Below are 144,179 nucleotides of genomic sequence, written 5' to 3' on the forward strand. Positions count from 1 at the left end.
ACCCACGTATATATTAATCTTTTTTTTTTAAAGAGATATTTTAATAATATGTAAACAAATCATTAGACATAGAAGGTAAACATTAAACCCTTATGTTTTTTTTATTTTTTGGCATTATAAATAAGTTAATTACCTCGTTGCAACGCACGGACATTCAAACTAGTATAGTGAATAGAAGGGAGTATAACAATTGTTGAAATAGAGATTAGGCACAATAGTCTTCAGAATAAAAGTAATCATGGGATGAGTAAAAAGAGAATGTTTGGGAAGACATTTCTTGTAGCTCATTTGATCAAGATTGCAGTTACCTTATTTTTATGCAATTGTTTGACAAGTAGTTTATTTAACCAAATAAATTGCCTGAAATAAAATGTTATATAGGGTAGTATTTGAGAAATAAGGTATTTGAACTGATTTTATTTTATTGTTTTACCCCTTCATTCTATAAAATTAAATGATTATCATATTTTTTTTATGTCATTTAACAAAAAAAAACCAGTTACCTTTTCAATTAATTTGTCATACAATTAATATCAAGACATCTTTTACGAAAAAAAATTTAAAGAAAAAACAACAACATATAGACATCGAAAAATACGGTCAAAGTGACGTCTTGGAGACCGCAATAAATCAAATGAGGTGAAAATAGAAAAATGGAGGGAGTATAATAAGTTACCTTGTCAGTTATCAGGTCCCAATTTTCAGCTACCTTATCAGTTAACTTTTTAGTTTTCACGTATCATTTCAAAGTTCAAGTACGTACTTTTTAAGTTTTAGTTTTATCAAATAGAACCTTATCATACGATGAGTAACAACAGTCTTTACCAGCTTGAATCTTGACACGTGTACACCTAGACTATTAGTAGACCTAGAATGTCATGCCAGGTTACTTACGGTCGGGTCATTTCAGGGGTCGGTAATTATCCGGTTATTTTCGGTCGAGACGCCTCGAGTCAGATCGTTTTGGGTCACTTCGGGTTAGAATTTTGCCTTAAATACGTCATTTCGATTGTATAGGTTCTTTCACTTTGAGCTGAGTCATTTCAGACTGGATCACTTTTGGGTTGGGCCAATTCGGATCCATTAAGTTAAGTTCAGGTCATAATTTCGGGTTTAATGTCAGCCTTATCAGATCGGTCATTCAGATCGAGTAGATTTTACCATGTCTATATATACCCATATCATACAATCAACTTATACGGGTATTACCCGATTCCCTAATATTTGAAGTACTAAAGTCGGGTCGGAGTTGTTCATCCCCAGAATAAGTTCCATCGACAAAACAAACTCTCTTTTTCTTCTCTTCTCTCTTCTCTTTCGCTGAAAAACGCAACGCTGAAGTTCAAATTTAAAGAGTAGAAATTCGGTGAGTTTATAATCTTTCTAATTTATGCTCTCTTTATCAATAATAATTGAATTGAATTAATTTGCTTTGTTACATGATTTCTGTTCATACTGAAGCTAGCAAAAACCTCTTACTTAGATCTTAGTAACTTGTTAATTACTCCATCAAATTATTCTTAAAAATCCCTAATTTTGATTTTATTTTTGTGGGTTCCTCTTATAAGATCTCTAGCACTAGGTTATTCAATGTGGGTTGTCGAAAGTTAGGATCTTTCTTTTCATTTTTTAGGGTTTTGGGTTTGTTTCTTTTTGTCTAGACAATGAATTTGGGGAATTTTTCTGATTCCGTTGATTATTAGATTTATTTTTATTACTGGTGCAAAATTGTTGTATCTATTGAGCTATCTGGGATAAATTGTTGTATCTATTCGATGGTGGAGCGATGATGTTTGGTTCGGATTAATCGAGTTGAAGGACTATAATGGTTATAAGTTTGGGTTCAGAAGTATGAAAATATATAAGGAACTAAGGAAGTACGCCCTCCGTCCCGGTCATTTGTTTCCCTTTGGTTTTGACACAAAGACCAAGGAAAGAGGAGGGGCCAATTATTGGATGATAAGTGGACCAAATTGCCATCAAAATTACTCCGAAAATAGAAAGGTAAACAATTGACTAAGACACCCAAAATGGAAAAGGTAAATAAATGACCAGGATGGAGGGAGTAATAAGTAAGTGCGACAAATTTTAGGAAAAGACACGCAAAAAGCTTCTTACGTGAACCCGTTTGCTCTTACTAAGCTTTAGGTTAGTTCAATTTCTCGAGTTAAAGTGGGGTGAGACAGAAACCTTGTGAATAAGTAGAGCAGAAAAGCGTGTTTGTAAATATTAGCGTAGGCTGCTGCTGTACCCTCCTCCTTCCGTCCACCCTTGGTTATGCCATGGTAAATCCATCACCTTATTTTTGTAGAAAAAGATTCTAACTTGTTTATTTTCTTTCTTCCTATTTCTATGCTAATTGTAAAGATTTCAACCTGATTTGATTCTTACTGCTAGGCTTCATGACTTTTCATTGTTCGACTCATTTATGTTGCTAGGCTGCTAGGTCTAGTATAGATTTCTCGTCTTGCTGCTGTTCTTTTTAGAAATGGATAATATTATATAAATTGTTTGATTTGAGCTCGGTTTTAAACACATTGTTTTCGATCTAGGTGTTTTTTTTGGGATTTTGTGAATAGGAACTATATATGATTATATTCTGAGTACTTTTGCTTGGTTAGTATTATTAACTGTTTATTGTTCTGAATCTCTTGTTTTAATAGAACGTTTTGAACATTGTAAGCAGTATTGGTTGCTGCATAGGTAGCTAATCAAAATAGCGTCTGGTGTATTATCGACTTGTTGCTTGGCTGAGTTAAAAGTTTGGAAACAATTACCCATCTCTTTTCTTGCTATGACCATCCTTACCCACACTCTTGTAATCTTCAAAACAAATTTCCTCCTTTTTTTGATCCATTTATGAGTCACTGGGAAGTTATGCCGCTAAGGATACTCTGTGAAAGGTTAAAAACAAAAGGGTCAACCAGAACATCTCTTAAACAAACATAGAGCTAGAAAATGGAACACCCGGGGTTAATTTGTGTGTGGAGGAATTGGGAGGCTGCTAATAATCTTTAAAGTTCTGAAATAGAGATGTTTAGGGATGTTCATGTTCTTTAAGATGTAGCCTTGTAATTTGTTTCCCCTTGGTGTTATTTTACTCCTTAAAAAAGAAATTCTTGATATATCATAAAATAGCGTAGTGTAGGTGCATTTTCGGATGTATTATTGGTCATCTAAGTAAATTACATGTGTGTTTAACATTGAGGACATACAACATACATCCTACCCTGTTTATCCCGCCACATGGGAAGTTGGGAACCATTGAGGTACTGGCAAAGTATCTGTTGTACCCCCGAGGAACATGACAGGTGTAGGAACCACTAAGGGTACTAAAGAAACAAGAACAATTACTACTAATTCATCCGCTAATATATTTCCAAAAAGTCGAAAACTAAGTGATAGAGGTTTTGTGAAATCTTCTAAAATGTTAATGGGTAAAAGAATTGAGGTTGGTTGAATGTATTTACCAAAATAATCTAACCTTTTTTTTGTAAGACCCGCATAAAAATAGGCTACTGATGTGAGTAAAGCTAAAGCAACAGTAGTATTATATCATTCGTGGGTGCGGCTAACTCCCCGTGAGGTAACTGTATGATTTTCCACTGGAAAAGGGCCCCTGACCAGTAGTATTTATTTGTTCATTAAGCGCTAATTTTTTGAAAAATTGTTGTGGCCTGTCTATCATTTGATTGCCCTTGTCGGCTTCTGCTTCTAGCTTAGATCGTGTTTTATTCTCATACTTTCTGTTAGAGGATACTCTTTTGATGCATTTAATGGATTTTTGTCATTAGAGTTTCGTATATATTATTATGGAGGTTGATTTTCTGGGATTTCATTGATATGTGAACTATGCTTTGTGGGTAGGTTGACTGTTATTGGTTTAGTGTTTGACTGTGATGCATCACTATTTTTCTTAGAGAGCTTGGAAAAGTGAACTGGTAGGGTAGCGTTGTTTGGTATTTGCCTAGGTTTAGAAAATCAACAGTTAATTGTGTGTTACCAGATACCGAATCTAACGGGGGGCTGTAGAATTGCAAAGCGTTTAGTTCTTACTTGTAGAACCTTTTTTATTAGGTTGGATTTTTGAGGATTGCAGTATCTTGGAATTTGTTTATTTTTAAGTCTCTTAGTTTTAGATAACAGGAACCTTTCTTTGTCGTCTCTATCTTTAAAAAAAAAATTGTGTTCCAAATTGTCTCAAGTTTTTATGTATGGGAATGTTTGTCTCCATCTTCTCTTTTCTGTCACATGTAATAGACCGCAAAGGGTATGATTTAAACTTCATTCTCTATAAGTCTATAACCTGTTTATTATTTTATTTTTTTTGTACGGCAGCTGCAATCAAAAGAAGTTATAATGTCTACTTATCCTGCAACCACTGAATCCATTGCTCAGGCTTTGGAAGCCGGGACTCTGGCCGAATCCATCTCTATCCTTTACAAAGTGTTAGAGGATCCTTCCTCATCCCCCGAGGCATTGCGAACCAAGGAACAAGCAATCACGAATCTTACCGATCTTCTTAGGCAAGAAAATCGGGCTCAAGACCTATGTAGCCTTCTAACCCAGTTAATGGGCTTTTTCTCTTTAATCCCCAAGGCTAAAACCGCAAAAATCGTTCGAGGAATTATGGACGCCGTGGCGAAGATCCCAAACACCACTGAACTCCAGATCACCCTTTGCAAAGAGATGGTCCAATGGACCCGGGACGAAAAGCGGACTTTCCTTCGCCAACGTGTCGAGGCCCGACTTGCTTCTCTGTTGATGGAGACAAAGGAATACTCCGAAGCCTTGTCACTCTTAGCGGGCCTGATAAAGGAAGTGAGGAGGTTAGATGACAAGCTTCTTCTGGTTGACATTGAGTTGCTAGAGAGTAAACTTCATTTCTCCTTGAGGAACCTTCCTAAAGCCAAGGCTGCCCTTACAGCTGCTAGAACGGCTGCCAACGCCATTTATGTCCCCCCTGCCCAACAAGGGACTATCGATTTGCAAAGCGGAATACTCCATGCTGAGGAAAAAGACTATAAAACTGCTTATTCTTACTTTTATGAAGCATTTGAAGCCTTCAATGCCCTAGAAGACCCGAGGGCAGTGTACAGTCTTAAATACATGCTCTTGTCCAAAGTCATGGTGAACCAAGCTGATGATGTGGCAGGAATTATATCGTCTAAAGCGGGTCTCCAGTATTTGGGCCCGGAGCTTGATGCCATGAAAGCTGTAGCCGATGCTTATTCCAAGCGTTCTTTGAAACTATTTGAGTCTGCTCTTGAGAAGTTTAAGGGCCAGTTGGAGGAGGATCCAATCGTTCACAGACACCTTTCATCTCTTTATGATACTTTGTTGGAGCAGAACCTTTGCAGGTAAGCATTGCAATGGATGGGCTTTGGACTAAATTAAAAAGAATTCAAACCTGAACCGATTTCTTATCGAATCACCGATTTAAATCCAAATTCCCACCACCTCCATCGAAACTTGATTCAACTCAATGAAGCTTAAAAAATTGTAAATAAATCATGTATAGTCAGATCCAGTCGGTTTTGGGTGTAAAATGGAATGTTACTGAATTGTGTCAGATGCAGAGTTTCCTTGAAAATGGTTTGGGTGTGGGTTTGGACTGGAACTTTTCCTATGGATCTTGTCCGTTTTGGGTTGGTATCGGTCTCAATTGCCATTGCCATTTGTATTTTGCAGGTTGATTGAGCCTTTCTCTAGGGTCGAAATTGCTCACATTGCAGAGCTGATTGAGCTCCCTGTTGATCATGTCGAGAGGAAGCTATCTCAGATGATACTGGATAAGAAGTTTGCTGGCACTCTTGATCAGGGTGCAGGATGCCTCGTTATTTTTGACGACCCCAAGACCGATGCCATATACGAGGCTACTCTCGACACCATTGCTAATGTTGGAAAGGTTGTTGATAGCCTTTATGTCAGATCGGCAAAAATAATGGCTTAGACGAAGACCGACTAATTAAGTCTCGAGTTAGAGCTTTGCTTTTGCTCTTTCCTTTTTAAGGGTGTGCTTCATCCTTTCTGCATCTGCATGAATTTCTGTTAAAGCCTGACTTCATTGGTCTATTACTGGTGCAGAACCTTTGGAAGCCCTATTTGAACATGGCTTTCGTCTCATTATTTTTTTTTTTCAGCAACATTTGAATTTCAATTAATAGACATTTCTTTACAGTTTTTTTTTTTTTTTTTTTTTTGTTTGGCAAGGAGGGGTGCGATCACTCGCTCTTCGTTTTAAATTTTGTGGTTTCGTTCAGGCCGGAGGGCGTAGACTCTCGCTGCTTATGCATTCTCGAGCATTCAGTCGTCTGCTTTGGTCATTGAACTATTCAGGGCTATCGGGGCCAATGCTCTCATTTTATAGTCTCGACAACCTTAGATTGTTCCAACAAGGTCTGGTATGACCACTAGTACCCCGCCACTACTGCTCAGTCGAAGTGGGTACGGGTAGAGCTTTGGTGGCCACTACTATAGATATCAATAGGATAGGTATAAATGAGTACTGCAGCACACTCGCCCCAGTTAGAGCGGGTACTAGTAGAGTTTTGGTGGGTGGTGGCCGTGGGGCGAGTATGGGTATAAATATTGTACCCACCATTGGTTGTGGGATAGAGATCTCACATGATATCCGTATACCCGCTGATTATGGAAAATAACTACTACGTAATATTGTCATGACTGATTTGTAATTTTCTTTTATTAACCTGTAAAAATAAAATTGGAAAATCATAATGAATTAAAGAAACTTGTATCAAAAAACAATTTAATAAAATTATCTTATAACTAAATGAGGCGGGCACGGGTTAGATTTCACCTGTTTGGGCGGGCACTGTTTTGGAGATTTGTACATGTTATGGGCGGTGGGGCGAGAGTTTTATACTATCTTTAGATCCCGTTTGGTTGCTCCCATAAAAATGGGTGAATTGGAAAATCCCATGATTTGTAAAAATGAAAGATGTTTGGTTACCGCCAAATCATGGGAATTTCTTTCCCTTGAATTGCCAACTCTTTCGAATGGAGGAGTTTGATTACATAGCAACCCCCCCCCCCCCCCCGAACTCGAAGTAATTGGAAACTCCTGTATTAATTCAACTCCCGGATGTCAATCAAACGAATTTTGGGCAATTCACATGAGTTGGTCAATTCATGTGTTCTGGCAACCAATTGGTGGGTACGGTGCTGGGGAACGTAAGTCCACCTTCGTCTCACCCCAAATGACATCCATAGCCTATACGTATTCGAATAAATCTTTTTATTTCATCACATAATTACATTACTTGCAATTTATTTATTTGCAAATGTACATAAATACTTATTAAAGGCCTAAAAGAACAACTTAATTAATAAAATGTGGTTTCTGACAAACTTCTACGCATTTATTAAAATTGAGTCTATATAGAATCGGTTTCGGTTGAGACTATTGAGACATGAGAGTAGACTCAACAGAGACATAAAACTCTCACTTCTATTTTTTGGTAAATAATCTGATTAGTTTTACTTCGATTAAAAAAAAAATTGATTAATTTTTGGGCTAAATCAGTATTGCTTGTTATTAGTAATTTGTTAATTCGATTAGTTGGTTTGTTTGTCGATTAAATTTAGTTGGTTAATTCGATTAAGTTTGTTTTGCTCACTCGCTTAGTTGTAATTCGTTAATTCGATTAATTTTGAAATTCATTAGAGATGTTAAGTGAAAATTATGAGGGGCAAAATAAAAATTTCATTAATATTGTCAACGATTTGAAGTTATGTGTCGACCACCTTTAGTAGCACCAATAACAACCCTTCGCCCCCCCCCCCACCCCCCCCACCCCTCCCCCATCTTTAATTTTCTGAGCATCACAAAAATTCACCCCCAACAAAAAAATCCTCCATATAACCGAAGGAAAAAGATTTTATATACGAAGTAACATAATGTAACTACCAAAACTTTTAAACCAATTGCACATAAGGTAAAAGTTATATGTAGTGCAATCTAAGTGTGCCAAACACACACGAATTTATGAAATATACTTTTCTTTAATCTTAGACAATAAATCTAACTATATAGATAAACTGTTCAAATGGAAAGAAAAAAAAAATTAATGAGCAGAATTATGAGTTAAAGTATCTAGCCATGAAAAGCACAACAAAATAAAACAAATTACTAAAAGTGATATGCATGTATATCCGTCACTTGAACAAAAACATCTTCATTTTTTTTTTCATTGACAACGATGAACTTTTATAAATAAAACTAAACGGAGAACATAGATTACATTAGAGTACAAATAAAGGGGCATTAGCAACGCCAAACATCTTCATTTGTTAACATAATAAGATGAATTTCTTTTTTGAGCATACGGAGTACTTCGTATTATTAAAAATAGATACTTATTCTTACAAACGGCAACAAATCATTTTTATAAATTTGACTTATATTCAAGCATTTTAGAAAGTTAAACAAATCAAACACTATCATCATTAAAAAAATAACTTTAAAAACAAAAATACTTAATAAACCGATTTACACAAAGTTATCGTAAACCGTAATTTCTCAATAATCATTTTTACCTACTATAAACCGTGTTTTTATTCAATTTACAACTATATTAGCATAAAACCGTCTTCAACCGAGTTGACTAAAACAAAACTAAAGTCCTACTCCTACACCTACAAGGGTACAGGTGATGGACACGAATACGTAATGTATGATGTGTTTATATACTCCGTATATAAAACTAAATCGTGGTACCAAACATCCGACTTCCTCAAACCCTTACTTCTCTTTACCTTAACTTCGAGGAAACTGAAATAGAGAGAGAAAAAAACCCCCCTTTTCTTTCTCTTTTTCTTAATCCTCTTAATTTTTTGGTAAGTTTTCTGTTTAATTTCTCTGTTTATTGCAAAGATCTTAACTTTATGTTGTTATTAATTCTGTTTTTTTTTTTTTTTTTTTTTGTGATTTGATTGTTTTTTTATGCTTCTGCTGCAAGCTTAGATCTTTTATTTAGGTCTTGATTTTAGTTGAAAAGGGGTAATTTTTGTTGATTATCTGGGACTCTTGGATTAGGGTTTTGGTTGTGATGTTGGAAAAGTTGATTTTTTTATGGGTTTTTGGGTTAGGGTTTGAAAATATGGTTTGAGGGTAGGTTGAAATTTGCTGTTTGTCTAATATTTGTCGAAAGTTTGGAACTTTTGAAGTGGTTGGATTGCTGGTTGATAGTTTTGGTAACCTGATATGTTGTAGGATTGTTGTTACCGGAGAGAATTGAAATAATGGAATCTATCATCCTTAAGTAGGGAAAACCGTCTTTTGCTCCGTAATAATTGTATGGGTTGTCTAAAAGTGACATAAGAAACTATTAGCACGGTGATCTATGTAGTGTTGTGGCAAGTAAGGTTTCAAGTGAATGAAACCTCATTGAGTTCATTTATTTTTATCTTAAATGGTTATCTTCTGTATTTTGTTCGCATTTTGAGGTGTGCGTTCACCCATGCACGGTTCTAAAGGATGATTCATGTCAGCCGACCCCAAATCATTTTGGGATTAAGGCTCTGATGTTGTTGGTTATCTTCCGTATCTTATAGTTTCGCTTCTGCTTTACTGCCGAGCTAGCTGATCTTACTAATTACCAGAACTTGTGTCTGGATAATAATTGGTAGTGCATTGAGTAGTGCTCCATTGTTGTAAAACATCTTTGTGAACTAGGATTTCACCGTGAAATTCCGTGTTTTCTTCTTCAGTATTCTGTGAAGGGGTTCAATCATGTTTGGCCGTCCTCCGAAGAAAAGTGACAACACCAAGTACTATGAAGTTCTTGGTGTCTCGAAGTCTGCCAGTCCAGATGAAATGAAGAAGGCATATAGAAAAGCTGCCATAAAGAATCACCCTGATAAAGGTGGAGATCCCGAAAAGGTAAGAGTAGCTTTTGCTTTGTCGGAGATGTGTTTCTGCTATAGGATTGTATGCACTTATTGTTTTTTCTGCATAGGAATTTTTATATTCCATACTTTGAAATTGTAATGAAGTTTATTAATGATTGAACGGTTACCATTTTATGGTTGTAATAAACGACGGATTATTGTATGATTACATAACCTATTGAAGTAACAACGATCTTCGCAACAAGTGCGTCAATAGTAGGCAAATTTTATCCGTAAAAAAATTATTGGCTCCTAGGTCATATACTTATTCCTTTAGGGGGCGTTTGTTTCGTGCACGGGTATGGGGTTGGAATCAGGAATCATACCCGAGTGGTATGGGTTTGGAACTTGATTCCTCATACCTTGTGTTTGGTTCATTTTTGAGTGGTATGGGTTTGAACATCAATTAAGGTTAAAATGCGTAAATTAAAGTATTATAAATAATAATTTTCAATATTATAAAATCATGAAAATGATTAGTTAACCAAATAAGTATATAAAAAATTGGATTTACAATATGCTATAATTTGTTTTTTCATATTTTCAATCAATTTAGTTTGATACCCGTGGGTATCAATCTCATACCCACCCCCCTCCTTGGGTATGAGAAACCCATACCTCATGGGTTTGAGGTATGGGTATGAAACCCTTGTATTTGCCAAACAAACACTTGGTATGAGTTTGGCTCATTCCAAACCCATACCTCATACCTTTTTTGGGTGAACCAAACACCCCCTTAGTGGTTTTTAGGAACCAAGTACTATGAGTTCAGGTCTTGTGGATAATCTTTTTTCCCCCCCGAATAATTTCATTCTGACATCTTTTATCTTTCTGTTGACGACCCTTGATTCAGTTTAAGGAGTTGGCTCAAGCCTATGAAGTTCTAAGTGACCCCGAAAAAAAAGAGATCTATGATCAGTATGGAGAAGATGCTCTGAAGGAGGGGATGGGAGGCGGTGGTCATTCCCACAGCCCATTTGATATATTTGAGCATCTATTTAATCCTGGTGGTTTTGGAGGTAATGCTTCCGTTAAATATTCTGCCAACTTGTTTCCTTCATTTCACCTTGTTCTTCTGTTTTATACATATTTATTTCAAAGCTTTAACGATATTACGACGGTAAATGTAACTAGGAATGGGATTTGTTGAAAATCTTCTTTGTTCTGTGGTCGTGATAATTACCTTTGTCTTTTTCTTAGGCGGCGGCTCCTCAAGAGGTAGGAGGCAAAAGCAAGGTGAAGATGTAGTTCACACTTTGAAGGTCTCCTTGGACGATTTGTACAACGGAACCTCTAAGAAACTTTCACTTTCCAGGAATATCTTGTGCACCAGATGTAAAGGGTATGTAGCTGTGTCACTGTGTGTGTGCTCATTATTAACTTACGGTGTATATTTTCCCTAGTTATGTACTCCCTCCGTACCAGACCAAGGGTAACACTTACTATAAACGGACGTACCACACCAAAGGTAACATTCCTTATTTGGCCCACAACATTACCAAATTATCCTTATAACCATTTGATATTTACACAAAATGCAATTACATACCCCACCTACTAACTCACAATTAAACCCACAATTACATACCCCACCTATTTTTTCCCTCTTTACCCTTACTTTTTCCACATTTTCTTAAATACTCCACTTTTCCCTACGTTACCTTTGGTGTGGTACGGAGGGAGTATGTAGTAATTACTAGCCTCCATTACAATTTAAATTATCCTCAATTTCTGTAAGTCAAGGGTAAGTATTTATTGTCATTTTTTTTAAAACATACCAAAACGAGAGAAAATATTAACGGAGGGAGTAATACATGAGATTTACGTATTTTTTAGTTAAATTAAGATATCCCGGATGTCTCATAATCAGGAACCTGGGATCATTTTCTCTCCTCTCCAGATTTCTCCAACCCAATTTTATAAACCAAACAAGGAAAATTGTTTCTCCCTTGCACTCCTCTTCACGACCTTTCAAATCCCTTTATCCAAACAAAGGGTTTATATTTCCTGTTGTACTCGCGTGTTATGATTAGTAGCAGTAGTGGAAAACAAATTTCGATCCAACGGTAGTGATACTCAATTTGTAATCTCGGATATTTCAGGAAAGGATCAAAAAGTGGAGCATCTAGTACCTGTCATGGTTGCCAAGGTTCAGGTGTAAAGGTTACTATGAGACAGATTGGGCTTGGTATGGTTCAGCAGATGCAGAGTGTTTGTCCACAGTGTAGAGGCTCAGGTATTTTTGTAACGACTTTCTGTTCTCTGAGTCGTGCATAAATTACTAGATTTTAATCGTCAGTTATTTATTGTTGATTAAAATAATGTAGGGGAGGTAATCAGTGAAAAGGACAAATGCCCACAGTGCAAAGGAAACAAAGTTACCCAAGAGAAGAAGGTGTTGGAGGTTCATGTAGAGAAAGGAATGCAGCATGGTCAGAAAATTACGTTTGAGGGACAAGCCGATGAGGCGGTAAGTGGGTCTGGTTTTGTCAAATTTGTGCCGTAGTTAAAACACAACCTATGCTTGTCATTTTTCAATTAAGTTTTCTGAAATTTGGAGACGGGGCTTGAATTCAACCCCTTTTAGGCTATTACTGACCTTAGTCACCTCACCTCCAAAAATTTATTTCACGTCTTATGAGGGATGGTATACCTGTCACTGGCAGAGCCTGAACCTAAGATTTGGGTGGCCACAATGGTAAGGTTAGAGCTTTCCGGGATGAACAGTAAGTATTAGCATGAATACAAGAGAAAACAGACTGTATTATGCTTTAATTGTAGAAAGATATATTTATTCAAAGGTGACCGTCCCGCCCCCGAAGTACTTTATCAGGTGCATTTGGGGCACAAAATTGTTGAACTAGTTTTACAGTAAGCGTTTTTTGATACGCAACTAAAGCTTTTCCGCTCCAATAATGCAGCCCGACACAGTCCCTGGCGACATTGTCTTTGTGATCAACCAAAAAGAGCACCCAAGATTCAAACGGAAGTTTGACGATCTTTATGTGGAGCATAAGTTAACTTTAACGGAGGCTCTTTGCGGGTTTCAGTTTGTTTTAACTCATCTCGACGGACGACAGCTTTTGGTCAAATCGAACCCTGGGGAAGTCATCAAACCTGATCAATACAAGGCGATCAATGACGAGGGTATGCCACATCACCGAAGACCATTCATGAAAGGTCGATTGTACATCCATTTCAATGTGGAATTCCCCAATTCCTTGCCGCCAGATCAATCTCTAACATTGAAGAAAATATTGCCATCCAAACCTGGAAAGGAGGTATCCGACATGGAGACCAGTGAGTGTGAGGAGACCACACTTCACGATGTTAACATGGAGGACGAGATGAGGCGCAATAAGCAACAACAACAGCGCTTCCAGGAGGCGTATGAAGAAGATGATGAGGGTGATGAGGCAGGCTCAATGCCTGGTGTTCAATGTGCTCAGCAGTGATTCAATTTATATTTTATGCAATAATTTTGTTTGAAATTGTTGTTGTGTGGTCTTAACTAGCAGTGTTTGTTTTTGGTATTATTTGGACTCGGAAAGTCATCTGGGGTTCTGGAGGCTTGAGACGAGGCACAAACCCTATACATGCTTTTGTAGTTGTACTAGTTGCAGCTAGAAGATAACACATGTATCATTTCTTTCCTTACTAGAGAACCTATTTCCTGTTTTGTAACACCGATAGTATTTCAAATTAGCGCGATTAATTGAATATTGCTTCCAATGCGTTTCAAAATGAAGAATTATGAAGTACTTCGATCTTGATTATTTCAGGTACGGTAACTAGTTTTCTTTCGAGAGATCAAAATTACGAGTCAATGGGAATTGTTTGTGTTTTGACATAGGCTTAGATTTGTACTTTTTTTTTTTTTTTTTTTTTTTTTTTTTTTTTTTTAATCCAAACAAGCATTTAATTTGGGTCTGGTGATTCATGATGTGCCTCAAGCCGAGATAGTTGCTACTTTCCCCTCAATCTAAGCTACCACACCCAAAAGAGGGTGCTTGATGATTATGGTTTTGCATCTAAGCTACCCTGACACCCAAAAGAGAGAATTTGTTAATGTTTCCTCATTAGAATAACACGGGCAAGGAAAGAAAAATATATGGCAAAAAGGTTCATAAAAGAGTAAGGGGGTGTTTGGCAAGTTTAAAAAGTATTTTTGTAAATGTAAAAGGAGAAATTTGGCCAAACACTATATTTTTGGATATTGTAAAACTACTTTTAAAAGGTCAAAACCTAAAAAAAAGCCCCTAGAAACAGAAGCACTAAGGTGCTGTTTGGCCAAGTTTATGTGAAATAGCTTCTACTTTCTAGAATGAGTTTTTCATAAACTACTTTTTGGAAAAGTTGTAGTTGTTTGGCCTAACTTTTGTAAAAACAGTTTCTTAACAAATGGATGTGTGTGGCCATCATCCTATTTTCCAATTTTTTTTTTCCTTTTTAAACTAACATTATTAATAACATCATCTTTTGAATAAGAAAACTTGGCTTCAGAAAATCAAAATTTTGGTAAAGTTGCATTATTAATCAACATCTTAAGAAATTCAAGCAAATATATAATTATGAGATATCGAAAATAAATTATTATGATTACACATCCTCGTCAAATCAAAAGTGTGCCAACAAATAGATAGAAAAAGTTTACGTTTCTAATATAAATTTTAAGATCGTCTCATGTTCATAAGAGACGTAGCAATAGAATTACGAAAAATAGACATGTTTTCATCATCTGCAGCTTCGCCATGCTCATCTGAATCATCTTCATCGCCATGCTCATCTGAATCATCTTCATCTTCTACGTTGGGCATATAATTTGGATCTGCGTCACACTTATCAAACTCTTCATCTTTCAGCGCATTTTTTCGAATAAAATTATGTAGCGCCATAGTTACAACCACTATTTTACACTGGGTCAAAAACTTATAAGTGGGTATGTTAAATAATATTCTTCATCTGTTTTTCCAAACGCCAAATGATCTCTCTATAACATTTCTAAGAGATGCATGTGCAAAATTGAATATTTCAAAATACCCAGTTGGAGGTTGACTCGATCGCTTATAATCAGCAAGATGGTAACATGCATTTTTTCCCTTAAAAGGTGCCAAATATCCTTTCGAATTTGAGTAACCTGCATCGACTAGATAATACTTACCTGAAAAGAAAAACACATTTAGTACTAAAAGATAAAATAAAATATAAATTGAAATGAAAAGGGAGAAAAAAAGGGAGAAAAAAAACTATGTAACTGACCTTCTGGAGGATATGGAAATATATTTTTCCCTTTTAATTTTGCTAAAGTTTCAGTAAGAATTCGAGAATCGTGTGCAGACCCTTCCCATCCAGCTTCGACAAATGTGAATAACATGTCAAAATCGCAAATTGCCATGACATTTTGAGTTGCATAACCCCTTCTACATATATAAGGGATCTCATCTTCTTTTGGTGTAACTACTGCACGAACATGAGTACCATCCATAGCACCTATGCACCCTCTGAAATGAGGCCAAAACTTGTAATCATCTCGAATCTTTCTAAGAACTTCTTTAAAATTGTAATCAGCTGGTCTTATGATGTCTCTAGAAAACGTCACTAAAGACGTTAAGACCTCATTAAACTTTCTACTAATTGTTTCCCCTGAATGTTTGAATCTAGTTTGGAGAGTACGATTTGATTGATTATGTGCACAAATCCAAAGAAATATTGCGAGCGCCTCTTCTGCACGCATCTCTCTAGTGGGATGCAATCCATACTTAGTCACTAATAATTCAGCTAATCTTATAAAGACATGTGACTCAATTCTAAATGTCATGTAGCTTTCTCCCGGTGTATTTAGCACTTCAATCACAAATTGCCATCCCGAGCAAATTGAAGTCCTTATGTTTTGCTTATAAATATATTTAACGTAGTATTGTATGCACACAATCAATCCCAAGGTAGCAAGCACATACATCTTTAATTTTTCATGGGTTTGCTGAAGCAATATTTCACCATCCATGTTTTGATCTTCATCAGCTACCTCATCTTCACTCATTGACTCGATATCCGATTGTTCTTCATTATTCTCATTATTACCCGTTTCATTTTCTTCCACATCTTTGTTCACTTCCCCAAGTGTATCATCTTCAGCCTGCAAGACAATAAAAAAAAAAAAAAAAAAAAGACACCCGATCTCTTTAATTTGAACTCCTACGCTACTTGACAATGAAATTATAGTACGAACAAACTAAATACAAGGTAGAGTGATATAGGAGAATCCCAAAGATGACACATAGAGAGCGAAAACATAAATTTGCAAACAAGTCGAACAACAAGAAGATTATTATTAATTCACTAGAAATTGAAAGAAATGTCACTTTGTTGTTCGACTTGACATTTCGGGAAATCAAAAGCAAATTCCACTTGACATTTCTTTGTAGAAGTATGACACTTGACATTTCTTTGTAGAAGTACTTTCAAAGTAATTACTTAAGATTGGGTTAACGTCAGAAATTAGCTTCGGAACCAAGTTGTTGTCTCCCTAAGACACTACATCTTGGGTAAAAGTTAGGCCTCGTTTGGTTGCCCGTTGGAATACAACTCCACTGAAATATCGAATTCATGGGAATTAAGTTCCCACATGAAATTCATGTGAATTTGCAAAATTTGTTTGGTTGTCGATGTAAGAGTTCAATTATATAGGTGTAGAAGTTACAGCAGCCTCTAACAGAATTCTGTTAGAGCTGACTCATCGCCACATCACCCGCACAACAAACTTGTAACTAACTTTAGGAGTTTGTTACATTGATCTAGCTTACTCTTTAGCATTTCTGATTTGTATATAAAGGAATGTACATAACAGATATTGTAAGTTAACAAAATTGGTAATAAAATTTCCTCTTTTATTTAGCTTGATGTTTCTTCCCTTCTAAAAGCTTAAGTTTACCTCCATTAATGGAGTATTGATCAAGCTTGAAGGTTTCTTCATGGTATCATCGTCTACAAAGATCCTGTGATATTCTTTTCAGCGATTACTTTGTCCAATTATCGCTACATTCCGCTGCACATTTTATCTCAAATTTCATTTTTCTTTCTTTTTCTTTCACAATCAATACTTCGTTCACAAAAATGCCAGAAACTCCAGCAAATTCGTATACATCAGTATACAAGGATCCTCTTCATCTCACTACTGCTGATCAATCATTGATTCAGTTGATTCCTCATGTTTTCGATGGAAAATCGTTCTTACACTGGTCTCGGAACATTCGCATTGCGTTGATCACCAAAAACAAGCTCGGTTTCATCAATGGCGGTTATCCGCAACCTGCTGAAGATCATGACAATTATTGCGACTGGATTCGCACGGATTATACTGTTATGCGCTGGATCTTACACTCTCTTGACTCTAAGATCTCTGCTGGTTTATCCTATGTTACTTCCAGTAAACAGCTATGGGATGAGCTTCATGAAAGGTACAATCAATCAAATGCGCCATTCCTATACCAGCTTCGTAAGGATGCTCATCAAATTACTCAAGGTACTTCATCTGTTGCTGATTATTATGCTCGATTGCGTTCAATTTGGGAGGATATGAGGTCCCTAGATCCTTTGCCTGAATATAGTTGTGGTGTTCTTGTGAAATGTCCTTGTCAAATTCTGAAGAAGATTGTAGAAAGAGAGAACATTCATCATGTTCTTGATTTTCTCATGGGCTTAGACAAGAAATATGAGCATACTCGTTCTCAAATTCTTGCAATGGAGCCTTTACCTAAGGTGAATCAAGTTTTTGCAACTGTTCACCAGATTGAAGCTCAGAAACTCATCACTGAATCTGTAGATCAGGTGGTGACTGATGGAGTTGCACTTGCTGCTTCTCAGACTCCGCAGTCTGGTGTTCCTTCTAATGTTTGGATGCGTGATGCAAAGAAGCCTAAAGTTGATCGTTCCAAGTTCTTCTGTGATCACTGTGAGAAAGTAGGTCATACTATTGACTATTGTTGGACATACAAGCAATGGCTTAAAGCTCATCCTGAGCTTGCAAAGGAGATTGCAAAGGAGAAGGCCAAAGCTAAGATGCCTGCAGGCCACTATTCAGGGAAGTCAAAGAAACTTGCTGCAAATGTAGAGACACAGAGCTATGAGTCTGATTCTCCTCTTGAAGTATGCAGGCCTTCTTCCTCTGGTTCTTAGGCAGATGCTCCTAATCCTGCATTTGTTCAAGCTGTAGCAAGGGAGGTTTTTAGGTTGCAGTCATCTGCTTCTTCTTCTGATGTTTCTGGTCCTTCTTTTGGAGGTACAATTTTTGCCTCTACTGCTCGTGTTTGTTCTGCTCTAAATTCTTCTGATTGTTGGATAATAGATTCTGGTGCATCTGACCATATGACATCAGATTTCACAGTCCTAACCAACATCAAGTACTTGTCTAAACCTCTGACTATTACTTTACCTGATGGCCAGATTAAACTTGTCAAAATCACTGGTACAGTTGTGTTAAATGCAGATATAACCTTGCATAATGTGCTCTTCTTATCTGATTTCAAACACAATTTGCTTTCTCTTGGTAGGCTTTTGTCTGATCAAAGACTAATAGCTAACTTCACTTCAACTGAATGTCATGTTCAGGATCCTTCCACTAAAAAGATCTTATGTTCAGGCTGGAAGACTGATGGCATATATCAATTTAGAGCTGCTAATAACACTGTATCTCGTCAGACTGTTTGTAATTCTGGTTTTTCCTTTTCTGCTGCTACTGTTCTTGCTGATGTAGCTTTATTACATGCACGTTTGGGTCATTCTTCCCTTAGTACCTTGAAGCATGTAATACCAGGATCAATACTAAATAAAACAAACAGTTCTTTGCATTGTGATACATGTTTACTTGCCAAGCACCATAAAATGCCATTTCCTATTAGTCAAACAGTCACTTCTGCTGTGTTTGATTTGGTTCATATTGATTTGTGGGGACCATATAGAGTAAAAACTCTGACTGGTGCTTCTTAATTCCTTACAATTGTTGATGATTTTAGTAGAGTAACTTGGACTATGTTACTTAAATCTAAAGTTGATGTATGTCAAACATTGCTAAATTTCTTTGCCTATGTTAATACCCAATTTCATAAACAAATTAAAGTCATTAGAAGTGACAATGGCACTGAGGTAGTTCAGGAAGAATGTGGGCAGATGTTTCTTGACAAAGGCATAGTACATCAAAAGACAATCCCTGGCAATCCTCAACAGAATGGGACTGTTGAGAGAAAGCACAGGCACTTATTGGAGACTGCAAGAGCTCTCAGGTTCCAAAGTCACTTACCTAAGAGGTTCTGGGGTGATATGATTCTAGCTGCCACCCATTTGATAAATTTAATGCCTACTGTGGTTCTTGGTTGGATGACTCCATTTGAGGTCTTATTCAAGACTTCTCCTGATTATAGTCATCTGAGGGTAATTGGCTGTCTATGTTATGCAGCACAGAAAGTAGGGGATAAGTTTGAACCAAGGGCATCCAGATGTGTGTTTCTTGGCTATCCTTTTGCTCAAAAAGGTTACAGATTATATGATTTGGACAAAAAGAAAGTAATTCTTAGCAGAGATGTTCTCTTTCAGGAAAAACTTTTTCCATTTGATCCAACATTCAACTTTGATACAACTTTGAGGGATAGTGCAAATCCAGATTTTCCAAAATATTATAACAATAATGCACAACATTTCTCAGAGGTATTGCATTCTGATATCTCTGAGACTGCTGATAATGGCACTCAAAATTTTGTACAAGATAGCTCTCCAATTATGACATCAAATACTAATACTGGTGACACTACACAAGACCTCAATATTATTCCAAATAATACAAATGTATCAAATAATATCCCTGGTGTCTCTCATTCTGCTCCTGAACCATCTAGGAAATCAGGAAGGTCAAGGCAATTGTCATCCACACTCCGTGGCTTTGACTGTAAAGGAATGCCTCCTTCTCTCACTCCTTCTTCTGTGAGTTATGCTGCTGATTCTCCTAGTTTGACAGGGTACTCTGATGACTATCAGAGATCATGTCATAATGTTCTCAAAGTTTTTGAGCCTGCTTGTTATAATCAGGCCAAAACAAATCCTCTCTGGGTTGAGGCCATGAACAAGGAATTGAAAGCTTTGGAGGACAATAATACCTGGGTTTTGACACCTCTTCCTAAGGGTAAGAAGGCAATTGGGGCCAAATGGGTTTACAAAATCAAGTTTAACCCAGATGGAAGTGTTGAAAGATATAAAGCCAGGCTAGTTGCTAAGGGGTATAGTCAGGTTGAGGGCAAGGACTACAAGCATACTTTCAGTCCAGTTGCTAAGCTTACAACAGTTCGGCTTTTAATTGCCTTAGCAGCAGCAAGGCAATGGTCCCTACATCAGCTGGACATCAATAATGCCTTTCTCCATGGGTTCTTAGATGAGGAGGTCTACATGAAAAGACCTGAAGGGTACACATCCGGGCACATTGATGATGTTTGCCTCTTAAAGAGATCTTTGTATGGCCTGAAACAAGCATCAAGGCAATGGAACTTTGAATTGTCCAAGTTTCTCATAGGTCAAGGCTTTGTCAAATCCAAATCGACTATTCTCTTTTACTAAGTCGATTCTGTGGTTCTTTTACTGCAATTGTGGTATATGTTGATGATTTATTGGTCACAGACAATAATGAGAGTCACATTACTCATATTAAGCATGCTCTTGATCAAGCTTTTACCATCAAGGATTTGGGGCCACTGCGATATTTTCTTGGCATTGAAGTTGCCAGATCTCAGTCTGGTATTCTCTTGAATCAACGAAAATATATAGTTGATATCATTAAGGATGCTAGGATGGAAGACTGCAAGCCTACAGCTTCTCCTCTACCTACTGGATTGCGTTTGTCCACTGACTCAGGTGGCATTCTTGACACACCTGAAGTATACAGACGGCTTATAGGCAGGCTACTCTATCTCAACATCACTAGGCCTGACATCTCCTATAGTGTTCAGCAGCTTAGTCAATTTTTAAGTGAGCCACGCATCCCACATTATCAAGCTACTTTACATCTCATCAGATACCTTAAAGGCAGTCTTGATTTGGGGCTTTTTATTCTCGCAAAAAATCGATCCGCAATTGCAAAGCTCTTTGGACGCGGATTGGGTCACTTGTGCTTACTCGGGAAGGTCTCATCGGCTATTGCATATACTTGGGTACCTCTTTGGTGTCCTGGAAAACTAAGAAGCAATCCACTTTTTAGCAAATCATCGGTGAATCGAGTACGGAGCATGAGTCGGGCGGCTAGTGAAATCACTTGGCTTCGAACTTTTGAAGGATCTCGCATCTCATGGTTCCCATGCCTACTACACTCTTCCGTGATAACCAGGCTCTCAAAGACATTCTTTGCAAATCCCGTTTTTCACGAGAGAACTAAACATCTGAAGTTAGATTGCCATTATGTTCGAGAAAGAATTGCTGAAGGATTGATTAAAACTGCTCATGTCTCTAGTGCAGATCAGCTAGCTGATGGTTTTACTAAAGCTCTTACTAAACAACAGCATGCTCACTTTGTTGTCAAGTTAGGTCTTGTCTCTTCATCCCCAAGTCCAACTTGATGGGGAGGTGTAGAAGTTACAGCAGCCTCTAACAGAATTCTGTTAGAGCTGACTCATCGCCACATCACCCGCACAACAAACTTGTAACTAACTTTAGGAGTTTGTTACATTGATCTAGCTTACTCTTTAGCATTTCTGATTTGTATATAAAGGAATGTACATAACAGATATTGTAAGTTAACAAAATTGGTAATAAAATTTCCTCTTTTATTTAGCTTGATGTTTCTTCCCTTCTAAAAGCTTAAGTTTACCTCCATTAATGGAGTATTGATCAAGCTTGAAGGTTTCTTCAATAGGAGTTTGCAATTACCTAGGGGATCTAAGTAATCCAACTACCCTATTGTGGAGGAGTTGGAAACTCTTGAAAAATGAAATGCCTACATTATCGCAAAAAGTAGGCAACCAAACAAGTCTCAATTTTGTAATTCATGGGATTTTGCAACTCCCATGATTTACAAGGGGCAACCAAACGAGGCCTTAATATTAGTGATTTTAAGACTTAGAAGTTCTGACCCAAGTCTTTGAGCGGGTGAACGATTCCATGTCGCTCATCCATTGAGCGACTACAATATTGTTTGGGAAAAATAATAATAATGTATGTTAGAATATTCGAATCCATTTTAGATTATTTTGAAACTCACCCCATTTTATTTATTTCTTTTGTTTTCAACCCCATCTTTTGAAAAAAATTCTTATTCCTCGATACATAATTTGCATACACCATGACTAGAGCTGACAAGTCTTACCCGACCCGGGCGATTTGTTCTGAACTCTAGCAAACCCGACCCGATAACATCCGGGAACACTGCAACCCGAAGCTGACTCGGTCCGATGACGACTCGTAACTCAACACTCATGATGATCAGTGACCCGAACCAGACCCTATCCGACCGACCTGACACTGATATGATTAGATTGATGACCACGGCAATTATTAAGCTTAATATTGATCAAAATGAAAGTGATTTTGTGTTTATCTTGATACGTTTGACTTAATAATGAAATAATTAAACCAAATAATGGTTAAAAGCCGAATTTAATAGTTAAAAATTGAAGTAATGCGATAAAGTAACCGACCCTGATAATGACCTGATCCAAACCTGACCTAATCCAAGACATTATTTGACACGAAATGTCCGACTAGACCCCAAAGGATAGACTGGCCTAAACCTGATAGAACCCGACCTGACACACCCGATTACCACCATCTATGACCATGACCATGACCATGACCATGACCATGACCATGACCATGACCATGACCATGACCATCTCTTTGGCCATTTGGGAAAATAACTAAATGAGCCAAATTTTAGGGTTTAAGCAAAACCCCAAAATCACATTCAATCCGTTTACCAGAATGAGACGATCATCTTCATCTCATTCAACAATCTCCCTTCTTCGAACTCTATACCTCAGACATTTCAGTACAAAAACAAAAACAAGAACAAAAACAACAACAATCAACACTTTACCAACAATCAATACTTTACCAACAATCAAAACAATCCCTTTAGTATACAGATCTAATGCTTTACGACAATCCCAAGAAGTTTTAACTGATTATTTCCGCAACACAGGAGCATTACCCTTCAATTATGCTGAACAAATAATCAATAACTCTACATATTCAATGTATGAAACTCTTTCAAAATATCCCTTTTCATATTCTGATTTCAGGTCTACATTTCATAAATTCATTACGGATAATCCCATCAATGATTTTGCTTTTTTTTATGAAAGTATTGGTATTGATTATCTCAATATTCATAAGTTTTTGAAACCCAATGTTCAGTTTTTTAATGATGATTGTATTGTTCTTGATGCTGCTTGTTGTTTTGCTGAATTCGGGTTTCCTTGGAATAAGTTAGGTAGGTTGTATGTTGAGGACGAATTAATTTTTAGGCAGAAACCTGAATTTTTGAGGAGTAGATTAGATAGGTTGGTTTCATTAGGTTTTGATAAACAGCAGGTTTTTGACATTTGTGTCGCGTTTCCGGGTTTGTTGGAGGAGGAAGGTGATTATGATGCATTGTTGGATCATTTGAAAAGGGTTTTTCTTGATTTTGGGTTTCCTTTGGATAAGTTATTTGTTGAGGAATTTTTAACTTTTAGGAATAAACTCGAGTTTTTAAGGGGGGCATTAGATAAGTTGGCTTCATTAGGTTTTGGTAATCAGCAGGTTGTTGCCATTTTGTTGGCGTTTCCGGGTTTATTGAAGGAGGAGGAGGAAGGTGCGTTGGATTGTGATTTTGATGCATTGTTGGATGATTTGAAAAGGGTTTTTCTTGATCTTGATTTGGAGAGTTGTATGGTGGGAAATTTGGATGTTTGGTTGGAGGTTTGTGAGAAAGTTAAGGTTTTTTACGAGCTTGGTGTCGAGAAAGGGGAGTTTGGAAACTTGATTGTAAAGGGGAAAAGCATTCTGACTAGTTACCCTATGGAGGTTTTGGCTGAGAAGGTAAAGTTCTTTTCAAAGTTACGTGTTAAGAAATCAGAAGTTGGTGTCTTGATTCTTTCAAACCCTGAGATATTGAGCATGAAATTCGATGATCGTGCGATTTCAGCTTCAAGCATCTTGGAGCGTTTTGGGCTACGTAAGAAAAAATTGCCATCTTCATCTCTTTCAACAGATCCTTCAAAAAACAGATCTCATGCTATACGACAAGCCCAAGAAGAGTTAACTGATTATCTCCACAGCAAAAGAGCATTACCTGTCATTTATGCTGAAAAAATAAGTAAAAACTCTACACATACAATTTCTGATATTATTTCAAAATTACCCTATTCACCTACTAATTTCAGGTACACATTCCGGGAATTCATTATGTCTGATCCCATTAATGAATTTCATTTTTTTTGTGAAAGTATTGGTATTGATTATCTGAATATTGATAAGCTTTTGAAACCTAAAGAACAATTTTTAGAACATGATTCTATTGTTCTTGATGCTGCTTGTTGTTTTGCTGAATTCGGGTTTCCTTGGAATAAGTTAGGGAAGTTGTATGTTGAAGACGAACTAATTTTTAGGCAGAAATCTGAGTTTTTGAGGAGGAGATTAGATGGGTTGGTTTCATTAGGTTTTGATAAGCAGCAGCTTTTTGACATTTGTGTCGCGTTTCCGGGTTTGTTGAAGGAGGAGGAAGGTGGGTTGGATTCTGATTGTGATGCATTGTTTGATGATTTGAAATGGGTTTTTCTTGATTTTGGGGTTCCATTGGATAAATTTGAGAGGTTGTATGTTGAGGATGATTTAATTTTTAGAAAGAAACTCGAGTTTTTGAGGGGGGGATTAGATAGGTTGGCTTCATTAGGTTTTGGTAATCAGCAGGTTGTTGGCATTTTGTTGGCGTTTCCGGGTTTGTTGAAGGAGGAAGGTGGGTTGGGTTGTGATTATGATGCTCTGTTGGATGATTTGAAAAGGGTTTTTCTTGATTTGGATTTGGAGAGTTGTATGGTTGGAAATTCGGATGTTTGGTTTGAAGTTTGTGAGAAAGTTAAGTTTTTTTACGAGCTTGGTGTCCAGAAAGGGGAGTTTTTAAAGTTGATTGTAAAGGGGAAAAGCATTCTGACTTGTTACCCTATGGAGGCTTTGAGTGAGAAGGTCGAGTTCTTTTCAAGGTTGGGTTTTGAGAAATCAAAAGTTGGTGTCTTGATTCTTTCTAACCCTAAGATATTGGGAATAAAAATCGACGATCGTGTGATTTCAGTTTCAAGCATCTTGGAGCATTTTGGACTTTGTAAGGAAAAATTGTTATCAGTAGAACAGAATTACAAGCATGTATTTGGTCGGAACAAGATGGTCAATTTGCCAAGTATTCTCAGAGCTATGGATCTTCATGAATGGTTTTTCGATAGGATGATGCGCGGATATTGCGAGTTATTTGATAGTTATGATTTGAGTAGTCCTGATGATGGCTTAGATGAGAATTATGCAGAAGGCTTGAAAAGCCTGGAGACTGTGAGATTGCATTCTTACTTCCTCAGTAAATTGAAATTTTTTCATAGTATTGGTTTCGGAGAAACCGGTTCCACCATTAAGCTCGTAACTTCTGCAAGGGGTTCATCTAGTGCTTTGCAAGAACGGTTTGATTTCCTGTTAAGTGAAGGGATTGAGTTTTCCAAGCTGTGTAAGATGATGAGTCGTGCACCCCAAGTGTTTACTCAGGAGATTGACAGTCTTAGGAAAAAAATCAACTTCCTTGTCGAGGAAATTGGTTTACCTTTGGACCACCTCGAGACTTTTCCAACTTATTTGCAGTATAATCTAGAGAAGCATATCAAGCCGAGATACAAGTTTCATGTATGGCTAACTGATCAGGGTTGGTGTACCAAGAAGTATACTCTTTCAACTTTAATTGGTAGAAGTCATAAAGCTTTCTTGTCACACTTGTCTCGTATACATCCAAGTGCACCTCAGCTGTGGATGGAGCAATATGGGAATAAAAAAGTTGACTGATGAGTTTCGGAGAAGCAAAGTTTCTGAGAACATGAATTTGAAGTATGCCCGTCACTTGTGGCTGTTGAACGCTTTTTCTCGTATTTATTCAAAGCTGACCGTCGCGCCCATGGTAGCCCCTTGACCATCCCTCTTCTATTAAATATAGTACGGAGTAAATGATGAGTATTTTAAATTTAATTTGGAAATTTACACAGAATTTACAATCCTTGTACAATTGTTAAACTAGTTTTACTGTAAGCGCAACTAAAGCTTTTTTGCTCCAATAATGCAGCTCGCCACAGTCCCTGGCGACATTGTCTTTGTTATTAACCAAAAAGAGCACCCAAGATTCAACCGGAAGTTTGACGATCTTTATGTGGAGCATAAGCTAACCTTAACGGAGGCACTTTGCGGGTTTCAGTTTGGTCATCAAACCTGATCAATTCAAGGCGATCAATGACGAATGCATGCCACATCACCGAAGACCATTCATGAAAGGTCGATTGTATATCCACTTCAATGTAGAATTTCCCAGTTACTTACCCGCGGATCAATCTCTAACATTGAAGAAAATATTGCCATCCAAACCTGGAAAAGAGGTAACCGAAATGGAGATAGGTGAGTGTGAGGAGACCACACTTCACGATGTAAACATGGAGGACGAGATGAGGCGCAAGAAGCAACAGCGCTTCCAGGAGGCATATGAAGAAGATGACGAGGGTGATGAGGCAGGCTCGATGCCTGGGGTTCAATGTGCTTAGCAGTGATTTGTTCTTGTAAGTTCATATTGAATAAAAAATGTGTGTGTGGTTGCGCGAGCATATTTTTTATCATCATTGTCAAACTTTAAGCATCATTTCTCCCAAACTATTGCCTTCAAATTCCCATCTACTGTCGGTGTGAGCAACGCCATCCTAATCTGTCACAGAATATGGATCATGGGACTCGAGTTTTATCCGCAGATTCAGATTTTTTGGCCATATCATAAGAACAAGCTTGATAGGTGAAATCTCACCTTGGTTCTTTTCATGGAACTTGTATCTGGGCTCGATATGGGTTTCTAGATTATACAGAAAATAAGCTGGAAAAATCTCGAGATAGTCCAAAGGTAAATAAATTTCCTCGACAAAGATTTTAGCCGAATTATTGTATTTTTATAAAAAAAAAATTACAAAACAAAAACACACTTAACATGGAGCATAACGGCATCATCCCTTGTCTCCAAACCACTACAAGAAGAGAATATTCTTCATGTTTAAGATTTGTGCTCAAATTTATATATCACAAATTCTCACGGGTTAAATAAAATCCACATGGAAGGATAAAAACAAGTCTGATTCCCTATGCATTCTATTTTTTGTCTTATCTACCCATGTGGGTGATAATTGACCCGTCACAAATCTGACGGATATATCCGTTACAAGTGAGATCCTATTATTTATATATTACTAGTTGTATCGCCCGCGTTTTTACGCGCGATACTCCAAGATACTATTAATAGCTTGGAGAGAATTTCTAGCCTAGTCTCTTTTTTTTCAGCCAAATTTTATAATTTAGCTTTGGCCATTTCATATTGAAACATGTCCGGAGTATGGGAAAAAAATTACAAAGGAGTCTAAATACATCTATCATTTCATGAAAATATTATCTATCAACAACCAATTTATAACAAGTTAACAACTTCTTATAGCTTCACAAGCGGCATAGCATATAACACAAATATTTTTTTTTGGTAGCATATGTAGCTCGGCAAAACATCTATCAACAACTTATAGCTTCACAAGCGGCATAGCATATAGCATATGTAGCTCGGCAAAACATCAAGATGTAGTACAAAAAAACCTTTTTCGCCTTATAAAGTCAGAGCATTTAAAATTTTCCGTGGATGCCAATAAGTGGAAGATACATTTTTTTTTTTGTTCTAAACAAGTGCAAGAGATTAATTTCTCAATTTTACAACTGAAAAGAAGTTTAAGGAGCGCGAGGAGAGAGAAAGACAAAAAAACCCCTAAAAACAAAAAAATTCCCAAATCGATTTTTCCTCGCCGGCGACTTCTCCAGTCGCCTCTTTAGGTCGCCGGCGAGGCTGCTTCAACCCCTTCTATTCCTGATCCTTTTTCGCATTCTTGTTTCGTGCTGACCATCTACTTCATGTGGTTTTCTCGAGTTTGATCAAGTTCTCAAAATCGATTCAGGTATTGATTGACTTGTCCTTGTTTGTTTTCGTTCAACTTCTGCTCCGATCATTGTCTTTTCGTTTTTGCCATGAATCGATTGGTATCCTGCTTGCTCTTCGAGTGAACTACGGTGGTGGGTGGGTGTTAGTTTGGAGTTTTTTGTTTGGGTGCTTAGTTTGGAGTTGCTGGGTTTTATTCTTTTGTTGCTTCTATTGTCTGGGTAAAAACGATTGGTGTTGCTTCTATTGTCTGGCTGTTTTAGTTTGGAGTTGCTGGGTTTTGTTCTCCGTCGAGGCGTTTATTCCTTTTTCGGGTTTTCTGAGTCGTTTCGGTGTTGTGGTGTGTTGTATCCTTCTTAGGAATTGTGTATCTATGTCTTCCGCTAACGTTTATCAAAAGTTTCTTGAAGCTTTTGCTAGTGCCCATGTCAGCGATGGGTTTATGGAAAATAATGGGGATAGGATGTTAGGCTACTTTATGAAATTGCAGGGTCAGCTCGGAGCTTAAAGATAATGGGAACGGTCTTTTTAGGCAAAATGAGTTTGACAGTGCCGCGGAGTGTTACGATGAAGCTTGTAAATTACTTAGTCTGAGCTTGGGAGATATTGGAGGTGAAGATATTCAGTCGATATCTGACCTTGCACTTTCTCTTATGTCTAATATGGCCGCATGTGCCCTGAAACTTGAGGAATACAGAGCTGCCTCGGGTTTATGCTCCATGATTTTGAACACATTCCCTCGTAATGTTAAGGCACTTTTTCGTAGGGCTGTTGCTTATATGAAGTTGAAAAGGTTTTCGAAAGCTGAATTGGATTTGGTTCAGGCCTTAATGGTGGAACCAAGTAATAAGGATGTGTTAAGGGAATTAGAGGTGGTAAAAGGTCACCTTCTCATAAAGGAAAATGGGAAAAGAATGCTGGAGGTTGCTAATGAAGATTGCGTGGAGAAGAACAACAAGAAGTCTGTTCATGTTTCGGCGTCTGATGTGGGTATAAATGATGGTGGTGAGAGCGTGGTTACGGAGGTGATGGAAGAACAAAGTGATGTGAGTATAAGGGATAATGAGAGTGTGAGTATGGAAGAGACGGAGGTTCAAAGTATTTGTGCTAATAAGTCAGTTCTTCAGTTCTCCAAAAAGGGTGGTGGTAGCTCTACTTTAAGGATCCCAGCAAATTCTTATCAAAAGTTGCTGGAAGGGAAAACGGTGAGTTTTTACCGTAAACGTGATTTGTCAATTTTAACAATTCGAATCCTTAAGGGTGAGATTCCTAAGGAGTTAGACTCTATAAAGGAACAATGTTACTAGAAGAGGAAGAAGAAAAAGAGGAGAGATTCTAAAAAGGGAAATTCTAAGATGATGGGGGCAATGAAGGAAGACATTACCCCCTCCGATGTTATCAAGTTAGAACCTGATATTCCTAGCGTAAGTTTGAGCTCGTCCACTACTGGAGTCGTGACGCCTTGCGCATCTTCAGTTTGTGACAATTTCCCTCCTCTCGATACTCTTGTCCCCCAAGCTGAGGATGATTTTAATGACCATCAGCCTTTCGTCTTTGTTGCTCTCCCTAAGAAGTGTAAGATTCTCTCAGTCAAGAAGTCATCAGGCGCCCCTTTTCCTCCTCTGTTTTGCAGGTACCCCTCTACTCATCATGTGCACGAGAGACAGAGAATCACCACGTCCAAGAGGAATCAAAGTAAAGGGGAGGAAACCCCAAGACGCAATTTATCTACTTTCTCAAAAAGTAGATCTCTCTCCCATAAATTTCTACGTCCTCGTGGCGTAAGTGTGTCTTGGTACTCCTCTGAAGCTCAGTTGTTAAAGAAGAGAAAAGAATTATTCGCTCAATTGCCCAGCTCTGATCGTCCCGCTAAGAAGCCTTTATTGGTTGTCAATCCTATCTGTAATTTACTTGCTTTTTTTTTTTTGAAGGGAGTAATTTACTTGCTTTTACTAATAATGTAGTAATAAATCCGACTCCGAAAGTCGGGTAGGTACTTTGTAAGAACATTTTCTTTACTGCTGTCAAAAAAAAAAAAAAAAAAAAAAAAAAAAAAAAGTTGACACATTCCTTAACATTCAGTAGTATTGTTGCATTTGTCAAAAAAGTAGTATTGTTGCGGTTAAGCAAATACAAAACTATGAAACTAAACAAGCAAGTTTGAGCTTGATGACTTGCAAAAAAATAGGAGATAGATAAGTGAAACTATGGGCAAAGGTGGTGGCGCTGATTAACCCCGCCCCTTGCACGCCAGGCTGGCTTACCCCTGACGCCTCCGCCATTCAAACAAGTAACCGACAGCCACCACCTGCCACCCTAGCAACCCTAATTTCACAAATTCTAATTTATCTAACCCTAATGTATTCATTACATAATTATTTACATGTTCTTATCTTGATACAGAGAGTAATTTAATCAATGAAGTAAGAAACATTACTTGATTATGAGAATTAAGATTAATAATTGGGCAATTTGATGAAAATTTAACTAAAAGAGAGAATTTGTTAAATTTTTTCATTAGAATAAGGGTAAGAAAAAAAAAATTTATGGCATAAAGTCCATAAAATAGTAAATTTTGTTCATAAAAAAGTAGTTAAGTTTTTTTACCCACTTTCTTTCTCCATTTCTTAATTAACAGACGAAATTTAGGCCTCGTTTGGTTGCCTCATTAAAAATGGGGAAATTGGAAAATCCCATGAATTGGGAAAATGGGAGTTGTTTGTTTACCCAAAATTCCATGAATTCTATTTTCCTAGGCATTCTCAACTCCCCCATAGTGGAGGAGTTCAATTACTTAGCCCCCCCAGGTAGTTAGAAACTCCCGTGTTAATTTAATTCATGGATGCCAACCAAACGTGTTTTAGGCAATTCATGTGAATTGTCCAATTCACGTGTTTTGTAAAAACACGGGAAATTAATTCCCGTATGGCAACCAAACGAGGCCTTAGTCTTAGACAATCCGGTATGTACCGTTTTTCAATGTTTTTGAACTATTAATTGAAAAAAAAAAAACATTTTTTCTTTTTTCTCCAAAGAAATTAAGATCATATTTTATTCCTCGATTTTTTTTCTAGAACGGGGTAGAAAAAATAAACAAAATGGGTGTAGTTTCAAAGTAATTATCTAAAATGGGTGTACATCAACACTGAAACTAGTTTCGGATTCAAGTCGTTGTCTCCCTAAGCCACTATATCTTGGGCAACAAGTTAATATTAGTGATTTTAAGGCTTGGAAGTTCTGACCCAAGTCGTTGAGTGGGTAATAGGCGATCCCATGTCGCTCACCCATTGGGCGACTACAATATTTTTTTTGGGGGAAAAAAAACAATAATGTATGTTAGGAGATGCGAACCCATTTTGAATAATTATTTTGAAACTCATCCCATTTTATTTATTTCTTTGGTTTCCAACCCCATCTTTTGAAAAAATTCTTAATCCACGATACATAACTTGCATACATGACTACAGCTGACAAATCTTATCCGACCCGAGCGATCTGGTCTGAAGTCGAGCAAACCCGACAAAATCCGGGAACACGACAACCTGAACCTGACCCGGCCCGATGACGACTCGTAACCCGACACGACGCGATGATTAATAACCCGAACCAGACGGACACATCTGAGATCGCCAAATGTTCGGGCCCGATCCGATATTGACCCGATTGGATACTGACCCAATTAGATTGATGACCCCGACAATTATTAAGCTTAAGATTGATCAAAATGAAAGTGATTTTGTGTTTAGATTAATACGTTTGACCAAATAATGGTTAAAAACTGAATTTAATGGTAAAATTAATGCGATAGAGTAACCAACACCGATAATGACCCGCCCCAGACATCATTTGACACGAAATGCCCAACTCGATCCCAAAGGGTAGGCTGACCCAAACTCGATATGACCGACCTGACTTGGCTCACCCAAACCCGATTCGACGGACCCGATTGCCAGTTTGCCACCATCTATGTCTATGAGAACATGACCATGAGCCAAAATTTTAGGGTTTAAGCAAAACCCCCAAAATCACATAAACTCCAAACACATTCATTGAATCATATACCAGAATGAGACGATCATCTTCATCATATTCAACAATCTCCCTTCTTCGAACTCTATACCTCAGACATTTCAGTACAAGAACAAAACCAACAAACACTTTACCAAGTCTCTCCGAAACAATCCCTTTAGTATACAGATCTCATGCTTTACGACAATCCCAAGAAGTTTTAACTGATTATCTCCACAGCAAAAGAGCATTACCCTTCACTTATGCTCAACAAATAATCAGTAACTCTACATATTCAATGTATGAAACTATTTCAAAATTTCCCTTTTCATATTCTGATTTCAGGTCTACATTTCATAAATTCATTACGGATAATCCCATCAATGATTTTGCTTTTTTTTATGAAAGTATTGGTATTGATTATCTGAATATTCATAAGTTTTTGAAACCCAATGTTCAGTTTTTTAATGATGATTGTATTGTTCTTGATGCTGCTTGTTGTTTTGCTGAATTCGGGTTTCCTTGGAATAAGTTAGGTAGGTTGTTTGTTGAGGACGAATTAATTTTTAGGCAGAAACCTGAGTTTTTGAGGGGGAGATTAGATAGGTTGGTTTCATTAGGGTTTGGTAAACAGCAGCTTTTTGACATTTGTGTCGAGTTTCCGGGTTTGTTGAAGGAGGAGGAACGTGCATTGGATTGTGATTATGATGCCTTGTTGGATGATTTCAAAAGGGTTTTTCTTGATTTTGGGTTTCCTTTGGATAAGTTAGAGATGTTGTATGTTGAGGATGATTTATTTTTTAGAAAGAAACTCGAGTTTTTGAGGGGGACATTTGATAGGTTGGCTTCATTGGGTTTTGGTAATCAGCAGGTTTTTGGCATTTTGTTGGCATTTCCGGGTTTGTTGAAGGGAGAAGGTGGGTTGGATTGTGATTATGATGGCTTGTTGGATGATTTAATTTTTAGAAAGAAACTCGAGTTTTTGAGGGGGAGATTAGACAGGTTGGTTTCATTAGGTTTTGGTAATCAGCAGGTTGTTGGCATTTTGTTGTTGTTTCCGGGTTTGTTGAAGGAGGAAGGTGGGTTAGATTGTGATTATGATGCCTTGTTGGATGATTTGAAAAGGGTTTTTCTTGATTTGGATTTAGAGAGTTGTATGGTTGGAAATTCGAATTTTTGCTTTGAAGTTTGTAAGAAAGTTAAGTTTTTTTACGACCTTGGTGTCGAGAAAGGGGAGTTTTTAAAGTTGATTGTAAAGGGGAAAAGCATTCTGACTTGTTACCCTATGGAGGCTTTGGGTGAGAAGGTCGAGTTCTTTTCAAGGTTAGGTTTTGAGAAATCAAAAGTTGGTGTCTTGATTCTTTCTAACCCTAAGATATTGGAAATGAAAATCGACGAACGTGTGATTTCAGTTTCAAGCATCTTGGAGCATTTTGGGCTTTGTAAGGAAAAATTGTTATCAGTAGAACAGAAGTACAAGCATGTATTTGGTCGGAACAAGATGGTTAATTTGCCAAGTATTCTCAGAGCTCTGGATCTTCATGAATGGTTTTTCGATAGGATGATGTGTGGATATTGCGAGTTATTTGATAGTTATGATTTGAGTAGTCCTGATGATGGCTTAGATGAGAATTATGCAGAAGGCTTGAAAAGCCATGAGACAGTGAGACTGCATTCTTACTTCTTCAGTAAATTGAAATTTTTTCATAGTATTGGTTTTGGAGAAAACGGTTCCACTGTTAAGCTCTTAACTTCTGCAAGGGGTTCACCTAATGCTTTGCAAGAACGGTTTGATTTCCTGTTAAGTAAAGGGATTGAGTTTTCCAAGCTGTGTAAGATGATGAGTCGTGTACCCCAAGTGTTTAATCAGGAGATTGACGGTCTTGAGAAAAAAATCAACTTCCTTGTCGAGGAAATTGGTTTACCTTTGGACTACCTCGAGACTTTTCCAACTTATTTGCTGTATAATCTAGAGAAACATATCAAGCCGAGATACAAGTTTTATGAATGGCTAACTGATCAGGGTTGGTGTACCAAGAAGCATAATCTTTCAACTATAATTTGCAAGGGTGATAAAGATTTCTTGTCATTCCTGTCTCGTATACATCGAAGTGCACCTCAGCTGTGGATGGAGCAATATGGGAATAAAAAAGTTGACGGATGAGTTTCGGAGAAGCAAACTTTAGATTGAAGTATGCCAGTGATACTTGGTAAAGTGACTTGATAAATTGTTCATAGTATTGATAAATTGTTGATTGTCTGAGAACATGAATTGAAGTATGCCAGTGATACTTAGATTAGTTGTATAGCAATAGATCTGTATTTTGAAGGGATTGTTTTGGTCAGACTTGGTAAAGTTTTTGTTCTTCTTGTTGTACTGAAATGTCTGAGAAATAGTGTTTGAAGAAGGGACATTGTGGAGTATGATGAAGATGATCGTCTCATTCTGTGATTTTACCAATTCAATTCAATTCAATTCAATTCAATTCAATGAAACATAAGACGATTATGTGTACCAAACCATATCAACATTCGTTTCACCATTTCGAGAGCTATACCTCGACCTAGACCTCGGGTTACGCCGGTGATTAGCATTGTTCGTTGGCCTTGTCGTTGTCGTAGCAGCAGCCATCAGCAATATTCCATTCTAGCCATATTACTGCTAATAAAAATATTTTACAGTAAAAGGCAAAAATACATATATGAAATAGAAATACGCCATGATTTACACTTTAATATTACTGTTAATAAAAATCCCCCCTACTACTAAGAGAATAAAAATTCTCAAAAGTTTTCCCTCCAAACTCCACCTAATTATATAAGGAAAGAAATAAAATTTTCCCACTAAACTATAATCTTTTTCTTAAAGCATGACTTTTTTTATTAAATTCTAAATTATAATTATATAATGTTTTAATCAAAATAAGATAAAAGGAGTATAAAATTATAAAATACAAAATCGTTAATTTTTCTTCGAAAATGACTTAATGCATAGTTAAACTATATAAAATAATAAAATAATATTATTAGCTACGTGAAAAAAACTCATCAAGATAATTTAAGCAAAGTTATAAAATAAAATCATTAACTTTATGTTAAAAAAAATTCATGACATACTACGTTTTTTTTTTCTCATATTAAAGTACAATTAAGTGAAATATAAAAATTTGAAGGTATAAAATTTGGAATGAATCCTCATATATACTAAGAGTATAAAATTCTCCAAAGTTTTCCTCCAAAAAGGTATCAAGCTAAATAAGAAAACAAAAATACTTCTTTCTTTAAATTATTATCATTTCATCAAAATATAACCTTTTAATCAAATAATAATATTTTCTTTGAAAATCTAAATTATAATATTTTAATTAAAGAAGATAAATTCACTATAATTTTATAAACTGTAAATTTCTAAATTTTTGTTATGGATTATTATATATGAGAGAATGACTTGACACATTTTGTATAAAACAAATATTAAACTGATATAATTAGCTTCATCACAAAAAAAATAAAAAATCATTAACATAATTTGAGAAAATTTATTATTTGTAATCATTAATTTTATGTTAAAGAAAAAAAATCATTAAATATATTTTATAACTTTACTAAATTTTCTTGATTAGTTCATAGTTCATTTTTTTCTCATATCGAAATTCGATGAGGTATATGAAAAATATGAAAAATTAATAATGTATCAATTTAAAATATTTAAATAATAACTAAAAATAAAACCTCTATATATACTGCAAATGTGCGGGATTTACATTATTAAAATACCAATAGTATAATTGTTACATTCTCTAATATCCCTATCTAAAAAACCGCGCATTTGCGCGGGATCTATACTAGTATTACAGTAAAAGTATTGAGCCTTAATTGAAAATAAAAATGTCAATCTTTGCTGAACCGGGAAACTGAAAAAGTAAATGAACTTGAATCTTGTCACAATGACAGTGTGATCTAAATGCAGAAGACAGTTCAGGAAACACATTTAATCTCAAACTTTCTACGAACATTGCATCAACATTACTCCAATGTCTCAAAAGAAGATTTTCCCCACGAGGGTGAGGTTGTCTCTTCCCCTATAGTAAATGAGCTTCAAGCAGACTGTTTCTAATTCATGATAGCCTCGTAGCAACATCACTCATGTACAAACGTTCTCTTGGGAGATCAGCAGAGCACAGAAGTGCGATGCTTAGAATTGAAATCACGGCTTCCATGATCAGACCCGACCCTGTCTCATTCCTGACTATATCTTCAAGAAGTAGCGGATCCAGAATTTCAGTTACCTGTTTAGACACGGCTTCTTTCACAACCCCATGCAGGCTTTTTCCTTTGTTCCACTTGCCATCAGTAGGTCTTCTCCCTGTAAACATTTCTAGTACAAGGATACCGAAACTGTACACATCGCCATGTGTCGACACCTCATTTCCCAAGCCATATTCTGCAGCAATGTAAGCTCAAGTGTTATGATTCCAGAGAAACGTGAGATTGGTGATAGCACAATAAAGAGTCATGTTAATTAGGATTAATTAGCTATCTATTAGTGTTATATTATGGGTCATTAGTTTATGTTTTGCAAATAATTGTTTTTCTTATCCTTTACTTGTGATTTGGCTAATTAAGGTTCATTTTGTAGACCTTTAGAAATGGTAATGTAACATGTTGAGAATGATGGTTATATTGTACGGTTTGGTGCATTGTAATGGGTTGAAGATTTGAAGAGAATAAGTCATGTGCTTGTTCAATGAAAGTCGAAGACAAGGTCAAGAGTCAAACCGTCAAAGCCAACAAAAGTCAAGGGTCAATCCCGAACCTTAGTCAACCAAGGGAACAAGTGAAAAGTCAAGAAAAGTAAGCTAATGGAAGATTTGAAGCCTTGGCATAGACAGGCGAGCCAAAATAAAGAATTGAAAACTCGGTTTAACAAGGGTCAACTTCAAATGGGTATATCTCGAGTTCTAGACCTCGTATTGATGCAAGGCCAAGTGGAGGTGAAAGCTTGTGATCTTAGCTTTTCAACGGTAGGTCACACGCCTTATTTGTCCAAGAAATGAGGGAGATATGGCTCTCGCAAAAACGCGCTCCAAGGCTGAAATGCGCATTCTGCGCTCCAACTGTTTCAAGTCTCGTGATTCTCTAATTTGAAGACCCAATTTTGCCTTAATCTAAAGCCAAGAGCCAAGGGTATAAATACCCACATTATGAGATCTTATAGACCACCTCCTTACCATCTTAGATCTAAAATATCTTGTGCTTTGCTTTTAATCTTCTAATAATTAAACCTTAATCATTCCATTTCCATTGTAATCTTTCCACAAAAATTGGGTTGTAAGATGACTATGGTTGGCTAAGCTCTTCTTACTTGTGTAATTTCATTCAAAGTTTCCAACTTTGGTATTGTAAGACCTTCTAATCTCTCTTAATTTATCTAATACTCTTTCCTTGTGTTTAATTTCACACGTTGAATAAGTTTATGTTTGGGTTGGCCATCCATGCTTATTGTTGTTCAACTATTGCAAATCCTAGAGAAATGGTTTAATCTATCTAGGATTGTTTGAAGCAAATTTGTTATATGTTGATTTGGTTTAAAGGATTCATATGACAAATAGGAAAGTTTATGTCTTTTTCTCATTTGTATGGTTTAATCTTGTGAGGAATTGATTCTAGCTTTATCTTTTGGTTAAATCTTAATGCTCATGTTTAGTCTTTTTTCATGGTTTAATGACTTGTTGTCTAAGCTCGAAGGGTGCATGTAGATGGTTTAATTTACATGTATCAACATCTTGAGATGGTAGTTTTAGGTGGATAATTTTAAGAGAGTAAAAAGGGTCAAGCTTTGCTAATTGTTGGTTACTAAGAAGAAGTTACACCAAGTTCTCTTTAATATTGAATTTTCTTGCATACAAGTGTTTGTCATAGTGCCTTGTTAGAAAAGATTACAACTTTCTTTTACATTCATGTTACCAATCAACTCAACTCCCTTTTGGTCTATGTTCATCTATTGTTTGTCATTGTTAATAACAATTGTGTGTTTATAAAGTCGATTAGTGAGTCTTAATTAGTAGTTAGAGTCTTAATTAGTGTTTAATAGTTTAAAAGTCTAGTCTTAGTTCAACATCCTTCTCTTGGGTTCGACCCTTACTTACACTATATTACTTTTATCAATTAGAGTAGTCTATTAGTTTGGCTTATAAATTGTTAATTTGGTAGTTTAATTCTAGTATTTACGACAACCTAGTTATTTCCTATCAAATGGCTGCAATCGGTTCTATACTATTGATGTGATTAGAAAACTTACCTGGAGGTGTGTAACCAATGGTTCCTCTAACCCCAACAGAACTGGATTGATTTGCGTAAGAGCTGATGGCGTTCTTTGACAGAAGTCACGCCATACCAAAGTCACCGACATGTGCAACCATTTCATCATCAAGGAGAACATTACTTGGCTTGAGGTCACAATGAATTATGGAAACACCACACTGATGATGAAGATAATCAAGAGCAAAAGCGACATCAACTGCTATATCGAATCTTTGAAGACAATTTAACTTTCCCATGGAGTTATTTGTGTCATCTAATTCACTGATGGGATTTAACCAATCATCCAAACTTTTATTTACCATATACTCGTAAACCAAAGCCTTAAAATGATTGCCTTGGTAATCAATACCTGAACAAGCTGTAATGACCTTGACAAGATTCCGATGTTTGATGTTGCGAAGGACCTCGCATTCAGCCATGAAACTCTTGAAACCGCCTTGAATCTCAAGGTTAAATACCTTGATTGCGACCAACGTTTGGCTACCGGGATCTAGTATTCCCTTGTATACAGTTCCAAAGGCGCCACAACCGATCAAGCTTTCCTCTGCAAACCCGTTTGTGGCTTTTTGGAGGTTTTGGTACGACACTTGTAAAAACTTGACTGGACCCCCCCAAAGTTCTGAGCTTCGCATTCCTACCCTTGTACAATAATACAAGTCCCACAACCAGCGCGAGTCCAACAAATGCAAACAGAATAGTAAGTATCAAGCTCGTTTTGTGGCCGGAGTTGTTTACTTGGGCCCTATTAAGATCACATTCCGGCAGTTTAAACTCAGGTATGCCTCCACAGAATTTTTTGTTACCTAGAATCGAAACAGCTGTTGCATTACGGAAGACACCCCCAGTAGGCACCTCACCTTGAAAGTTATTGTAAGATAAATTTAGCATTTGTAACTGGAGGCTGGCAAGAAAGTTGGGTATGTTTCCGGAAAAATTGGTCCGCGACAAATCAAACACAGTGAGACCTCTCAATGTCTGCAAATAATCGCTTATGGCGCCTTGAAAATCATTGCCCTCCAGGTATAACCTCTCCAACCCTATACAATTGCCAAGAGTGCTTGGTATAATACCCGAGAGCATGTTTTCACCCAAGTCAAGAGTCCCGAGACTAGTCAATTGCCCGATTTCTGCAGAGAGGGATCCACTTAGTCGATTATGGTGTAGGTCAAGTGTCATTGATAAACTCGAGAGATTCAGTAGTTGGATGGGTATCCTGCCACTAAGATTGTTTACTGAAAGATTCAAATCCTGCAAGTTTGCACAATTTCCTAGAGTGAAGGGTATGTTTCCTTCAAGATTATTTCCAGATGAATAGAGAAGTGTCAGCTGGCTTAAGTTTCCTATAGAAAACGGTATGCTTCCTGAAAACTTGTTCCCACTTAAATCTAATCGATTGAGCTTATGAAGCTTTCCTAAGCCTTCAGGAATGACATTATCAAGCTGGTTTTCCTTAACAGTGAAAACCTGCAAGTTAGCTAGGTTTTCTATACAAGAAGGTAGCTGTCCGCCTATGTTATTCGTCTCTAACTGTAAATTCCGCATCATTGAGAAATTACAGATCACTTTCGGAAAATTTCCTTTGAAGTTATTTCCACTTATATCAAACTCTTGTAACATGGTAGCATTAGCCAAACAAGAAACAAAGTCCAAATCAGTATTTAAGCCATTTCCGAGAAAATTATGGGCAAAGTTAAGGTTCTGAATCTTTTCTAACTTCTGCAAGGAAGGGATTTGTCCCTGAAGACTATTCCCATCAAGTTGGAGTGTTTGGAGATTCGAGGAATTGGATATCGAAGCAGGAATAAGTCCAGTGAGTTGATTACCATAAACAGATAAGAAGTGGAGCAGTGGAAGTGTGTTACCTAAATGTGAAGGAAGGTAACCTTCCAACTCATTTTGCCCTAAATCTAAGTTCATCATGGACGAGAGGTTGAAGATTGAGGGTGGAACTATTCCTGACAAATTATTCATGCCTAGTGTAAGCGCGGTTAAATGTCTGAGTTTGCCGAGGCTATCTGGGATCATCCCATCAAAATTGTTTTCAGACAGGTAGAGCTGGGAGAGGGATGTTAAGTTTCCGAAAAATGAAGGCATTTTCCCTGTATAACTGTTGTCCACTAAGGAAAGTATGTTGAGATATGAACAGTGATGCAAGCTCGGGAGGGATATCTCCCACGAGCTTGTTATCGCCTGCTTCCAGCACAGTAAGGCTAGAGCAGCCTGATATATTTGATGGAATGTGACCGCCAATTAAATTTTTATTGAGCAATAGTGATTGCAGGCGGTGCAAACGACCAATTGTAGGCGGGATAATGCCAGTAAAGCTATTATTTTGGAGGTCTAACACTGTTAGAAAACTTAGATTTCCTATAAAAGGAGAAATAGTACCTGTGAGCTTTGAGGAGTTCAAATGTAGTATTGTCACTCGGTGATGACTACGACCACACTTAACTCCATTCCAATTGCAGAAGTGAAGGGTGTCATTCCATGACCTCATGACGCCAAGAGGGTCTGCTACTTCGGCTTTGATTTTAAGCAATGCTAGCTTATCTGTTTCATCGTATCCACCTATGGTCAAATGAAGATGGTTAAAAACAACAGCAACATAAAACGAGTAAAATGAGATGCTTGCCATGCTTAGTTTTTTCAGCTAAAAGGCTTGAATGTTTTTATTCAACTTGAGCACATTTTATAAGGGGAAAACTAACATTAACTGAAAGACTGAAGACAGGACATGAAGTCGCAATCTTCCAGAAGTCTTTTGTTTGAAAATCGCGGGTATTAAATTTGAGTTGAATCGCGACACGTATGAGGCCAAACCAGTACTGATTGATCAAGACTGGTTTAATTTCTCCGTGTACTTTTCTACACTAATCCTAGAGTCATGGACTTGGTCTACAGAACTGATCATTTGCAGCATCCGAGCCAAAACCTCACTTTACGGCATTCACACATCACCCTCGGTGATAGAATATATGCAACCTTTTACGATAATAAAGTGGTTGTTTCTAGACTCTCCGGCTGACCTCGACTGAAGAGGAGACAGACAACTATGTACTCCGTAAACAAATGACTTGGGATGGAAAAGAGTACTAGTCAATGTACCTTATAAGTCAATAAATTAAATTTCCACAACACAACAAGGACATAAAATTCAAATCATGAATGAAATAAACATCATGACAAACCCAACATCCATTCTACTCTGTATTCTACGCAAAGTAATTAAGGGAAGGAAACAGAGAAAATGAAATTTTGTAGGAGATGCTATTAAGCTCTAGTTGCATAAAAAATGCGCCATTTTGTGTCAAAATTTCCGATAAAAAAGAAATAAAGAACACAAATAAAACAGACAGATTTACGGATTTCTGAATGAATAAAACTAGTCTATGAAAGGGAGGTCGAAGGGCCATGGGCCAAGTCGGCAATTCACATAGTTATAGATCAGGTTATTAGATGTCTTGTAAAACATGGAACATTGAAGAAAATATTTCCACAGATTCAGGTTCGTTCTTTGGCCATCCTGATCTGTCACAGAAAAAGAAACCAAGGGAGTGGACACTGACACTTGTTCCACAGCTGCCAAGTTAAGGAACTTGAAGCATTTGCAATTTCAAGACCCAGCAAGCCCAAACCTTTAACAAGAAGGAACGGATAAAAAGCGTTCAATTTGAGAACTCTCAACAGCCACAAGCGACTGTCATACTTCAATTCATGTTCTCAGACAAGTAATCTAAAGTTTGCTTCTCCGAAACTCATAGGTCAACTTTTTTGTTCCCATATTGCTCCATCCACAGCTGAGGTGCACTTGGATGTATACGGGACAGTTGTGACACGAAACCTTTATGACCAACAGAAATTATAGTTGCAAGAGTAATCTTCTTGGTACACAAACCCTGATCAGTTAGCCATACATGAAACTTGTATCTGGGCTTGATACGGGTTTCTAGATTATACAGAAAATAAGATGGAAAAGTCTCGAGGTAGTTCAAAGGTAAATCAATTTCCTCGACAAAGAACTGGAGTTTTTTCTTAAGACTGCCCATCTCCTGATTAAGTATTTTGGGTGTACGACTCATCATCTTAAAGAGCTTGGAAAACTCAATCCCTTCACTCAACAGGAAATCAAACCGTTCTTGCAAGTCACCAGCTGAACCCTGTAAAGAAGCGAAGAGCTTAACGGTGAGACCATTTTCTCCGAACCCAATACCATGTAAAAACTTCAATTTACTGAACGAGTAACTATACGTTCTCTCAGTCTTCAGGCTTTCCAAGTGTTGTACATAATTCTCATCTAAACCATCATCAGGACTACTCAAATCATAACTATCAAATAACTTATAATCTCCACACTTCATCCTATCGAAAAACCATTCATGAAGATCCAGAGCTCTGAGAATACTTGGCAAATTGACCATCTTGTTCCGACCAAATACATATGCATACTTCTCTTCTACTGATAACAATTTTTCCTTACATAGCCCAAAATGCTTCAAGATGCTAGAAACTGAAATCACACGATCTTCGATTTTTATTCCCAATATCTTAGGGTTAGAAAGAATCAAGACACCAATTTCTGATTTCTCAAAACCTAACCTTGAAAAGAACTCGACCTTCTCACCCAAAGTCTCCATAGGGTAACAAGTCAGAATGCTTACAATCAACTTTAAAAACTCCCCTTTCTTGACACCAAGCTCGTAAAAAAACTTAACTTTCTCACAAACCTCAAACCAAACATCCGAATTTCCAACCATACAACTCTCCAAATCCAAATCAAGAAAAACCCTTTTCAAATCATCCAACAATGCATCATAATCACAATCCAACCCACCTTTCTCCTGCTCCTTCAACAAACCCGGAAACGCGAAACAAATGCCAATAATCTGCTGATTACCAAACCCTAATGAAACCAACCCATCTAATCTCCCCCTCAAAACCTCAGGTTTCTGCCTAAAAATCAAATCTTCCTCAACATACAACCTCCCTAACTTATCCCAAGGAAACCCAAATTCAGCAAGACAACAAGCAGCATCAAAAACAATACAAAACTGAACATCAGGTTTCAAAAACTTATGAATATTGAGATAATCAATACCAATACTTTCATAAAAGAAACCAAATTCATTAATGGGATTATACAAAAGGAAACTCTGGAATTTATACCTGAAAGCAGAAGATGAAAAGGGTACTTTTGAAATAATTTCAGAAATTGAATGTATAGAGTTTTTACTTATAAGTTGAGCATAAGTGAAGGGTAATGCACTTGTGTTTTGGAGATGACGAGTTAACACTTCTTGGGCTTGTTGTATAGCAATAGATCTGTATTTTGAAGGGATTGTTTTGGTCAGACTTGGTAAAGTCTTTGTTCTTGTTGTTTTTGTACTGAAATGTCTGAGAAATAGTGTTTGAAGAAGGGAGATTGTGGAATAAGATGAAGATGACTGTCTCATTCTGGTGGTCTGGTGGATGGTGATGGAATGAATGTGTTGGTTTTTCTGTGATTTTGTTTAGGATTTTGGGGTTTTGCTTAAACCTCAAACCTAACTGTTGCTCATCTTGTAATTTTCGCAAATGGCCAAAAAGTAAAAGCTGTAGAGAATAGAGACTAGGGGTGTTCAAGATAAACCGAACCGGAATAATTGAATTGGAAAATCAAAAACCGTGTATTTTTTTAGAGTCACTTAATCGAATCGTTTCGACAGAGCGGTTCGATAAACAGAGCTATTAACGAACGGTTTTTTAAAATAATGCTCAAAAATAAATTATTAATCATTTCGGGTTGGTTTGGAAACGATTTGTCAAAATGATGTCCACGCAGGCTCGGGATTATAAACATGCGATTACCAATGGCGTGTTTAGAGTTACTAAGAAGTCAGTAGCAAAAGAAAATAGGAGACCCAAACACGCCATTAGGAGTGGCGGGTTTTCTTTGGTAAACACGCCAATAAGAATGGTGTGTCCACTAGATATTGTAGCATATGTAAATATGTAATGGTTATCAATTCATTTTCATGCTGAATTTGTGAGGTGTGTTACTACTCTCGTCGTTGGTGCTCTTTCTTCGTTTCGATCTCAATTCAAATCACCACAATACCATCACCACCAGAAGTCAACCGACAATTGAGCTCTTGACAAGTCCATCGACCACCTTCCCATATCTCAATCCATGCCACCACCACCACCATTCGACCACTTTAACCCCTCTCACCCATCACGAACCACCACACACGGACCCACAAACAGAGATCCTCCGGCCCAAAATGATAAATAATTTTATTTTTGAGCATTATTTTAAAAAATCTAATACGGTGCGGTTTAGGTTACGAGTTTGGCCAAACCAAACCGTGGTCGAACCGAATCGGTTTTGAACACCCCTAGTAGAGATCCTCCCCATTTCCTAAAAAAAAATGGAGGAGTCCATTTCCTTTCGGCGGTCCATACTTTGCTTTGTGATATCTTCCAGCGGTCATGTTTTTTTGGGCAACAAAAAGATGGTAACGTATGCAAGTTATGTACGGAGAAATGAGTTAGGATTTTCTCCATAGAATGATTTTTTTTAACTAATTATTCAAGATGGATTTGTCAATACTTTTGTAATTTGTATATAACTTTCAAATCCCATGTTATTGTCGAAAAAATAAAACCTGAAATTTAACAATTATATATATTAGTCTAGTTCAACATAACAATCTTAGATTTTTCAAACTCGTGTGAGTTCGAGATCTACTCAAACTAAACTTTGCTACATGGACACATGTTGAAGTCGAATAAGACCAAACTCGTGCTCAGATCGACTCATTACGTAATTGTGTCAATGAAGATGATCTTAGGCTCTATTTAGTAAAACGAGTTGAAAAGATACCTGAACTTGAAAACTAATCGAAAATTAGGAGCTGATAAAGCTGACTGATTATATAAAAAAATGTTTGACAAACTAACTGAAAATGTAATTTTATTTTGGTAAAATGACGTAAAAGAGTATAATAATTATTTACTATTTATGATAAGTTGAAGGGGAAAAAGGTAATACTAATATAACCTAAAATTAGGTACCTAAAATCTAAAATGCTACTGTAACATTTTAGATTTCAGGTAGCTTATTTGGACAAACAAACTACTTGCCAAACACTACCAAAGAAATAAGCTATCTGAAATTTTTGACAAAAAAAATACTTTATCAAAATAGATATTTGAAATGGTATGCTAGATAGAGCCTTAAACTTGATAATCCAATAGTGACTATACGGTGTTGAGTCGGAGCTAAAATAATTACTCTCGTACCAAACCTAGAAAAACGTTTTAAAATTGTGTTGGTATAAAGTTATACACAAATTCTTGTTTCAGACGGACACTTTTCATCTTATTTTTCAGACGGACATATGTGACCATTTTATAGTTAAATATAACCACAATGGTATAGGCAGTGTTACAGTAATTGATTTTTCAATAGTGGTCACATTTAACTGTAAAATGGTTACAAAATCCCGTCTTATTATTTCAGATAAAAAAGGTCCGTCTGAAGCAAGACGCACTGAAAATTATAAACTCCCCACTAATATCTTAACCGAAGTCCATTCCCCCATCCTCGAACAAATCCCCAAACCTCCTCTTAAAAAATGGCACACCACCACGACTACCAGCAATACCCACCACCACCACTCCCACACCACCAATACCCTTACCACCAACAACCACCGCCTCAACCACCGCAACAATACCTCCCACAACCATACCCACCACCGTCACACCCTCCTCCTCCTCAATATGACTACCCTCTCCCCCACCACCCTAACCCCTACGACTACCCTCTCCCGCACCACCCTCCTCCGCAATACCCACCACCCGCGTACCCGACCCACCACTACGCCCCGGACCCATATGACCACTACCCTCCTCCCCGCCCACACCACCACAACCATCCCCACCCCCGTCGCAACTCGTCGAAGCGCCCACGCGAGCCGCAACCCGATATCGGGACCGAGACGCCTTCGATTAAGCGGCAGGCGATTGGAAATGATGTTTTGTTTAGGGTTGTGGTTCCTTCTGGTCAAATTGGTAAGGTTATTGGGAAAGCTGGACATAGGGTTCAACAAGTTCGTGATCTTACTAAAGCTACTATTAAGATTGCTGATCCTATTGCTGTATGTATCGCTTTTCTACTCTCTTTGTCTCCGTCATTTGTTTATTTACCGTTTTTTACTTCATTAAGACCTAGGGGGTACTTGTTTTCTACTATCTTTACCTTTCTTATTGTTTGTGACAGCTATTTTAATCAAAGGTAAACAAATTCCGTGTTGGTCTTATTAGGGTTTACCTTTGATTAATCAATAGGTAAACAAATAAGACCAATTACTCCCTATTTCTTGTATTTGTTTACCTTTAATTCCATATATAAGACATAGGGAGTAATTGGTCTTGTTAGGGTTTGGATTGGTTTAATAAGGTTTCTAATTTGTGATAATTGAGGAAAAGAAAATATGTACTTCCTCCGTCCCTGTCAATTGTTGTCCTTTGTTTTTGGCACACAGATAAGGTAAAGGGAGGGGGCCAATTATAAGACGACAAGTGGAACAAATTGAGAGTGAAAGATCAAATTGTTCATCAAATGCAATCCTTAAATAAAAAGGACAACGATTGATTGAGACACCCCAAAATGGAATAGGACAACAACTGACCGGGACGGAGGTAGTACTTGTGTTTGTTACGGAGTATATGATAATTGGGCTATTTAGCCTGATTATATGGTCGAAAAGTTGTGTAGCTTATGCTAACTATTGCTTTGAGTTTGACATTGATAATTCGGATTTATTGTGATTAGATTGGGTTATAAAGGTGTTTAACTTGTGTAATTTGGGTGAAGATGGATTCTTGCTACTTGGTGGCATTATGGGCGTTATTCGTTGTTATCACACTGACTAGTACTCTTAGTTTTAAAAAGCGCGTCTTAAGCCCAATGCTTAGTGAGGCACTAGCAAAAATGCTTAATGCATCCCAAGTCTCCCTGTAAATAAGTTGCAACTAGCGAAGCATTCTATTTGCGGAAGTTCTATTTTGAGAAATTCAACTTGGTACAGAGAAATCGTGTGCGTACACCTTACTTGTCACCATAGGCTCTTGTTGCGCCTCTCACCTTTTAACACTAAGATCATACTTAATACAATGAGCATAGAAGCTTTATAGTATGTCTTTTGTGTTTCCTTGAATTTATTTAACGGGTTTTATTTCATGACCGTCTGATTTTCACTGTGATGAACTTTATTTATTTCTCGGAAGCAGGAATGTGATATTTTTTTGTTAGAATCATGCTGTAATTCTGAGTACATTTCACATGTATTGAATGCTAATAGTCAAGGAAAAAATAAATGAAAAAAATAAATGAAATATATAATATCTTGGTGGTTTTATAACTGATGATTTTCTATGTTAGAATGATATTTTGCCTTAAATATGAATCTTTCCGTTCCCTCAAATCTAGTTGCTAACCAAACAAGAAAAAATGCCCCTCTCTTTTGGCCTTTCCTTCACCTCTCTATTCCTCCAAATCTCTTAGGGTGTGTTTGGATAGCAAAAGTGGAGGGAAAGGAAGGGGAGGGGGAAGGAGGGAAGGGAAAGGAGGAGAAGGGAAGGGGAGGGGGAATGGATAGTGGGTGTTTGGATACAATTTCCCTCCAAATCTTGCCTATTGTGGAGAGATTTTGATTAGGCTTAGAGGAGGGAAATTGGATCCCTCCAAATATCTCCCCCTCCATTTCCCTCCACCCTCATTTGCTATCCAAACAAGTGATTTTAAATCCCCTGCTCTCCCTCCCTTTCTTTTCCATCCAAATCCCTCAATCCAAACACACCCTTAATCTAAAGAAAGGGTTTGTTTCAGTATATCATGCCATGATTTGCATGAACCTGCTTAATCGGCTGCCAATGTTTTCTTGTTTTCCTTATATTGTTATTCAGAAAAGAATATGATACTACCTTGATGTATCTTCCTGTTGCTACGGCTAAGGAAAGTATCAGCATGCTGATTTGCTCTTGTATGTGTGACAGCGATTTGAGGAACGCGTTATCATTATTAGCTCTAAGGAGAAAGCTGATGGTGGCATGACGGATGCTGAGAAGGCACTGCTTCAAATTGCTTCTCTTATCCTTGTGGTACTTTGTTCTCGATCTCCCTCTTTACTTTTGGGTTGATTGTAACACATCTCCCCGTGAGTTGGTAAATAGATGATCTGATTTGTCTCTACTAGAGCTCGTAATAAGATGTGTAAGAAACTTATCTTGAGTTTGGACAATATTGTGATGCTAGTGCTACAATATTGTTTGTCAACGTGTTAACAGATAAAATATTATGGTCTTAACATGCCTGAAGCATACAAAATCCTCTTAAAATTAGGAAACTTACCTTCACATATGCAGGATGTTCCCTCCAAAATCCAATAATTTTAGATCATATCATGGTATTAAATATCAGCCTTTATGTAAAGGATTTTCAGCTTTCCGCGCTTATGTTTTCAGATACCTTTGCTTATGCGGCTGATATTATACCCATATAGCCGATACTAGATCAATATGACTTTATATTACCAATATAAAAACAAGCAGCAATAAGACATCGCCACATCGGCGATTTCTAATTCTAATAAATAAATACACACCAAGGTTTTTTGACTTGTGAGGGCTAGCCAAGAACATTAATGTGAACCCCTAGAACTAAAACCCACTAGAACATTAATGTGAACTCTTAGAACATTCTCGTCGTTTTTGGCTCTTGGTTTCACATTGTTATTTTTCCACACCTAGCTGATATTTTCTCTTTGACTTGCCTGAAATTGTGATAGCATTGTACTCCTTCACATTTCAGGATGTCGTTATCTGATTAGGAGTCCTGAAACACCTAAGTATCGAACCTTGTGATTTTTGGCTTTACAGGATGATGGAAACACTGCGCAGACAGTTAGTATTAGTGCTGCTGCTGCTGCTTCAACTGATCCTTATGCTGCAGCCGCTGCCGAAGGACATGTGACCCCCAATTCTGTAAAGTTATTAATAGCTGGTTCACAAGCAGGTGGTTTGATCGGGGTTTCTGGTCAGAACATTGACAAGCTTAGGAATTCCTCTGGTGCTGCGATTGCGGTTCTTGCTCCAAGCCAATTGCCTATGTGTGCCTCTGCCCATGAATCTGATCGTTTAGTTCAGGTAAATTTCTATTTATTTTATTCTTAAAAAGTATTACGGACAAGATAATGGATCCTGCTGTGATAACATCTGCACGACAGTTGGGCGGAGGGGGAGTGAGTCTTCCGATGGAGTATTTCTGGTCGAAAAGGGACCCCTATGACATACATCTCATGTCTCTTTACGCTCATTATGAAAGTATAAGGCTTGTTAAATGACAAAATGACGTCTTACAGTGCCCAACTCTTAACTCTTTTTCTGTTCTGTAAAAAAAATTATTATTTACACTCGTACTCAGTATATGCAACTTGCAAGGAAGATATCTTGATTTTGATTGTCCTTATGTTTGTGCTAGTTTATTCTTTCAATCATACAGATGTGGAAGAGGTTTTTTAATGGTAGGTTTGCTGCTTCTATGAACTTGAAATTTACGTGGAAATCACACATTTAGCCTCAAGCTGTTGGGAACTGAAGCTTTTGGAACAAGGAATCAAGCATAAGTTGACATGTTAATGTAGCCTTGTAGTTGACAGTGTACAAGGGAATAGAAGGCATTGATGACTGCTTGGTTGCTGCTGCACGGTTGTGCGTGGACTTCCTGTCCTTACTTAACACGCTAGAAAATCTGTGCTGATGACAGAAATACTTCACCTCCCTTCCTCCCTCATTCCCCTTCTTTTCCAATTCCCCTTTCCGAAACTCCCTTTCTTCCCCCTTTTCCTACTTCCCTTCCCCTTCCCTTGCTCGCGCCCTTCCCTTTCCTTTCCCTTCCCTTCCCTCCCCTCTAAGCATGCTGTTTCCTTCCTATTACTCCTCCCTCCCTCCCGTTCCCTCCCGTTCCCTCCTTCCCTATCTGTATTGTGTTCCATCATGCACACTTCACCTCACCTGCCAATTTTGTGGCACTGACAAGTATACATTAATGATTGGTAGGTCTGATCGAGGAAAGAGGAATAAGGGATTACAGGTTTTCTGGGAGGCTTCTTCTCGATTATTCTCATCTGCATCAGTGTGCCATGGAGTATGGATCAATTTAACCTTCATACGTTTTCCCACTTCTAATTCCCTTATAAATTTATACACAAGGAAGGACGTTGTAGGTGGAGTGAATTTGATTCTATGTGCCGAAATTTGCTATAGTATGGAGAATATTAAACGCAATCTGGAAAAATTGAACTGGACTACTAGAGCATAGGGGAAGGGATATAATTAGCTTCTATTCTGAGAATCATTAAGTCCTTATCCTATCATGAAGTGTGCTAAGTGAAGCACATCAGCTACACTAACAATGTGTCTACATGCCTTGTCGAGGAAGTGTCTCGTCACATTAACATTCTTAAAACATTAAAGTAGAGAGTTGATCTTGTCTCTACATACTGTGTTCCTTCATGTCAAATCTGGATTAACTTATTGGTCGGTATTTTTCCCTATCACAGTAGGCTAAAACATTACAAGAGTAATAATTGTTATGAATTTTACCATGAAAGTTGGTTTGGACCTTTTAGATGAATCACCGAGAAATAAGCTCAAAAATAATTTTCTTTTGTGAATTATTCATTAGCTTACACTAGTTGAATAAGGTATTTGATGTTGTCTATGTTAATTGTTCTTTGCCTGTCTTTCTTAATTGTGGCTTAAGACTCACCTTAGACTCACTACCATTTAGGAGTGGAAAATGAGGGTTTCTGTTTGATCCCTCGCTTTCCCTTGTTATGATTGACACAACTTACCCCCGTCGATTCTAATATCAGATATCAGGTGAATCTTCTGCTGTACTAAAAGCTGTGGAAGAGATCGGGGTGGAACTTAGGTATGTACTTTATGTGCATAATAGTTTGGGTTCTGTTTTCCAGTGCTTTAGCCGAATTCTCTTCTTTTTATCAGGGCAAATCCGCCCAAACAAGTAATATCTATCAGTCCAACATACAACTTAAGTATCACACGGGCTGCTCAACCGTACATGGACCCAAATGCTGGTAAACATGAATAGCTGTTTTAGCTTTTTTAATCTCATTAGGCTTATTTAGCTGTTAATCATAACTCTTGTGATGTTTTTTGTGCTTTTCTAATTTAAGCGGCTGAGTGTGTCACGCTGGATATGGTGATCTCGGAAACAATGGTGGGTGGCTTGATCGGTAGAGCTGGCTCTAATATAGGAAGGATTAGAACTGAATCTGGTGCAATGATCAAGGTCTGTACTTTCTAAACTAATTTTGGTTAGATTTATTAGTCCCATGTGTAGTTCTGTAGTTAATATATGTCATAAGATCAATTTTTCTGGGTAATAGGCTGGATTGATATTTCACCATCTGGGAGAACTGTAATTGAATGACATGTGAAAAAGGGAGGGGCTGAGGATGGGGTAGGTGGCTCCATATCTGGGAGTGGTTGAAAAATGCTTATATTTTCTTAACCAGTATCATCCCTCTGTGTGTTTCCCAGATGTGCGGTACTTTCTTTGGTTACACCTGCTACTTCAGCCCTAACACTGTTGTTTTGGGGAATTGCAATGTTCTCATGATAACCTGCTCTTCTCCATTTGGAAATTAGGTGTTAGGAGTTAAGACTTTGAATCATTTGATTCTCTTATGTCATTTATAAGATGATTTAGGATTTATGTCGCGTCGTGCCTTATTGGTACGATCAATGTGCCGCTGAATTGTATCAGATTACAAGGTGGGAAACAATCATCACTGCGTTAATGATGTTTACTCTGCTTAATTTCTCAGGTGTTTGGCGGAAAAGGTGAGCAAAAACATAGGCAGATCCAGCTTATTGGTACAGCTCAACAGGTAACCTATTGATAATTCGATATCTTTCTTAATTTATTACTTCTCGGATATTTATTTGCGTGGTGATACCTTACCTATATTAGAGGGGTGCTACTCGTGGGCGGTCGTGGCTGAAGCTCAAAATAGTAATTGTTGCTCCTTTATTACCAAAAAATACTATAGATTTTCAGTGTGTTTGTGGACAAGGAAAATGGTCTAGTTTGGTCCAATTTTTGCGTGGCTAGTTCCAAAGGTAGGCAGGCGCTTGAATTTTGTCTCTCAAGAACACGGTATTTGAGATATATACACCACTAATTTAATTTGTATTTGTAATTGGAGACCACAAAGTAATTATAATTTTCTGAATCAGCTGGTGTATCGGATGGGATTGCTTTTGGCTCTCAAAGTCTTTAACGATTTATTGTTGACAATTGACATGAGGAAATCATTTGATGTCTATGCACTCTGCAGGTTGCCTTGGCGAAGCAGAGAGTAGATGAATACGTTTATACTCAACTGACGCAACAATCTGATGATGACTAATCCAGGCAACTTCCCATCATCTTTCTCTTTATGATATTCCTTCTACTTTACACTGGGAATAATGTGGTTCAAAAGCTTGTAACTTTTACAATTTAATTAAAAGCAATACTTATTTACCGAGTGAATATAACAGCAACCTATGTCACTGAATGATTTGAGGTTAGGTGAGATTAAGTATTAAATAGATGAAAGGGTAAAACAATGAAGAATAAGGGAAACACGGTAAAGAAGCGATAAATCAAATTTAGATAAACATTTTGAAAAAGTTGATCCATGTTTTAAAATCAAACTATTGGAAACAGTATTAAAACGAGAGCAAGTAAATTAAAAGTTTGAGTCATTAAGAGGAGTAATTTTTTAATTGTGAGTTGTGACATACGTAGTTGGAGATTATTGTTTGTAGAGGGAAAGACCTAGCTCGGAGTGAAATGTTGCACCGTGTTCGATTATCATCATCAGTGAATATGTCAAAGTGAGATTGGAAATGATTTCGCTAATTAGTGAGGAAAAAAAATGTCCAAACTGCAGAAAAACTAAATGCATTCAAATGAAAGTATCTATTTACTATGGAGCTATAGAGTTAGTATTCTTTGGTTTTGTATTATGACGAGTTTAAGTAAAGATGACTCACCAAACTGAGTGCGTTTTTCCCATTGTAGACAGTTGCTCTATAGTCTATACAATTCTTGACGTAATTTTTATAACGAGTATTGCGGAATAAACCCTTGAGGTACTGGATAATGTCGTTGTTATTGATATTTTCATGGTAGCATGCAAATTGTTTGGGAATGAAAATATGAGATTATGGTCACTTTCTCAAGCACCAACTTATTTGAAATTCTGCAAAATGCTGCTGCTGCTGCTGCTGCTGCTGCTGCTAGAAACAATCTAGTAGTGTGTATTTTTCATTTTCGTGCGCTGTACTGAAAAATTTGTGTGGTTATATTTTTATGTTTGAATAATCCTTCCTGCTAATTGAGAAAATTTTCTGTCATACAACAGAATGCAACGGCAGTGAAGCTCAGGCTGAGATTGGAGTATGGTTGTAGCGCTGGACGAAATTCCCCTGATTTCTCGTTTAGTAGATCCTTGATGTTTGTCCTTAACTGAGATCGAAGATGAAAACGTTGAACTAATCAAGTAATGCATGTTTAATTACAACTTGTACTCCATATTAGATATTAGCAGATACTATATTAGGTGTTCATCAGCAGGATGTGTATGGAATGAAGCTTTCTTTCTAACCCGTTTTCTATAAATATATTGGTGGTGTTATTTTGAGGCATTGTGTTGAAGATGCTTCCTGTTTATCGGGTTGAGTTTGGATATGAGATTTGTGCAATGTGCACGAAACAACACTCCTGTACATTTTCGATTTTTCCTTCATCCTACGGCACGACAAGGGCATAATGTATAGCAGCATAGCAAATAGGCAATGCTAGATTTGATGTTTGTGCACGGAACGACAAACTGAAGATATGTATATAATGGTCTCGCATAAGCTGGGAACCGAGAACATAAAAAGAATAGCCTTCATTTTTCAGAAATGTACTACTTAAGTTGTAGGTAGAGGTGGTAATCATTTAATCAAGTCACTCTGCTTCGTGATGAATACGTTTAAGAGTCGGGTCATGGTCGGGTTCAGTGTGCTGGGTCAATAACAATTTCGGTCAGGTCCTTTACATATCAAGTCATCAACACGTTGAATCATCATTGGGTAAAAAGTCGGGTTGAGTTCGGTCTGCGCCACTATCAAATCAAATTGTCACCTTATATTTCATCTTACGTGTCAATATTAAACCGATAATTCGTCATTAAGTGCAGAGTATTTTAATCAAAGATTAATACTATAAATGATTGGGACAAAGGAAGTAATTTGTTATTGCGTATCTATCGGACCGAATCATTAGCGAATCACAGATCATCTCGAGTCGGTTTTAATTCGGTCCTAGTTGGTGTCAGGTTGGGTCTTTCGTCAAATTTTCAGATTATATTAAAATCAGGTTATTTAAGTCGGGTCGCTTTTGCATGGTCTAGTTGTAGCCTTGTAGCATACTAGCATGTAGGCGCAGGTTTGGATAAACACAAAATCTCATTTGTCACGGTACGTATCCGTCACTTTGAAGTGACGGATACCATTTTCCCTCACAAATGACCCAAATAGAGGAGAGAGGGAAGCACATGGGGGTGCCCCCACTTTGTCCCCCTATCCGTTTTGTGAGTGGCATTATCCGTCACTTGCTCCAACCCGTCTTCAGCAAGACTAATTGTTGGATAAAACGCCCAACAGAAGATAAAACGCAAAACTGGGATTTTACACCTCTCTTGCTAAAAGTCATGATTTTATCGGTAAAGCCAATTTCCCCCTGTAAGTCTCTCTTTCCCATACTATCTTCAATTCTTGATTAATGTATTCTTCAGATTACAAACTCATGTTGGAAAATACAAACCTATGAAACTTTTTTTTTTAAATTATTACTCGTTTAGAGTATGCGTGCGTGTCCAAGTGTCGGACTTGGGCTTTTTTATGAAAAATACGCATATTTTGGCTTAAAAATGGGATCAAAAAGTCATACCCTTGTGCGACGAGTGTCGGACACAGTATGTTGGGGAATTAGAAGAGTCGGAGTAACATAGATCATAGTGCTTGTCTTATTTATAAAATTGGTTATATGTTGATGCTTGTGTGAATTCTTGTGGAGTTGTGGGTTGAATATAAGCCTAACTGTTTCCAAAATGAGCTGATAAATGGTAAATTTTCATGTGGAATTAATTTTACTGCAATAAAGTATTACCCATTTCACAATTCTGTACATTTGAACCCGGTAACGAAGAATATCAATCTTATGTATGAAGAACTAGGATCTATCGGAAATTGTTGTTCAGGTCATCAGGGGTAAAGACTGTTGTTTTGGTAGAATAATGTGTGTAAGGCATGGGTTGTCGATAGCAAATTGTCGGAATCCATGTCCGACAGTCCGAGTGCTGCCATGTGTCTTCTCCAAGGTTGAGATCATGCCATAGGTTTTGCCATTTTGAGGAATGTTTACTGCTGCACTTGGCCAGTCCCTTCTGTTTACCATGCTAATTGGAGTCAATTTCATTTTCATAGTGGCACTCAGGACATGAGTATAAAACCCGTTAGCATCCAAACAGCTCTTGTATCGGCTACAACAAAAAGATAAAAAAGCATAGTCAATGTGCCCAAATGAAAAGAAAGAACTTTTCGGTGTTCTAGGAATGTTAGCTGGTTCCTTGATATATATGTTGGTACATTGAGTTTTTCATTAATTTTGTTGCAGATAATGTTGCATCATTTTGTTCCATACTCAATTACTCAGTTCCGCCAAGAAAGATAATATCTTTTTGTCAAGCAAGCGATAGCATAGAAGAGTTACATCACAACAGGTAAGAAGTTGATCCGGTTGATTGGTGTTATTGAAGTCGTTCCGAAAGTTTGCAATCTTATATCTTGAAAGGAATAGTTGCTTATCATGGATTTTCAGTGAACAGAATTTACTTGAAGTGTCTTCTGATGAGAAAATTATAAGGAGGAGGACTCTCCTTGGTTTAGCTACATCATGTTCATTTCCGACTTTAATTTCCTATGGGAAGACAAAAAGTAAGAGCCCATACGACGAGAGGCGTTTGTTGGAGCAAAATAAACGCATACAAAGAGAAAACCAGGTCCCAGAAGACTTTCCAAATTTTGTTCGAGAAGGTGTGTTTTTGCATCAGTTTCCTCTTTGTCACACACGAGAGTTTCAGAAACATCCGTGTCTTTTTCTGATGTCGGTGTAATGATCCATTACATAGGTTTTGAGGTTAAGGTGGTCGCGCCTGAAAACTATGTGAAACGTGAATCTGGGCTCATCTACAAAGACTTTGAAGTCGGTGAAGGTGATTGCCCAAAAGCTGGCCAACAGGTTTTTCTCATCTTGTGTCTGGAGTACTCTAATTCTTCATTTCCATTGTCTCCTTAATTTTACTCGATAAACCAAAAATTATCATTGTGAATATATCAGTGACAGAGCTGTATTTTTGGCCTACAGTCGTCGCCTTTTGATCCTGACTGTTGAGGAAAATTTAGTGTTGAATTAAATTTAGCCGTTTTCTTTTCTTTTGCTTAACAGTACTTCTCTTATTGTACTTTTTCCGAAGGTTAAGTCTGGCTAAACTGAATTTGGTGATGTGCTTCATATGTTGAAGATAATATCGTCTTTTATCTTCAAATCAAATGTTACTGTTTTTCTCTGTGTTAAATCTTGTATATGATGTCTATTTAGTAACCTCGTCGAGTGTCTGCAGGTCATTTTCCATTACATTGGCTATAACGAATCTGGCCGTCGCATTGACAGTACTTACCTGCAGGGTACTCCTGCCAAAATTAGGTTTGGTACAAATGGACTCGTGCCAGGTTAGCAGCCAAAAATATGGTGAATTGGACGTGTGAGATTTAGGAACGATTCTTAACAAATCTGGTTTTGACAGGTTTTGAAGAAGGAATACGTGACATGAAACCAGGCGGTAAAAGAAGAATAATCATTCCTCCAGAGCTTGGTCCCCCGGTCAGTTGGCTTATAGTCGCTTTCTCTTATAGCAGTCTTTCATCAGTTGTGTCATGTGTGTATACTTCATTCGGAATTGCAGACAATTTAGTGAGCCATTTTATATGCCATCATAATATCATCATACTACTACCTCTATGTCAATGATAATGGCTTATGAATGAAGGGTTGGAATGTAAAAACTGTAAGACTCGCTGCAGTCGACAGTAACAGTGTTGGTAAATTTGCTCTCATGTTGCTCAGTTTTGTAGGCATAACAAAGATTTCATGTACTATGTCGCAGGTTGGACCTTCAACTTTCTTCAGTTCAAAGCAATTTGAGGTTTTTGACGTTGAGTTGCTGAGCATTCAAGATTGTCAGAGAAGAACCATTGGATTCTACTCGGATGTTGTCTGCAATTGAATCACTAGGATGCTGCTGTTACCAGGTTGAAGTGGTACAGGTCTTCCAGTCAAGACTCGAGTACTTTCTAAGTTTGCTACCAGGTTTTTTGGGGCACTAATTTTCGAGTTGCAGGAATCTGAAGCACTTGTTTTAGGAGCGTGCCCTCCTTGAATACTCGTATAGTCGTACAAATCAGTGATAAATTGATCTCCCTTTCGCCCTCCTTGAGTACTCGTCTAGTCGTACAAATCATTGAAAAATTGATCTCCCTGAGCGAGACAAATCAAATATATTGTACCAAACATGACTTGTTAGCTTTTACAGAAAAACATGAATTTTCTCGATTCAATCACATTGACGATTTCATGTCTAGTTAGCAGACTTCCTGTCTAGTGATTGTGCCACAGTTATAATGTGAAGTACTTCGGGTCTTTCATCAACCATTATAGCCAACGATTAGACGGTACAAATTACAAAAGTTCTAAAAGAGAAGAATTCTTCGTCAAATTCAGAGAGAAAGAATAATACTCAGCATTTACTGTAATTAGACACAATAAATAATAAATTACATAGCATGTACAACACTACAACTAACATAACAGAAAAATAAGCATCTGTTACAAACTCAATACAAGCTTTGGAACAGCAGCATCGGACAGCTTATGTCGTCAAAGAATCTGAAATTCGCGGTTTGTATAATCTGGTACATCATACGAATACACAATGCTTGTCGGGTATCTGTGCTTATTTACTGTTTCAAAAATTACAGTGCTCGTGGACTTTCGGATGATGCCAGATGATAGGCATTTGTGCTCTCTGAGCTAGGTTTGGCATGGTACTGACCGTAGAAAGCATATATACCGAGTGTAATGGTGCTAACAACTACAAATCTCACCCATGCTTCATAATGTAGCTGCATAAGAAGTGAACAATGGTGCATGTTATAAGGGCGATGGACTTGTAGCTAGCTAAACCAGGCAGTTGGGTAAGGAAAGTGTCAATTCTTGTCAGGATATTTCAGGTACAAGTACTTTGAGTCTGGTTAAGTTTGATCGGTTTGGATTCGGGCTCTATGAGTCGGTAGTCGGTACAAATCCTGTCATTTATGCTTTGTGTGGATACAAAAAATGGAGGGAAAGGGAGGGGAGGGGGAAAGAGGAAAGGGAAAGGGAAGGAACAAGGAAGGGGAGGGGAGGAGAAAGGGAGAGATGAGGTTTTCCTTCCAAATCCTTCCTTTGTTGGAGGGGAAATAATTGCCTTCTATTTCCCTCCCCTCCAAATCCTTCCATTTCCATTTTGCTATCCAAACAAGGGGTTTTGTATCCCTCCCCTTCCCCTTCTTTCCCTCTAAATCCCCTCCGCAAAAAAATAATTATGCAACACATATTATAGAATACAACCTAAAGTTCTTTAATTTTGCGAGAAACTACCTATTATTTTTTTAACTTTTGCTGAATACTATCAAATTGAAATTAATGAGCAAAATTGACAAAATTATTGCCAAATTGACTAAAATTCCGACAAATAAGTCAAAATGGCAATCGAATTAGTTATAATTTCATCGAAATTAGCCACAATGTCGGCCAAACTAGTCAAAATTATAGTAAAAAATTGAAGTAAATGAGTTAGTAAATAGTGGTCAAGTATAGTAAATAGTGTATGTACAGTGACAAAAATAATGTTATGTTTTCGAGATAAAAATTTGTCTAATTTGAACAGAAATTTCAATTTGGTAGTTTTTTTTTTTCTTTCAAAAAAAAAAATAGGTAACTATTGGTTAATTTTTGACCAAAAAAACTCAAAAATCATTCATTTAATATTAATAAATGAGTTATCTTTTTACATAATGGTACATTGGTACCGTCTCAAAAGTGTAAGACCCACACAATAACTACTGATTATACCGGATATTTATATGACCCAAACCAAAACATTTCACAACCCAAAGTAATATCCCCATTCCTCTCACATATCTCGAAAACAGTGTATTTCACCCATCTTAAAAAAAAACCTCACCTATGCTTTAAAAACCCTCACACACCAACCACTGCCGTTTTTCCATTAACATTGCACTGTCATCTCTCAGGTATGTTCTCTACCTTTACTAAAATTATTTTAAGAGATTTATGCTATTTTTTTTACTTGCAGACATCTCAATGTATATGTTACCGTAAACATACCCGTTCTTTTACTTCTATTGATTATATGCATTGAATTTTTTGTGGGTTCGGTCCGTCTCCGTAATGCAATCGGATACGTTCTTTTACTTGTATGAGTAAGTCCCTTGAGAAACGGTCTTTTAATAAACTTAGAGACCATTTTACAATTTCAAGAAAAAATGGATACGGACTATATTACTGACTATTTTCATGTTCAGTGTTCTAATTTGATTAATTAAATAATTTCAATTTATTATGTTGTTCTATGGCGTGTGTGGCTATTTTTAATTGCTAATTTTGTTTATTATTTTATTATTCATTGGGATATTCTATATGGTACCCTCAATTTTCCCGACTTTCTACATGGTGCCCCTACACTTTTTAAAACCTACATGGTACCCCTAATTGTTGTCATTATCACTAAGTGTATCACTAAACTTTGTTTTCCGTCAATTAATCTCAGTTTTAGGTGTTAAGTAATTACTTGGACGCGTAACCAAGCTTGTCATTTATCATCCCATGACATAATGACTCTATTAGGCTCAATATCCATCTTTGGACGTGATAATTTGGCGGGGGATCAATAAATTTTCAGTCAAAATTTTTTTAGCCCATATATATCAATAAATATTAGGATCGAGATGGATATTGAGCCTAATATAGTCCTTATGTCATGGGATAATAAATGACAAGCTTGGTTACGCGTCCAAGTCATCAATTAACGCCTAATATTGAGTTTAATTGACGGAAAATAAAGTTCAGGGGTACACTTAGTGATAATAACAATAATTAGGGGCACCATGTATGTTTTAAAAAGTGTAGGGTCACCATGTAGAAAGTCGAAAAATTGAGGGGTACCATGTAGAATATCCCTTATTCATTCTATAGATGGTTGTTTTCATGTTCAGGATTTGATTAATTAAATAATTTCAATTTATTTATTTGAAATTAAGATAATAGGAAGGATCCATATGAGACCGATGAACGAGGCTACGGAAGGTTGTGGAGATACTGAGGATGGTGTTAACAGTGGAGGAGATACTCACTCGGGTTACCGAGACGGGAGCATATCTCCAGCATGTTCAGTTTCCCGAAAACTTTCTGTGAATTCCTCTCGCAAAAGAAAAATTGAAGACACTATCAATTCAATTGAACTTAAGCGAAGGCAATCAAGTTTTGACCGTGTTATACAACTTTTTTTGGGAGCTGGTATCGGTTCATCAAATAAGCCGACAAAGGCTCAAATGATTAGTGATGAATTAACAAGATTGGAAGTGGCTGAGAAAAAGAGTGATGAGTACTTTGTTTCGGCTATGAGATACCTTAGTGTTGAGAATCATGGCGATATTTTCCTAGCACTTCAAAAAGACAATCAAAAATGGATCTATATGAAACGGATGGACGCTGATCCTCTCTTTATTCAATTCCACTCGCAATGTGTATGAAATTTCATGTTCTGATAGTCATTTTGGGTTTGGATTATTTTGGATTCAGTCTTTTGCTGCTTAGTTATTCTCTGTTCATGTTTGGGTCACTTTACATAGTATACAGTAAAAATCGGGTCGAATACAGGTCAGATCAAAGTTGTAGACTTGTAACTGACCTGAGCAAACAAGAATATGTTGAAGAAAATGCAAATGGCGGGCAAGAACGGAACTCCGGGGCAGGAAAACCCTTTAGGATCTGTACCTGAATACTCCTGAAAAAAACCAAAAAAAACGCCTAAAAACAAATCCAAATGAAAGCATGTTATTTAAAAAAAAACTTCGGACTACAGAATAGCACGGAAATCTGGATTGTAAATCTCATCAATCATCTCCCCTAAAATTTGTTGATGCGATGCTTTTGCTCTTTTGGTTGCAAAAGAAATACGCTTGAAATACTCCTCGAAAGGTCGGAAAGTTTATATATATACAACAAAAGAGAAGTGTTTCACACAAATAATAAAAAGTTTGCTTAATTTTCACACGATAATCTCAAATTTGAATTACTCTCCAATAATTCCGAGGTTTTGCAGCATAAATTTTCGTTTTACACTGTCATTTGTTCCCTTTTAAGTTCAAATGACCTGAACAATCTTCGAAATCAAGGGTTGGGGTTAGATTCATATAATATGGAAGTAGAAATAAAATGTTCAACGAGTATTGTATAAAAATTTACGGTTTGTATTTATCCAGAAAAAATAACAAATTTAAGATGAAAATTACCTAACAGGAAATTAGAGCCATCACTTTTGGGACAATTTTGTCAAGATACAAACTATTCTGTAGGCTTAAAACATGATGGCAGTCCAACCAATGTAATTAGCAGCACAAATTTCATCGTGTTTGATTCAAAAATAGCCCCTATGGCAAATGCCCAATAAGGAAGTAATACTATGTGCGAGTATACGACCCTCTATCATGTCACAGGCGGTGAGCTTGACACATCACGTCAAAGCTATCTAATTGATGCAAAGTGAAAGAAAATATATTATGAAAAAGGGAGAAAGCTTACTTGACGTAGGTATAGAGCTGCTAAAGCAAGAAGAGCTATGACCAGTGGTACGATCAGGAAAAAGTAAGAAGCGCCAAAACGATACATTGCACCAGCAGTAAAACCACAACAAGCCAACACAACCAGCAAAACTACACCTTCTGCCCATCTTGAGCACCACTCGGCCGAACCTTGAGTTGTAGACTTTTCTTTAAACCGAAGGGATAGAACACAGGCTGCCACAACAGAATATCCTGTCTAAAACACGGATAATTCAGATCCTCATTCTTATGCAAGCTCGGATATATTTTAATCTTTCTTTTAATGTTCAAAAATAATACGGAGTAATAGAAATGAACCATTAAATGTGGTCTGTGGGGGAAAAGGATGATTGTAGAATTTTATTTTATTTTAGTTCAAATTCAGCAATTTCAGATGAACTTCGCTGATCGATGTATACTTCACTGAGCCATCAAAAGTATTTTTAATGTGTAAATGGACCATCCAGGGATTTTCTTGTAATCTTTCTTCAAATATTTAACAAATTTGTGTTCGCTGACTGATTCGGCAAAGTTACTCCAAAGTCAGACTTGCAAATAGAACACAATCTTATGTTGACCCATTTTTTGGATAAAGCTTTCCGCCAAAAAAATATTTTGATATATATATATATTTAAAAAAATTTTAAGAGATTTAAGAAAAACTTTGATGCATTAATCTGAAAATTCATGCCTGAGTATTGAATTCTCAGTTCTGACATACCAATGTCCCAACCGAAAGAATATGAGAGAGCGCATGCACATTAAGTAGTCCTGCCATGATCCCAGCAACAATACCCACCCAGATCTGAGAATTCATTGGAGTGTGCCGCTTTGAGTTCACTTTAGCAAATAGCTGAGGTAATAACCCATCTCGTCCCAGACCAAGGTACAACCGAGACTGTCAACAAGAAACATTAACCAAATTAACATACAAAAAGTCTCTTATAGAATGGTTTTACACCAAAGATGATGTAAAATCACTTAGAATATAAACCATCAAACAAGGGAGCTAATCACCTGAACATAGAGTCCAACCAGCAGGGTTGTAGTAAGGCCAGCAACAGCACCAACACTAATCAAAACAGACACAAATTTAAGGCCTTTTGATGTAAAAGCTTCAGCCAATGGAGCATCTTCACCGAGAAGATTGTAAGGAACCATTCCAGTGATCACCAAACAAACCCCGATGTATAAGCTTATGCAGACGATAAGGCTTCCGATTATGCCCAAAGGCAAATCCCTCTACGTATCAGAGATAAAAGGAAAAAAGTAACTTTTACGGATATAATGTATTCGAGTCAAATCAAAATAATTTAGTGTACATGCAAGATCTTAAATATGTTTTTTACCTGTGGATTTCTTGATTCTTCGGCTGAATTAGCTACAGCATCAAATCCAACATACGCAAAGAATACTATCGTTGCTCCAGTTAAAACTGCGCCAAAGCCATTGGGAACAAAAGGAGACCAATTTGATACCTCAACTTTAAAGGCACCGGCCATTATCACAACAAGGACAATGACTACCTACAGTAAAAAGAAGAGCATAGTTTAGATTAATAAAAGTCCGTCTATGGCAATTCCTAAGTACGTATCACGTATGGCTTAACGAGGCATAGCTAGAAATCATCATTTTATAATAACCTTGCCACTACCTTACCCCTAACTTTTACTTATATAATTATATAAACGTTAGTCGTCTTTAAAAGCCATAAAAGAGTATTATTGCACAAAAAAAGTATTTTGAAAATATAGCCATGTTTCCAAAAGCAGCGTGCTTGCCGTCTCGTCATCACGGGCGCCCTCGCCACCTAAGTGCACTTCACGGTTCTAAAACCGAGCATAGAATCATATCACTACGTCTTTCCAATCCATCATTTCCATGTATGGCATTACAATAAAAATTACTAGGTCAAATTAATATATTTGTACCTTGGTCACAGTCATAAACGAGTTCACGAATGAAGATTCTCCAACACCCCAACATAAGACCACAGTAAGTATGCACAAGAGGATTGGTGCCAACACATTTATAGAGAAAACCCCTAGGAAATCTTCACTGCCATGTCCTATCCAGCTAGGAATGTTTCCCTTAATAGAAGGGGTAAGCTCCAGTAGAGCAACTACATAGCTGGCCAAGCTCCGTGCAATGCTGGCTGCTCCAATGTGGTAGTCGAGCATCAGCTGAGCAAACACCAAGAAAGCCGTCAGCTCGTTGAAAGCAGAGTAAGTATACAAATATGCTCCTCCCACAACAGCTGGAAACCGAGACGCCAGCTCAGCATAACAGAGAGCATTTAGTATGCATGATAATCCAGCTAGTATGAAGCAAAGTGTGACAGCTGCATTACAAGTAGAGTACAGATAAGCTTCTCGGTTTGATATCAATGTATCATGATAAGAGAAAACCTAAATGAAATCCTTCTCCTGCTCTATTAAACACCCTAAGGTGCAGTCATCTAATACAATCCGTGGTGATGCCATCTTAGTACTCGGACTCTTGTGTGCGAATGTCTGACACGCCGGACTCATTAGTCACGATGAATCAACTTTAGACAGTGAGACCCTGACTTAAGATCAGGATACTGGAGTATAGTGCTCCAGAGTGAAGAGCTTAAGCAACAAAGGTTGCCATGGATGTACTCTGACGCCAAGACGAGAAATGTACTCCCTCCGTCCCGGTCAATTGTTGTCCTTTGGTTTTGGCACAAAGACCAAGGAAAGAGGAGAGGACCAATAACTAAATGACAAGTGGAACAAATTGAATGAGAATGATCAAATTACTCATCAAGTTCATTCTTAAAATAGAAAGGACAACAAATGACTGAGACACCCAAAAATGGAAAAGGACAACAAACGACCGGGACAGAGGGAGTAAATTAATTAGCTTGATGGAGTAACACCAATAAAGATGTCGAACCTTGTTACAATAATGCTAATTCAGGAAGATGGACATCATATTGTTTCGACTTTGAACCATAACAAAAGACCCTCAAAAACAACCATTGAGGTTTTAGAAAAGAAAGGGGCTCATAAACGTCACTCTTCAGCAATGTCCCAGAAAATTTGTCAAGTATTTGATTAGAGGAGCACTTATTGTTGCATTAAAAAAAAAAGAGGTCGATGATCAAGCCAAAATTCACCTAAAAGCTAAACCTTTGCACTCACGAGTCACGACAAAATATATAACTAACAGTACTACTATGATGAAAGAGCAGAATCTTCAATCATAAGCCAAAATTCGTCTTGACTAACAAAATCGGCATTAGCTGATCTATGAGGAACTCTTATAGCATGTTTGCAAAATTGAATGCTTTATATCACTCAATGCGCATTACAATGTATTCCCTCTATCCATTTCATTTCCATACGGTTTGATTAACTACTCCTATCCAGTGCTAAATACCATACCAACTATAAGTAAATATCGGTATTAACAAAGATTAGACTTGTGTTATTGCATTTACACCAAATTCACCTTAATGTTGAAAACTTGTCACAAACCAATCTGCAGAATTCAGCTTAAATCCAACACCAAAACAATAATAATAATAAAAAACGATACCCTATTTGTCGTCCCAATCATTTGATTAGCTTTGATTAAATACCTGTCCCAAACAAAAAGGTAACCAAATGATCGTGACGGAGGAAGTAAACAATAATAAACTTCAAGAATATGGAACAAATTAATCCAATGAACACCCAAATAAACATCAAGTTTCAAAATTGACATTACAAAAATCAGCTCAAATTAAACCCCAAAATAACAGAATTAACTAACTTTCAAACATCATAATCCAAAAAATGGCCAATAATTTTTTTTTAAAAAAAAATATACCTGGGCCAGCATCACGGGCAACAGTGCCGGTAACGACAAAAATTCCGGCGCCAATTGAAGCCCCAATTCCAATAAGAACAAGCTCAAATAAACCTAATCGACGAATTAAACCGTCTCCAGAATTCGTAAGAACCCCGGTGGAGCTGGTATCAAGGGGTTTGGTCCGGCGAGCCGAATCCCAGAAATGTGAACACCATGATTGTGTAGATGATGATGATGAGGTAAAACCCTTTGTTTCATTGAAATTCATCCTCAATGGAAGTCAATGGAGGATGAAATTATGAGCAAAGATTGAAGCTTTGGGAATGTTATTTCAATGGCGGAGGTAATATGTATGGTGTTGACTGTGATCAAGTGGCAAAATGAAGATTGGCTTCATTCATTAGTTTGTTGGGATTTGAAATTTCTCAATGTGGTAAGAATTCAACTCAAACTTTTTTAACTCGGCCAAACTACCAAATTGGTAAGAAAAAATGGAGGGTTATTTGTGAAATTCGTAAAAAAGTTTTACATGGGATAAATTGGTAAAAAAAATAAATTAATGAAATGTGATAAATTGACCAAAAAAAGGTTTTTTATACATCAATACTATATATTAAATCCAGAAATCAAGAGACTTTAATGTAATTAAAAAAAGTTATACAAATTAATTATACTATATAGTTTTAAATCACTAGAACTGTGTGATAGACCCAATTAAGGGATCTCAATGCAAATATTATATAGTTTGGGTTAAAATTAAATTAGATAGAAGCTTGGTAATTTTCCTAAACATTTGTAAGTGATGGGGCATATTCTACACCGCTGACCAAGTCAACATATTGAGCAAGGTCAAGGATATCCACAGCAAAGTCAACGACTTGGACTGTCTAGCCGATGCAACCCATCGGCCTGTCACCTGGGGTCTCGGCCGGCAACCACCAAAAATGGACACATATCCGCGTACTCATATCCAAGACCCTCGGCCGGCCTGCCATGGGTCCATCGGCCGAGGGTAGAACGGTCTTTCCACCTGCTAGCCACTTGGCCACTACGTGACAAAAGGTGAAAGTCTATAAATACTCCTCAACCTTCATTGAGGAGAGGATCCATAAATTAACCTAAGAATCACTATTCATCCTGCAGAATATCTTCCTTATCTCTCTACAATACATCCTTAGCCAAGTAATAACGACTTATCCCTCTAAGTTTATCGACTTGAGCGTCGGAGTGAGAAAGACGCTTGGCACAAAGCCAAGCCCCCGCCTCGTTCATTGTTGCAGGAGAGGCCGAGAGGAACGATAGAGACGAGGAATCCAACTCAAGACATCATTCTACAAGCCACGGGTGGTAACAATAATACTCGCTCCGAATTACACCCGAACAATTGGCGCCGTCTCAGGGGAATAGACACTAGAAGCTAGTCACATTCATTCCCAAACAAAAATACACACACAAAAAACCCACCCCAAAAGCCAAGAAGATGTCGAAACAACAAGAAGCATTCGTGGATCGACGAAACCGAATTCTACCAAGATGATACCGTCCACAAATGGGGGTTGTGCAACCCTCCGCCGGCCAAGCGATTCAACCGAGTACGGGATGCCAATAATACCGACACTCCGCCGCCGCGACCAGTGTCACCATCATGGAACATGTGGTTGACGCAACAAAAACCGAAGATGCTCCCGGACCTACTGGAAGTACGCCGGCTCACACTGTCACGCCGACAAGAGCGGCGGAAACCGTCCAGGAGACCAGGGCCCAAAACGTGACCCCAAGAAACTTGAACGGAGCATTAGGAGAAGCCGACCCTGTCAAGACACCGGGGAGCCCAAAGTGGTCGTGGTAGACCTAAGTCCTTCTCGCACTCGTGAGAAGACAAACGTCGCCGCGGCACGAACGAGGCACACCCCGGAGGAGCGAGAGAAGCCCAACTCGTCAGAGTTGGAGAAGAAGCCCGACTCACCATAGTCGGAGGAGAAGTCCTTCTCGCTACGAGGAGAGAAGCCGGACTAGGAATGCGAGGAGCCGATCGCCGCGTGTCGTCCGACATGTGGTCGACGACCCCCTCGCGCCTCGTCCTAGATACCCCGGTGCCGACTAAGTCGAAGTTACCACCTATAGCATACAAAGAGGAAGGTGACCCGACCGACCACGTCGAGGCTTACGAGTCTCACATGTCGCATGGGAGCAACTCCGATGAGGTTTGGTGCCGAATCTTCCCAACGACACCGCATGGGATGGCACGAGTTGGTACAAGGGGCTACCCGACGGGTCGGTATCTTTATTACGCCGACCTAAAAGACGCATTCCTAGCCCAGTATTCCTGCAACAAGAGGAGGGCCGTGGAGACATCGGACCTCTTGACTATCGAGGACAGGGAGGGAGGCGAGTCCCTCCGGGTTATGTGAAGAGGTTCGACGCCAAGTTCAACAAATTCGCGAGCCGAACAATGAACCGGCGCCTTTCGCGGCGATGAAAGGCCTCCCAAGGGGAGACCTAAAAACGAGCTCATCAAGAGCGGCGGCCCGACCTTGGACGCCGCCAGAAATTGGGCCGATCAAGCCATTAAAGTGGAGGACTACCACAAAACCGGGTAGGCCCTAGCGAGACCAAACCCTCGTAAAAGAAGAGCGCCGGGAGGACAACCCGGATGAAGGACGCCGTGACAATAATCGGTCACGGTCTGGTGAAAGACGCCGTGACAATAATAGGTCACGGTCTGACAAATCTGCCAGGAAACAGGACTCAACGGGCGCCGGGTGGAGTTCGGGATCGTACCACCGAGAGCGTATAATGATAAAACCCCCTCGTCGTATCGGCCGCCGAGGTCTTCGCCCGAGCAAAAACGAGGGCCGAAGTGGGTAAAGCCCCCAAGCCGAAGGGAGACGGTGACACGAGCCGATCGTGAGTACCACGGCCACACCGGTCACCTTATCGACAATCGCGCATCTCGAAGAATGCCATTGAAGAACTGATCCGGAAGGGGAGTCTCGGCAAGTACGTTGCCAAAGGCCAAAAGACTGACGCCGGCAGTTCAGATAAGAAATCCGTCTTCGAACGGATAGGAGTGATCCATGTTGTCATCGGGGGCAACGAGAACGGAGGGTCCGCTCATGGGCACAAACGGCACCTGAACGAGCTATATCAGGCCATCAACTTTGTGCCCAACACAGCGATCCCCGCTTCCAACATCCCCGATATGACTATTGGAAGGAAGGACTACGAAGGAGTCATCGCTCCTCACAGCGACCCACTTGTAGTCAATTTGGACATATCCAACCACCTGGTCAAGAGGTGCCGATTGACACAGCGCCTACACGAACATCATGTTCGGGAGTGCTTCCTCGGCCTCGGCCCGAGAGTCAAGGACTTAAGCCCCCGCACCAATCCACCGTACAGCTTCTCTCGGGGCCGGCCTGGTACCACTGGGTCAATCGGGACCCCTATGATGTTCGGCGAAGGGAATGCGGCTAAGAATGTCCTAGCCGAGTTCGTGGTCATCGACGGCTCGTCCGCCTACAACGTTCTCATAGGCCGAGTCACTCGAGCGAGGCCGACGCAAAGTGATGTCCATCCGGCCCTAACACTGATGTATGTCTCGGACCGGGGGGAAGCGCATAAGCTCGTCTCCAAGGACGAGAAGGACGAGGTGGTCAACGTCCGGATAGCCGCCGGAGGATGCAACATGCAATCCCTCAAAGTGGCAAAGAAGTCGAGAAAGGAAAAAGTCCATCCTTACAACGGAGGGCGACCTCATGGATGCAACTAGCGGCCGACCGGGAAGGTGTGCCTTTGATGAGCCATTAGGACGCCGGTAATCTCGGAAAACTTTGTATAGCGGCGGAGGTGTCCAAGATAGCTGTGGGCACCCCAACGTATGTTTATACCTAATGAAAAATCGTCCGAGTCTTCCATCAAAGTGTCCATTTTTTCCCCATCAGTCATTAACAAGAAGAAGACGTCAGCTCACACTGTCACACCGACAAGAGCGGTAGTCTCCATAAAGAAGCAGGCACCGTCGCGCCACCCCAGTAGTAGACGCCACTAGCCACCCCAAGAGGTTTGACGCCGTCGCAGTCACTCCAAGTGGTAGACGCCACGGCCGTCATCAAGAAATAGACGCCAGCTCACACTGTCACACCGACAAGAGCGGTAGTCTCCATAAAGAAGCAGGCGCCGTCGCAGTCACCCCAAGTAGTAGACGCCACGGCAGTCGCCCCAAGAGGTAGACGCCGTCGCAGTCACTCCAAGTGGTAGACACCACGGCCGTCATCAAGAAATAAGACGCCAGCTCACACTGTCACATCGACAAGAGCGGCCGTCATTACCAATAAGCAGACGCTGGCTCACACTGTCACACCGACAAGAGCGGCAATCACCCTCGGGAAGCAGACGCCGCGGCAGTTACGGCCAGCGCAGTTGATACTCGCAGAAACGATCAAAACGCCTTAAAAGCGTTTAAAAACAGTTGGGATGCGCACTCTAGACTGCCTCGGCCAGGCCGAGGCGGAAACAAAAAGGCAACTCAGACGAAGACGAAAAAAGACCTCGGCCAAGCCAGAGGCAAAGTGAAGACGCTAAGTACAGTTGATACGCTCAACTATTAGCGCAAGGAAACTCAAAGTGAGGTAAAGACCTCGGCCAAGCCGAAGACAAAAGAAACGAACTCTTATTAAAAAAAAAAATAAGTTACAAGTGAGGAGAATACAGACGACGGCCGTCCCCATAAGGATAAGCCAAAACACAACCTACCAAAGTTGTACAAAATGCAAGGAAAAGAAAAACAAAAGATTACAGGCATCATTTGAAGCGCTAAAAAAGGCAGGGAGGGAAGGCTTAATAATTGGCTCCCGAACAGCTGAAGCTATCCGAGACGCCGGGTGAGCCTGGTGACGACCGCCCGTCTCCCTATGCCTCCTTCGCTTTGCCATCGCCGGCGTAGCAAAGATCTTCTTCGATGGGCAACCCAACATGCGGCGTTCTTAGCGACCTCGGCTTCAAAAGCCTCGGCCTTAGCCTCGGCGGCCTCAAATGCCCGCCCCTCTCGGCTTCCTCATTGGCCGCCTTAGCCTTCTCAGCAAGGGCTGCACTCTCCGCGGCCGCCTCTTTCTCTATGTTCACCCTCACCGCCTCCTTGGCCTTCTCCTCCACGGCTTTCTCCTTAGCTTCGAGCTTATCGTCAAACAGCTCGTCAAATTTGCCCCACGGAAAGGAACCAGCAAGAGGGAAGAGCTCCTCAATCACTTCCCCGGCGGCTTCTTCGGCCGATCCCGGAATTCGGTGCACATGTTAGGGAGCATGACGGTTTGGAGCATCTCAATGTCCTCCTCCTTTTGTCTAATAATGGCCTCCTTGCTCCGAATCACCTTCCCCGGATCTCGAAATTTGCCCCTAAATTCATTCCTCTGCTGGAAATAAAGGTCGGCGTGCCTCGAACAAGGTTACACTTCTCCAAAGCCCGCTTTTGCAACTTCGGCCGCAGCAGCCTCGGCCTTGGCTCTCTCAAAGAAGGACCTCCTTTTCAGCGTCCTCCCTAAGTTTTCTCTCAGCCAAGAGCGCTTTCTCAGCATCTCCCCTAAGCCTCTGCTCATTGAGGAGATCCAGCCTCACCTTCGCGGCCACCTTCTTAGTGGCATTAAGCTCAAAAGCGGACTGAGCCACGGCCCTCTCTCGCTCTATAATACGAGCACCGGTCGCTCGTTCCATCTCGCCACTCCTCGATCAACCTCGCGCTTTCCGCTACAAGGTGGGAGGGGGAAGCCTTCGGGATGAAGGGTCGGTGGTGACGTTTCGATCACCACCCGCACCGGGAGGGGAAGCCTTCGGGATGAAGAGTCGGTGGTGACGTTTCGATCACCACCTGCAATCGGGAGGGGAAGCCTTCGGGATGAAGAGTCAATGGTGACGTTATGATCACCACTGCGCGGGTTTCTCCTCCACTTCTTTGCTCATTAAGAGCGACGGCCGACAATGCGGGCGATCTCGCGAAATTTAACGAAAGCATCGGTATCAACATGCATAGACATGCCGGAGAGCCCGTCATCGGCGCGCTAATGAACCGGCTAAATCGAGCCACGAGAATAGATCGTACCATGCTTGGCCTTCTTGGCGGGAGGACGCGTTTCCTCGCCGGCGCGAAAGCAACGACGGTAGAGAGGCCCCCTTTCTCTTACGGACAAGGGGAGACCCCTCCTCATCAGAGTCCTCCCCATTGGTGATATCAACGATCTCCACCGTTGCCTTCTGAACAAGGGGAATGGGAGGTGGAACTGATGTCGACGCCATCGCCGCCGAAGACCTTGTTTTTCGCGTGTGGCGCGGCATGTTACTAACAACCTTCGCCTGGGCCTCCACCACATTCAAGCTCTTCAGCTGCTGATCCATGAGATCATTCGGCGACGTCCTGCGGTCATGGGTTAGAGCCTTGGGATGCAAGTTAGCAACGGTTTTATCTTTGTGCGGCCCCCATTCTCCGGAGGATATCCTCGACAGTCCGGTCCAAAGTGGTCTCATGAAGGAAACAAAGTAAGAGTTAAGTAGAAGAAATAAATCGAAGTTCGAGAAACAGGAACATTGAGAGCGGTGATGGGCCTCACACCGACCCCACTCACCCTGTGCTAGGGCCGGTATGAGGCCGACATGGCAGAGCGGCTCATCCTGGAGGATGATCTGCGTTGGGGGAATCCATCTTTTCGGCACCCCACTCTTGTCCGCCTCAAAGAGCCTCATCGCCAGCTTCTCATCCTCCTTAAGGGGGACCTTGCTGGCATCCATCTTGAGTTTTTTCCGGGTAACCCATCTGTCGTGCTCCGCCTTAGTCTCACACCGCAAATTAACTTGGTGCTGAAAGGAGCGGGGCAGCGGATAGTCATCCGGCACCTTAACGTACACCCACCGATCTTTCCAGTCCTTGCAAGAAGTAAGTTTATCAACAGAGACATAACCCTGCTCCGTTTGCACACTGTACCATCCGACGCGGCCAGAGATTGATGGCCGGAGATGATGAAGCCGGCGGAATAAATTCACCGTTGGGGCCTCTCCCTTGAAGAGACAAAGCCAGACAAAGCCGACTATGGTCCTCATAGCCAACGGGTGCGGTTGGGCAACAAAGAACGTTCATGGCCCTAATGATGGCCATAACGTACTCATTCAATGGAACCGGAGCCCGTACTCCAAGTGCCGCATGTATACGCCGGTGTAGCCCGGTGGAGGGCAACAGACGGCCTGACCCTCCTCAGGGATAACAATTTTGTATCCCCTACCAAAGGAAAAATGGCCCTCGAAAAATTTCTCGCCGGAACAGCTCGCGAACTTATGGGTCCAAGCACGGTCAAGGCGGACCTTACAGGCGTCGCCGTGATCCATAACGTACTGCCTCCCCTCATTAGGACGAGCCCTTTCAGCAGCATCACCAAAATCGTCTGCGTCATCATCGACATCATCGTCGTCCTCCCATTCCTCCAAAATTTGAGGATCAACTTCAGGAGAAGGAGACCTAGGGCCCCCAGACCTTATCGGGATGGCGTCTGGTTTCTCCTCCTCATCAGGACGCGACGGGGAACCCCCCGGCGCAGAAGCGCTAGTCCCAGCGTCAGCAGAAGACATGACGGCAATGATTATTTAACAAAATAAGAAAGGAAGTTTGTTTGTTTACCTTGAAGAAAAACACTCGCCGGAGTAACGACTCTGAAAATTAGAAGACAAAGAAGCCCTTGAAAGTTTAGAGAGAAGAAAATTTTGGGAGAATGAAATTGGTGGCCAATTTCACGGAATAACTGCCCTATTTATAGGGAAAAGCCCATGAAGAAGAACCAATCGTGAGAATGTTCATGAAGCGCCAAACCAATCGGCTAACGAGACACGTGTCAGACATGCAACCATGGAAAGTCAATCGTCGCAACAGTCAAACGTCAATCAATGCAACAGTGATCAAGCGTCTTCAACACGCCCCTTCACCTCTCTTCGCCCATTCATCTTCCTCAACAAATTCCTAGGTATCTGCTCTCCGCCGGCCACATGATCAACCAAGCTAGGAAGCACCGGCCTTGGGGCAATCAAAAACAACCGGCACTCCCAACCCTGGTCTCGGCCTGCGTCACTTTCTTTTCCACATCGGATGTCCTTTACACATCCATGTGGAGGGGGGATATGGTACGGCCTAAGAAGAACCAGGCCGAGGAAGAAGAAGCCGATACAGAAAAGTTTCAGAAATTACTTGCGCAGAATATACGCTCAGCATACAGCGGAGCCCATACCACGGCATAGACTACGCTGGGGGCAAATTGATGGGGCATATTCTGCACCGCTGACCAAGTCAACATATTGAGCAAGGTCAAGGATATCCACAGCAAAGTCAACGACTTGATCGTCTCTAGCCGATGCAACCCATCGGCTGTCACTGGGGTCTCGGCCGCAACCACCACCGGGGACACATATCCGCGTACTCATATCCAAGACCCTCGACCGGCCTGCCATGGGTCCATCGGCCGAGGGTAGAACGGTCTTTCCACCTGCTAGCCACTTGGCCACTTGGCCACTACGTGACAAAAGGTGAAAGTCTATAAATACTCCTCAACCTTCATTGAGGAGAGGATCCATAAATTAACCTAAGAATCACTATTCATCTGGTAATATCTTCCTTATCTCTCTACAATACATCCTTAGCCAAGTAATAACGACTTATCCCTCTAAGTTTACTGACTTGAGCGTCGGAGTGAGTACGCTTGGCACAAAGCCAAGCCCTCAGTTCGTTCATTGTTGCAGGAGAGGCCGAGAGGAACGATAGAGACGAGGAATCCAACTCAAGACATCATTCTACAAGCCACGGGTGGTAACAATACTCGCTCTGGAATTACACCCGGAACAGTAAGAAACTAAAACATGGTCAATTTCCTTAAAATAAAATAATTAATTAAGATGATCAATTTCCTTAAAATAAAATAATTAATTAAGATGGTCAATTTCAGGGAGACCAATATTTATAGAAGACTAGAAGAGGATCAATTTCCTTAAAATAAAATAATTAATTAGTGTAAACATGCACATTTATGGTGTTAATTATTATCATCATAAACTTTATAGTTTATTAGATGTATAAAGATGTTAATTATTTAACATACAAAAATATAATATAAGTAGGTTATAAATAATCAAGTTAGATTCCATAATATATAATATTGCATAATTTTTTCGATTTGATTTAACGCATATATGTAATATATTTATATAAATATATAATCTTCTTAAAATTGCACGCCTAAGTAGTAAAAGTAATTTCGTCAGAAAAGAATTTTAGTAACATTGGATCTAGTTATATGATAATAATCACTCATTTAAATAGTAAAAGTAACAATATTATCAACGAAATTAGTGAAAGTGGTAGAAACAACAACGAGAGTAGTGAAATAATCAATATTAATACGGCAATAGTGAAAGTAACAATAATTACGGCGGGAGTAGTGAAATTATCAATATTAATGCGGCAGTAGTGACAGTAATAATAATTACGGGGTGGGAGTAGTGAAAGTAACAATGATTACGGAAAAACAGTAAAATGTTATTACTATTGTTTCATTAATAAGAGTAAAATATTAATAGTGGGAGTAGTGAATTTGTCTCAAAATTTATTTCATCGTAATTTTAGGATATGTCTTAGAAAAATATATTATTGGTAAATTTATGGGTTATACAACTTTAAGTAATTTTATTTAATGAAAAAAAAATTAATAGTAAGTAAAGGTAGCCCAGGCGAAGCCGGGCACCAATACTAGTGTATATTAATGCTCGTTTTCTTTTGTTCATATCTTTAGTTACATATTAATAAAAATTATAAAAATTTGATATTCACGATGTACTCGATAAGACAATTTAAATAATATATCTCACATGACAATCTTTTATAATATATATTAGAAGTTGTATCGAAGATTCTTCCACTAATAAATAATGCACAAAAAGCAAATGTATAAAATTGAATGAAAATGGAGGAAGTACACTATTATTGCAACTAGATCGAATTAGTAAACTAAAAAAACCATTATCCAAGACTCGTCATTTGCAACTAATCAACTATGACATGAAACTTAAAATTAACAAACCTGGCCAAATTCGATCTAACGTTGTTAAACATGTTTTTCTCTTATTTGAATAATTCGACCAAAAAAATGATTAGATCCATAATGATTCAAATCCATAAATATTTGGACAAAGATTACTCGTAAACATTGATTTTTAATATTTCACCTCAGATAGATATATAAATTAATGGAATATTAAATAAGAAAAATAAACCAATTTCCATTTTCGAGCCTAGTAGGGCTTGGTTTCGAGCGAACGATCTTCAGATCCTGTGCGAATTTTCTTAGGATGATAGGACGCCCAAACCCCGAAAAAAGTCGAGTTGGTTCGGGTTTACCTTATAAGTAGATCTGGAAAAACCGACCTAGCCCGATTAACTCGACTCGAAAAGGCTGACCCGAGATTCAAAATTGACCTGAACTATAACTCCCAAATTTAACCCGAAACCCGATTGACCTGGCACGACCCGAACTTTGTTGACTAGGAACCGACCCGAAATGACCAAATTCGAAACCCCGACCCAAAAATGACGCGAAAAATGTAAATCTTATTGAACAAATAAATAACTAATTTAAAAACACACTTAATATAATTTACGTTAAAATAAATAATCAATTATAAAAAATAAACTAAAAATAGGTAATAGTATTAAACGTACTTTTTTTTTCCTTTAACCATTGACCCGAATACGAGTCTGGCTCGAAATAAGCTGACCAACATACCCGAAAAATGCCCAAAACAACTCAACTCGACCCGGCCCGAACTAACGCGATAATATGACAACCCGAAATGACCCGACCCAAACCCGACTCAATTGACCTGTTTGCCATGTCTAGTTGTAAACTTCATTTGGTCATCTATTCTTATTTCATTGGTTTTCGGTTAGATTTTGTGAGTTGAGTGACTTGGATAAGGGTATTTTAGTCAAATTTAGTTCTAGGAATAACAACTTAAATAAAGTAATAAGTTTTTTTTCCCAATTTGTCACATTCTAATTTTTCTTTACCAATTTATTACAAGTGAAACTTTTTTTACCAATTTGGCAACTACCTTCCACTTTTTTTTTTTTTTTTTTCCAATTTGGTTATTTGGCCCAAGTAACTCTGTTACAAAATGAAGATTGAGTAAATAAAAACTCGTTTATTACCCACTCCGTTTTAATGAAATGTTTACGTGTGCTTTATACACGAAAAACAATGAACAAAGAGAGGGAAATTACTTTTAATATTATTAAATTAAAAATATCAAATAGAGAGTAACATATACTTAAAATAGAAACGTAAACTATTGACCAAAACACAAATAAAAAAAATGTAAAATATTTTGACCAGGAGAGAGAGTAGTAATCTATGATTTTTCTTTTAGAAAATTTCAGTTAATTAACTCGTGTATTTTCACTTTTTATGGGCTTATTAGTTAAAGAACATTCCTTATTTAATATATTCAACCCCACGTGTTTAGAAAGCGGAGATATTTTTCCAAATCTAAAATTTGGTAAAGATGATCAATCTGGGAATAAAAATTGTCATTTCTATATAAGGGTGATAATTGAGTCCCATCGTATTGTTAATAGGGATGGCAATGGGTGGGATATGGATGAGATGGAGCCATATCCATATCCATATCCATATCCATTTAATTTATGGCCATCCATATCCCACCCTCATCCATTTAATATTTTTTCATCCATTCATATCCATATCCACCGGGTGAAGCGGGTGGAGCGGGTACCCGTTGGATATTTTCACAGCTTATAAACTTTAAAGATGATACTTCCTCCATTCAACTCCAAACTACCATAGTACACTTTTCACGTTTGCCAACGCATGTTTTGCGCGGTAAATATCATTAGCTACGTATATGCAAAAATTATAAAAGTTACATATTTTTAATGTACTCGTAAAGACGAATCAAATAAGATCCCACAAGAATATATTTTCACTTATATATTGAGAGAAAATTGCAATTGAAGATTCATTTGTGAATAGTATGCAAAAACCAATATGGTAGTTTGGAGTTAAATGGAGGAAGTATATCGTAAAAAAATAGTGGCGATAAAATTAAAAGGCATACATAAATCAAGTAACAATATGTCTTAGCAAATAGCAACCCGGTATATATCCAACAACAAAGTGTCTTTACAAAGCAAGTGATCATACAAATACGCCATGCCAACTACAAAGAAACCACTAGCATTATATTATTGATTAAACTAACAAAAGTAAGTTACTTTGATTAGTGAAAATAACAATATCCATATAAACACAAGTTTTACTTTTCCTAAATAACAGTATGATATTAAAATTAAGTAAAATTTCTGATAAAAAAAATATACTTTTGAAGGGAAATCATTAATGACCTAAATAATTATTAACTTAGTAAAAAATATTAATTTCGGATATCCACAGGGTGATTAAGCGGGTGAGAGACGATAATCCATATCCCACCCTAAATTCACCCACATCCATATCCTACCCTAAATTCGAAAAATATTCGTCATCCATATCCCACCCATTTAATTTCGGGTGGATGGATATCCACATGGTAAGGGTGGGACTGCCATCCCTAATTGTTAATCATGTTGAGCCCACGCATAATACAAAAAAGAAATGACATGTCTCGGCCCCTCTGCCCCGGCCCATTAAGCCATTATGTCGTGCCTAATGTTTGGAGGGCGTCACGGCATGTGTGCCAACACGGTGGCACGTTGTGTTGTAAGGCTAATATAGCCCAAAAGTTTGGTCATAGATTTAGCCTTTAGGTCTTCTTACGATCTAAATTGTACATTTATCGTAAATGATCTTAATCACTTTGTAAGGTTATCTCACCAACTTTTCAAATAAGGCCATTTTCTTTTGCATTTTAATTTTCTAAATTGAACTGATATGAACTAACTTATAAGATATGAATTTAACTTAATCTAATATGAAATTATAGGATATGAACTTAACATCATCATCATCATCTATCTAAAGATAATATGAGTGATAAATGATAAGCTGAGTAACATTAAGGTAGAAATGTCGTTATCTTTTCTAATTTGATAACTTGATATAAGTTAACTTAAATTATCCGAACTAAATTTATATAATTTGAATTAAATTAAATTTATAGAATCTGAACTTAATTTAAAGAGATGATTTTTAAGTACAAAAAGGGCATAATTTCAATAACTTAACAAAGAGTTCAACATAAGTCTAAAAAAAGAAAAAAGTTTCCCCTCCACTTTGACGACGTTGTATCCCTAAGTTTTGGCAAAATTCTCATTTGTGACAAATATATCCGTCATGAAAGCAGAATGGATCTGTTTCCTCTCACAAAATGCCATTAAAAGGTGAGTGAGAAGCACATGGGGGGTGCCTCACCTTTGTCCTCTCTCCCTTTATCTTATAAGTTAGTTCATATCAGTTCAATTTATCTAAAGATAATATGAGTGATAAATGATAAGCTGAGTAACATTAAGGTAGAAATGTCGTTATCTTTTCTAATTTGATAACTTGATATAAGTTAACTTAAATTATCCGAACTAAATTTATATAATTTGAATTAAATTAAATTTATAGAATCTGAACTTAATTTAAAGAGATGATTTTTAAGTACAAAAAGGGCATAATTTCAATAACTTAACAAAGAGTTCAACATAAGTCTAAAAAAAAGAAAAAAAGTTTCCCCTCCACTTTGACGACGTTGTATCCCTAAGTTTTGGCACAAATTCTCATTTGTGACAGCGATATCCGTCACAAGCTTGTAATGGATACCGTTTCCTCTCACAAAATGCCATTAAAAGGTGAGTGAGAAGCACATGGGGGGTGCCTCACCTTTGTCCTCTCTCCCTTTTTGTGAGAGGTCACAAGCTTGTGACGAGATTAGCCTGTCACAAGCAAGACTAGCTGAAGTTTTGGGTATGCAGGTCTTACCCATGCATGTCTTTTTTCTATTTTATATTGTACCCTAAATTTCTTACTTATTCTCCATTATAACCTCCTTCAACTCTACATTAATATTATGCCTCCACAAACAACCGTGTTTTGATCTCTATTCCGACTCATTAACGTCGTATAACTACCCTATATAGAAGTTTCACAAATCAACTTTACTAAGCACAAACTACTATTCAAAACCTCCAATATGAAGCATGAAATGATAATAGAGGTTTCATGAATTGCCGGTTAGATTTGTACAAAATTGAGCGGGTTAATAGCTAAACAAGCATGTTAATGCTTACTTGGAATGATAAAGAAGCCATGTAATTGATCAAATAACAAACTAAATTAGCTAAGAGCCCCCGACAATCAATAAGGTCATGGTATAAACTATGAAGTAGAAAATAATAAATATAGATTTCAAGGATACATCATAGAATTTCATGAGCCTGTCACTCTCAAGTAACTTACCTGGTATACGTGGTGATTTACCTAGTAAGCACCAAAAATAGCAATTGTGGGTTACCTCATCACAGAAGAAGAAAAAAAAAAAAAAAAAAAGCACCGAAAACCAAAATAAAAAAACGGAAATACCACTTAAAATTTCCCTAAAATAACATCAAACTCGAACTCGAACTCGAACATATGACTCAAGTCACTCAACCATCATCAAGAATTGAGCATCATTCGTAATCGCGAGTCATAACTTTTCAAACAGCCGCCATAACTTTGACACACATTCCCAACCTGAAGCTCTCCAACGCCCCCTCTACGCCCTCACTCTCTACTCAACCTTCTTTGTTCTTTCACAGGTACTCTCTTTGTGTTTCCATTTAAATCCATTTCGCATCATATCATGCTTTCTGTAAAACCTCGCTAAAACCCTAGATTCCTATGATTTCTGTACTTAAGAATACCGTCATATTAATGTTCTAAACATGTTAATTTAGATTAATAGCATATGGGTTTTTCTGGGTTTCTTGTGTTTGTTTCAAAGTTATTACCTTTTTAAGATTTGGTAAATAATTGTACTTCTATATAGTGTGTGTTCTTTGTTTTGATTGCCATCAAACAATCATTTATCGCTAATAAATGAGTTTTTATAGTGTGAGACCGTCTCATACAATAGTTATCGAGTTACTTATTATAAGAAAAAGTTGAATTCTTACGAATCTCAGAAATTCCAATTCCAATTCCAATTGGTAAATAATTGTGCTGCATATAGTGTATACTCTTTGTTTTGATTGCCAAGCTTAACTGATTAAGAAAAGTGAAATTTTGACAGGTTTTGCTGTAGATATGAAATAGTGATGTATTTGAATAAAGCTTGAATAAGTGAGAGTAATCAGTATGGCTCCATCTATGTCGTCTCGAATAACCCTTCTAGCTCTTCTATCTGCCACCACCTTGTACTGTTTCTATAAAGCCCGTCGCCTCAAGTTAGCTGCTGCTGTTGCTTCTCGGGACTTGGCTGTATCCATCCGAAAGCCCAAACTTATATATGTTTCTGAGACGGGTACTTCTAAAACGCTAGCGTATCGCCTTCACAAGTTGCTTGCATCGAAAGGCGTTGACTTTGATCTCGTTGATGTTAAAGATTATGAGCCGGAGGATTTATCGAAGGAAACACTTGTTGTGATTGTAGCTTCGACGTGGGAGGATGGGAAGCCGCCGCCTAAGGCCAAGTTTTTCGATGATTGGATTGAGGAGAGTGCGAATGATTTTAGAGTAGGGTCGCTTCTGCTCAAAAAGTGCAAATTTGCAGTTTTTGGGATAGGTAGTGGGGCTTATGGGGAGCATTTCAATACGGTGGCAAAAGGGTTTGCGAAGAAATTGAAGGCGTTGGGAGCAAATGAGTTAGTACCTTTGTGGGAAGGAGATGTTGATGTAGGTAAATTAGGTAGAGAAATCGATACTTGGGGGCACAAATTGATTGGATCTTTGGAAGTTGGAGTTGAAGAGAACGGAGTTGTTGCGTGTGGTAGGCTAGATGACGAGAGTGATGTAGAGGGTGTTTATGAGTCTGATGATGAAGATGAGGAAGAAAATGGGACCGAATCAGATGTTATTGATCTTGAGGACATAGCTGGCAAAGGGCCGTCAAGGAATTCAAAAAGTGCCATCAACGGTAGCGTTGTGAAGAATGATGGCCCGAGGGAGATGGTCACTCCTGTGATTAGAGCAAATTTGCAGAAGCAGGTTAGTATGGCAACTTGTAAATTTATTTTGATAGTTTAGTGTGAAATTATATTGATGCGACGAGATTGTTTGACACAACTGTCACTTTTAACAAGCTCGTGGCTTGCCACTGCTTCTTTGCTGTGAGTGCTTGACAAATTGAGAACAAGTTTTCTTTTTTAGGCAGCAGCTCATTTAAGCTTAGTATTCCTTTGCACTGTCAGTTTGCTAAGGACATTCTACTTTTTCGTTGTTCTTCTGTTTGTGTACAACTATAAACATGTGTAATTTTTATCAGGGTTACAAGATAATTGGTTCTCATAGTGGTGTTAAAATCTGTCGATGGACCAAGGCGCAACTTAGAGGTCGTGGAGGTTGCTACAAGCACTCATTCTATGGAATTGAGAGTCACAGGTAGTAAAATCACAGACTTTTCAGCACATTGAACTTGTATTTTGTATGAACTTGGGATCAGTTTGTTTGTCATTTGTTTGTGAACAATTGAGTTTGTTTATGGTGGAATTTTTGTCTGACTTGTCTTCAGTGTATTCAAGGAGTTTTGTACATGGTTACCGAATTCGCTATGAATACATCCTTACCAATTCGCGATTCGCTCATAAAGAATGTGTGTTATATGTATTTTCAATAAGCAACATGATAGAATTCGCTTTTAACAATTCGCGATTCGCAGGGCGCCGTGCGAATTCGGTAACCATGGTTTTGTACTCCCTCCACACACCTATGTTCTTCCCATTTCAATGGAGTAGTTTTTTTTTGGAGTTTTCTCGTTTTTATTATTGTTTTCTCGTTTTTGTTATTGCTATCTTGTTGAAGATAACATAGGGGCTCACTCAGCCTAACTTTGGGTAAATCATTTCTTATGTGTTTCTGATATTCTTGCTTTGTATTTTTATCATCTTGTTTGTTTATGTATTTATTGCTTATCAACACATATGCTAGTAATCCGAGATAATTCATGGACGGTAAAGTGGAATATACATATCGAGAGGCAAACAGAGCTGCGGACTTGTTAGCTAATAAAGGAGTGTATGCTAGTAATATCCCTATTTATTTAGATGTACCTTTGAATGAGCTACGTCCTATCCTCCAGGAGGACATATTTGGGGTGGCTATTCCCCGTGTAATAGCAAACAATTAATTTCCGGGGTTTATCCCCTCATTAGCACCAAAAAAAAAAAAAAAACCTTTTGACAGTATGTAGTCTTCAAATGTCAAGGGTAGCTTACAGTTGAGCAAAGCAATCCTTATTCTTAGGCTTTGAATATAATGGGATAAAGCCAAATAATTTACTAAACTAGTGACACTTCTTTATTTGTAAGAATTGGTCGGTAACCATAATCAATGCAACTTTCATTAGTGGGTATCCAGAAATAGCCATTAGCGTATCCCCTAGCTTGCCGAATGTGTCATAATGATTGGCTCTAAGGGAAATAGGATTCTGGTTGTAGATCTTAACGTATATGAAGATTCAACATTGTTGAGATACCTGTAACTTCTGCAAGTTCTCTATTAGGGAGTAGTTTTGTTACTAAAGTAGGAAGTAGGATAACTGTTAACAGGACATTTAAACCAACCAAGCTTAGCTCACTTTGAAACTAAAGCCTTTCCCTGATTAGTAATAAAGTAATAAAAAATTTAAGCCGCTTAGCAGTTAGCACTTAGCATTTTAGAAGTACTTAATGGTCTTACGAACAGCGCTATTGTGGCAATCTCAGTGTGGGCTTGTGAGAAACCCTGTACACACCTCACAATTCTATTTTCCTCTGCAGAGAACATCCTGTGTTGTTGGTATGGGAGGAAACTTTTCACGAAATATTACCTTTTACAAACACGATCAATCAACGAATATTACTCTTGTTTAGACTTTAGAAGTAATTTTGTGCCTAAACTTTCTGCAAATGTGATCTCTGAGCATTAGAAACGGGGAAAATCGACAAATAACTACTACAGTTCTGAAAGAAAAGAATGATTGTAGCCACTATCTGAACTTTTTAGAAAATATCGACATACCAAATGGCATGCAGGAAGTTCATTTAGGTAAAAAGTGTAACGGTCAGGAGAACTCTAGGCCTCCTGGCTTGCCATTGAGAGCGGGTTACTTTTATTGGCTGATAACTTCTGAATGTGTTTGGGGGGAAGCTGATGAAGATTTTTATTACTTTTATTTTATTTATTTATTTATGATTTGATTTTAGGAGATGGGGAGGTCATGGTGATTTTAAATTTCCAATGCCAATTATAAATAGCATTGTTTGTACCAGTTACCAATGTAATGCTTCATCTGATTTTATATCCTTAATTGGATTTTTAATTTGTCATACCCTCTAACTAAATGGAACTTCATTATTCTTGAAAAAACAGGTGCATGGAGGCCACACCAAGCTTAGCATGTGCTAACAAATGCGTATTTTGTTGGAGGCATCATACGAATCCCGTAGGGAAGAGCTGGCGATGGAAAATGGACGATCCTCTTGAGATTGTGAACACTGCTATAGATCTGCACACTAAAATGATCAAGCAAATGAAAGGAGTACCAGGTAGATTACATTTTGAACCCTTTTCCATTCAAGTGAGCGAAATTATCAGATTATCTTTTTTGTCATTATAAAAGTATTAGATGTCACTGATGGGTCTTGTATTTAAGGCTTTTGCATCTAGTTCTTCTACACGGGTGCACTTATTTCAAGTTTTCAACATGACAAGGGAAAGCTCTTGCATGCTTAATTGCTTATTAGGGTTCTTAGAAACCCTGGATGGGCCATCACCCCCGCAAACTCCCCTTTGTTACGTCACTTGAAACATCATCTATTGGTTAAAAAGAAGAAAATTTCTTGTAATTCTACCCTTGGGTGTTTTCTATGTTTATTACATTAGATGGAAATTACAATTGTTTGTAGGTGTACAAGAAAAGCGATTAGCTGAAGGTCTCGTACCCAGGCATTGTGCACTGTCACTTGTGGGAGAACCTATTATGTACCCGGAAATTAATACACTAGTGGATGAGTTACACCGGAGGCGGATTTCTACTTTTCTTGTCACAAATGCCCAATTCCCTGATAAGATTAAATTGCTAAAACCAATCACTCAGGTATCTATGCCTTCTGCTTATATGTGAATTTTGAAGGAAGTTTATGTCTTTCTGGCCAAATTATTCCGAGCTTTCTTTTAAGTATTTCTTTCGAATTTGTGTAGTTATATGTTAGCGTCGATGCTTCAACGAAGGAGAGTTTGAAGGCTGTGGATAGACCCCTTTTTGGAGACTTTTGGGAGCGGTTTCTGGTAAGTTGTACTTTATGCTCAAACTGATACTCCTAACGGCTATGGTGGATATTTCGCACCATAAAATGGCACGAGTGTGTATCATTTTTCTCTTCTCGTTGATGTCATTTGCAGATGAAAATGAAATAGAACACTGTATTCTGCTTATTATGAGCCTGCTGCTGTTTATAGGCCGGAACCTTATTCTCTGCTTTGTTAGATTATGCTGATTCGCCATTTTTTAAATTTTGCTCAACGTTATTTTAATCTTGCTTGTGGCGATTGAATTAGTGTACCAAATTTGTGGGTCAAAATTGTTTATAAATTCACCGACAACAATGACGCATTCTCATACACCAAGTTTGGCAGATCCTCTTTTTACTCTTCTTTCACCCACTTTCATACTATTGATTGCGTATGTAAGTTATGGTTTTTGAGTTTTGGCTATTATTTGTCAGGATTCCTTGAATGCCCTCAAGGAGAAGCAACAACGAACTGTTTATCGCCTAACTTTAGTTAAAGGCTGGAACGCTGAAGATGTAGATGGTTATTATAATCTCTTTTCTGTCGGCAAGCCCGACTTCATTGAAATCAAAGGCGTTACTTACTGTGGAACGTATGTAGCTTATTGTTTCTAAATGTACTACCTCTATGTAGAACTTTTTGCTTGATTGTTAATATTTCGTACCCGCATGTTGTAGGTCTGCTACGTCAAAGCTGACCATGGAAAACGTCCCCTGGCATACTGATGTAAGAGCTTTTTCAGAGGCGTTGGCTTTGAAGAGTGAAGGCGAGTATGAGGTTGCTTGTGAGCATGAACACTCTTGTTGTGTTCTCTTGGCAAAGGTGGACAAGTTCAAGATCGATGGCCAATGGTTCACCTGGATAGATTATGAGAAGTTCCATGATCTAGTAAGTTACAACAATCCCATAGCTATCATATCTGTAATTCTAAGGCTAAACCTTTAAATCCGGCAAATGTGTTATTCAGGTGTAGTAGTTACGGCGGTATTATACACTTGGGTATGGGTCTGTTTTTAGAGTGCAATTATAGCTGTGTGTTAGCTTGAGGCTGGGTCTTCTTGAGGTCAATGGTTAAGGGGTGGCTTGTATGCTGGAACCGGAATAAGTAAAATGATTATGCTTCTTTTTATGAAGTAGCGTCAATGCGAAACCTGACGCAATTTTCATTAAGGGTCTTCTGAAAACAGTACATACAACCCCCTACCTCGCTATGTGCCCGATGCTTTGAGGCACTGGGGTATTGTTTTTGGATCGGAGGGTCCAAGAAAGTCCGAGTCAGGTAGGGCTCCTACAAAGATCCAAGGCTGCTACTACTCACGTCTAACGAATTCTCATTCAAAATTGCAGGTGGCTTCTGGTAAGCCTTTCAATAGCTCAGATTATATGACCGCCACCCCATCTTGGGCAGTGTATGGAGCAGCAGAAGGTGGATTCGACCCTGATCAGTTGAGATACCGGAAAGAACGTAATCACAAGTCAAGTAATCCATCTGTGTAATGGAAGTCAGAACTGTGAGGTTAAGTCTTTATGTTTTAGGCTACTTCCATTCCTCTTGTTGAAGGCTCACATTGAGGATAGGTTCAGTTACAATCGTACAACTAGAAGCGCGCTAATCTAATGACTCATACTTTTGCATATTTTGATATATGGCTGTTGAAAATGTTTTCCAGTCTTTTTTTTTGGGCAACAGCTTTTTCCCCGTCTCAATTTAAAGAATCATAGATGTATGTTCATTGTTGGCGACTATGGCAAACGAGCAATATTTTCATGAAAGGTATTTTTTTACAATGTTATTCTTGTTCCGCCTTTCCCTCAATCTCTCTTTTATCTACACTTTTTCCTTCACATCTTATGTTACATTTGTGAATGCTATAAAATTCCAAGAAGACTTGTTGAAACATACAAATAATAATACAAGGTATCAAATATTTAGGGTTTTGTTTCTGATGTCGAACCATTTTCTTCTTCAAGCTGAACCTTTTTCTTGCGAGACACGACGTGTCTTGATACACGAACTGAGATGAGGGCTAGGAATGTCACAGTTGGAACAAAAACGACGTCTGGTACCACTTTAAGCATCATGAGAGGCGGGAATTTTTCTCCTGCCTTCTTAGCTACCATGGCCACCGGCGGTGTCACCACACCTGTGATTACTGTGGTGTTATCTATCTTGCTCAAGCTTACGCTTTTCATGAAATCTATGAACACTTGTTTCCTCTCTTTTACGCCGGCTTTCTTCCATTCTTTGAAACACTCCTGTATAACAAGTTAGTGAGAAAGGGAGACTTTGGTACGACATGACAACACAACTCGCGAAGATACGACTTGTCATCCCAAATTGAAGCCATGGAAAAGCGAGGAGGTGGAGAAGAGAGAAGTTTTTATCTAACCTCGATTTCCCAACGAGATGGTACGTCGTAATGCTTCCCGGGTAACGATGAGTTGAAAGTGCTGCATGAGATCAATTTGGGTTAATGACTACAGAGTCTTCATGATCATGGCAAAGTATAAAGGTGGGTTTATAGTTTAGAAACATACTTGAAGATATCTAGCATTGCAGTGTGGAATTCATCAAAAGTGTTGGTGTCTTTTGCGACGAAACTGTTATAAAGGGTTCCTGTAACCAAGTTTACCATTTGCGTTGTTGGCGATCCTGACATTCATATACAATTCATGTTAACAGTGCCAAAAATGATCATTTGGGGTTAGCTAACATGAATCCTTCTGTACAATCGTCGATCCATGGTAAATAACAAAGCGGGAAGAAAGCTACATGAAAAGGAATGGGGAAAACAAATGTATAAAAAATGAAACGGAAGGTGTCGAAGGAGACGCAGAGAAGCGAGAGAAGCAAACCTCGTCGGCCTAAGAAGCTAGAGACTAGACCCATTTTCACAGGCAAGAAAGAGCAAAACAGAGAAGTGGATTGACAAGACAGACAAATAGAGAGGTGGAAAGTTTATAGGAATGAAAGGACACATGAAACATGAAATAGTTGGAGTTTGGTTTAAGGAAAGAATTGTGTCTCATCCATCTTTTGGAAGTTCAAGCATTAGATTCTTAGCCTATGTGTGACCAAGAAGACTGACAAACATCAACAAATATGGGAGAAAAGGCAACCTAGGGGTTTTGTTGTTAAGGTCTCAAGCAAAAATATGCCATACGAGGTTTTTGTGTGCTGTTAATGATAGAAACGTACTTCTTTTGTCTCAATGAAATATTTACAAACAAGGCGGTTCTAGGATTTGATCATAAGGGGTGCAAAAACTTAACAATGATTTCGACGATCGGAACTAAAATTTTAAAAGTCACGACATTTTTAACTCTTGATTTCCTTAACAAAAATTTTATATAAAAATTGATGAAACTACTAAAAAACAACAAAAATAATAGAACGAATATATAATTATGAAAATAAAGGACTAAAATTAGGCATTAAATAGCATTAAAGTCACAATTTATTACTTAATGAGATAAAAGTGCAAAAATGTAAGCCATAGGATTCGAACTCATGACCAAACCAATAAAAAGAAAGTATCTAACCATTGCACATTGACAATTATTAATATTTCAGAATAAAGGGGATGCATGTGAACTCCCTGCACCCCCATTAGAACTTTGTATAGAAAGATCAAGGTATAAAGAGAGGGGAATTGTTTTTAATACTCCCTCCATTTTTTAATATATGACGTTTTGTTTTTTCGAGGCGAGCCTTTGACTTTAATATTTACAAAAATATATTTGGTAAAAAATTATAAAAATTATACCATTAAATTCCTTATGAAAAACTCTTTCATATGAGTATACATATCACTATATTTAAGCATATAATTTGAGAGATATTGAAGAGAGAAGTGTATGTCTCGAAATGTGAGAAAGTCATATATAGAAAAATAGAGGGAGTTATTATTAAAAGACTAGTATTGGTGCCCGGCTTCGCCCGGGCTACCTCTACTTACCATTATTTTTTCTTCATTAAATAAAATTACTTAAAGTTGCATAACCCATAAATTTATCATTAATATATTTTTTTATGACATATCCTAGAATTACGATGAAATAAATTTTGAGACAAATTTACTGCTCTCGCTATTAATATTTTACTTTTATTAATGAAACAATAATAATAACATTTCACTACTTGCCCGTAATCACAATACTCCCGCCGTAATTATTGTTACTGTTACTACTACCACATTAATATTGATAATTTCACTACTCCCGCCGTAATTATTGTTACTTTCACTATTGCCGCATTAATATTGATTATTTCACTACTCCCGTTGTTGTTTATACCACTTTCACTAATCTCGCTGATAATATTGTTACTTTTACTATTTAAATGAGTGATTACCAGAGACGAAGCACATGCCTGGCTAGGCGGGCCATGGCCCGAGCGGGTTTTCTGAAAATTTTTTACCAAAAAAAAAAATTAGTAAAACATAAAATAAAATCCGTCCTTCCTTTTCTGAATCTTCTCCATGTTCATTGTTGCCATAACAAATAGTGGTCAAATTTGTATAGAAATTAATTGCAAAATAACTACCATAATTAAAAAAAATTAAAACTTTCTATGCACTACTGGAAAACAAAGAAAATAAAACAAAGAGCCATTATACAAAAAATTAAGGAGTCTCCAACTCTCCATTGCTGATTTGCGTTGATAGGAAGTAGATATTTCGGAATTTGGAGATCAATTTCAAGTAATTTCTTATCTATTTTTTCCTTTTCAATTACAAAACTTAGTGTATTAATTTTGAACTAGAGTTGATTGAAACTTTCAATTAAACTGCTTAATCTTTATTTTCATTGCAAAATTCATAAACATAGATAGATTACTTACCTTATTGTAAATAATGAAAGAAGAAATCAAAAATAATTGATTTTGTATTTTTAGATGATAGAAAATGGAAGACGGAGTTTGCTAGAAATGGGAGCAATAATTTGTCTAGTTGGATTTAGAGGTATGGTGGGTCAGTAATTTTTAGGGATTTAGGTAATTTAATTTTGTCCTTTCAATTATTTTTGAAATTACCTAAATCCCTAAAAATTACTGACCTACCATACCTCTAAATCCAACTAGACAAATTATTGCTCCCATTTCTAGCAAACTCCGTCTTCCTTTTTCTATCATCTAAAAATACAAAATCAATTATTTTCGATTTCTTCTTTCATTAAATAAAATGTATTTCCTCTGTACCGGTCAATTGTTATCCTTTAATTTTGGCACAAAGATCAAGAAAAGGGAATGAGACTAATTACTAAATGACAAGTGCAATAAATTGAGTGTGAATGATCAAATTGCTCTTCAAGTTCATTTTTAAAATAGAAAGGACAAAATTGACCGAGACACCCCAAAATGGAAAAAGACAATAAATGACCGGGACAGCTGGAGTACATCATAAATTTTATGTTATATAAGGAGTATATTTTTTACTGTAGAAGTTAATGGGTAAAAACTCCAACATAATTGAGTTTTTCGGGAGGAAAACGGTGAAATTTCGATAGATGAGAAAACGAATCGTCAACAAATACACCTACAGAGACTAATAATTTATTACATAAAGCTTTCATGTGAAAGCGATTTTATAGTTAACGTAATAAAAAATTTCGGCCCGGGGTGGAATTTGGTCCGAGATTCGTCCATGGTGATTACTATCATATCACTATATCCAATGTTACTACAATTCTTTTTTTTTACTACTTAAGCATGCAATTTTAAGAGAATTCTATATTTATATAAATATATTACATATATGCATTAAATCAAATCGAAACAATTATGCAATATTATATATTATGGAATCTAACTTGAATTGTTTATAACCAACTTATATTATATTTTTGTATGTTAAATAGTTAACATCTCTATACATCTAATAAACTATAAAGTTTAATAAAATTGCATAAATTTTAAATTTAATATATAATTTTATGATGATAATAATTAATAGAATAAGTGTACATGTTTGTACTAATTAATTATTTCATTTTAAGGAAATTGACCATCTTTTAGTCTTCTATAAATATTTAGGAAATTTACCAAGCATTTTTTTTAATTCTCCTTGAAATTGACATAATTAATTATTTTATTTTAAGGAAATTGACCATCTTAATTAATTATTTTATTTTAAGGAAATTGACCATGTTTTAATCTCTTACAAATTTTAAAATTATCAAGCTTCTATATAATTTAATTTTAACCCAAACTATATAATATTTGCATTGAGATCCCTTAATTGGGTCCATCACACGGTGTGACACCCCCATACTCCAAGTGCCTTACCAGGACCACTCAGGTATAAGAACGTCACCATCTTGGTTTCCCGAGGTAATGATAATCAAACGACAATAACGAAACATAAATTTAAATAGTAATAAAGTTTAAAGTGATTACAATTCCAAATCCAAACTGACCAAAAGTACAACACATGTTCTTAAAACCAAATGTCTCAAACTACTAAAATACGATATCGAAAGACTATAATCAGCTCGTGGTGACACATCCCAACTAGCCCAAAAGCCTCTACTCAAACCTGCTCATTAACTGCTCATCATCCCCGAATGGATCACCACAGTTTTTAAAACAAGAAACGGGGTCAATACTAATTACACAACATAAATCACAACAAACAAAAGACAAAAGTCACAGAGCTCAGTTAACATATCAAACCCCAAACTCCATAATAAATCTCCTCGTAACTGACTACACACTAAAGTGTGTAGTTCTGCCAGAGTACCCATCGCAACAGGTACTCCACACCGTCAGTGGGGGACCGCAACCATACCCACCAAATCCCCGCTCATCTCCATCGAGCGATAAACCAAAGTCCATTAATGTGCACATCCCTTCTGTGGCGGGTTCCACAGAAGGCGAATCATGGGCGTGAAGCTACTCCCGCAAGTGACTCCACTCAGCCAGGGACGCGCCCCGAAGAACACAGACAGATAAACAACAATCACAATACAACCTCAACAACCGTCTGAAACATTCAACAATATGAAATCACAACCGTCTAAAACAATCAACAATTACTAACTACAACACAATCACCACAAGTCATGTAATTAATACTGAGTAGGGAAAACTCTACCTTGAATGCAACACACACAACAGACGATCTAGCAGCTGTTTCAAAACCTTTCTTCTACGAATCCTCCTCCTAATCACATAATTATACAATCACTACTAATACAACAAATCATAAAAACCCCCAATTTCCAAGATTAGGGTTTAAACAAAGTCAAACAAAAACTATAAAAATGGTATGTAGATCTTACCCTTGACGCAAGGATCACTATGACGCAAAGAACAATGAAATCCGACCTCTCAAGCTCCGGGATTTATCAATAAAGCGGAATAACAATGCAACGTACTTGAGAACTCTCTTAAACAGTAAATTAGGTTTTTGCAAAAGTGTTTTAGGAAGATGACGAACTTATAATATATTAATCCGCTTTATTAATAAAACCCGTCAATTAACCCCCGTAACCCGACTTACTCGATCGAGTAAGTCTCGTACTCGATCGAGTGCCACTTACTCGATCGAGTGCCAAGGCTACTCGATCGAGTACCCTACAGGCAGAACACTGTTTCGTAAATCAAAACACCTTTACTCGACAGAGTAAGGCCCACTCGATAGAGTACCCAGAGACTTATAAAACCGTAATATTACACACTGTGCTAGTGATTTAAAACTATATAGTATAATTAATTTGTAAAACTTTATTTAATTACATGGAAATCCCTTAGTTTCTGGATTTAATATATAGTATTGATAAAGTAGAGAGTAAAACATACCCAAAATAGAAACGTAAATTATGAACTGAAATATCCATAAAAGAAAAGCGTAAACTATTGAACAGAACGAAGGAAGTATAATGTATGTATGTACACTATGTACTATTCAAACTTGTGAGACAAGTTTCGAGCTTCCAAATCATAAAACTAGATTTATCGTTGCATTATTAGTCCCTACGTCTTGGTCGTTTGTTTAATTTTTTTGTTTTGGGGTGTTTTAATCAACTATTTACATTTTTATTTTGGGAATGTCATTGATGTGCAATTTGATCTTGTACACACAACTTAGTCAACTTGTCATCCAATGATACTAGCTATCACACATGACCTCCTCCTCTTTCCTTAATATTTGTTTCAAAATCAAAGGTAAACAGTTAACCGGACACGGAGGAAGTATAAACTTGTCTTTTAGGCGCATGCTTATACAGACAAGTGAATCACATTATATGGGCTCAAGTATAGTCCTTAGGCCTTGTTCTTTTGTACTTAAAAATCACTTAATTTAAGTTCAGTTCACTTCAGATTCTATAAGTTCAGTTCAGATCCTATAAGTTCAGTTCACTTCAGATTCTACAAGTTCAGTTCAGATCCTATAAATTCAGTTCAGTTCAGATCCTATATGTCACTTAATTTAAATTCACTTCATATCCTATAAGTTCAGTTCACTTCAAATCCTATAAATTCAGTTCAGATCCTATAAATTCAGTTCAGATCAGATCAGTTTCAGTCCAAAAGAACAGGGCCTTACTCCTTAACTTCAAGGACCTTATGAACTTCAATAACTTTCAAAGTTAACATCTACTCTTTGAAGGTCAACTTTTGAAAACTTTGACCGTAAATATAGTAAAAACTTATAAATTTTTATTATTGAAACTAACATATTTAGAGTTGTTACAAAAAAGTTTTGTAAAATAATTTTTTGTGAAAAAAACTCGTGTTTACGGCCGTGTTTGGTACTCAGCAGATTAATACTAGTAGAAGCAAATTGGTCAAACATATTGTAAATGACATGCCAGATTAGATTGACAGGTTTGACTAGTATATTTCAATTAACAGATTTAGCAGAAGTGTTTTGGTAATTAGCAGATTTTGGTTAATAGATTGTTCTATCTATGTGCAAATGGTTGACGGATTCATATTTTACAATCTACTAATGTGAATATGTTGGGTGGAGCAGCATATTGGAAACAGTAGATTAAGCGCTAATCTACTCTTTCAATATATCATTTACCAAACACTCAAAATAATAGATTGATGAGTCAAACATGCTAAGCGACTTGAATATGCTGAAAATTACCAATCCGCCGTTTACCAAACACCCCCTAAATGAAAAAAAAAAGTCTGGTCAAAGTACCGCTTCAAAGACCAGCCAAAAGTAAATGTTACCTCCAGAATTGGATTGGCACGAGTAATTAAATGAAGCATATAGAAGAATAATTTAGGTTAGTTTCACAACTTGATACGCGACTTTTACTCTCTTCAACATTAACACCCAACCTTACACGAATACCACGGAACATCAGGAGAGATACCTTTGGGTGACAATGTCCCATATGTCTCCCAATTCAATAATACGTTATTATTTTTGTAGGAGGTGGAGATCACAAGAGATTAAGTTGCCACAACTATTACTTTGTCGGATGTGTTATCATCCGAACAATGGTCGACATTTATAAAGTAAGATGGTTATTGTTTATGTGAATATTGGGGCATACTGTATATTTTTTTTTGACAGCAGGGGGCATATTGTATTGTATTGATGTCGTCTACTTCATCATAAGTTTAGTTTATGAATAAACTTGGCATGTTTAAATAAATAATTCTTATTTTTTTGGGGACGAATGAGGGGCTAGGCCTCGAGAGTTAATTGTTTGTTATTAAACGGGGAATAACAATCCCAAAAATGTCCTCCCGAAAGTTGGGATGCAACTCATTTAGAGGAATATCTAAGAATGTAGGAATGGTGTTGGTGCCCGATTAGCTAACAAACCCGCTGCTCTAGTATGTGCCAACTTGATCGTCCATTAATCATCTCGAATTAAATCTTGGCACCTCTTGACGATAAATTTTAGACTGTTGCTCAGCAGCTGGGTTTCCTTGATAATATTAACATAAGGAGAGTTATCCATGTGTGTGATAAGCTTCCTTATCCCAAGTGATTTTGCCCATTCCAATCCAGTAAGAAGGGCTAGCAACTCCGCTTTCATTGGCGAACATATTCCACAAGAAAAAAAGAACGCATTAATGAAATTACCCGTTTCATTTCGGAAAATTCCTCCACCTCCGCTAACCCAATATGCTGGTAGGAGTATCATATTGCAAAATAGCATATTGGACCCCAATATGCTATTTCAATATGCCATTAAACAAACGCTCTAAATAGCATATTCGTAAGTCAAACATGCTAAATCACTCCAATATGCTGAAATTTGGCCAATATGTTATTTACCAAACAGAGCCTTAGCAGTTAAATTAATTGCCAGAAAGATTGCATGAATATACTTCTTTTATCTCGCTCATTTGTTTACTTTCACAATTAAAATTAGAGTAAAGGGTAATATAAGAACCTAAACTATCACATTTTTTCTAGATAAGGACCTCAACTATCTAAAATTTCCACTTGAGGGGTTATGAGTTAACTCCGTTAACTTTTCTGTTACATATCATTCCCCTTCTCACAAAAAAGTCCTAGTAATAAACATGGGTGGTTCAATGGTTAGGAAGTTTGTATATTAGCCTTGAGATCCAAGGCTCGAATCCTATATCAAACAATTTTATGTGCGCGCTTCGTGAGACCAAAAAAAAAAAAGTCCTAAAATACTGGAACTTGTTTTATTTATTTTTTCAAGTCTCCCGCATCTTATTATATCAAGAATTTAACTATTCAAACTACATCTATCTTGACTATCAGCAATCCTTTTTTAACACAATGGTCTTCCAGCCAAACTATCAAAGAGAAATACCTTATTTTAGGAATATCAGATAAGAACAACACTCAAATAATGTTGTTGAAGGCAGCCTAAGTGGGAAGCAATTTTTTTTACAATATGGTTTTGTAGCCAGTATGTAGGTAAATTTTACAGCGTGCGAACATGTGTACATGTTGAGCTTTAGCCAAAACGAGTTACCACAATTTTGGAACGAAGGTGGACTTTGATGATTGGCATGGGTTTTTCAATTCTTAGGCATTCGATATGATGATTTAGGGCAAAATCTCATAAACAGGATAGTCAATTGATTATGGTCTATGTTACACGACACTTTATTTTGTGTGTCGAAAACTAACAGTCCGACATTTGGAGTGTCCGACACAACAAAAAAGTGTCGGACTTAATTACGGCAAGATATTTCGACACTTCATTTTAGAACAAACCATTAGAAACTTAATAGAAAATAATCGTTTCTAACACTCCGACACTTAGAATAGGGTAGCACTACTACAAATTTAGGCAAAGAGGACGCCCTTTTGAGAACGGTTGGACAGGAAACCGTCTTCTAGTACCAATTGAATTTTGGTGCCATTGATCGTCATATACATATCACGCTTGTTAAAGTGAACCGTCCTTATTAAATAAATACTAAGGACGGTTGGTCAAAAAAACCGTCTTAATTTAAAAAAGAGGACAGTTCAAATACACAATCGGCCTCTTATGTTGATTAAAGAAGACGGTTGCTACATCAACCGTACTATTTCTAACAACTGACACACATACATACATCACGCCCAAATGTTTACGACTCTAATCAAATTTCACATTTTAGCTCCCCTACTCTGACATACTCCGTGCCTCACCCAAACGCCAACCACCATCCCCTAACCCATCACCATCAACCACCACGTGATCGTTCCATTCCATCTGCCACCTTCCATCCATTCGCGCTTTGTTGTTTTTCTCAACCACCCTAACCCTAACTGTAACACCCCCATACTCCAAGTGCCTTACCAGGACCACTCAGGTATAAGGATACTACCATCCCGGTTGCCCGAGGTACTGAATATCATAAGACAATAAAGAAACGTACTTTTAAAGTAATTATAGATTAAGCGATTACATGTTAGAACCAAAACTAATAAAAGGAATTACAAGGTTCTCATACGGTCTACAGCTAAAACTATCAAAGCTACTAGACTTCGTCTGACACCGCGGAAGACTTCTAACTGCCACGTGATGACTCATCCCAGCTATCCCATACGCGTCATATCACACCTGCTCAATAACTGCTCACCACCCCCGAATGGATCACCACAGTTTTTAAAACATTTAAACGGGGTCGATTAATCACACAATTCAACACATATATCAACAATAAGATAAACAGACGACTTAATCACACACACACAACCAACCAATTCCAATCATCTCAATCATTGATCGTCCACTGGACCCATTACCGCCATGGGGGACCGCAGCCCGTTCCCACCTAAGCCCCGCTCATCATACCGAGCGATAACCCTGTCCATTAATGTGCACATCCCCTTCCGTGGCGGGTTCCACGAAGGGCGAAACTAGGGCGTGAAGTCACTCCCGCAAGTGACCCCACTCAGCCGAGAACGCATCTCGAGAACCATCAACAACAATCACAACCACAAACACAAGATAATCATCATATCAAACAACCAAATACAAAGACATCACCAATATCCCATTATGGGACTAATACGAGTAGAAATCCTACCGGAAAGCACAACAATCGAGACGGTATCAACAAATTTGTATCAAAAAGTCTCTTCTACGAACCCTCCTCCTATCATATAACACATAGAGGCTACACATCACAAACTACACACAAAACCCCCAATCTCTAAATTAGGGTTTAACCAAACTTAACAAAACATTATAAAAATTATATTAAAAGCTTACCCTCGACGCAGGGAACTCAACGATACGAATAACGACAAGAACTGACCGTCTGAACTCCGGGAATTGCTAAGGATGCGATTAGGAAGATGAACTGGTTGCTTTCTCTCTTAAACATGGTTTTAGGTTTTGTAAAAGTGATTTAAAACAATGACGACTATGTTTAAATACCTTAATCGCATAATTAACAAAACCCGAGAAAACTCCCCGTAAAACCGGACACTCGATCGAGTACCCAAGGTACTCGATCGAGTACCCCCTTACTCGATCGAGTACCCCAGCTACTCGATCGAGTACCCAACAGGTCAGAAACTATTTTATCTCGCAACTTACCCTTACTCGACAGAGTAAGGGCTACTCGATAGAGTACCCCAAGACTTATAAATACGGAGTATTACACTAACCCTAACGCCAACCACCAACCAAGCACTTTCATTCACCACCACGCACACGTGACACGTCGTCGCTGGTTATACACGTTGTCGGATAGCGGGGTAGCACTCGCTATTCCAAATACCAAAAAATGGTTAAAATTATCCGTCTCAGCTAACCTAAAATATCTAAAGACGATACCTTAACCAAGACATTAAGAAGAAAGTTCGCTACCCAAAACTCCACTACACTACAAGAAATCATGACAAGGGCGACTGTTCTCAGTTGCCATTAAAAATTTAGCGACTAAGAACAGTCGTCCGCACTTTGTAGCAAGGTTTAGTCGCATTTGACAAAGGATCATAGTCGCCAAATTTGGCGACGGTAATTTTTAAAGCGGGCGACTGATAACGGTCGCTAAATTAGCGACTGATATTCCACTTCAGTCGCCAAATTGACGATTGTCATCAGTCGCCATTTATTGGCCACGTCACTTCCATATGGGGGCAATTGACGGCCGCTTTAAGTCGCCATTTTGGCGACGTTTTTCAGTCGCCAATTTGGCGACTGTTTTCAGTCGTCAATCTATCGCCATATTTAATTTTACATCAGAAGGTTGGCGACTGATATCCGTCACCATTTGCCCAGTTTCAGTCGCCAATTTTACATGTTTTTTAGCCTAAAAGTCGTTTTTTACCTAGCCAAATACGTAAAACCTGCAAAGAAACCAACACCACCAGCAGACAACACAAGGGAAGCCAAACACGCCCCTACATAACCAAAAAACTTATATTTTCAACAAAAAAAATACTGAATAAATTCATCAAAAACATGGTCAACATACCGCGTTGAAAACCGCATAGTCAAATCATAGGTGGTAAATAGGAAAATGGAGGGAATAAAAACTATTATGGAACAGTAAGAACACAAATTCTTGTTTGTGACGGCACATATCCGTCACTCTTGAGTGACGAATACCATTTTACCTCACAAAGTACCCACTTTTTCTCTCTCTGCAACACTATTCATGTAGTTCCCTTTCTCCACTAACTCATTTTGTTACCATTTTATCTCACAAAATATCCGCCACAAATGGTAACCCGTCACAAGGGAGACCAATTGAAATAAGAATGTCTAGAGAATAACAAATGAGTTGTCTATATTTTTAAACCCGTGAAAAAGGTGCACGGGATTTAATATCAATAATTTGACTAAAAGTATATATAAATCATCTAATAAAATTACCAATATAGAAAAAATTATTTGTAAATAACATTAGATGTATATATCTAATAAAGTTACAAAATATATTATAAATATTTGCTCAATGAAATACAGAGCAACTATTTATTCAGTAGGGAAACTAGTGTAGATCCTGCACGAATGCACGGTTTTTTAAATAGGGATGTTAAAGAATTTAGAAATTATACTACTGATATTTTAATCTCCCTTAAAATTTAATAAGAAAATTTACTATTCGTTTTAGAAGTATTAGTAATGTTTTGTATTAAGAGATAGATATTAAGTTTAAGAGTAAGAAAAAATATATTATACATAAACTTTTCGTTTTAGAAGTAAACAACCTATAACAGTCTTAACCTGTACTACGTTTAATTTGTATAAAAAAATAGAATTATAGAATTAAATAGAAAGTGTTTGCTAAAATTGTGTTCGGCTCTGTTTGACACGACACTTCAGGTAGCTTATTTGACCAAAGTAGCTTATTTGACCAAAATTTCAGCTACCTGATTTGTTTGCAAGTGTTTGGCAAGTAACTTATTTGGTCAAATAAGGTACCTGAAATGAAATGCTACCTCAGGTAGCATTTGGGAAATCAGGTACCTGAAATGACTTATTTTCCATTTTGTACCCCTTTATTTTATAATATTAAATAATTTTCATATCCTTTTAAGTCATTTTACCAAAATCAGCTACCTTTTCAGCTAGTTTGCCAAATACATTTTTATATAATCAGTTACCTTATCAGCTCCTAATTTTCAGCTACCTTATCAGTTACCTTTTCAGGTTTCAGTTAACTTTTCAGTTTCCAGCTACCTTTTCAGGTTTCACCTACCTTTTCAGGTAGTTTTGCCAAACAGAGCCTTCGTGCCATTATAATTATTTTTAGAAAATAATAACAGTAAAATATTTCTATCACATCATACATATAATTAATTCAATTTCATTTATGTAACAAAATAAAAATATTCAACTAATAGGTTTATGCAAGTTGAAAAAACATTATTCGCTTTTTAAATAGTCATAGAATTATTTATTGTATGGATTAAACAGTATGACCCAATTATAAATATGATATAATGTAGCGCAAAGCCAAATATAGAATAATTCATTTAGGCGGAAAAAATTTAGAATCTCTTATTTTTTTAGTATATAATAAGGGGGATTAAATCAACCAAATAAAGTGGAGGATCAAAAAAAAAAAAGTTAATCCCTGAAATATAGAAACCAATAGAAACTCTATTGTTATTTGTTGTGCTATTTTATTTTCAATTGGTCTTCCTTGTGACGGGTTATCATATGTGGCGGATATTTTGTGAGATAAAATGGTAACAAAATGGGTTAGTGGAGAAAATGGACCACATGAATAGTGTTGTAGAGAGAGAAAAAGTGGGTACATTGTGAGGTAAAATGGTATCCGTCACAAGCTTGTGACGGATAGGTCATGTCTTCAATGAGAATTTGTGTTTTATTTTTGTGTGTCTCGGTCAAATGTTGTCCTTTTTATTTTAGAAATTTGATGAGCAACTTGATCCTTCAAACTCAATTTAGTCCAATTGTCATCTTATAATTGACCCCCTCATCTTTTCTTGGTCTTTGCGCCGAAATCAAAGAACAATAATTGACCGGGACGGAAAGCCTAGTAGTTCATGTTCGTGTTTTTTTTTATTGTTGTAAACCGGGGTGTCGACCGTCGACAACAATGTATAATCCTCTCGCCGCGGATGCTCTCACAAAGAGGTAAACGGCTGGCCAAAAAGTTTGTTCCATTCTCATGGGGAAGGATTGAACTCATAACCTTATGATTAAGAGATGAGACGAGCAACCACCACACCAAACCCATTTGGTTAGTTCATGTTCGTATTAAAGCGTTATTATTAGTGGAGTAATTACTTTACCTAATCTTGTTTTGAAGGTCTTAGTATTGTATTAGTATAAGACCGCAACATGCACGTGAGGTTGAACGTTTCATTCTTAATCTTTGACTGGTGTGTTTCAAAGTTGTGAGCTATGTGGGCCCGACAAAGAAACAACTTCGTCAAATAATAGTCAACTAATACCTTAAACATCAAGACTATATAAACCCATCTAGTATTCAACTAATCATCCAAACCATACCTTAAATATTATCTGCTCATTTGGTTTGGTCTATATAATTTTCGGAATCGTATTTTCTGACTCCGTCATTATTCATCTGAATACGATGAAGGATCTTATCGGAAAGCTAGTAAGAAAGAAGGAACAATATTCGACGTCCTTGTCACCACCCCGATACTCAAAATTATCGAATAATGGGAAAGATAATTCGAGTCATTTTAAGCAAGAGACGATTAGAAGAGGATATGTGCCAATTATAGTTGGAAAATATGAAGGTGAAGAAGAAAGGTTTATGATTCCTACAAAATGGATGACACATTCTTCTATTCTTGCTTTGCTTGAATTATCTGCCAATGAATTTGGGTATAATCAAGAAGGTGTAATTCATATTCCTTGTGACCCTCATTTCTTTAGGGAAACTTTGGATCAAATTTCATTTAAGAGGAAATAGATGTAATACTTTAGTATGTACATGGTAGCATGCATACAAGTTTTGTTAGATAAATTTGTTTAGTTTAGTGTTTAGGGAAATTAAAGCTTTAATTTCTTTAATTTTTATGGTTGTTTTAGTACACAATTGTACATGTTTCAAGGATTGAAAAATTGTTGTATATACTCCGTTTCGGTAATTTAATTACTTATTTTATTTTATGGTGTTTTAGTCGATTATTTGTTACTTTTTATATATTCTGAATGATTTTGAAGAGTAATATGATATTGGCCTTCAATCGCAAATAGTCCCCTCTTCCTTTTTGGTCTTTGTGTCAAAATCAAAATGTTCTTTTATAAGCAGAATATTAGAGACGATGATTTTTCCTATTTGTTCAAATAAGCACACTTAAACCAATTTGTAATATTTTAGCTTACGCTGTATAATTTATCTCATTTTTATGGTACATATAGACTTTGGATAATTGGATCCATAGGCTAATTTGTCTATCTCCCCACATATAGACGGGTACAACTTTAATAATCGGATAATATAACGATAATATTTCTTACAAATTTGTCCCAAAAAAGTCGTGGTGGGAACTACCACCGATCAATTGAAGATGGGTACTTTATATTTCTCTTCGTCCTTATATATTTTGATAAATTGACGATTAGATTTTACTATCGATTATCGATTAACCATTGAACATGAATTTTGTCCTTGTCTTTATACCTAATATGTCCATATTCCAAGAAGGGGGAAAAACAACGTAAGTTTCAAAGAAAATGCGTGTCAATTATATTCAACGAAAAATAGAAGTGAGAAGAAAGAAAAGGAAAAGTAAAGCGAAAAGTACTATGAGTAAATGGGTATTACGTAACACCTTAGTTGCGTACTTGCATCATGCATGCAACTTCGATGTGACGGAGGTGTACGTACTTGTATATCTAATTATCCTTGCTTATAATTAGCCTCCCTAATTTGATAAGTCTCGTATAAAAATATCATTAGATTATTCAATCGGTTATAATACAACTTATTATGTAGTTTCTTAATGTTATAATAAACTGGATAATCTTTGGTGTCGTTATCTCATTTTCCATCATTATATACCACTTTGTTAATTAGGGAGTACGAGTATTAGATTAGAAATTTTCAATTGTTAAAGTTAACATCATTTGACCAATATAATGATTGATGAGTCGCATAATATGGCTTGGTGTTCTCCTTTGAAATTTTCCCAGGTTAGTAACTTTTGACCGTATCGAATAAATCTAGATAGTGAATGTTTCCACTTGTTATGGAAAATGTCCTAGCACTCGAAAGCTATGTTTGTTGATTTAGATTTTGAGTTTTCACTTTATAAGAGTGGGTTAATATTAATTCTTTATGTACCAATCGTTGGTTGGCGCAGTGGTAGTATGGGACTGCGCTTGGTAGGGAGGTCTGCGGATAGATAATGAGAGGGGTTTAAATACCGTAATCCTTGGACACGCCCCGAAATCCGGATTAGTCGGCCCAATGTGGTTCGGATTACCGGATGGTTTAGACCAAAAAAAAAAAAATTAATCCTTTATGTTTTCCTCGTTTATGTTTTTTTCACTAGTAACTTTTTGCAAAATGCTGGGATAAAAATTAGAGTAAATTATCAATTATATTTACGCTTAATTCATTTTTTTTTCACTTACTTCCACGCCAATTTTTTTTAATAATTTATATCCAAATTATTTGCTCAGGTTATATTTTACACCCAATGCCATTTTCAGGCTATATTTCTATCAAAGTTCAAATATTTTCAGTAAAATAATAATTTTATGACGATTTTGCCCTTCCTTCTTTGATTTACCACCAATTGTTTCATCTTTTTTCCAAAGATCAAACGAAGTCAGCCGTCATTGACATGAAAATGAATATAATAGGCCAACGGTCTCGGTGAAAATGATAGTTCGGGTCGTTTTTAAAGGAAGTTAGGAGGACACATGCAGACATTCGGATGATCCGATAAATTGACGTATCTTCAAGTTCAAAATAAGGAGGCCGGTATGTTGGTTCTTTTGAAAAAGAAATTAAGTTGATGATTGATGAACTGAAAAAGACGTTGAATCGATGCACAGCCGGCTAACACCACTTGTTCTGTTTCTAGATTTTTAGACCAAAGGTGCGGAGCTAATTAGACCATTCCTAAATTGCTTGGTCATGACCTTGGTTGGTCATGGTTAGTCAATTAATTAGCAACTAGTTTAGATCCCGCGCAATGAATGCGCGGTATTTATAGAATTTTATTTTTATATTACTTTAATCATGCTAAATTAACACTCATTAATTTTTAATATTTCATGTCATTATATTTTGATATGACAAAACGAAAATTGAATTTTAAAATTATTCAAGAAAACTGAGTAAAATTAAACTGTAAAATAATAGTGGTATCTCATTAATTGTTTATTTTTCTCATTATTGTATTTTGTTTCAATTAAAAAAAATAAAAATTAATCCAAGAAAATTAAGTAATGTGATTAAATGTATTTTTTAAAATGTAATTTTTTATACTACTAAGCTAATGATTTCAATTTATAAACTCTCTAATTTTTTTTGTTATGAAAGTAATCAAAACGATAATTTTGTTTATAAATAATGTGAATAGTATGAGTCAAGTCATTCTCAAATAATAGCATCAATAAAAGATTTAATAGTTTATAGTTTTATATTATTGATACTTTTATTAAAAAATTATGGTTTAGTGTTTAGTGAAAATTATATAATTTGATGAAAAAAATTAATTTTAATGAAAATAATTATATAATGAAATACATCATAATTATTAATTTTCTTATTTAATGAATACAATTAAATTATCAATAGTTTCCTTATTTAAAAATATGCTTTTTGGAGGGAAAATTTGTGAGTTCACCTATTCATTTAGTAAATAGGGGATTGTTAATTTGTGATCAGAGGTGATTAATTTGTGACCAAAAATAAGAAATGGTCAATGTGTGACCAAAGTTGATCAAAAGAAATGGTCTTATAGACTTTTATGTGTCAATTTATTATTAATTGAACAATTATAAAACAATAAAAAAACTACTCTACACTAATCTAATCTACTCTACTCAACTCAACTCAACTCCTCTTCAATTTCTCTGCATTTCCTCTTCAATTCACACATTTACTTCTCTTATCCATTAATGAACTTTTTACTTTTTCTTTTTAAATTAAAAACACATTAATGAACTTTTTATTTTTTAAATTAAAAAAAATCTATAAAAAGAGGATTTTTTCGGTCACAATTTCCTCAGTCACAATTTTTTTACTCACAAAAAAATTACTCACAATAAAAAAAATTCCAAACACATCTCAAAATTTCCAAAAAGTTATGGATTCAAATTATGGCACCAATGATTATTTATCTCCAAACAATTCAACTTTCGATTTAAATCAAAGTACTCCAACTTTTACCTAATTATTATCGGGTAGCCAGTCAAGTCAAAAACTTGATATTTTTGGAAATCCGATGTTGTTGTCTCTACTCCCGACTAACGATTTTGTAGCGGAAACCCCTATTTATTGTGCAACTAAATCCAAAAAACCACCATAAAAAAAAATCACATCAATTTAAAAAATGACGGAAAAAATTGGACCGATAACGAGGATGAAGCTCTTATGTCCGCTTGGATTTTATGTAGCACCCACTCAATATTGGGCAAAAATCAAAAGTATACCACAATGTGGAATTCTGTTTACGAATTATATGAACAAACTCGTAAGGAATATCAAAATGATGGTGAAATTGGCATTAGAAGTCTTGAGGGAATGAGAAATCGTTATAAACGACTCAATTTTCTAGTAAACAAATGGTTGGTTGCTACACTAAAGTTGTTAATCGTCCACCAGCAAGCGGTACTAACATAGAAGACGACATACAATTAACTCAAAAATTGTTTCGTAATAAGAACGGCATTAAAGAATTTGTTGAGTTTCATGTTTACAATAAAATCATGAGTAAGCATGCAAAATGGAGTTTACAAAAAAAATACAATTGATGTAAGTGAGAACATTAGTTGGTTGAGTTCAAAAAGGTCAAGGACGAAAATGGATTCTAGCCCATAAAGTGTCAATGTCCCTACACCGTCTAGTTTTAATGTCCCAACCCCATCTAGTTTAAATATTGACGGTTACGAACGACCCGAAGGAAAGGAGGCAGCGAAAGAAAAGGCAGGGAAAAGCTCCTATGGCCGAGTCCGACTTGATGTTTACTCCGGATGATATCTCAGTTATTGAAGGAAATAGACTATCAACGAAAGAGTAAGTTGAGTTTCGACAAAAAAGAATGGATGCAGATTTTAAAATCGAAGAACTACGAATTCAATCCCGGAGAACTGAAATGGAGATGAATTGGCTAAACACATTGTTCTCGCAACAAAATTTAAACCCAAAAGCTCAAGAAATGAAGGATAAGCTAATCGACAAATATATGTCCCGACTTTAATTAATTATTTTTGTTTTAATTTAAGTTTGTAATGCTTTGTTTAATCATGAATCATAGGTTTTAAGTGAAAATGGACTACTCGAACTAGTGGCCGAGACAACAATTAAACGACACTAGCAGTAGCGAAAGACAGAAATCAGCTAAAATGGACATAAAATTATAACTAGCAGCAGCAATTAATATACGATTAGTAGCAGCAACAATTAAACAACACAAAACCAACAATTATAATTTTTTAATAAAAAATTTAACCGAGTTTAATAAAAAAAAATTACCAGTTCCAGCAGATTAATATACAAAGTAAGATTTGAATAAAAAAAATTAATAGATGGTGTTCATACCAGCTACATGCAACTATGGCAACAAACAATCCGTACTGAAGAGCTTTTCCGGCATTGAACATCTCGATCGGTTTATTAGATGGAGAAGGAGATGAGTTCATCTTATTAGATGGAGATGGAGATGATCGATTGAACAAACAATCGGTTGAGTAGTTTGATTACAGATGGAGATGATGGTCTTCATCTCATTCGGTTTATTAGATGGAGAAGGAGACGAGTTCATCTTATTCGGTTTATTAGATGGAGAAGGAGATGATCGATTGAATAAACAAAATCATTCTCACATTATCCTTCTTCTAATTAATCCTCAATATCATACAATTATCTTTTAAAAAAAACACTATTACAATGGCTGACTCTTCAAAAATAATATTGTCGATCAAAATAGGCTTTCCGATTACGAATGGCAATCCGAAGCCGATGAGCAATCTGAGTCTATACAAAACCTTATAACCCAATGTATGTATGAATACGCCAATAGAAGGGTACGTCAACCAACTCCTTCCGCTAGACGTCCTCGGAGAAACATAATGTAATCACTAATTCTCACTTCAGAATTCAGATAGACTATTCCGTCTAAAGTTTTAGAAGGCCTTATATGTTAGAATTAATCATTCGTCTGAAGGCCAATAACTTCATACTAAATTACTCAGTGAACTATAGAGCGGAAGCGTACCTGATTACATGACGAAAGTTTGGGATGAACCGCCTAAAGGGATGAACTTCAGGATTAGGTCTTCTAGTAGACACACATACCATATGGATCTCTCTACTGATGAGATACGGGGAGATTAGGTTATTGTGTGCTACCAGGGACCATAACCCAGGTGACTTTTATATAGTCTCCTTAGAAGACCGTAAATAACAAACATAGCAAGTAAATAAACAAAAAACTGAACGAAATTTTAAACAATAAAAAACAAAAAAAGGAGAAAGTAAATAAACAACATAGCAAGTAAATAAACAACACACTAAAACATAGCAAGTAAATAAACAACACACTAAAACCGTAAAGCAAACCTGAAATCTAAAAAAAAAAAAAAAAAAAAAACTGAACGAAATTTTAAACAATAAAAAACAAATCTGAATTTTTTTTTTAAAAAAAAGGAGAAATTGAGAGGAAGAGGGGAAATCTAAAAAAGAAAAAAAATTGAACGAAAATTGATGTCGGTTGAAGCAAGATCTGGCGGCAGTAGGGAGGGAGAAAGGCAGTGGTTAGGTCGTGAGTGTGGTTGTCGATGTCGGTGGTGGTGGGTTTTGTGAGTGAAGGTTGTTATGGTGGTGTGTGGTTGTGCGCGGTGTTGGTGGTGGCGTGCGCGGCAGGCGGCAGCAGGGAGGGAGAAAGTGTAGATACCTCATTTCTGCACCTCCCACAAACCACCTGGTGATGATTGGGCCGCATGTTTGGTACGCGGAACGATTTGTGACAGTTCGTAAGTTTATCGTCAAGTGATTGCTCAAACACTGATATCTACCTCTTAGTTGTCATCTACGTGCCGATACGGTCGTTTTGACAGTAATTAGAGTACATTTGGAGTCCGGGCCTAAAACCGTCTCCATTTTCTGATAACCGTTAAATCCCGAGTCAGAATGTTCTGGAATGTTCCCGATATTTCTATTCCATATTTTTATAAATATTTCACAATATTTATTCTTTGGTAAGCAATTTCCCGTAATATTCATACAAAATATTAAAGAAAACCAAATTATTCCGTCCTACCATAACTTAAACACGGAAATCTTTCTTCCGCAGGAGGGAACCACTTGGGAACAGACGCAGCAGGTACTGCGCCTCTTCCAAGAGACGCAGTGACTGCTACGCCTCTTCCCAGGTCCTTTTCTGCGTATTTCTCGTATCTTTTTTATATCTTTCCGAGATTCACTTCCAAAGTCTCTCCGAAACCCTAATTCCTCCACGTGATTAGTATAAATAAGGAGCCTTCGTTCCTCATATTTCTCACGCGAGTGTCCGCCCTTCTCTTCTCCCTTTGCATTCTAGACCTTTGTTCTTACTTTTTGGCGTCTACGTGCTTGAACATTCGACCACATAAGCTCGGATCCTTCTGAGTACCAGCCTCGTTTGCATGACCGACCAATTTGACCAACTCCACCATAATCAACTTAATTAATCTAATCGTTTTTCCTCTTATGAGGGCACTTTCGTCTACATTCGAGTCGAGCATCACTAATCGATAACTTAGTTCTTCTCGTTTCGTCAAACATGTAAGTCTGAGGGTGTAAATCCTTCTTTATTTATTGTTATTTACATTTTATATCCTCATTAATGTAAGGTTTATGTCGAAAACACCTCTTAAAACCGATTTCTAAAACCGTGTTTAAAACCCTTTTTACGGATTTCCAGAAAACAGACCGTCGAGAAAGGACGCAGCAACTGCTGCGCCTCTTCGAAGGAGCGCAGTTCCTGCTGCGCCTCTTCGTGAGGCTGCCGCAGTTCCTGCTTCCTTTCTTCTTCCTTCGTCTTCTGTAATTCGTCAATTTTTTTGTTTGTTTTCGTTTGTTCTTGTTAATTCTTCGATACAATAGTCTAATAATTTCATATGTATATTAATCATCATCATTAACACGTTTAATTCATCATTAAATCCGACTTAAATCCCTTGTAATCTCATATTTGCGGGTTTTTGTCATTAAAATCAAATTCGGGTTTTAGAGGTTCGATTCATCCATATTGAGTCTCTGGAATTCGTCATTGATATATTTTTCATCTGTTATTCATCGTCGCTATCGTTCGTTCATCATTAATAGTTTGTTTAACCCAATTAGTTTGTTTAATTTGTTAATAACCCATAACTAATCTTGTAAATAATTCGTTTGCATCCTTCTCATCCATGTTTTATCGCTTTTATGACCATTAATCGCATGTAAATAATCTATTAATCACTTTCATCCGAGTAAATATCATAATAAATCCTTAAATTAACCAATTAACATTAACGATTTGCAGTTCCGGCTTCACAGCCAGAACTCACCCTTGGAACAGACGCAGCAACTGCTGCGCCTGTTCCAGGATGAGTTCTGTCTCTGAACCTCCATTGTTGCTTGACCTAGTTTAATTAGATTACGTATAATTAACCGTATTATCGCCTACTGTTTCTGTTCGTTAATTCTTTTATTCCTTTTTCTCAAATTATCCGTTTTAAAGGTATTTTCGACATAAATCAATGAACCCGATGTAATTATTGTAATTTTCATTGTAGTTTTCTATCATTGTATTATTTATCGCATTTGTATGATTTATTTGCATGCCTTCATATGTAATTGAGCATTAAATCCTACTTCGACCCAATTGTATGCTAAATTAATTGTTCACCGACTTAGTCTAATCTTCACATGCTAGGATAAAACTTGGATGTTGCATTGCATGCATATAATCGACGATATATCAAGTATAGACGATGTCCCTAATCATTAGTAGAGGCCGCTATCGAGGCGGGCGGGATTAGGTGTTCGATCAAAAGAGCTTCCTAATACGTACCCTCACCCCTTACTCCAGATCTCTGTGAACATCCGTGTTCATTGGCATCCACGAGAGTCATTCTAGACATAGAGTGCTAAGGGTAACGATTGCTTAGTGTTCATGTCTCTACTTTGTGTCTTGACATGACACGAGCTATTCGAACGGTTCCAATGTCCCATAAAAATTGGTGGCGATTCCAACAAATGCAAACGCTTGTTCTCTCTCCCAAGCGCTCCTGTGGGCCCCCGTTGTCCATAGTTTGACGACTCCGCTGGGATAATACACTTACGTGTAGCCAAGGGTGAAACTTGAACAAGGTTAGGGAATAATTTGTACAAGACAATTGTCGGTTTTCATAACTCGGTCTTCCTAGACCGTTTTATTCGGCCTTCCTAGGCCCAACCCAACCCATTCGATCAATCGTCCCGTCTAAACGGTCCTAATTCTTATTTGGGCCTAAGGATGGATAGCGATTGACGTCATCCATACCATGATGCTTACTCTTGTTTGTATCGAGGGCCTTCACTACTTTAGGAAATGGACTAGAAATCGGCCTTACTCTTGTTTGGTACGAGCCTCTCCACAGACTTCGGGTTTGATGGTTCGGTATGGCAACCCACCCTTTAAACCAAAACCCTTTTAAATGGACTCAGCATCCCGTTATAATGCTTGTATAAATGTTTGTACCTTACGTGATCACCATTTCTAAACGAAACCATGACGATTTTTGTAAAAAATCAAAACCCTTTTTTAAACAAAAATTTCGAAAAAGGCCATCGATTAGCGCAAAACCCAGTCAAAACTCTGTCCATTTGTCGAGTCAAAATTCGGGCCCAAGCCCATTTCAAAACCTCACTTCGAGTCCACTCCTACAACTACACTATAGTTGACTAGGATACACATTTTCGAATCCTTGTCTTTTCTTCAAAGCTCACTCAACACAAGTGGCACACACCCACTTCACGAGTCAAAACATTTCTTCTCTTAGCAAGTGTGTTATAATGGTCGATCGTGTTTTGATTCGTCATCGATCTCTTATCCAGTTTTCAAGATGCCTGGAACCAGCGACGCGAACCTCAATCAACTTCAAGATGGTAATGATCGAATCCTAGCCGCGCTAGCCCAAATCCAAGTTACCCAAGACCAAGTGTATGACCGCCTTGACATCATCGAAGGCCGGATCTACGCCGTAGAGGGGAGGTTGCCTCCTCAAGAAAGTGAAATAGTAGGTGACTTCACGGATGAATCCAAGGACGAAAATCCTCCCATGGGAATGACTGTAGCCGAGAAAAGGCTCCAATACTTAGAGGAGCAATTGATGTACCTTAAAGGGGATGACATTTATAGGGAGAACAACCGCAAGTATGAGGCCATCAATTCCAAATTGCCAACCAACTTCAATATGACGGATATCCCTAAATTCAAGGGGCACGAGAACCCTTTGAACCACATCCGTGCCTTCAAGGATTACATGTCTATCAAAGGCATCAAACCCGAGATGTTCTTAAGGATCTTTCCTTCATCTCTTGACACCATCCCAAAGCAATGGTTCTACTCTTTAGAACACAAGAAGATTGCTACTTGGGAAGATGCCGCGATCGAGTTTGCTAAGCAATATGCGGATAATGCCGAAATCCAGGTTAACATGCGCACTTTAGAGGTTCTTACCCAAAATGACAAAGAAGGATTCACCGACTTCCTAAGTAGGTGGAGAAAGACTAGTACTCAACTAGTTGAACGCCCGGATGAGGCTACCCTTGTGGAGAAGTTCGTGGATAATCTCAAACCCATCTATGCCAACCATTTGAGATACCAAAACATCAAAACTTTCAAGGACTTAACCGTACTAGGAACAAGAATTGAGGATGACATCTGTAAAGGGCTCTTGTCCAAAACGGTAGGTCGAGGATATCAAGGCTCAACAAGCCGTTCTTAGGGCTCCACTAGGAAGACCGATGAAGTTAACCTTCTCGAGCCATCCAAGAAAAGTACCCCACCAAGGAAATTCACAAACCTTTGGGACACTTACTCCAACGCTCTAAAGAGGTTAATGAAGCAAGGCAAACTCCAACCCATAGGACCTACTCTCGAACCTGAAAAGAAATCCAAGTTCTGGGATGAGAACTCGTACTGTGAATACCATAGGGGCAAGGGGCATGACACAGAAAAATGTTACAAATTGAAAAATGTGCTTCAAGACATGATTGAAGATGGTCGACTACCAATACCGCCAGGGGGTAAACCCAACAACACTCCGAACCCTCTTGGGATTCTAGTGATTACAAGTGAAGAATCTACCTTAGATTGTTCACACCTCATTTCTCCAATTGAAGATGAGATCCATGCGATCGAGAGTGATGGATTCTACTCTACTATCTCTCCTACCATTTCCGACTTCATCACATGGGCGAGGAGTGTGGATAGACAAGTTTGGGAATTAGAAAATGTGGTGACAACTTTACATGATTCTAACGCAACACCCAAGGAGCATGTGCCACTAATCTTCTCTCAAAACGCTACTATGCAAGAAATAATCGCCGTGGTTGATAAACTAGTCAACCAAATCACGCAATTAGAAGACGAAATCATGAGAATGAGGGAACTAGCTACAATCAATGGAGTTTGGGCCGGTGATGAGGAGGACGAGTATCTCATTGAAAACTCCCTAGTCAAAGAAATAGTCCAAAATGGAGAAGACCAAGATGTGGACCACCTAACTCGTTCGGGGCGTCCATATTAAAGTACTAATCAAAATGGTCCAACCAACGTTGTCACACCAAATGATAACGAAGATGACTCCACTGATCATTTGCTCAAGCAATTACAGAAGACAAAGGCTGATCTTTCAGTCTGGCAATTGATAGCAAGCTCATTCCCACCTCGCCGAGCTTTACTGCAAGCTTTGGCCAAACTAAATGTAGCACATAACTCCACCCCCGAAGATGTAGTCAACTTGGTCTTCCAAGAATCACCGAAGCTAAGTAATCCTATTACTTTCTCAGACGAAGATTTGCCACCTTTTGGCGCTAGTCACAACTTGGCTCTTTACATCACTGTCATTTGTCTAAAGAAGAATGTGCCAATGACCTTGGTTGATGATGGTTCCGCGGTCAACGTCATACCCCTCAAAACGGCATATAAATTAGGCATGAAAGAGTCGGATTAGACCCCTACCAATCAAGGTGTTCGCGCTTATGATGGTACACGACGAAAGGTAGTAGGACTCATTAACCTAACCATAGCCACAGGGCCAATTGAGCGAAAGGTTAACTTCCAAATAGTGGACATCGAAGCTTCCTTCAACATACTCCTAGGAAGACCTTGGATTCACGCTTCCAAAGCGGTGACATCCACCCTTCATCAAAAGATCAAGATCCCACTAAATGGCAAAGTGGTGACGATCACTTCGTCACCCATCAAGGCAATAATTGAAAAGAAGTCGAACAATCAAGTCCTTGCAGATCCGGTATATGAACTTGGGGGCTTCCAAAGCATAAATGTCATAGAAAACGAATTGGCACCCTTATACTATGATCTATACTCCAACTTAGTGGTCAACCACATACTCAAATCCCAGGGATACTTTCCTGGAATGCCTTTGAACCCCATCCGAAGAAACACCTTCACACCATACAAGGAAGGCAACTAAAAAAGGATACCACTTGGGCTAGGGTACAAACCCACTAAAGAGGAAGTTCTCGAGATGCTTGCTCAAGTTCAAAACCGTAAGTACGTAGGAGTCCAAATGCGACCCTATCTCCCTACCCTAAATGGGTACTTTGTTAAGTAAGGAAGTCTAGAACTCTTTCACGGATTTCCCGAGCCTTGGCATTATCTCGAGAGGAAGCTAGCCGGAATCGAGATCTTTCACGATTGCTACTTTATCCCTCCAGAAACGGTTCCTACCGTCAAAACCCGTCAAGCACCTTGCTTAGACGAACAAGCTGTTAGTCTATTGTTTGGAGAGGATCGATTTGTTAAACCCGCGCAGGATAAGATCATTGCCATGATACTTCAAGACGATCGCTTCAACCCTACCGCGTTAATCACAGAAAGTAACGCGAGTCAGCAGAAAGGATGGAGAAAATCAATCAAGTGGACCAACAATCAAGGAAGACTCTTCAAGCTCACCACTGGAGAAGGAGAGATGTTCAAAAGAGAACCAGAAGACGATGAATTCGAGTCAGAGTCGGAGTCGGAGTCAGAGTCATAGTCTAGAGAAGTCGCTAAGGAGTCACCTCCTGTCGTCATCCCGTTCCCTTTATTTCTCCTAGCTTAGCCTCGAGTAGTAACAGTAGTTCGGGAAATGTCCCAACCACTGTCCCTTTGCCGCCACTGACCACAGATCAGATGGCTTCTTTGTTTCAACTTTTCTCAAACTTTAATATGAATAAATCAGGTTCTGCTTACTCTTTGTGTTATCTTGAGTGCAATTCTGTTTACGATGATACTGAGGATGACCAAGACCCAGACTCAATCAAGATACCTCCCTACGTAGCCAAATAAATACTACAGGAAGGGGAAGGGGGACCAGTAATAAAGAATACCGAACCCATCAATGTAGGAACCGAACTAGAACCCGAAGAACTTAGGATAGGGACTACCTTGAGCTCTACCGAAAGGGCCGATTTCATAGACCTCCTAAATGAATTCAAAGATGTTTTCGCTTGGTCCTACAAAGACATGCCAGGGACCGACAGGGGTATTGCCGAACATAGGATTCCAATCAAGCCAGGTTTCAAACCTGTGAAACAAAAGCTTCGACGAATGAGGACAGAATGGGCTCTAAAGATTAAGGAAGAAGTGGACAAGCAATTCAAAGCCGGGTTCATCAAAGTTTCCGAGTATTCTGACTGGGTAGCCAACATAGTACCCGTACCCAAAAAGGATGGGAGAATCCGTGTTTGTGTTGACTTTAGGGACTTAAACAAAGCAAGTCCAAAAGATGACTTCCCTCTACCTCACATCGACATATTGGTGGACAATACTGCAGACCACGCGTTACTATCCTTCATGGATGGATATGCGGGTTATAATCAAATCAAAATGGCCATGGAAGATATGCATAAGACCGCCTTCGTCTCTCAATGGGGAACCTATTGATATACGGTCATGCCGTTTGGATTGATCAACGCCGGAGCTACATATCAACGCACCGCAACTACACTCTTACATGACATGATGCACAAAGAAGTTGAGGTATACGTAGAGGACATGATTGTCAAATCCAAGGAAAGAGAAGGGCATATTGCGAACCTTCGCAAGTTCTTCGCAAGGCTACGAAAGTACAACATGAGGCTCAATCCTCAGAAATGCACATTCGGGGTAACATCTGGAAAACTCCTGGGATACGTTGTTAGCCAACGAGGTATAGAAATAGATCCTTCCAAAATCAAAGCTCTGATCGAAATGCCGCAACCTCAAACAGAAAAAGAAGTCAGAGGATTCCTGGGAAAAGTACAGTATATAAGTCGATTCATATCGAAACTTACAATGATTTGTGAGCCTGTCTTCAAGAAACTCAAGAAAACGGACCACACCATGTGGGACGATGATTGTCAAAAGGCATTTGACCGAATCAAGGAGATATTGGCTAAACCACCAGTACTCATGCCACCACAACGAGATCAACCTCTTGGTTTATATCTCACAGTAACCGAAACAGCCATGGGTGCCATGCTGGCTCAAACTGTAGGAAGTGAAGAAAGAGCTATCTACTACCTTAGTAAGAAGTTCTTGGAGTATGAGTGCAAATACTCACAACTCGAAAAGACATGCCTCGCTCTTGTGTGAGCAACGAAGAAGCTACGCCATTACATGCTTAGCTACTCCGTCAAGATATACTCCAAAATGGATCCAGTCAAATATCTCTTCGAGAAACCCGTCCTCAACGGACGCCTAGCAAGATGGACCCTAATGCTCTCAGAATTTGACCTCAAATATGTGCCACTGAAAGTTATAAAAGGTCGCGCCGTCGTCGAGTTTTTCGCAGAAAATCCCATCAATGACGCACAAACAATAGACACTTGGTCATTTCCAGACGAGGATATACTCCAAACCGATGTAGACTCCTGGGACCTTTACTTTGATGGAGCATCAAACTTAAGAGGATTTGGAATATGAGTGTTGCTCATTTCTCCTGAAGGCGAGCATACACCAATTGCTGTCAAACTCGACTTCGAGGTGACAAACAGTTCTGCAGAATACGAAGCTTGTCTCATTGGACTACAAGCGGCAGTGAGCTTAGGCATTAAAAACCTCCGAGTACATGGGGATTCATCCCTGATCATCAATCAAGTTACGGGATCTTGGAAAATCCGAAGCGAAAGCTTAGCACCTTACCAAGTCAGAATAGACCAAGTTGCCCAATTCTTTGATCACGTGACCTATCTACACCTACCTCGGGAAGAAAATCAATTTGTGGATGCTCTTGCAAAACTCGCATCTTTGATCAATATGCCAGATGACATGGTGGAAATGCCTTTATGTATCGAACGACGGTCAGAGCCGGCTTATGTCCATCAAATCACCGATGAAGAGGAAATCGCACATGAACCCTGGTTCCAAGCAATCCTAAATTTCAAGCTCAACGATACCTATCCACCGGATATGGACAAGAGGGGACAACGCGTTATACGCCTACTGGCTTCCCAATACGTTCTCATGCAAGGAGAGTTGTACAAGAGAACACCTCTTGGTGTAATCTTACGTTGCCTTGATCATCCACAGGCACGGAAGGTGATAGAAGAAGTCCACGATGGAGAATGCGGTCCTCACAAGAGTGGGCCCATGATGGCAAAGAATATCACACGTTTGGAATACTATTGGACCACAATGGAATCCGATTGCATCAAATATGTAAGGCATTGCCACAGTTGCCAAATCTTCGGGAATGTACAACATGTCCCTCCTTCATTGCTCTACACGATGACATCTCCTTGGCCGTTTTCTGCCTAGGGAATTATCGGGAAGATAACCCCAGCCGGAACAGGAGGTCACTGTTTCATCCTAGTAGCAATAGACTATTTCACCAAATGGGTAGAAGCGGCTTCCTACACTAGTCTCACAGCTAAAAACGTGGCAAAGTTCATACAAAACAACATCATATGTCGATACGGTTGCGCACATGAGATTATTAGTGATAATGGATCACATTTCCAAGCTGAGACTGAGCAATTGCTAGCCAAGTACAAAATTAGGCATCACCACTCTTCGCCCTATAGACCTCAGACTAATGGCGCGGTAGAGGTAGCAAACAAGAATGTTGTCACAATTCTCAAGAAAATGATTGACAACTATCGAGATTGGCCAAGCAAGATACCCTTTCCTTTATGGGGATATCGTACATCTGTTAGGACGCCCACGGGGGCTACTCCTTTCTATTTGACCTACGGCATGGAAGCTGTACAACCAGTTGAGCTAGAGATACCATCCTTGCGTATTTTACTCGAAAGTCAAATCCCAGAAGCCGACTGGAAGAGGGATAGATATGAAGAACTCATCCTCCTGGATGAACGTAGGCTACGCGCCTTGCGTAATGTCCAAACATATCAAGCACGTATCAAACGCGCTTTCAACAAAAGGGTTAGGCCAAGGAACATCAAAGAAGGAGACTTAGTACTAAAGTCGGTTAGAGCTCTTTTATCTGTTGACCCACGGGGAAAATTCAAACCTAATTGGGCCGGGTCATTTCTAGTCAAATCCATACTTCCAGGTGGAGCGGTTAGAATCACATACCTAGATGGGAACGGGTTTTCCAACCCGACAAACCTCGACCAACTAAAACGGTATTATGCCTAGAATAGGAACAAAAACGCGCCTCGCGTAACCTCACGTGTCGCTCTTGTGGCACTAAATAAACGGCCCCTGGCCAAGCTGAAATAAGCTAATGTCACTTTGCTCTTGCATTTTGACAATTTTGTCATCCTCATATCATCAAATAAACTAAACTGCACTTTCAGAGTAAGCAAAAGCTCATGCTTATTTTCTAAGTTCATTACAAGCTCTTGCTTAGAACAATTATTCTTTTACATTTACTCGAACTACGCGCAAGGGTTTGATTTCATTTTCTAAATGAATACGTAGGCAATCCTTCACAGGATACAATCCATTATTTTAAAATGTAAATATAAGGACATTTGCATTGCATTTGGAATTCGACAAGAATAATAAATAGAAAATCACAACGGTTTCGTAACCATTTACCTTTTTTATTTCATTTTTTTTCTAATAATAATACGCTACATAATAAAAGAAATAGAAATAGGCTAGGATTCTAAAAACCCCACCTTTTTATTACAACAACAATAATAATAAAAATAAATAATAATAAAGACTTGGGCTATTCCTCAATCTTCCCTTTGCCCTTGTCATACTTCTTGTCACGACCTCGAGCCGGAAGCTCTTGTGGCACCTCGGACCTAATCACCAATGGTATTTCTCGAGGCCTAGACTTCCCATTCTTGCCAATCACCATCTCCACGGCAGGAGAGGTCTTTGGTTTCTTCGAAGGATGAACAACTCGAAACCCGGCTTCCTCCTCTCCCTCAGTCAGATGCTTCTCTTTCTCTTTTTCCACCTCGCGCACCTTGTAATCAACAGGCTCGCGCTTCCTCAATCTCTCACGCTCTTCCGGAGTAGTAGCTTTCCTCCATCGCAGATAAGAATCCGACACCCATAAGGCATTAGCAGAAGAGTTCAAGAACCACACGTTTCTTTGAGCCCATTTAATGGCCCACTCCCTTCGGCTCTCTGTAGTAAGCGCCACGGCAGTTTGCGGGACGGTATCAAGCTTCAGTATTGTCTGTTTTAGTCCAACCTGTCTCATCAGCCTTTCCGGGAAGATGTACACCATAAATTCCAAGCCAGGAATGCGCACAGATCGAGTAGGATCCAAAGAAGACACTCCAGTGACAGATTTGAGGTGCCACCATGGTACAATCCACCTAATCAAGGGGCCATCATCACTCTTCAGTTTATTCTTCCGATGTCGCACTCTCGAGTGAAGTCCACCATGTACAACCTGGTCCTCATTGCAATCGAACGAGCATGATAAGAAGGAACATGAACTGGGGGCTCGATCAATCGAAGCCGTTCCATAAGCCAAACCTACCAAAAGCAGGTATTAGACATCAAAAAAACAAAAAAAACAAAAACGAAAAACAAAAACGAAAAAAAAACGAAAAAAAGAAAAACAAAAGGAAAAAAGAAGAAGAAAATGTTCTTTTACCTGCAAAATGACGGGACTTCCCAACTTCCCAAGTACGGTAGGTCACGATTGGCTTTCCTATTATCCAAGCCCAACAGGATCTCTCCTAGACATAAACAAGCTGGGCTCCTGCGCAGGTCCATTTGCTCAACTAAGCCCAAAAGACGAGGATCACCTCTCAAGTCTTCATCAACATGCCCTTGGAAGACATACACGTGCAACAAGCAAAATCCAAAAACCCTTCGCCTAGCAACATAAGAAACGGTGGGGTCGGCCCTGTTAATAAATCGATCAATGAAGTCCAACATTCGCACTCCTTTCGAGGTCACTAGACGATCAACCTCAAGTCTAGTTAATCCAAGCAAGTCTCTAAATTTGTTTTTATACCCTTGCGAAGTAGAAGGAATGGCAGGCAAGTGCTCTGGGTCCCACCCACTAATCGCAGCAATTTCTTCAGGAAATGGGCAAATGTCGCCTCCAGGGAAAGCAAAAACATGATAATTCGGGTCCCAATAATCAAGACAAGCATCCAAGAACGGTTTGACAACCTTGATAAGCTTCAAACTCAACAAAGATCTAAGATTATAGGCGCCCATATCATACTTCTCCACGTTGGAAAATTCGTTGGTCCATTCTTTTAGGTGAATCTCCAAAGTATTCATGATGAGTGTTTTTTTTGAGAATTTTATGTAATAAGACGAAGAAGAGACGGAAGAATTGTGTGAATAAAAGCTCTATCGACGTCTCTATTTATACTAAATTCTGTTTCCTAAAATCTGCCAGAACAGAAACACCTGGGAACAAGCGCAGCACCTGCTGCGCCTCTTCAAAGGGACGCAGCTCATGCTGCGCCTCTTCCTCATCAAGGTTTCTGTGATTTTCCGCGTTGGATCTTTCCTAAATCCCTTGACGAATAATTTCCTATTCCTACGGGTTATTGTTTTGGTAAAAACGTGGAAGTTACCATATTTCGTGTTTCCTAATTCCGCGGGCACGCATTTCGAGGCGATATCGACATTTTCGTCATTTTATCACACTCGTACATTTTAGGAATTAATTTTCTTTTTTTATATAATTCTTTTGTAGGACATAATTTTCATTATAATTTAATTCATTTCAAAATTTATACATTTCTTTCATCTCTAACTTATAGGTTTCTATTTTTTCTTTTTTTAGGGGGTAACCCTCCCTACCGTCCGGTCATTTCCGGCAAATTTTTTGCATTTTCGTTTGCATTTTTGCATTTTCTTGAATCGTTCGTTTTGCGCTAATCCAGGCCGTATGTATATACAAATGTATGTTTTGCGTGATTTCTATGTAAATTTCGGCAGCATAACGGCGTAAACCGTCATCTACCAAACCTGTTCAAAGCTAACCTGCAGGTACAAGCAATGCAACCCAAACATCAGAGGCACTCAGGCCATCATATATACAACCAAAAAGGGAAATGTACAACAAACTGGGGGCTCGAGCCCCAACCAAAGTCCAAAATGTTCAAAATGAAGGTCCAAATGTACAAATGTGCAAAATACAAACAACAACTAAACAAAACTACTGCTGGTCGCCCTCCAGCTCCGCAACTCTTGCCGCAAGAGCAGCAATATCGGCGTCACGAACCTCGAGCTCTCTGAACAAGCGGGCTGTCTCCTCCCGAGACTGGGCCAACTCTCGCTCCAGCTCACGGTCCCCCTGTAAACAACAAATTGGCTCATGTCAATTATTTCAGGCAATTGCAAGAAAAGTTGGAAAATCAAAATTCAAAAGTGAAATAGACACAAGGTTCATACCTGACGACCTCGACCGCCGACAAGTGCCTCAACGGCAGTGGCTCGTAGCCGGTTGGCCACCCTCCATAATGCCACGAACCGAGACGGCGCAACCTGCATTTTCAAGAAAAAATTCTCAATAACTGAATAAGTTTAACCAAATGTGTTCTTACGCAAAAAAAAATTATGTAAATTAGAGGCTCACCCTCCGAATCAGATGCTGCCAGTCGTCCAGGCCAGCATCCGTCACAGCCACGTGTGGACAGCGGGGGCCCACGGGGGCGCTTGGGAGGAAAGAGAAACAAGCGTTTGCATTTTTGTATGGAGTCGCCACCAATTTTTATGGGAAATTGGAACCGTTCGAATACCTCGTGTCATGTCAAGACACAAAGTAGAGACATGAACACTAAGCAATCATTACCCTTAGCATTCTATGTCTAGAATGACTCTCGTGGATGCCAATGAACACGGGTGTTCACAGATATCTGGAGTAAGGGGTGAGGGTACGTATTAGGAAGCTCTTTTGATCGAACACCTAATCCCGCCCACCTCGATAGCGGCCTCTACTAATGATTAGGGAAGTTATTCGTACTCGATATATCGTCGGCTATATGCATGCAATGCAACATCCAAGTTTTAATCCTAGCATGTGAGAATTAGGCTAAGTCGGTTGACACGTAATTAACATACAATTGGGTCAAAGTAGGATTTAATGTTCAATTACATGTGAAAACATACAAAATTCAATGATAAATACAATTGGAAAATTACGATAATGAAAATTACAATAATTAAAATGGATTAGGCGATTTATGTCGAAAATACCTTTAAAACGGATAATTTGAGAAAAACGAATAAAAGAAATAAAATTACGAACAGATCATAAGGTGATAATACGAATAATAGTCAATTATACGTAAACTAATTAAACTAAGTCAGGCAAAAACGGAGTTCAGGGACAGAATTCAACCAGGAACAGGCGCAGCAGAGCTGCGTCCTTTGGAATAGGCGCAGCAGACACTGCGTCTGTTCCTTGGCTCAATTCTGGCTGTGAAGCCGGAATTGTGAATTGTTAATATCAATTGGTGAATTTAATGATCGATTAAATTATTTACTCGGATGAAAGTGATTAACAGATTAATTACATATGAATGAGGGGTCATAAAACAACAGAACATGGATGAGACGGAATTAAGATGGATTAATTACAGGAGTGAACAATATTAACAAGCTAAACAAATTAATTGGACTAAACATGATGAATTAATGAATAACATATGACGAACATGACAATAGACAGATGAGAATTTATCAAAGATCGAATTCCAGAAACCCGATATGAACAAATCGAATTTCTACAACCCGGATTGAATTTAGTGACGAAAACCCGCAAATATGAGATTATAAGGGATTTAAATCGGATTTATGACGAATTATATGCGTGTTAAAGATGATGAATTATATACATATGAGATTATTATGCTATTATAAACAAAGAATAAGCAAACAAACGAAACAAAGACGAATAAAACAAGACGAATTACAGAGGACGAAGGAAGAAGAAAGGAAGCGAGAATGCTGCGGCCCTCACGAAGAGGCGCAGCGAGAATCGCGCTCCTTCAAGAGCGCAGCGATTCTGCGTCCTTTCTCGACGTTTGTCTACTGAAAATCCGTAAAAAGAGGTTTTAAAGCATGTTTTTAGAAATCGGTTTTAATGAGGTATTTTCGACATAAACCTTACAATTGTGATACAAAAAGTAAAACACAATAAATAAAAGAGAGATTATACACCCTCAGACTTACATGTTTGACGAAACGAGAAGGATTAAGATATCGATTAGTGATGCTCGACGCGAATGCAAAGAAAGTGCCCTCGTAAGAGGAAAACGATTAGATTAATTAAGTTGATTGATGTGGAGTTGGTCAAATTGGTCGGTCATGCAAACGAGGCTGGTACTCAGAAGGATCCGAGCTTACGTGGTCGAATGTTCAAGCACGTAGACGCCAAAAAGTAAGAACAAAGGTCTAGAATGCAAAGGGAGAAGAGAAGGGCGGACACTCGCGTGAGAAATATGAGGAGCGAAGGCACCTATTTATACTAATCACGTGAAGGAATTAGGGTTTCAGAGACTCTTTGGAAGTGAATCTCGGAAAGATATGAAAAAGATACGAGAAATACGCAGAAAAGGGCCTGGGAAGAGGCGCAGCAGCCACTGCGTCTCTTGGAAGAGGCACAGCACCTGCTGCGTCTGTTCCCAAGTGGTTTCCTCCTGCGGAAGAAAGATTTCCGTGTTTAAGTTATGGTAGGACGGAATAATTTGATTTTCCTTAATATCTTATGTGAATATTACGGGAAATTGTTTACCAAAGAATAAAAATTATGAAATATGGAATAGAAATATCCGGAACATTCCAGAACATTCTGACTCGGGATTTAACGGTTATCAGAAAATGGAGACGGTTTTAGGCCCGGACTCCAAATGTACTCTAATTACTGTCAAAACGACCGTATCGGCACGTAGATGACGACTAAGAGGTAGACATTAATGTTTGAGCAATCACTTGACGATAATCTTACGAATTGTCACAAATCGTTCCGCGTACCAAACATGCGGCCCAATCATCACCGGGTGGTTTGCGAGAGGTGCAGAAATGAGGTATCTACACCACGTCAAAGTCACGCAGCTCGGAGATCGTCGTCCTCCCGGTCGTCTCAGTGTACTCGAGGGTCTCGGGGTACTCTGGGGCTCGATGCCCGCCGCCTCAACCTCCTGCAAAGTCAAATGACTCTCATTAATCGATGATCTTTCATCATATTCTCAAAATCAAGAATAAAGAAGCGTAAAGATGCTCACCACAACCGGCTAGTACGCCAACCTCCCGTAGAGGAACGCCGAGTAGTCCTCGCCAGGAAGAAGAAGGGCGTCACCACCGACGCCAGCCAAGTCAGCCTCCCTCTCTGCCTCAGAAGGCTCCCTGAACATCGTCCTAGGAGGATCAATGGGAACCGTCAATACATCCCGAGAGCACTAATGAGCCAAGCGCTCGCCCAAGTACCACACAGGACCCATCGACGTCCTCAACAGCAGCCGGCTCGAGCTCCTAGGTCGAAGGACCTCAACCACAAAAGGAGGCGCTCCAGCGTACTCCGCCCAAGGCCTGGGCACCCACTGGGACAAGACAAAAAAGGAATCATTCTTATGATCAATTAAAAGCAATATAGAAGCAAAATGAATATAAGTGAGATGCTCACGCTGTCCAGCTGAAGAGCGTTCACGTCCCGCCGGTAGACACCGTGAGAGGAACGCTTGCTCCTCGTCCTGCACATCACCCAATCCCTCACCACGGGATAGGCTCTCTCCAGCGGCTCCGTCCTCTTGGGCGAGAGGCTCGGAAAGTAGGAGTACACCCACGCCTGTAAAGCAGGATAGTCAATGACGATCTTTCGTAATTTGATAAGGAAAAGAATTGACTTTAGTCTAAATAAAGGTTCATACCTGCAACAGTAGTTCAGGGCCGACAGCATCAAGAGAAGTCCCCTTCTCCATCAACTCCGGACGAACCATGACCCTCATGAAGCGGATGAGGACCGCAAAACCAGCAGTGACCTAGTCCCAACGCCCTAGGGAGCTCAAGTCAGAAAGGAAGAGAAGAAGCTTCGTCGACAGCCTCTCTCCCTTGTCTCCGAGGTAGATCGAAGACAGAAACCACCAAAGCCACAAGCGAGCCCTCTGCTCAGCAGTACAGGGAGGAGGAGCCGTCTCCCTCCCATCAATCGTCACCAACGCCGGGATCTTTCCCGCGAAGTAGTCTCGAACGTAGGAACTGGGCACCAGACCAAGCACTCTAACAGCCTTCGGCGACAAGTTCCAGCCGATCAACCTCCTAGCCTCGGCCGAGTCCACCCTCATAGCAGTCTCCGGCCACTCCACAGCCTCAGACCAGAAATCATGCCGTAGTCCTCCAGAGTGACTCCCACCTCACCAAAAGGCATGTGAAAAGTGGAAGTCGTGTCCCAGAATCGGTCCAAGAAAGCGCGGACCAGGCTAAGGTTAGCCCGCAGCTTCCTCTTCGCGATATCCCTCCAGGCCTGCACCATGGCACCGAACGCTCCACGCTCGATCATGGCGCGCTCCTCCGCCGACAGCCGCTCGTAGCACTCCATCGCTGTCGTGTAACCCGAGAACGACCGGATGTTCCCGGCCTCCTATTGTGATTTGAAACAAAAGCTATCTTTAGTTTTGAATGAAAATTGGAAAAGATATGAGCAAATGAAATGAATGAAAAAAGGTGAGTGATGAGTAATGAATTCAAAATTACCAAGCTCTTCACCGTCCTGTAGGACAGGTGACCTTCTGCAGCCCAAAGCAAGTGCCCGCTCTCCCAGGTCTTAGCCCACGCGGGTGCTCCCCTCAGCTGACGACCTCCTCGCCCGACGTTGGCCCGCCTCGGGGCCTCCTCCTCCTCAACAGCCTCCTCCTCGTGGACCTCGTCCCTAGCAGCCATCACCGCGGCAGTGAAAGCCTGCTCTAAAGCCTCCTCGATAACAGCAGAGTCTATCTCCATGGGAGCTCTCCCAGAAGTAGAAGCCTCGTCACCAGCAACATTAAAGCAAATTTAGGCCGCGTCACGTGACGACGAGCCTTGGTTAAGGGATTTTCGAGCCTTCGGAAGCCCTGAAATCGCTCTTTTCTCGCCATCTTTGGCCATATTCTCACAAACCCGATCACTCATGTGGTAATTAGGGTCAAGTCAAGCCTAAGTTGAAGCCTAGTTCTGGGTTCAAGTCGAAATTTCGGCAGCATTTCGTTATAACGGTGATTATACCATAGAAAAGTGTCCTGAAAAAGCTGTCACAAACCAAAATTCTGAGATGGTAGGAAGTTTACCCATCGATCCCAAATATCAAGTTTCATCGCAAATGGGCAATCCTAAGGCTATTTTCGAAGCAATTTACGGTTTAGCTGTGGAACCGTCTCAAATTCACTCAAACGCTCAAAACTCAACGAAAATTCGAAACAAATACATGGTTATGTTCCTTATACTACCAATTATCCGTTTCTAATATCAATTTTACAAGGCAAATCCATTTGGGGGAAAAGCCCCAAATTTTCGAATTAATTGGGTTGAAAACCCTAATTTTTTCGATCCAAATTGAGCAAATATAGAAGATTAATGCAAGAATGGTACACATACCTCGGTTAGTCATGATGAATGCAAGCTTTTGGATCAAATCTTGGCGGAAATGGTTAGGATTTGAGAGCGAATTTGAAGAAATTGTGTTTCGAACAAATGATCGCAAACCCTCTATTTATCGCGTTTTTACGCAGAAAATACACCCTTGGGAACAGACGCAGCAGGTGCTGCGCCACTTCCAAGAGACACAGCTCTTGCTGCGCCTCTTCCTGGTATTCCCTCCTTACGAGTTTTCAAAAATTCGTTATGAGTTCGTTATTAGTGGGCCCATCTTTGGTGCGCCTCTTCCCCAATGCTATTTTATCTTTTTGGTCCGTTTGACGATTATCTTGCGTTCAGACCCGCATTTCTAAGCTAACAGCAGACTATTATACGTTATTTATCGCTTCCAAGACCTTGCTTGTCACAACGAGCAGATATTCCTTCACAGGTGTTTCGACACGCCTTCATTATATTCCCCAACGAGAGTAAGCGGATAGACTTTCCCTCTCGAGACATGGAGATTAGTTCCCGATTATGTTCCCCAACGAGAGTTCACGACCGACAGTCACTTCCTCTCGAGACATGGAGGTCAACATCGACCCCGAATTCTTCCGAAGTTTGTTTGAAGCTGAACACAAGCAGATTTCTCCCAGCAGTTCCAAACTGTGTCCTGCTGTCTTTCATTATTTCTTTATAATCCTTCAGACACCAAGTTATCTTCAGGCCCAAGAGTTTTGTCGAAGCGTCTTCAGTCTCGTTTCGTCCAGGGGTCTCAGGTATGATCTCTTCTTATGGCTGGCGAGCCTCCTTACGTAGTCTAATGGACTTTAAACGGCCCTCCCCGATAGTCGACAGACTCTAAAATGTTCCCGATGACAGGTCCTTGGCTCAGACCCCTTTGAGCCGCCTCGCGTCGCCATAATCGTCAGGTTGTAATCTTTGATTGACCTGATGGCTATACTTTGACTTTTGCCTTGTCCAAGCCTCAGTCAAAGTGGGGGCTCTGTAGATACCTCATTTCTGCACCTCCCGCAAACCACCCGGTGATGATTGGGCCGCATTTTTGGTACGCGGAACGATTTGTGACAGTTCGTAAGTTTCTCGTCAAGTGATTGCTCAAACACTGATGTCTACCTCTTAGTTGTCATCTATGTGCCGATACGGTCGTTTTGACAGTAATTAGAGTACATTTGGAGTCCGGGCCTAAAACCGTCTCCATTTTCTGATAACTGTTAAATTCCGAGTCAGAATGTTCTGGAATGTTCCGGATATTTCTATTCCATATTTTTATAAATATTTCACAATCTTTATTCTTTGGTAAACAATTTCCCGTAATATTCATACAAAATATTAAGGAAAACCAAATTATTCCGTCCTACCATAACTTAAACACGGAAATCTTTCTTCCGCAGGAGGGAACCACTTGGGAACAGACGCAGCAGGTGCTGCGCCTCTTCCAAGAGACGCAGTGACTGCTGCGCCTCTTCCCAGGTCCTTTTCTGCGTATTTCTTGTATCTTTTTTATATCTTTCCGAGATTCACTTCCAAAGTCTCTCCTAAACCCTAATTCCTCCACGTGATTAGTATAAATAGAAGCCTTCGTTCCTCATATTTCTCACGCGAGTGTCCGCCCTTCTCTTCTCCCTTTGCATTCTAGACCTTTGTTCTTACTTTTTGGCGTCTACGTGCTTGAACATTCGACCACGTAAGCTCGGATCCTTCTGAGTACCAGCCTCGTTTGCATTACCGACCAATTTGACCAACTCCACCATAATCAACTTAATTAATCTAATCGTTTTTCCTCTTACGAGGGCACTTTCGTCTACATTCGAGTCGAGCATCACTAATCGATAACTTAGTTCTTCTCGTTTCGTCAAACATGTAAGTCTGAGGGTGTAAATCCTTCTTTATTTATTGTTATTTACTTTTTGTATCATCATTACTGTAAGGTTTATGTCGAAAACACCTCTTAAAACCGATTTCTAAAACCGTGTTTAAAACCTTTTTTACGGATTTCCAGAAAACAGACCGTCGAGAAAGGACGCAGCAACTGCTGCGCCTCTTCGAAGGAGCGCAGTTCCTGCTGCGCCTCTTCGTGAGGCTGCCGCAGTTCCTGCTTCCTTTCTTCTTCCTTCGTCTTCTGTAATTCGTCAATTTTTTTTTTTGTTTTCGTTTGTTCTTGTTAATTCTTCGATACAATAGTCTAATAATTTCATATGTATATTAATCATCATCATTAACACGTTTAATTCATCATTAAATCCGACTTAAATCCCTTGTAATCTCATATTTGCGGGTTTTTGTCATTAAAATCAAATTCGGGTTTTAGAGGTTCGATTCATCCATATTGAGTCTCTGGAATTCGTCATTGATATATTTTTCATCTGTTATTCATCGTCGCCATCGTTCGTTCATCATTAATAGTTTGTTTAACCTAATTAGTATGTTTAATTTGTTAATAACCCATAACTAATCTTGTAAATAATTCGTTTGCATCCGTCTCATCCATGTTTTATCGCTTTTATGACCATTAATCGCATGTAAATAATCTATTAATCACTTTCATCCGAGTAAATATCATAATCAATCCTTAAATTAACCAATTAACATTAACGATTTGCAGTTCCGGCTTCACAACCAGAACTCACCCTTGGAATGCACGCAAAGAATCGCTGCGCTTCTCTTCCGGGGCGCGATCTGCTTCGCTTTGTTTGAGATGAGTTCTGTCTCTGAACCTCCGTTGTTGCTTGACCTAGTTTAATTAGCTTACGTATAATTAACCGTATTATCGCCTACTGTTTCTGTTCGTTAATTCTTTTATTCCTTTTTCTCAAATTATCCGTTTTAAAGGTATTTTCGACATAAATCAATGAACCCGATGTAATTATTGTAATTTTCATTGTAGTTTTATATCATTGTATTATTTATCGCATTTGTATGATTTATTTGCATGCCTTCATATGTAATTGAGCATTAAATCCTACTTCGACCCAATTGTATGCTAAATTAATTGTTCACCGACTTAGTCTAATCTTCACATGCTAGGATTAAAACTTGGATGTTGCATTGCATGCATATAATCAACGATATATCAAGTATAGATGATGTCCCTAATCATTAGTAGAGGCCGCTATCGAGGCGGGCGGGATTAGGTGTTCGATCAAAAGAGCTTCCTAATACGTACCCTCACCCCTTACTCCAGATCTCTGTGAACATCCGTGTTCATTGGCATCCACGAGAGTCATTCTAGACATAGAATGCTAAGGGTAACGATTAATTAGTGTTCATGTCTCTACTTTGTGTCTTGACATGACACGAGGTATTCGAACGGTTCCAATTTCCCATAAAAATTGGTGGCGACTCCAACAAATGCAAACGCTTGTTCTCTCTCCCAAGCGTCCCCGTGGGCCCCCGTTGTCCACAAAAAGGCGTGGGTGGCTGCCTGTATGGTCGTGGTTGGAGGAAGGGGGAGTAGATCTGGTGTCGGGTGGTGGTGGGCGAGTCGTGGCTACCGCCACGGAGTGGTGTTGATGTCGGGAGCGCCGTGGGGGTGGTATAAAGCGGGTGTGTTTGTGGTGGTTGTTGTCGTTGAAGGCGTGTGGTAGGAATGGTGGTGTCGGGATGTGGTGGGAATGGTGGTGTCGGGATGTGGTGGTGGCAGGCGACGGGAAGAAGGGAGTGATGGGGTGGTGGTTGCCGGTGGGGTCGGGTTGGTGAGTGAGGAGATGATGTTTTTATGTTTTTGTTTGTTTTGTTTTTGTTTTGTTTTTGTTTTTGTTTTTGCTTTTGTTTTTCTGAGAGAAAAATGAGAGAGAGAAGCAGTTTGTGATAATGAGATAAGACTTAAGTTTTATCTCAACGGTTTACAGAGTCAGAATCTCAGTGGTTCACTTAAGAACATGGAGATTACAATTAAGACCTAAACATGAGAATCATGGAACATACTCTTTATGTCACAGTGTAGCGGACTGATACATGGAGACATTTCAACACTTTTGAAAACAATTGAAGACTTTAAGACTTAAAAACGTTTTTGCAAATACTAAAGAAAAACAGAAGTTTTTTACTCTGAAATGCTTTGCAAAGATTACTCAATAAAATGCTCTTGAAAGTTTTGGTTTTGAATGAGGTAAAGAGCTCCTTATATAGGCAAGGAACACAAACCCTAAGAGTAGAGAAATTATTATAAAAATCTAAGCTTTGAAAATGATAAAAACTTTTCATTATTTAAAAATGATTTTAGAGCAGTGTAACTGATTTACATCTACACAAGGCTCAATGAAAAGATTTCAGCAACTCTCAAAAGATTTGATAATAAAGTGATACCGTCGTTTCAGTACGAAAAATAAATACCTAAGTACTACCAACATAAGTCAGCGGTAAGTAGGGTCAATCTCCACAGGGAGGCGGTCACTATCTACTTGTCAATTCAGTCTATCTACGGTCACAATTTGGGGGTTTTGTAATTTGTTTTCTAAACTAATCAAGATTAAAGGCAAGAGAATTAAGGACAAGAGGGATTAAAAAGAGAGAGAGAAAACTAGGATTGTCGGGTCATCAATGAATGTCAGATAATTGCAGCTAAGGTCGCAGATCGGTCGCATATGTCAGTCTAAGAGGCAACGAATATCTCCTTCCGGTCTCAATTCGCCCTAAAATACTATTAGCTTAGCTTCCGCCCTCACTAAAGCATCATATTGTTCACTGCGGGTCTCACCCCTTCCAACCTTCCGGTCTAGGTTAAGGTTTACCAAAATTAATTAAGCTAAATGCATCGATTCAAATAGCTAGTCACAATTAACGGCAGTGATTTAACAACATAGACAGAACGATAACAAAGGATTTGTAACCTAATTAGCAATTAACATTAGTTCACTGATTCCCCTAAGTCCTAGCAGGGAAATTAGCTAGACATAATAAATAAAAGCAGAAGATGAAGAAGTAAATAACATTGCAAAATAAGAGAGAATATGTAACGCCCCGTAATTTTGGACCGTTATTATTTTGCGAAGGTAATTTATTAATCAAGTTGAATTTAATATTAATGTATTTGAAGTAATAATAATTCAAAGAAATATAATTTTATTATATTTTGAAGAAAAGTATTTATTTTGATAGTTTTGAAATGTTTAAAAATAGTTTAAACCGTGTAAAAACTTTTTATTTCGAAATAAGGGCATTTCGGGGAAAAATGACAACTCTATTGAAAATTGGGCAAACGATTTTGGAAATGGGTCATATGAATACTCAATTTTCTTGTAATCTTGTGTTTAAGAACTTTGGTTTTGTCGGAATTTGCATTTGACAAACGGTTCTAATTATTATCGAAACGAACCAAAACCGACTCGTAAAATCCCGACTAAAAACCCGCTCCCTTCCTTTCCTCCTTTCCTTTCCCGCGGACACCCCCTTCCCCTTTCTTTTTTTTTCTGATTTTCTTTGTCCTTCTTCATTCTAATCTATCCCAAACAACAAAACACCATTTCATCTTAAAATCCAAGCTATTTTCACCATAACTTTCTCGTTTCTTGTCGGATTTTCGCATAATTTATATTTCCGGAATCCTCTCGTCGAGATCTATAACCTGGTATATTTTAATTTCAGTTTTCTTGAAGTTGTTTTAAGACGAATTTTGGCACAATTTCGGTTTTTATGCTTATTTTTGTGTTTTATTTGTTTATTTAGGTGAAGAATTGGAGGACGAGTTTGGGGACTCGTATATTGTCAAAGATAGTGGCTAGTTGCTTGTTAGGGTTTGGTTTTCAAGGTGCTAATTGCTCATTTTCTAGCTTAAGGTAACATATTTCGAGTTACTCGACGAATAATCGTCACATTCTTTGCTTTTTGTATGTTTGTGTGATTTTTGTTTGAGTAGTTAATTTTTCACATGATAAAATGGGTTGCATGCATGTATTTGTTAGTTTTAGTACTCATATTAGTATAGAAATGGAATGGGAACGATTAAGTAATGCTTAAAACGAGTTAAAATGAATAAAAACGGAAAAATGAAGGTGTAGGGGTGGCGGCAGCAGGCCCGACAGGCCCACGGCTGGCCCGGGTCAGCCCGTTGCTTGTTTCGCGGTTTTTCATGCAATATTTGTCATTTCGGGTTTATTAATGTCATAGTTAGTATGAGTTACATATGAGTACACTTTTGAATTAAATCATATTAGTAGTAAAAATTATGTTAAAGGTAAAAATTATGTTTATAATGGAAGTTGCACATGTTAGTATAGGTTAGAAAATGAAATTGTAAAGAATAGGCTCAGAATGAATTATATAGCGATAATTGTAATGTTGGATGATTATGCTTGAAAATCGAGCCTTGGTCCCTTTGATGATTCGATGTCGATCAATTGTGTGATTGGTCGGCCGCAATTTAACCCGTACACTGTCGCGGGGTCAGGTTGCGAGTAAAAATTCGGTTGGATGAAATTTTGAATGAATTAGATAATCGGCCTTTTTCTTGTTTTAGGCCATTTATTATATTTTTATTTCACATGTGTAGTTAGTTGGTTTAAGTAGCTTCTTATATTGTAGAAACGGCCCTAGATTCCCCGAAACCTTTAATATGGTTAATATTGTTAGTATTGGAAATTGGTATTGAATACTTATTGTTGGATTGTCTGCTGAATAGACATTTATATAGCCTTTCACATGATAGAATATTAGCATTTATGTTGGTAAGTTGGACTCTTTGCCCTCTTATGGTTAAGTGGGTGTCTTACTTGTCTTGTGTGGTGTGGGCTAAAGTATTCAAGTTTGGGACTAGGCTGGGACTAGGTCCTAGGTGAGTATTTCGGCCTTCATCATAGATAGGTCTTTATAGTCTTTGACGAGTATATGTTCACCGCTCAATAGCCTTTGTGTTCTGACTTGGTGGGTTTATATCCAAGTTGGGGCATGACCTCGTTACTTATTTTGAGAGTAAGTGGTCAGCTTAAGTACTAGCCAACCCTTTGGTGGACTCCTTAGGGTACTCACTTTGTTTTAGAAAAATTGTGGGTCTTGGGTGCGGTGGTGTGTATCCGCATGTCTAGGTCTGCATAGATTTTAGGCTAGGGTTATGTTGTGTCTTGGCCATGTTTTATTAATATTAACCTCTGAGCCAAGATACCAGTTCGATTACCTTCCCTACCTCGTGGTATAGACTTGAGTTACAGAGTGACTATTGACCGTGCTAAGAACTTATGCCTGTCTTTGATATATTGCCCTTTCTTGTATGGTGATTTTATGAATTGTAATAGGTGAGATGTAAGCCGGTTACAATTGATAAAGTTTGGATTACTATTTGTTATATGTTTCACATGATAGTTTAATTTGGTCAGTTTAGGGGTCATAGGTTAGAATACTTGATAATTAAATTGTTTATCATATGGTTTACATGTTACACTAGATGTTACATTAAATATGACATTTCGTGGCTGGGAGGACTCGAAGTTACTCCCCACTGAATTGTGGCTTTCGTATTTGTATAAAATGCGATTGACAGGTTGATGATGCTTAGTTGGGGTTCACGGACGAGCTAGTGAGCAAGAGAACCTGGGACTTAGTTTGGTTATTTTTGTAGAAACCTTTTAACTCTTGGTTATGTATATAATTTGAAGGGACATATGTCTCCCTCTTTTACTTTGGTTTGTATCTCTATATTTTCTTGCCTTTAGCATAGATTTGTAAATTAATTGTTGGTATTTACAGGTTTTGGCACCCTCCTCTTGGAGATGTTTGTGAATGGTTTAGGAAAGTATTTTAAAAATTACAGGTTTTATCTAGTTGAACCAATTACAAACATATCCTGTCAGTTTTTCCGTAGATTTTACGTGTTTATTTATAGCTAAATTTAAGGGTGTCACAGAATAGAGAAAGAATTACTAAATAAGATCCGGAAGAAAGGCGGTGTTCAATAGAGAGAAATGGAAAAGATTAATGTATGAGGTGATGTAAAAGTGTCTGTCGTCTTTCCTATTTATAGGAAAGACAAATTATTTGACCTAAAAACGAAATAAGACTGAAAAAGCCCGAGCCCAATAGAAAACCACTCGATCGAGCAATTTAGAATCACTCGATCGAACAGATTCCTGGCAAAACCTCTCCATCGAGTAGAAAACCTACTCGATCGAGGAACTCCAATTATGCGCATTTCGATCGATAAATATTACACGATCGAAAACTTCTTCTATCCAAAACTACTCGATCGACCACAAAAGCTTTCGATCGAATGACTTGGACTCAACCAGCTACTTGTTTCGTTGATTTCAGCTTTGACTTGGTGATTTAGCTTCCGAAATGACTTCACGCATCCCATAACATCAGTATTTCCGCTCTAAATCTACTCATCCTCCAAATGCACGCAAAACGGACGATAAAAGGCTTGATTCCATCACTTTCAGGTCTATTTATGTAAATAAAGCAAAACAAACCAAAGTAGAATATTCGGGGCATTTCGTAGCATAAAACCACAAGAATCGCATAGAAATACGTGCATAAAGAGGCCTAAAAAGACTATATAAAATGCACGTATCATAAAGTAAAACACATAATTCCTTAAGTTAAGGAAGACAAAGATTCCCTTATTTAAGGAAAAGTATGTGTACTTTCTTTGAGTCCAAAAGAGCTTAGATATTTTAATATGATGCAGTATGTTCCTCTCACAATTTTGATTAAAAGATTTCTGAAATGAAAATTGTAAACATTTGTAAGCTTGAAATTTTTCATTGAAAAATTATCTCCACTGTTGTATCAGAAGCAACAGTGCATTGCACTGTTGCATGGATTTGCAGTCACTTGAAAAATTGAGTATGTTACACTACCTCGTTTACAACATTTGACTTAGGCTAGGGATATTCTTCGTCTTGATCATTCTTGCACCATCTTGAGGAGTAATTGTAATCTTCAAATGCTATTAACAATAACTAAGAAGCAAACCATTAAATGACAATGAAACTTGGCATCATCAACCAAGAGTGGTCTAACAGAGACTGTAGAAAGGGCGAGTGGCGATCGAGGTCGATGTTGGGTCTAGGTGATCGCATGTGGTTCTACGAGGCTGGCGGTGGATCTCGATAGGCATTGGTGGCCGCTGGTAGACTACATATGTGGCGGTTGTGAAGGTGTAGTAGTGCGTGGTGTAGTGCACTAGTACGTGTGTCCAAGTTGATTTTTTTTTTCCTTTTTTTTCCGTTCTAGTAAGTAGTACGTTTATTAGTGATTTATTTTAGGAGTACATGTGTTCTCCGCAATATCTTTATTTGTAATAATAATTTATTTACATCACGCGTCGCGAACTACAACGTCGTGATTCACTATGGAAGGATTCTGGTCATCACCAATCATTATCCAAGTCACCAACGGTAGTGGTATGAGTGAAAAAATTGTGAGAAAGGATGGTTATTGGGTTACAAAAGATAGAAAAAAGTTTGACTGGAAGGGCGAGAGAGAAATGAGAGGGGTAAAACTATCATAAGTATACTGATGACTCATGTATAAAATGTATACTCTAAAAGTAAATTAATTCTTGCATATTAGAGTACAATCTCAATCTTTGTTTTTAATAAGTAATAAAATAGTTTTGTTTATTCTACCTTATTAGATCTCTATTTCCTTTCAAAGCGTCTCATTATAGATGAGCCAAATATCCACCCACTTTAAGCAAAACGGGCTAAATATCACCACCTTAACGCCAAATGTCACTCGTACCATTTCCATGTGATAAACTACCTGTTGTAGCTTAGGAAATGACACTGGTGACATTTGACGTTAAGATGGTGATATTTGGCCCCATTTTGCTTAAAGTGGATAGATATTTGGTCCGTCTATAGCTATAGACGGATATACGCCGTATAATGAGAATTTGTGATTTCCTTTAGTGTTATCCTTTACCTTAAGTAGTCAATGGACCTGGTAGTTGACACTGTATTATGGCAAAGGGTATCTTATTTACTCCCTGCGTTCATTTTTGATATATATATATATATATATATATATATAGTATAAGGATCAAGCAAGTCCTTCTATCTATATTGAGTCCATAAGTCCTCTTAGAGGCCATTGGATCTTGAGAAATGAAGGGCTTAGATTGGAAGGCAAAATAATGATTATGGGGGGTGATTAAGACTCTCCCTCATCTACTCCCTAATTAAACACTAATCCCACTACATATACCCTCCCCTCTCTCTTTCTTACCTTATTCTTTTCAAGCTTACTTCTCTCTCATCCTAACAAAAAAAATACTCTCCTCTCTTCTCTCATTTCTCTATCATCCTAACAAAAACCCCAATAAATAAAAAACCCAAAAACCCAAAAAATAAAAAAACCCAAAAAATTCATCCACTTTTCTCTTCTTCATTCACCACCAACCACCACCACCACCCAAAAAAAAACCAAAAAATCAAAAACCCAAATAATTCATCTACTCTTCTCTTCTTCATTCACCACCAACCACCACCACCACCCAAAAAAAAAACCAAAAAATCAAAAATCCAAATAATTCATCTACTCTTCTCTTCTTCATACCAACCACCACCCACCCGACACCACCACCGCCGCCGCCAACTCAACCACCACAAAATTACCATGATCTCGTTTTTTTTTTTTTTTTCGTTTTTTTTTTGGTGTTAATTTGATATTTAGTGTCGTTTTTTTCTATTTGTTTATTTTTGTTGGTATTAGTTTATTTATATATGTACTATACTTTTTTTTCCCTCAAATATCGTCTTGTTATTCATTTTTTTCTTTTTCAAATTTCGTGTTTTAAAATCTCACTATTGTTTTGTGAGATCCTTTTATTTTAATTTTAGATCTAATAAAATAGATCTCATATAATTTGTTGATTTTAATGTTAGATCTACTAGATAAAAAATAAATTTATGAACAAAATAATCGTATTACCTCCTTGGTGGCCGGTGGTAGTTGGTGGTGATTGTTGTCGGTGGTTAAGATTAAAGTTACACACGTTCTCCATTAAAGTTACACATGTTCTCCATTAAAGTTACACATGTTCTCTATTAAAGTTACACACCGTCTATATTAAATTTACACACACGATATATTATTATGGACTAAAGTTATATTAAATTGCCTTAAAATTAAATAAATTTCAATAATTAATCAGAATAAATTAAAGTTTCACTATTATGGACTAAAGTTACACTGTCAGTGAAGTAAAGTTACAATCAGAAAAAGCTAGATTTACATAAAATCAAAATAATGTATAAAACAGACTATACAGTTGAAGTTATAGTATCAAGGACTAAAGTTACACCCTTAAAGAATTAAAGTTACATGATTTTGAATATATAAATTCATACAATTTATATATTAATTTGAAATTACACATCTTGTGAATTGTAACTTTAATCCAAGTTAATGCAACTTTAGTTCTTTATGGATATAACTTTAACCACTTGTAGTGTAACTGTACAAAATTTGAACTTTAATTATTGATTTATAAATTTCAATGAGTAAATTGATCTGATAAATAAGGTGATTTTGCATATAAAAATTTGAATTATATAATTTTAAGTCAATTTGATACTTCCTCCGTTTTTATATGATGTACCCATTTGTTGAATATATGAGTGGAGTATTTTAATAAAATGGGTACATCATATGAAAATGGAGGAAGTATAACTTTAGAGTTTTACAATTATAACTTCATTACAAATTAGTCCTTTTTGTGTAAATTTAACCTAAATTTGTACATCTTTAGTCCAAAATTGTATAACTTTAGTCAAAAATTTGTCCATATGTGAAACCAACATCTGAACAAGATGAGATTGAAGTTGCACATTATGCCATTGAAGTCACACATAATGATATTGAAGTTGGCATTAAAGTTGCACATAATTACCACAAAATATATAAGGAGACATTTATAAAAAAACAACAAAATCAGATATTTTAAGAAAATAAATATAAGATCTCTTTACAAGTTACACATAGTGAGCATTAAAGTTACACATAGTGGCATTGAAGTTACACTCTTTTTCGTTTTTTTATTTATCTCGAACCAACTAAAAAATGCAACTTTAATGTTTCAAGGATGCAACTTTAGTCGTAAATAGTGTAACTTTAGTCGTAAAATTCATTTTTTTATACCATATAACAAGAGACACAAATAAAGACAAATATATTTATCGTATTTCATATTTAAATAATCATTTTTAGCCTTTTTCAGATTTCTTATTTATCGAAAAACAAAAAAAATAGTGAAATTTAAAAAACCGAAATAAAAACCAATAATACAAGATCTGAAATTTAAAAACCGAAATAAAAATCTAAAAAAAAAACCGAAATGAGAACAAATAGATCTGAATAATAAACACAACAAAATGGAGAACCCAAAATATGGAAACCAGATGCAAAACCGAAACACACATAATTAAAAAAAAATACGAAACTGGTTGCAAAACCAAATGCAAAACCCAAAACACATAATTTAAAAAAAAAAATTACGAAACCAGATTCTAAACCCAAAAAGATAGAGGAAGGACGGAGGTGTATTTGCGGTAGAGTTGGAGAGAACGGAGGATGGAGACGGCAGGGGACGGAAGAGAAGCGGCGAGATATGTGGTTTGGTGGGTCATGGTGGCGGTAGATCGAAGACGTGGCAGTGGTAGGGTTGTTTTGGGTGGTAGTGGTGGTTAGTATTGTTGATGTCGTGCGGTGGTGGCAGGAGAGCGGAAGCCGGAGAACGACGGGAAGGGAGGTGGCTGCCGTGGTGTGTCGAGGGCGGTCGGAGGAAGGATGGGCTGCGGTGATGAGGCTTGGGTTTTTGTGGTTTGGGGTCGTGGTGGGTGGTTTGGGGTCGTGGTGGGTGGTTGTTTGTGTCGGGTTTTGAGAAATCTGGGTTTTCAGGCTTGGTTTTTTTTTTTGATGTTGATTTAATTGGGTTTTGAGAAATCTGGGGAATGAATGTGGAAGAGTAATGGGATAGAGAGAGGGGTGAAAAATATAGAGAGATGATGAGGGTGTGATAATGAAAGGAGGGGTTGATTAAGTGAAAGTGATTGAGTTAAGGAAATAATTAGAGGAAACTCATTTGTGACGCTCCATTTAGATCAAATCTCAGCCCTTTATCCACTCCATCCAAAGGCCTATAAGAGGACTTAGGAACTCAATGGATGTAAGGGACTCATTTGAACCTTACTCTATATATATATATATATATATATATATAAAGGATCAAGTGAGTCCACCAAAATATATATATTTATTTATATATGTGCGAATTAAGAAATTTGAAGTGCCCAAAAACAATATTCATATTAAAAATAATCGAAGTTACACAAAGTTTATTGATGTCCAATATGGTGTACAAATAATCTCATATATAAGCCTAACAATTTGGGTTGTAACATATAGTTGGTGAAACTTATTTCACATGAATTACCAAAATGACAAATAAGATATATGTTTAGTCATCAGAATGTGACAATGAATTGATAAACCTGCAGTTCATCCTTACTTCTCCATTACTGAAACTAGCAGCATTGGTTATATTTCCCATTTTAACCATAGATTCAGCAAACTGCTTGAAGAATTGCAGGGGATCTTGTGCATATTCTTGTACAAGATTTCTGGTTTCGATCCCGAGTAAGCTGGAATACATTTCTTGATCTGAATTTAGTAGACCTTCTCCTGTTAAAAGAAGCTGGTAGTATGAGTTATCGAAAAGCTGAGGTGTCACATAATCGAGTGATGATATATTCCTGTCCCCCCCGATAGCTGGGCATACTGATCTCACTGTGCTAAGGTGAGACTCAGAGATGGGACTTTTCGCAGAAGTGGTTTCATAGTCTCCATAGATTCTTGTCCTGAACTTCTTGCATTGTGCCATGCCAATGGTGTGAGCTCCTGCAGGTTAGATTTACATAAATAACCTTTTTGTTAACTTTATACTCCCTCCAATCCAGACAGTAAAAAATGGTTATTTAAGAAAAGGTGGAAAAATAAGAGGTAAAGTAGGAAATATTGATTGGAGCCACATGAGTTTAGCTGGATTAAATAAGTAGAGTTGGTGAGTGGATGAGTGTAGAGATGACAACGGATCCTGGATCCTATCCGGATCCGCGGATCCGGACCCTGATGGGTAGGATATGGATCCTAATTTTTCGAACCCCGTGGATATGGGTTGAATATGGATCCACTTATTTGAAAATGGATCTGAAAAATTTGGATCCGCCGGATATGGGTCGGATATAGATCCAACGTTGGTGTGAAAGATATGGAATTTGATTCTATCGGACCCTACCCATATCCGGTTCATTGTCATCCCTACTAACACTACACAAACACAGTACACAAGTTGTAAGACTAGAGATGACAACAGATCCTGGACCCTATCCCGATCCGCGGATCCGGACCCTGATGGATAGGATATGGATTCTAATTTTTCGGACCCCGTGGATATGGGTTGGATATGGATCCACTTATTTGAAAATGGATCTGGATATGGATCTGGAAAATTTGGATCCGCCGGATATGGGTCGGATATGAATCCAACGTTGGTGTGGCGGATATGGATCTGGATCCCATCGGACCCTACCCAGATCCGGTCCATTGTCAACCCTAGATGAGTGGATGGTAAAGTTGTAAATAGGTAATGGATGTAAGGGTAATTTAGTTATTTTTCATGCCAAATGTAGTATGTTACCATTGGTACCATCTGTCTGGATCGGAGTAAGTACAACATACACAAACTACCGGTGCTAAGGACTGACCTGAAAGGGCTACCATGTCAGTTACAGAAAGGCCAAGAGAAACAAACTTGGAGATGATTGAAACAATTCCTTGATTAGCACCAGGAAGATTGGCATTGGCAAAGTCATAGCTCGCACTTCGAGCATCCTTTCTTCCCAAAGGAACATCCCAGTATGGTCCTCCAACCTTAAAAACAAAACATAGCATAAATGTTTTAACAACAATTTAAATAAAGTATTTAAAGCTTTTTTTTTAATTAATTAGTTACCAAAATAACAGCATCCCTTGCAGCGATTGCAAGAATATCAGCACAAGAAACAACTCCGGGGCACTCAGACTCGACCATCAGCTTGAGCCTATCCATCATCTTATACCCTCTCAAGGATTGAATATTTTCCGCAGCTTTCTTCTCTCCTTTCAACGTCAAAGTATCATCCAATAACACCGATGCATCACACCCCTGTAAATTATATATTACACAACTTACAAATACGGAGTACTTATCTAACATATTCCATAGTCGTCAAGGTAAAAGTAAGAACCTGAACGAAGCAATCATGCATGTGTAGTCGTAAAATTATGGCTGCATTCCTTGGATCAGCAACAACAGCACATTCCATTTCTCTACGTACAACGTTGAGCACACGTGGACATGACTTGTTGTAGTAATCCAAGTTCAGAAAACCTTCCGACCCACTTACATTAACAAACACAAACAACAACACAAATGTAAATACCAAAACATGGGTCGACAACATTTTTGTCAAGTAAGTACGAGTAATTAGTTATTTGTTCTTCTGGGTAAGAAAATCTTAGCTATTATATAATGTACAAGGATTAGCAGCCTCATTGCCTGGTAATGATTGATTAAGACTTTAAGAGTATCGTGTTTAGGATTGTTTTATCAAGTCAAGAGAAGATGCAACTAATTTGAAAATTTTGATTATTTAGAGAAAAACCCACCAACTTTAAGATGCAAATTGCAAACTAATGTATGAGGTTTTTTTTTTATTAAATTAGAATCATACAACGTATTTTCTAGGTATAAAGGTCTATTTGGTGCTTATCTGTTGTTCAACTTATTGATGGGTATTTTTTTTTTTTTGGTGACGAGGGGTTGAATCCTTCCGGGCACATGCAATACCCTGCAAACCACGTGTGCCATGTGCCCATGTAAGACATCCTTTAGGATGACAGGTAACCGCATCACTCCCGTGTAGGAAGTCGAACCCAGGACCTCTCAATTCGTTGCCATTGCAACGCTTTGAGGCACTCCCGCACTCCACTACACTCAAGCCACTTTGATTTATTGATGGGTCTTTTGTAGTGTGAGCCTGTGAGTTCATTCAAAAAAGACGTTTTGAAAGCGGGGCATTCCTCGACTCTTGGAAGTTTTCTGCTTGTTTGAAAGCGGAGGTGGCCTTTTGCCCTTCTACAACCATTCTCAATTTCCAAGGACTCGGAAAGGATCATATGCATGGTAGAAATTAGAATTAAACACAAATAAAGAGTAATTGAATTACCTCGCAGCGGAATTAATCCCTGAGCAAATATAATCCAGCAATATAAGAAAATAAGATCCGGATCTGAATAACCCAACTGCTACAAATAACCAAGAGCACTCCAATTGTAGCGCCTCCACTAGTACCACACGTATGAATAGCAGATACGATTTGTATGCTAGTACAAGGGTAGGGTTTTATTATTCTCACAGAAGAATAAGATGGATGAAACTTACTCCCATATCTATATCTATATATCTATATATCTATCTATCTATATCTTTTATATTATTAAAGGAAGCTTTTTTCGAGCGATTACAGAGAGTCCAAGTTTTCTACCTTCGCCTAAAATAAATTCAAATATGACTAGAAGATAGAGTTTCTTAGCAAATAGTAAACGTTAAATTTGAGAATGGTTAGAAGAGTAGTGTTAAAGAAGTTTAATTTGAGTCAAATAGACATCCTATAAACAATCTAATTTCACCTACTTACAATGCTATATAGAGAGAGATAGATTTACACTACAATTATTCAACGCTAGCTTCCTCATTCAACGAATGAGAAATTCTTGCGTCCTCCCGGAGGACATCCTCCCTACACACAAAGGAGGAGCACCAAAGTGGGAATTAAATATTATAAAATCCACCTTTTGAGTGTAGGGAGGACGTCCTCCAGGAGGACGCAAGAATTTCTCTTCAACGAATTTGCTATTTCCACTTAATTGTGTTTCTATTCTATTATGATCTTCATCATTATATTGCCATATGTACTTACTAACTGTTTTTTTTTTATGAAGTGATATGTTCGCAGCGCAATCTGTTATTAATACTCTTCTTTTGAATTTACAGGTGCA

General features: G+C 38.2%; 9 protein-coding genes and 1 pseudogene across 10 annotated transcripts; 6 read left to right on the top strand and 4 right to left on the bottom strand.

Annotated features, from left to right (window-relative positions):
- Positions 1-1,198: 1,198 nt before the first annotated feature.
- LOC141605226 (26S proteasome non-ATPase regulatory subunit 11 homolog) lies at positions 1,199-6,180 on the top strand. Its single transcript, XM_074423918.1, has 3 exons — positions 1,199-1,366; positions 4,339-5,360; positions 5,692-6,180. Exons 2-3 carry the CDS (start codon positions 4,360-4,362, stop codon positions 5,951-5,953), a joined length of 1,263 nt encoding a protein of 420 aa, XP_074280019.1. The 5' UTR covers positions 1,199-1,366; positions 4,339-4,359; the 3' UTR covers positions 5,954-6,180.
- A 2,484-nt stretch (positions 6,181-8,664) lies between these two features.
- On the top strand, positions 8,665-13,656 carry LOC141605227 (dnaJ protein homolog 2-like). The gene is made up of 7 exons (XM_074423919.1): positions 8,665-8,859; positions 9,733-9,904; positions 10,766-10,931; positions 11,113-11,254; positions 12,015-12,148; positions 12,240-12,382; positions 12,834-13,656. Exons 2-7 carry the CDS (start codon positions 9,755-9,757, stop codon positions 13,365-13,367), a joined length of 1,269 nt encoding a protein of 422 aa, XP_074280020.1. The 5' UTR covers positions 8,665-8,859; positions 9,733-9,754; the 3' UTR covers positions 13,368-13,656.
- Positions 13,657-22,812: 9,156 nt separating this feature from the next.
- Positions 22,813-26,070, top strand: LOC141605229 (transcription termination factor MTEF18, mitochondrial-like). Its single transcript, XM_074423920.1, has one exon. The coding sequence runs from the start codon at positions 22,864-22,866 to the stop codon at positions 25,960-25,962; it is 3,099 nt and encodes a 1,032-aa protein (XP_074280021.1). The 5' UTR covers positions 22,813-22,863; the 3' UTR covers positions 25,963-26,070.
- A 9,771-nt stretch (positions 26,071-35,841) lies between these two features.
- Positions 35,842-42,205, bottom strand: LOC141605230 (uncharacterized; annotated as a pseudogene).
- A 2-nt stretch (positions 42,206-42,207) lies between these two features.
- On the bottom strand, positions 42,208-43,902 carry LOC141607150 (transcription termination factor MTEF18, mitochondrial-like). The gene has a single exon (XM_074426509.1). The coding sequence runs from the start codon at positions 43,900-43,902 to the stop codon at positions 42,208-42,210; it is 1,695 nt and encodes a 564-aa protein (XP_074282610.1).
- Positions 43,903-45,996: 2,094 nt separating this feature from the next.
- On the top strand, positions 45,997-54,216 carry LOC141605231 (uncharacterized). The gene is made up of 9 exons (XM_074423921.1): positions 45,997-46,593; positions 48,494-48,598; positions 49,376-49,642; positions 51,373-51,431; positions 51,506-51,597; positions 51,697-51,812; positions 52,351-52,413; positions 52,864-52,940; positions 53,938-54,216. Exons 1-8 carry the CDS (start codon positions 46,069-46,071, stop codon positions 52,933-52,935), a joined length of 1,299 nt encoding a protein of 432 aa, XP_074280022.1. The 5' UTR covers positions 45,997-46,068; the 3' UTR covers positions 52,936-52,940; positions 53,938-54,216.
- Positions 54,217-55,198: 982 nt separating this feature from the next.
- On the top strand, positions 55,199-58,258 carry LOC141605233 (peptidyl-prolyl cis-trans isomerase FKBP20-2, chloroplastic). 2 transcript variants are annotated; one of them, XM_074423924.1, is made up of 7 exons: positions 55,199-55,303; positions 56,238-56,343; positions 56,421-56,656; positions 56,752-56,861; positions 57,244-57,352; positions 57,427-57,503; positions 57,787-58,258. In XM_074423924.1, exons 1-7 carry the CDS (start codon positions 55,273-55,275, stop codon positions 57,904-57,906), a joined length of 789 nt encoding a protein of 262 aa, XP_074280025.1. In that variant the 5' UTR covers positions 55,199-55,272; the 3' UTR covers positions 57,907-58,258. The 2 variants fall into 2 exon arrangements, with proteins under 2 accessions (XP_074280025.1, XP_074280026.1); XM_074423925.1 differs by having other exon boundaries at positions 56,442-56,656.
- Positions 58,259-58,393: 135 nt separating this feature from the next.
- On the bottom strand, positions 58,394-66,862 carry LOC141605232 (cationic amino acid transporter 9, chloroplastic-like). The gene is made up of 8 exons (XM_074423923.1): positions 66,401-66,862; positions 64,495-64,904; positions 63,913-64,089; positions 63,581-63,805; positions 63,285-63,461; positions 62,544-62,780; positions 61,651-61,746; positions 58,394-58,801 (listed from the first exon to the last, which is right to left on the bottom strand). The coding sequence occupies exons 1-8, from the start codon at positions 66,648-66,650 to the stop codon at positions 58,652-58,654; spliced, it is 1,722 nt and encodes a 573-aa protein (XP_074280024.1). The 5' UTR covers positions 66,651-66,862; the 3' UTR covers positions 58,394-58,651.
- A 14,138-nt stretch (positions 66,863-81,000) lies between these two features.
- Positions 81,001-87,654, top strand: LOC141605234 (S-adenosyl-L-methionine-dependent tRNA 4-demethylwyosine synthase). The gene is made up of 9 exons (XM_074423926.1): positions 81,001-81,197; positions 81,671-82,584; positions 82,862-82,977; positions 84,946-85,121; positions 85,482-85,672; positions 85,777-85,863; positions 86,301-86,458; positions 86,544-86,754; positions 87,214-87,654. The coding sequence occupies exons 2-9, from the start codon at positions 81,736-81,738 to the stop codon at positions 87,361-87,363; spliced, it is 1,938 nt and encodes a 645-aa protein (XP_074280027.1). The 5' UTR covers positions 81,001-81,197; positions 81,671-81,735; the 3' UTR covers positions 87,364-87,654.
- LOC141605235 (uncharacterized) lies at positions 87,628-88,837 on the bottom strand. The gene is made up of 4 exons (XM_074423927.1): positions 88,723-88,837; positions 88,405-88,519; positions 88,257-88,317; positions 87,628-88,122 (listed from the first exon to the last, which is right to left on the bottom strand). Exons 1-4 carry the CDS (start codon positions 88,754-88,756, stop codon positions 87,796-87,798), a joined length of 537 nt encoding a protein of 178 aa, XP_074280028.1. The 5' UTR covers positions 88,757-88,837; the 3' UTR covers positions 87,628-87,795.
- Positions 88,838-144,179: the final 55,342 nt, after the last annotated feature.

This window comes from Silene latifolia, chromosome 10 (assembly GCF_048544455.1).
Source record: "Silene latifolia isolate original U9 population chromosome 10, ASM4854445v1, whole genome shotgun sequence".
Classification (NCBI taxonomy): domain Eukaryota; kingdom Viridiplantae; phylum Streptophyta; class Magnoliopsida; order Caryophyllales; family Caryophyllaceae; genus Silene; species Silene latifolia.

Bases quoted from the DNA above. Each gene is read 5' to 3' on its own strand.
- LOC141605229 (XM_074423920.1), top strand. From the start codon at position 22,864: ATGAGACGATCATCTTCATCTCATTCAACAATCTCCCTTCTTCGAACT.
- LOC141607150 (XM_074426509.1), bottom strand. From the start codon at position 43,902: ATGAGACAGTCATCTTCATCTTATTCCACAATCTCCCTTCTTCAAACA.
- LOC141605232 (XM_074423923.1), bottom strand. From the start codon at position 66,650: ATGAATTTCAATGAAACAAAGGGTTTTACCTCATCATCATCATCTACA. The intron at 64,905-66,400 runs GTATATTTTTTT...CTTGTAATGCAG, and splicing joins TGCCCGTGATGCTGGCCCAG to CTGTCACACTTTGCTTCATA. The intron at 63,806-63,912 runs GTAAAAAACATA...TCTGATACGTAG, and splicing joins AAGAATCAAGAAATCCACAG to AGGGATTTGCCTTTGGGCAT.
- LOC141605233 (XM_074423924.1), top strand. From the start codon at position 55,273: ATGATTTTATCGGTAAAGCCAATTTCCCCCT. The intron at 56,657-56,751 runs GTGTGTTTTTGC...TCCATTACATAG, and splicing joins TCCAAATTTTGTTCGAGAAG to GTTTTGAGGTTAAGGTGGTC. The intron at 56,862-57,243 runs GTTTTTCTCATC...GAGTGTCTGCAG, and splicing joins GCCCAAAAGCTGGCCAACAG to GTCATTTTCCATTACATTGG.
- LOC141605235 (XM_074423927.1), bottom strand. From the start codon at position 88,756: ATGGGTCTAGTCTCTAGCTTCTTAGGCCGACGAG. The intron at 88,520-88,722 runs GTTTGCTTCTCT...TATGAATGTCAG, and splicing joins TAGCTTCTTAGGCCGACGAG to GATCGCCAACAACGCAAATG. The intron at 88,318-88,404 runs GTATGTTTCTAA...GATCTCATGCAG, and splicing joins GCAATGCTAGATATCTTCAA to CACTTTCAACTCATCGTTAC.
- LOC141605231 (XM_074423921.1), top strand. From the start codon at position 46,069: ATGGCACACCACCACGACTACCAGCAATACCCACCACCACCACTCCCA. The intron at 51,432-51,505 runs GTATGTACTTTA...TCTTTTTATCAG, and splicing joins GAGATCGGGGTGGAACTTAG to GGCAAATCCGCCCAAACAAG. The intron at 51,813-52,350 runs GTCTGTACTTTC...TTAATTTCTCAG, and splicing joins AATCTGGTGCAATGATCAAG to GTGTTTGGCGGAAAAGGTGA.
- LOC141605227 (XM_074423919.1), top strand. From the start codon at position 9,755: ATGTTTGGCCGTCCTCCGAAGAAAAGTGACAACACCAAGTACTATGAA. The intron at 9,905-10,765 runs GTAAGAGTAGCT...CCCTTGATTCAG, and splicing joins AAGGTGGAGATCCCGAAAAG to TTTAAGGAGTTGGCTCAAGC. The intron at 12,149-12,239 runs GTATTTTTGTAA...AAAATAATGTAG, and splicing joins TCCACAGTGTAGAGGCTCAG to GGGAGGTAATCAGTGAAAAG.
- LOC141605226 (XM_074423918.1), top strand. From the start codon at position 4,360: ATGTCTACTTATCCTGCAACCACTGAATCCATTGCTCAGGCTTTGGAA. The intron at 5,361-5,691 runs GTAAGCATTGCA...TGTATTTTGCAG, and splicing joins TTGGAGCAGAACCTTTGCAG to GTTGATTGAGCCTTTCTCTA.
- LOC141605234 (XM_074423926.1), top strand. From the start codon at position 81,736: ATGGCTCCATCTATGTCGTCTCGAATAACCCTTCTAGCTCTTCTATCT. The intron at 82,585-82,861 runs GTTAGTATGGCA...AATTTTTATCAG, and splicing joins GAGCAAATTTGCAGAAGCAG to GGTTACAAGATAATTGGTTC. The intron at 86,459-86,543 runs GTATGTAGCTTA...CGCATGTTGTAG, and splicing joins GGCGTTACTTACTGTGGAAC to GTCTGCTACGTCAAAGCTGA.